Raw genomic sequence first — 144,179 nt, forward strand, 5'->3', positions numbered from 1 at the left:
TGTCAGGGAAAGACAATTCAAATGATACAGAAAATATGACTTCTTTCCCAGTCTGAGGGAAAAAAAATCATGCAAGGAATTAAAGCTTTCACGGGTGGCTTCTGGTGGTCATCCCCACTTTTTTATTTTGCTGTCCTTCTTTAGGTCTCTGCTTCTTCCTAAGAATAAGTTTCTCTTCAAACTAGTCCTTGAGCATCTTCATCTACCCTTTGGGAAAAATCCACTCTCCACCTACAGGGGCTGATGGTACCAGAGGATCCAGTGGTCTTCCAAAGTCTGAGCTATTTCTTCCAGAGAGCAATGCCTGGGAGTTCAGCGGGACAGTAAAGACTGGTCTCTGGCCCTTCAAGTCCCGCAGAGCAATGTCATGTGGGAGGAGCCACCCTAACTGAGCCTTCTGCAGATCTTCCCAGCAATGTAGTTGTTCTACTTCTCTTTGTCTTCCTTTGCCTGATAGCTACCTGCTGGCTCATATGGAGATATACATGTGTGCATGGGCTTCCCACTCATTTTTTTCTGAAGGTCAGGTCTTCCTTTCCTAACTGTTGTCATAAACTGGAAGCCAGTGGGCAGAATTCTAACCATAGATATTATTTGTTTGGCTTCCATAATGTTCTGAAAAACTCACTCAATCTATCTAACTTTTCTTCTTCTTTGGAAAAAGCAGAATCTGTGGCAATCCTAGAAGGCATTTCTAGAAAGCAACATAGCTTCTGAACTCAGAAGCAGCCAACTTTTAGACAGGCCATGCTATAGGACTGCCTGCCGTTCCCCAGTGGCTTAATGTTTTTCTTTCTCCCTTGGGTTTTCGATTCCTGGTTTAAGACCATAAGGAAGAAGAAAACCTTTTCAGATCAGACACCTCTCTCACAGTGGATTTGGCAGAACTCATTAATATACAGAGCAGTATTAGGTTCTTTATTTCTACTTTCACTCCTCTCTCACATTTAATTTTTAGGTCTTCCAGGAATAAAAAATAAAACCAGCCCTTTAATAAAACATAGACTTTCTGTGACTGTTTGCTTAGCTACACAAGATGTGACAGAAACTTTCATATGTGCACATACAAGGGCTGGATCAAGCACTTTCTATAAGGCCTCAACCTCCTTCCGGGAGGAAGGTAATGGGAGTTCCTTCTTCCAGGACTGGTCGAGCTTAGTAGGTTTTAATACCATCGTATAAACACTTAGTTTCCTAGAAGATGCCTTATAATCCATTTAGTTCAACGTAACTCTATGCAAGGATATCCTACAGAGCATTTGATTCCTCTTCTTGATCACTTCTAGAGATAAAGTGTTTCTCTATCATAAAGATCATCCATCCCATTTTTGGACATGTCCCCTCTAAAATGAGTGTAAAGTATTAAACTGTGCCCTGTGTCATAGGGTTTTTGTGACAAGATTTCTATTTGCTGTTTGGTTCTAGAAAGTTATTTCTTTTGCTGAGCCAAAATTCATCTCATACCTTCTCCTAATTATCTCCCATAGATCTTCTCAGTTTCTTCCTTCTTCTGCATAAAATCCCTTCTAATATTTTACGGCACCATGGTCCTGATCATGTTTAGTTTAGACATCACCAGTTATTTCAATGTCCTCCTATGAAACAGTTTCTAGAGTGATCATCATTTTAATAAATTTATATTTTATATTGCATTTTAAAAGGCAGTTCTTTTGTTTTGGAGCACTGATTGTCATACCTAGCAGTAAATTAAGCATGCTTTTTCTTTTTAACTTCAGGCGAGCTTGTACAGGCAAAGAATAAAGCAATATTGCACAATCAACCGTGGTGGGCATCATTCCCATCACGGTCCATGTAAACAGTATACTCTGTAGTTGTGCGTGCAGTGTGTGGCCTGAATGACCCTACATGGAAGTCCCTTACATATCCCAGAGAGAAGTGCCAGATACATTTACAGGATAGCCCATTCCCACGGTGTAAGAAAGAAGGCAAGCAGTTCATTGCAAGAAGGAAGAAGTTGGTGGTGTGGATTTCAATGGAGGGAATTATACATGTTTTGAGTTCTACCTGTTCCTACATCTACCTGCCACGCATGAGAGGGAATACTTTTCCCTCGCCTTAAAGCACATGAAGAGGGTTTTCAGAGCACAACTCAGAGAACCTGGCCCTTGCCTCTGAATTTGGAGAATACAGTGAAAAATATGTACTTTGAGATATAAGTCTGTCATATAAGCACAGTATTCCAGACATGATTGGTTTGATGCAAAAAACAATGGAACTTTTATATCTGAGAGGATAAACCAGTATCACATTGATGCTTTTAGTTGCCATGTCACAAAATTGCCTTATATTGAGTTTTGAAGCAACTAAAATATTCAGGTATTTCCAGATGAACTGAAATTTGGTCATATATATTGATACTTTATATGGGCAAATAATTTTTTGAGAGTAAATCTGAAGCAACTTGCTACAGAAGCAGCATCACTAAATGTGGGGATTTACAATGCCTTGATTTGTCTCTTACCTCGTTTACTTAGTTGGCCAATCATTGATCTCCCTGAGCCTCAATAGCCTCATCTGTACCATGAGAATAATACCTCCCCCAAGGAATTGTGAAAGTTAAATGAGATGATTTGTGTGGGTGGTTAGTACATTGGAAGCACTAGGTAAGTACAAGTTCCCTTCTGCCTTCTTTGATGACACCCGTGATTTGTGATTTTGCTCATCTCCAACCACCCTGCATAGGACAATGTGACACAGGGACTGGGAGCTATTGCTGTGGAGAAGAAACCACTTACAAGCATGTGACTTTGGGCAGGTTGCTCCAATTCCCGGCTTCTCAGAACGTTTCTTTGTAAAAAGGGGGAAACAATAGCACTTGACTATAAGATGAGACATGACACCTGCAGCATTTAGCAGAGAACCTGACACACATCATATGCTCAGTATTTTTTAAAAATTGTCATTACCACCGCCCCAGTGACCGTGACTACAGTGGAGTTTATTTGCTTTGATGTCAGGGCCCAAAATTGTCCTCCAGAAATCTGACCAAAGGGTGTCTTTGAAACACTGTCTTTGTTTTGTGACAACTGAAGAGCCTTTAATTTAATTAGTCGGGAACTCAATAGCTGATTTCCAGCAGGGGGAGGTAGAAGGAAAGATGGGCACAGAATCCCATTTTGAGAGTCTCATTCATTTTGATCCACATCGTCTACAAAGTCTCTTGCCAATTTCTCTGAGACATTCTCCCCCAAATTCTAGGTGTTCTGTTGTGTTCCCCCTAAATGACAAGGTAACTTCGAGTATGTTACTTTCATTTCACATGTCAGCTCTTCCTTTCACGTAATTGACTTGAAGAGAAGTGGCTTTCCTCCTATTTTCTCTGAATTCACTCTCAAGCTGGTCCTTCTGCTAACACTGCATCCTTTGCCATCCTCCCTTAGTCATCACCTATAATATTTCCTGCCATGTTGCTATCTTGTACTCTTGGCCAAAATTTAAGATTTACGATATAGCAGTGTTTAACAACATTTTTATAACGAATAGGCCCTTATGTAATTTTTTAAAACTACTATGAATGTAGTGTTTTGATAAATACTATTTTTATGCAGGAAAAATAACAAATAATGCCTTCCTATGAGAAAGCCAAATGAGCCACAATGAGATGACCCACTATAATGATTCAAAAAAAGAAAAAAGCAATTTTTTATTTGGCTTGGGCCATCTTGCCCTCTGTAACTGTCATTTCTTCTGGGCTTGTGGAAATCCTGAGAATAGGTGGCAAACCCATATTATTAGCTGAATTAACCCTTAGGTGTTGGGAATGACTGAGCATGACTGTAGCTGGAATCATTAAAACAAAATCATTTAGTGAGAAAGATGCTTTGTCTGTTGAAAAATATACTAATTAAAAATTCTATCTTATTTTATTTTTGTTTTTTCATGTTATGATGTTTGTCTTAATATTGTAAGTTCTCACTTATTTCATGATGGATTAGCTGCATTCTCTTAGGAGAGGTTGAATGGTGAATAAAGCAAGAGCCTTGAATCACAATGATCTGATTTTTCCACCTACAAGATTGTACCTTCATCAATCTGTAAACCTCCCTGAGGAGTGGTTTCATCATCTATAAAAAAGAACAATAACACCTACTTCACGAGATTGGTATGAGGATGAAAGATGATGTATGTACAGGAAAGATAGTGCCTGGCACAGTGCAGATGTCTAATAATGTGTAGTTATTTTCACGAAGATGGGTAAATTACTGTTTTTGAATACTTGCTATATCCCAGCCCCTCCTCATTTTCTGATTAGAAAATAGAGGCTTTGGGAAAGTAGCTTTCTCAAAATGCCATAGCTAAGATATGGCTGTGTTCATCACCATAGGCCAGCTTTGCTGGGATAACCGGGAGCCCCCAGATCTGAATGGCTTTAACCAGCAAAGATTAATTTCCCATACATATCATGCCCACCATGGGTTTGTGTGTGGCTCTATACCACATCATCCTCAGTGAGAAGGACAGGCTAAGGGAAGCACCACTATCTGGAATGTTGCTGTTCGCTGTGGCCAAGAAAAGAAAGATGAAGAATTCTGAGGGAGCTCCTAAAAGATTCTACCCAGAAGGGACACGGATCACTTTTCATATTTCATTGGCCAGAGCAAGTCACGTGGCCATGCCTAACATCAAACAGGTGGAAACATGCAAGCCTTTTCTATAACCCAAAGTGGTAACATCTTTACAGTGATCGAATTCTAATTCAAAAATAGGTCTCTGATTTACATATGGACAGAACAGGGGAGCTGGAACCTCTTACTTTTTCTTAAATCCATTTTTCATAACAATGCATTTTTGGCATATCTGAAGAAATTTCTCAGAATTTACAATATCACCAGCATGACTACTCAAGTCTAAGTGCAAAGGCACAATGCCAAGCAAACTGGAGGGGATTTGTGGGTTTTCTACTTTTTGTGATTATGCATAATGAAACTATGCACCTTCTTTATGGACTTTGCCTGTTTCTTTTTCATTTATTTGCCTTTTTAGTGAGTAAAGTTGTATATTCCCCTCTCAACTTCTTTTCCTGCTTACTAAATATTTCCCCACAGCATAGCACACTCCAGTGTTAACCATGTTGCTTTTCCCCTTTGGCTTACAGCTTAGGAAATAGCCTTTGTTGCTGTGTATGAGTACAGAACACATCAGAACAATGAGCACCATAAAATTTTGTGCTTCTGTTTCCAATGTTGCAGAACCTTGGCTCATCAGAGCATTTTCTCACGTCCTGTCTGACTGACCAGCTAGCTCAGGGATAAAAGCTCCCTATGGTGACAGGCTTGCACAGGTGCAGAGAATAAACCCTGTAGTCATGATTCTTTCTCCTCAACTAAAAGGTGGATTTTGATGTGGCCTTTAAGTGAGAGAAAAACTTATTGAAAAAGAAGCCCAGAGGAACGAAGAAACCCCACAATTCTGATCTTGGGTCAGCTATGGCGATCGTATTACAAATAGTCAATTTATCAAGAAGTCCTCAGATTTTTATTTTCAAGTGAATCTGCAGAGCCTTAGGAGCATGATTTTGCTGTTTTAATCTTCCTATTTATTAATTTATTTTTACTGCTTTGGGTTTTCCTGCAATTCACCAGTGAATAATCACTCTCTCCAAACTCCCACTCTAGAAATGTGTTTTTCTCTTTGTATTTTCTTTGATGTTTGTTCCACAGCTTCCATTGAGTTATTGTCTTTTATCATAATAAGAAATTCTCATTAGTTCAGAATTTGTGATCACTCCAACAGCAACAAAACCTTTTTTAACCTGTGTGCCCTTAGGGAGAAAGTGTTGGCTAAGCAATTTACTAGTGAAAGCATGCTTGTCTGGAGAATATTTAAGCCTTATGTGAAAAATCCATGAACTCCTTTAAGGGTGCTTATTTCCATGAAACTAATATGGTCATTACTAAAAAGAATCTTTACCTAATCAATGTCTATGTCTTAAAGTCCCATCAGGTGGCATTTCCTTAATCAAGTTTGAGTTACAACATGAATGTGTAAGTAATAAAGTTATGCTCTTATTTTTTCAAAAAAAGTTAGTATAGTTCACGTGGTTTGTTCTATGAGCTTTATCTACCTTCCAAATGAACAATCCTAGTCTTCTGTTTGAGACCAACAATCTACTTATAACTTAAGTTTAAGAAGCATAATTTTCTTGTCTATACAATTTAATTCAAAGGCTCACAGTTCCTCCTGTTCTCCTAGCTGTGGAGAGGAAGAGAATAAAGCAATTCAGCCAGCAATTTATGATGCAGGAATCTTTGAAGACCAGTGCTGCTATGTTTCCATGGAGGAACCAACTCCAATGTCATTTAAACCAAATGAAGCTATAAAAATGTTTTGAAGATGGTTGCTCTTAAGGGTGAGAGGGCATGGAGTATACTACTTACTCTGTCAGAAAACAGATGTGTGGTAATGAATGAAATTCTTTCTTTTCAGTTTTGTTTTTCACCAGTCACATTATTGAGTCATTGTGAGTGATGAAGGTTGGGAGAAGAACAGTTAGCAAAACTGAGAACAGCTTTTATTTGAGATCAGTGACCTTGCAGTTATTACCTCCCCTTTGTGTTTTTATGCCTTCTTACCTCTTGGATGTGGGAAGCAATACAGAAAAGTGTTTAGGGGTGTGGGTTCTAGAAACATAGACAACGGGATTTGAAGTTGTGCTACTTACCAGCTGGTGTTTAACCTATCTGAACCTCAGCTTCCTCATTTGTGAAATAGTGCTAAAAATAAAACTCACTTCACAGACGTGAAGATTCAGAGTACCTGATATATAAGGTCAATGGATATTTTCTGATCTTGGGCCAAGTGGACCCTTAGTTCTGTGAATTGCAAGTATAGTATCTATTTCTAATGGAAAACAGTAGTATCAGCCATTTGTAGCTGCTTCAGAAACACTGGATCAAATAAGCTAATCTAGTCTTCAATTACATCAGGCCATTGTGATGGCTCTACTCAGTTCCTCTCCCAAAATTCAACGCCTGTTGTTTAGAATGCATTTTTGGCTAATGGTGGACAATAATACAAATGCTAAGCTTCTTAATATCTCACAAGTTCACTCATACATGGATGGGGCCAGAGCCAAAGAAATATCCATTTATCACACTTTTTATGTCACATTTTTTCATGTCCTCTCCTCCAAATGGAGAGTCATGGAAAACATGGATTACACTCTTTCTATCACAGTTCAAGAAATACTTGTTAAATACTTTCTAAATCATGGTAATTTGATTGATACTGAAGGATAGAGCAGGAATTTATGCTAGGGTTGGAGGAGAGGAGGCGTGCACACCAACAGCACAGTATGCGAGTGGGGGCCGGAGTGACGCCCACAATCCACAGTAGAAGAGGAGGCCACCTCACAGCAGCAGTTTGACACACCTGAGCCCTGTTTGAGTCCCATTTCCTTGATGAAGTTATCTCCTCCTACCATTCCTCTTTTTCCTCTCCTTTCCTTGGTTCCAAATCCCAGCCTCCATGAATATTCAGATTACAGAAGCCAGGACAGGGTCTACAGAGATGGGCTGAGTCTGCCCTCACCTGGAGAGGCTTTGATGGAGAGTCTTGGCATGGGGAAGACTTGCCTCTTTTCCCCAACTTCTATCTCCACAGCCAACTCCTACATATCTTTTAAGCCTCATCTTAAGCCCTGATTCTTCTGTGAGTTCTTCCTGACTTCTCTAGACAAACATTTTGGGGTGGGGTGGAGAATGCATTTATCAGAAATATAATGTAAAAATAAATGTCCCTTATTCTCCTTGGAGCTCTCTTAGTAACTATTTCTCTCCAATGATCTTTATGTTTCTCTTCTTCTTCTCCTTTGTCCAACGTTGACATTCTCTTCCCTCTCCTAGTATAGAAACTCTGGGACAGGACAGTGAGAAATAATCAGGGTCTCAAGGGTAGAAGAAGTAATAATGTGGTTATTGTGAAGTGATGTTTAGCATCAGAGACAGTAGGTACATAGCTGGACCTGTTGTGGGGTGAGAGGCAGGAACATTAGTTAGAAGACACTCCATGTTGTACCTTACACACGTTCGCATCATAGCATTAGGCACTTTGCTTGTCATTCTTTGCATGTCATTTTACCCAATAGACTTCAAATTTGAGAGAAGATAGGAGTTCTGTTCATCTCTGAGACCACAGGCCTAGAAAATGTCACCGATTTCCCGTGGCCACTAAATAAGTCAATTGGCTGTCCCCATTCCAACTCATCAGTTTGCACATTTGATCCAACTGAAAAATAGGGATGGAAGGATCTGGAGACAGCTTGCCTATTCAGGTTGTTCAGAACTGTAAATTGGCGATGTACCTTTGGGTTTGTCACTTTCTTCTTTGAATATGTCTGCTCAGCCTTTCCTGGATCTGATGCCATGCTTCAATAAACAGCTCACTGGAATTAAGCTTATTGTTTTAGTCTGTATGTGCTGCTATAACAAAATACTACAGGCTGGGTCATTTATAAGAATAGAAACTCAGTCCTCACTGTTCTAGAGGCTGGGAGTCAAAGATCAAAGCATTAGAAGGCTTGGTGTCTGGTGAGGGCTGCTTTCTGCTTCCAAGATGGTAGCTGATTATTGTGTCCTCTGGAGAGGGTGAAACTGTCCCAGATGGGAAAATGGACAGAGGCAGTGAATCCATTCTCCCTTTTATAAGGGCCTTAGCCCCATTCATGACGTTTTACTCTCGTGTCTTAATCATGTCCTAAAGACTTACCTGTTAATACAATCACATTTGTGATTAAATATCAACACATGAATTTTGGGGGACATTCAGACCACAGAAAACAATTTCAAGGCAGTGCACTCCTTATTATCAAAGGTTGGAAGTAAAATTTTGTACATCGGCACTCCATTCTTCAGTCTCTCAATGTGATCGTTTTGAGCAACCCAAGCTAACATTGAGGAATGTAAGGTATTAGGAAGCTCTCTTGCAAATTTAAACTTCTGCACAAAGGAGCATGTCCTGATGAAATGCTTACCTTACTCGCCTCCCACTGAGGTCTTATGTAATGATGATAAAGAAGGTAGCCCTGGATCACAGCAAAGCATCATGCTTTAAGGTCCTGACACTCTAGGCCTAAGATGGGAGTGGTAGCCTTGAAGATCTCCGAAATGCCTTTGGGATTACATCTGGGGAGAAAGTCTTGATAACATGAACTCTGTCTTTCAGGAGAATAATAAACACATGAGAAAACTTATTTCTCCAATCTATCCATTAATTCCTTCATTTGCCTATTTATTCAGTACCTTCTGTGAGAGGCACAGAGGTGATAGATACTGGGAATATAGCACTAGTCTTTGTTCTTGAAGTCTGTGAGGGCAAGTTACATCTCCAGTTGTAGTGATAAGTTAGGCCAGAGGTCAGCAAACTTCTTCTGTAATGGGAAAGATAGCAAGCATTTTAGGTTTCATGGGGCATAAGGTGATTGTTGCAACTACTCTGCCATTGTTACATGAAAGCATAGATTATTTGTAAAAAAAAAAAAAATGGTCATCGGCATATTCCAATAAAACTTTATTAACAATAAAATGTGAATTTCATATAATTTTCATGTTTCATATAATAATATTATTCTTTTGAATTTTTCCAAGCATTTAAAACTGTAGCAGCCCTTCCGAGTTTACATACTGTACAAAAACAGGCAGTGGATAAGATGTAGTTGGCAAGTATACATTGCCTACCTCTGATTCAAGGCCTGATCACTGCTATGGTTTGAATGTGTCCTCCAAATTTCCTTTGTTGGAAGTTGGAAACTTAATCCTGAATTCGTATGTTGATAGTATTTGGAGATGGGGACTTTGGGAGGTAATTAGGATTGGATAAGGTTATTAAAGAGGAACCCCCAATGATGACACTAGTGGCTTTATAAGAAGAGAAGGAGAGACCTGAGCTGACATGTGCTTGCCCTCTCACCATGTGATGCTCTCAGTGATGTTATGATACAGCAAGAAAGCCCTCTCCAGATGTGGTCTCTTAACTTTGGACTTCACAGCCTCCAGAACTGTAAGAAATAAATTTCATTATAAATTACCTTACCTGTGGTATTCTCTTACAGCAACAGAAAACAAATAAGACAGTAACTGATGTTACCGATAGTTTAGATCTGTGATTCCTAAGTCCAGCTGCTGTCCACCCTAAATGAAGATCCAATCAACACTGTATGTGGAATCCTTACCTCTCCCCGAATCCCGCCCTTCTACTTCTCTCAGTCTCCTGACCCCAACTCTCATTTCACAGGCCTTTCTATAAAGCAGAAATCTTTTTACAAATTTATGACACTTCTGGGGACATCTGGGGACTTTTTTTTTCCTGTGGGAAAATGAAAAGGACTCCAGTGACTATTTGGTCTTGAAACAGTTTAATTTAGTTTTTTTTTTCTTTATTCCCTTTCCCTGTCTCCATTCTAGAAATTAACATAAAAATTCATTCTGGCTAAATTCCCAATACATTTTCACAGTGAGCATTTTCTGAAGTGAGAAGTAGTAGCTTCCTTGCAGTTTTCATCAGAAATGTGAAATTGTGGAGCTCACAGGGGTGGAGAACTCAAACCCCATTTATGAATTAATACATGCTGTTAAGGGTACCTCACTGTCTGCAGGGTGCTGGGGAATCTTTTCTATAGAATCCTGAGTATCTAAATAGCATATCTTAATTTTCTTTCTCATTCTACCAGTGAGAAAGTGCCATTTTCTATTTGCAAAAATGAATTACTATATAACAACTAGTACCTATATAAAATTATATTATTTACATCATCCTTAGGGATTGCCAGCATCTGGGCAAGTTATAGTGTATCTTTCTAGTTCCTCCTCCTGCTCCTTTCCCCATCCTGATTTTTATCCAGGTAATATCTAGTTACAGTGAGCATTAAGGGCAACCTCAAATGGGAACCACTGTTAGTGGGGATAGACATATGGTAGAGGGGTGAAGGGAGATGACCTCTGCCTTAGTCTAGTTCTAGCCATTTGGTTTCCAAAGCAGCCTTGAATCCTTCAGTCTCAGGATCTAAGCAAGTAAGCTAGCATCCTATTTTTTTTTCTTGTAATGGCTCTGGTTACTCAAGTCCAAAACCTCTAATGGTATAGCATATCTGGCTTCTATGGCGATTTATAGGGGCCATGGAAAAATAAATCAACTTGTAATTGTTAAAAGCACTTGCAGGCTAAAATCAGAGAGGTCTGGATTTGAATCCTAGTTTTTCCAGTGGGAAGCTATTGTAGATATTAGAAAAAATAATTTCTTTATGTATTAGTTTTGATAGCTATGCAATGGAGAAAAAAACCTATCTCATAAAATGAAGATGAGGATTAAATGAGATAGTAAATGTTCAATAAAAGGCTGAGGAGAGCATTTAGTAACAACTTAGAACAAATGCGACCACTCAAAAGAGTTTTCTTTTTTCCCCCTTCATTTATGCTGCAAATGTTTATTAAACTGTTGCTCCCTTTTAAGAATATAGATAAATAAAATAGATGTACAAAATGAAATGGAGGAGCTTGCATTTGAGTAGAAAAGGCAGCCATCTACTTCAGCAAGGGTGTAAGTATAAAACAGAGGCGTGTCCTGGCTGAGTGGCCCACAGAGGTCAGAGCCATCGGCACACCCAAGGATGTCAAAGAGGAAGTGGATGAATGGAAGTTTTTCAAGTAGTCACTGGTGAAAATATGTTCCCACTAGAGGGATAGTGCAAGAGTTTGGTATTGCTAGAGTTTAAGGTAGTGAGAATGGAGAAACTGGTCACAGAGGCTGGGGAGGGATGCTGGGGCCAGGTGATGTGGAGCCCTGAATGGCGCAGGAAGGAGTTTGATCTCTGTCATACTCAGTGGGCCTTTACCACGTGGGGAAAAGCAGAATGACATTAATCAGGTGATGTTCTTCCCACCTCTGAGTGTGGCTGACCCAGAACAGACACCCTAGAAAGCTCAGTCACCACTGGTTTGTCTAACCCTTCACTTATACATGAGGAACCTGAGGCCAGAGATACAGTCATTCTGCAAAACACTTGACCAAGCAAGAACAAAACAAGAATAGGTTATCTGAGTCCAGCACTTAAACTTTCACAGTAAGATCCTCATTTAAATCCAGGCTGCTTCATCTAAGCCCTGCATTCCATGTACTTGATTCCAATACAAATACTATTTCGAGTGATTTCCCCCACCTTTCGAAAGCCAGCACTGTCAGCTCTGCTTGCTGGAAGTGGGGATCTCAGTTAGGCCAAGTAGGGGTTTTCCGAGGAGGAAATGAGTCGATTGTAATACCTTACAGATGCAGAAACAAATTCAAAACCCAAAACAGATTGAGAGACGTCCTTCTTTTCCTTGAATTTGCACTCGCTGTTTTATCACTGGAAACTACCGCATCACGCAGTGGCTGCTCCCAGTCCTTCCTTCCCCAGGGCCTAGGAGGAAGCACGCCAGCCAAAATGTGTGCTTGTGGCTGTTTATATACGCGCGCGTGTTTGTGTTTTCAGATTACGGGTACCTGGGGAACTCGCGCCCCAGAGCAACAGAGCAGGGGCTCGCCTGGGTCTCCACCCATATCAGGGCCCAGAAAAAGGGGTAGAAACTGGCATCACTTCCAGCTTTCGCAGGCTCGGTTCCAGCAGCGCCTCCGCTTCTCCAGACCCTGGGCGCTCGCCTCTCTCCTCCCTTAGCAACCGGGAGGCTGTGGATACCGCCGGAGGGTGGGGGCTCGGGAGGCTGCGGGTATCCCGGGCGCCCAGGGGCGGCGGCGGCCCAGCCCAGGTGCCCGCGCACAGGCAACCTCAGTGCGGAGCCACCCCGCGAGCGCGACTGTCGCAGCGCCAGCGTGCACGGGGCCCACGCACCCACCCTCCACACCTGCCGCGGGGTCCAAAAGGGATCCTGCAAAAATGAGCCATTCTCACCCAGCTGGGTAAGTGACAACTGGAGCTTTTCCACGCTGCGGCAGGTGGCGACTTCAGCCAGCTGCCCCTCCTCCCTCCTGCTGCGGAGGGAAGGGGCGAGAGGGGAGCGAGGGGGAGGGCTGAAGAGAGGAAAAAATATACTAATTCTGGGTTGCAGGGAGGATGGCAGAAATCCCAGGCATCATGTCTCCTCCCTCCCCTTCTTCGTTTATTTCACCCACGTTCGCCCCTTTTGAAATTTTCACCCTGGAAGGATTATAAAATGGATGTGAAAAACGCATACCTCAAGCAAGGACCTTCGCTGGGATCAGGAAGATCCTGTGGTGTGGAATATGTGTGTTTAGATGCAAAAGAAGAGATTACCAAAATATACATTCGTTTGGAGATTTGAGACTGAGAGATGCAGTCTCACCGTAGCTTGCACATAAGTGAAGTGTGAGTTTATTCAGTACTGAAGGAAGTTTTATTGGGAAGAGGGAGTATTATTTCAGGGTTGTTATCTGCCCAATCTCAAAAGGATCATAAGGGTCTTTTAAAAGTATTTTAATCAAGGAAGGTTTTATGGCACAGAAAAAGAGAGGAAGGAGTTGTGTGCCTGTGTATTTACTCATGATCTTCAATTGTTTTAGGTGGGTGAACTCCTTAGAGGACCTATTTTGGCAATATTCAATGTATCCTAGAAAGAACACCATCATTATTGGCTGTTGCAAAAAAAAAAAAAAAAAAGGTTTCTTTTTTTTAATTGGAAGGGAGAATATCCAATTTCCTCCTGAATTAAACAATGTAATGCATATTAGATGGGTTTTTATTATGATACATCTAGTAAGAAGATAAATATAGTAGCCAATCTTGCAACTAAATTGAAGATACTTTCCTTTTTAATTGCATTTATTGCACATTTTTAGGAGCAGCAAATTAGCAAAGGACAACATATTTGAGATCATTTGGAGTTTGTGATGTTTGAAATACCACATTAGTCATTGTGTTGGAACTTATACCCAAACTTCAAGATTTTACTTTTTAATGAATTCTCTGAGTGTAATAACATAAATGAGAATGTTAAAAAAAACTAAAGCCATATAAGGTGCCATATTGGAAATTAGTTTCAGAACTTTTAGAAAGGTGATATAGCTATGATTAAATGAACTTCTTATTTTGTCTCAAGTTGAATTTAATTTAGGTACCTTAACATTTTGGTGCTAAACTGCTGTGCAATTTTAGTTAACTGTGGGCCACGTAAGATGTAAATAGCATTATTTTTCTGCAGCTGATGTTTGCAGTATGTTTGCATTTGGGAAAATAAATGTGTCAGTCATGGTTGTCTTCCTATGTTTTTCAAGTTTTGGCTAGCTAGAATCTGATTAGACCATTTAATCATCTATTTTAAAATGTGAAAAAAAAAACTGTAGCTATTTATTAAACTGAGCATGATTAAGATTTCAGAAACTAAAATCAAATTTTTCTGAAGCTCCATTAGTTCCAAGCCTACCAGGAAAAGGGAAAATTTATGATTTAATGAAAGAGTATGTTTCATGGTACTCTTTAGAAAAGATATTAAGATGGCAACAAATACTTCTCACTTAAATGGTAAGTTTCTGAAAAGTAGGCACCATATCTTATTAATGCCTCTGCCACCATTACTTAGGACAGTGTTCAGAACAAAATAAAACTCAACAAATGTTTATCGAATAAATTATATCACTGGATGGTGAATCCAATCTAGAGGTGAATGTATTCACAACTGAAAACTTTGTTAAAACTAAATATTTATTAAGTGTGTACCATGTGCCAGGCTCTATTCTAATGTTTTACATGAACTATCTTATTAAATCTTCCCGTCATGCCGGTTTTCGGTCACCCTCATTTTTACAAATAAGAAATTTGAGAACTGAGAAGTTTCTAGAGGTAGCACTGCTAGGAAGGGTCAGGGCTGGAATACAAAGCCAGACAGCATAGCTTCAGAGCCACTGCTCTTCACCATCACCATATGTTGCCTCACATAGTCAGCAACTGAAATTTACAGGAGCCTAAATATATAAACATTTTTGTCTGGATTAGACCAACATCTGACAGAGGATGGCCGTATTAAGCATCTAGTACTTTGATAGCTGATTAGAGGCTAATTTTGTAATAGTGTCTATGTGTACATATTTTTTGGTTTTAATTTATCAAAAGTAAATGAAAACAATAAGCATAAATACAACAAATCTAAATGTCTTAAAATTCACCCAAGAACAAAATTATTTGAATTGCTAAAGTTTTTCCTCAAATAAAAGTAGTGACATTTTCTTGCTTATGTTACCATTTGGAAATAATAAAACTTTCAGTAGCAAATAAAAGTTTTCATTAAAGCTGAGAAGGCTTTTCTATCATTACTGAAGCAGTTTGTACTTATTACATTTTAAGGATAAAATGGTAATAAAGTGCAGTTACATACTAAAACAAAAATTTTAAATCCCCAAAATGCCACCAACCAATAAATGATGTCCTGATTCCTTCTCTTAATGCTTCCTTTGATTTCTATTGCTTACTTAACTACAGCATGAAGCACTTGATGTAAAAATTGCAAAGGGCCTGTGCTGGCTTTGTTCAGACAGTTTGGAGTAAATAAAAATGGTTTTTAAAACTTCTGCCAAAGACAATAGAGATTTTGAATCTGAGCTGCATCATAATTTGGTGGAAGTCAACTATAAAATGCCATTTCCAGCATTGCTATCTCTAATGAAATTGTTTTAGAGTGAAAAATTAGAATTGATTGTCCCTCTAGTTCGCTAAATCTCACCCATGTTGCTATTTGTGTGTGTGTTTGTGGGTTGTGCACAAGTCCTAGAGGTGGAATAGGGATTTTATACCCCTCAGTCATGCATGAGGATAAAATGATATGGCTCTTCTGGCTCCTTCAAAAGATCATCACTGAATTCACATGAAGTTGGCTTTCTTTGTGAAAGATACACTTGGTTCTAAGTAGAGATAGTCACACTCCTCTGTAAATTTTTTTTGAGGAAGGAAGAATGAGAAGCATTATAGCTCACCACAAGAAAAAAATGCAGAAGACATAGGTTTTGAAAGACTGTTCAAAGGTTTAGAAGCATTTTTTGTTAGTTTAGACTTTCATTTATACCTTTTTAATGTAAAGAAGTGTTTCTGTAATGACAGAGTACACTGAAGTGTGGTAAAGGAATAATTAATACATCCTTAGGACTGTCTGATAACTCAGTCATTTTTCATTAAAGGCACAGTAAAGGTCATTAGGTCAAGTTGTCCATTTTACATAGTATGTGTATCCAGGAGAAACATCAATGATAAATCCACCACGTTATTTACTACAGGAAGGTCCATTGCATTCTTAAGAAGCAAATGTTTCTTGCCTTCTGAGTTAGCAAACTGGAATATACTTTGGATAGCTACAGTACCATTCGTTTGTTACCCACTCCCACCACCAAAATTACCTCTTTCACACAGAATTTCAGACTTTAAGTCATTAAATATTTAAATTCAACTTTGGTAGTTTCTATTCATCCTCTTGTTAAATATTAACAAATTAAGGAGTAAATTGATTCTGCTTAAATGAGGTGAATTAAACAGGCTCATTTGTTGTGGCTTCCTCTGTGAAGCATTTCATGTTATAGATTCTGCTCTTTTACAAATATATGTAGATGTCGTTTCTTCTCTTACTCCTTTAACAAACATGTTCACATAAGTAGACGGGAATGGAAAGGGGTTTGTTATGGCAATGTCATTTAATTCTTTGAATTTTTTTCAGAATTATAAGGCTAAAATCACATAGTGATCGCACACACAAAAATGTTTTTGATGATCTTTCAAATGACAACTTAATTAGGTCCTTCTTCTATTGTACTGAAAGCTAAGGATTGGAAACTACAGTGTTTGACCTGCAATTGGATTTGTTGCCCAGTCATGAAAGCCATTTGTTGTATCAATATCTGGGCAATACTTCAAATTGTCTGTTTCTCAGATGTTTTTCTAAGTTCAAAGCACTTAAATAAGACCACCAGATGAAGAGAGATGTGTCTTTCGGTTGTAAAATATAAAGCTAATTACAAAAAAGTAGGTGGAAATCAACATGACTGGAAGTGCATATTTCAGGAAGATCAATTTTAGGGCATACAAAGCAAACTTGAGCAATAGAAATTGATTCCCTTAAAACAATTGTATTGGTCCATTCTTAGACTGCTATAAAGATACTACCTGACACTAGGTAGTTTATAAAGAGAAAAATGTAATTGACTTATAGTTCTGCATGGCTGGCGAGGTCTCAGAAAACTTACAATCATGGTGGGAGGCGAAGGGGAAGCAAGGCACGTCTTACATTGTGCAGGAGAGAAAGCAAGTGAAGGGGGAGTGTCACACTATTAAACCATCTGCTCTCTTGAGACCTCCCTCACTATCACAAGAACAGCAGGGGGGAAACTGCTTCTATAACCCAGTCACCTTCTACCATGTCCCTCTCATAACATGTGGGGATTAAGATTTGAGATGAGATTTGGGTAGGGACATAGAGCCAGACTATATCAACTATCCTTATCCAAGTTCCCCAAGAAAAGTCTTTGGGTTTCTCTCAGTCTCTGCTGAGAAAAATCTTCTCTAACTAGGAGGACAGGGGGAGACTTGCCCAACTTATTTTTATTATTAATAAATCCATATAAGGTTTTCAGGGAAATGGGAAAATAACTTATCTGACTCAATTCTGAATTTAAAAATCAGCCTCAAATATTCTGAACCTGAAGTAAAGTTTAATTATTTTTGAGATTTTTAATTTCCAGTGATATCCTTTTCAATGAAAACTTTAGCCTCTGAAGGTAGTACTGAAATAATCCTCTAACCTTTACTTATTCATTTTGGTACAGACTAAGAGAAGTTGTGTGCAGACTGAATTATTGGGTTTTCTCCTGCTGTGGCTTACTCACTTCCCCACACAAATAGTTGAGAATAGCATATGTTATGGAATGGCTCTATAAATGTCAATAAGTTTAAATAAATCTGTCAAATCAGGTGAGGATAAAATTTGTAAAAGAAAAAAAATCTAAGATTAAACATTCATATTAGTTTGTAAGTGTCTTTGTCACCTTTTACTAACTGAAAATCATAAGTGATGTATTATGTGTATGATTTGCACGAAAAAAGAGAATAGAGGAAAATCAGCTGAGTCACAAAGTAAAGACCTTGGCATTACACAAAAAAATAGTGAACAGATATATATTATGCTTTCAATTTAAAAAAAATTAAGGTGAATGTATTTATATAGAGTTACCTCATTAATTTTACTTTTTGTTTAAATGACCAGCTGCTGGTTCAGATTATATTGAATAAGAATACTTGTGCAGTGCCCTATTTGTACAATGTCTACATACTCAAGGGAGAATTATCTGAGTATGTAGACACTGCATTTTGATTTTTCCTCAGTTTCTTTGGTTTAGATCCATGGCTCTCAAACTTCAACATATAAAAATTGCTGAATAGTACATTATACACGCAAGCATGTGTATTGTACTTCATGTATTAAATAAGTGATTTTCAAGAATAGATTTTTTTTAACCAGGTAGTATATTTGTATATTGTGCTAACTAAAATGTCAACCCAGATGTAAGATAGGATTTACTGTTCCTCTGGGTTCTAGCAGAAGTCATTTGGTTCTTTCACTGGCCAGAAGCTCTAAATCACTCTCTTCTTGCACAAGTCTCAGTAAGGAAACACATCCTTCGCTGACAACATCATTGCTGCAAATTATTGTATCAGGAAATATACTTGGATTAAAGTAATTCACCTGAGAGCTTGCCTTTTTGGATTAATGTTTTTCTGGAGGAAAGAAAAAAGATATGACAAGTTGAATAGTGCAGCTTGAAAACTCTGAGACTCTTTCAGTATTAAAATTAAAATTTCTTTGACAATTGTAAAATCATTGCTTTCGCAGTTAGCCACAAGAAGCATACTTTAAAAGTAAAGAACGCTGAAGAGTGGAGATATATAGATTTTATATAGATCTGGATTCTTTAACAATTTCTTATTCTCTTGCGGGTCTACTCGCTCTCACTCTTTGTCCCCTTGTCTCTTTTGTATGGTTAACTCTTTTGGTCGATGGGCAGATTACTGTGAAGTGCAGTTTCTTCTTCTGACAGTGAAAGCATGGTTTCCCCATGCTCTGGGGACTCTCTTAGAGATCTTCATTATCCTCTTCTCTTTCTTCTGAGCTGTCTACATGCATGTTCTGGGATGTGGAAGGTATCTATGCCCTTTTTTGACAGTCATCAATGATCTTTATGTTTGCCAGCACAGATAATTCAGAATCAAGGTATAGTGTTTTGGGTTTTTATGTACTGTACTTAGAAAAGATGTTCCTTATTTCTTCTGTCTAAACCCATGATACATACTTAAATTTTTCACCTCTCCTCTGGTTATTTCTGTGTCATGGACTTAATTGTGCCACCCTACTCTCTGCCTGCCGCCCCCTCCCCTTGTAATTTATATGTTGAAGTCCTAACCCTCAGTTCCTCAGAATGTGACTGTATTTGGAGACAGGGTCTTTAAAGAGGTAAGGGTTAAATCATGCCAATGTGTGAACCCTAATCCAATGTGACTGGTGTCTTCATAAGAAGAGGAGATTAGGACAAAGACATGCTCACAAACATGGCCGTCTGCAAACCAAAAAGAGACCTGAAACAGGCACTTCTCTCACGGCTCTCAGAAGAAACCAATCCTGCTGACACCTTGAAGTGTCATTTCTAGCCTCCAGAACTATGAGAAAATAAATTTCTGTTGTCTGAATTACTTGATATATTGTTATGGCAGCCCTACCAAACTAAGGCAACCTGTTTGTATCTGCTGATGCTCTTCATTACTTGGCTGTGCAAAGGCTGAAAGTGGTTTTTGTGAGAAATGCAGAATCATTTGACTGGTAACATATGAGGGTCATGGGTGTCTTGGTCAATTTGGGCTCTTAAAATAGAATACCATACACTGGGTAGCTGATAAACAAAAGAAATTTTTTTCTCACAGCTCTCAAGGTTGGGGAGCCCAACATACATTTGCAGTTTCTGGTGAGGGCCTGCTCTCTGGTTCACAAATGGCCATCTTCTTGCTGGGCTCTCACATGGCAGAATGGGTGAGAGAGCTCTCTAGGGTTTCTTTTTTAAGCACTAATTCCATTCATGAGGTTTTACCTTCACCTGATTAATGCCTAAAGCCCCCATCTCCTAATACCATTACATTGTGGGTTAGGGTTTCAACATATGAATTTTGGGGTGATACTGACATTAAATATATAACAAGGATAATGGAGATTTGAAGCCAAAAGTTCAAAAGGGAGATAAAAGTCAAAGCTAACAAAAAATATGAGTAAAAGCTTAGCGAGGGGAAATAATTAAGATAATAAATCCATGATCTCTACAGGTAAGTGTTGAACTGTTAAGTCTGATTAGTAATCAAATTACTCCCTACCTCTCAGTGCCTGATGCTGGTTGGGAGAAAAAATTGAACATTTTAAGCTATTGATCTATTTTTATGTGTCTGTTATTATTTTTCTATAATAGTCACAACATTTACAAATTAATGAAAATTCTTAGGGCAAAATATTGAAGCAAGGAAAGAAACAGCAGGGAACTAAACAGACAATATAAATTGCACATAGTAGTTATGAAACAGCATTAAAAACTAAGGATTTTAAATTGAATTGAATCATAGTGTTTTATAGTAGCAGTTAATTTGGCATTCTCTGTATGCCATGGATTGTAATATTTTATATTTGTGAATATTATTTGGCTCTCATACAAAGAAGCCGTTTCTCTTCATAGCTTGCTCCAAGATATTTACAATAATATTGTTTCTGTTGTTTAGATTGAAATAACCTGCTATAAATTAGAGTAATAGAGGTAGAAGGAACTTTGACTAGGGATACAAGTGTTTTTTTTTTTAATTTTCCTCTTTGTATTTATCTCTATTTTGAAAATGTTCTACTTTGAGCAGAAAAGTACCATGAGGAAAATCAAAGTCATTTGAACTCCTACATCCATAGATAATTAGAGTTTGCATTTTTGTTATATTCCTGTGGATTATTAGAGTTGAATATTCTGTTTTTAAAACTATACTGATAAAGCTGTACTATTTAAAGAGCTGTTTCTAAGACTGTTTTCTCTTTAAAGTTACACTAACAAGTACCTTGTTAGTGAAAGTACAGACACTTTCCTTGTAGCATTAGAATAGTTTTTATATCTCCCATGTAAATTGCAAACTCCGTAGAGTGAAGACCACATCTCTCTGCATCTTTGGGTCCTCATTGTACCTCAGAACTATGCCCCAAATTTAGCTCAATAATTCCTACCATATGTCTCTGACTTTAGTGACCTTAGGAATACATCCAGCTGCAAGTAACAGAAAACCAAACTAATTAATAGTGGCTTAAATCATAACAAAAGTTATTATTTACTTTACAAGTGGTCCTACAGATAAGTGATTATATTTTTAGTAATGTGAGGACTTGGGGCCTTATTTCAGATCATCTCCTAAGCCTTTATAAAAATGGGTTTGAACATATTTTTTTTCTGTTGAAGTCTATAGTTGGGAATCTCTCTGTAACTGCAGCAAATGAGTATTTCACCACAACTCATAGTGATTTATGTAAGATTATGACTCTTAAAACCTTCTTTCCCATAGTTCTTTCCTTTCAGTCAGGCTGGAGACATGGAACTTCAACTAGGCTGGCATCTTCTAGAACAACACCTGAGGGAGTAGGTGAGGCTGGCCTCAGGCTGCAGTGTGTGAAAAGGGATATTCAGATTCCAGTCCTTGGCGAGGAGATTCAGAAAAATTATTGGAAAGTCTGATGTTTCAGGCCACATGCAAGAGCATGGAGCAGAAATCAAACTTGAGAATGCTGCGACAGGGAGAAGGAGAGCTCAGCAGGCAGTTAAAAGGCAGAGATATTCAGAAACTGTAGATAAGAGTGTGGGCAAAAAAAAAAAAGGGAACACTTCAAAGAAGGAATGAATAAAATTTCAATTGCCCAAAACTCATCTTTCTTATTTTTTTCTCTTCCTCTAAATTAAAAGGACTTACATTCCAAAGAGAAAAAAAATCAATGTCCAATCCAAAAAATATGACATAAACATGCTATTTCAGAAGAGGATTTATTTTTGGAGCCAGAAGGATGTAAGTTTAAATTCCAGTTATGCCTTATATAAATGCAGGAAAGTTAATTTTTGCATCTCATTTTCCTCTTTCAAAAATGCGGGGCTAATAAATATCAGCACATCATAGGAACTCAGTGAATGGCAGCTATTGTGTATTTATTTTGATCTTTGTGTAAAGCACATGTTGCTTAAGTCTTTAGAATTTAATTCTTAAAGGACGTGTACCCCAAATAAATAAACATACACTTCAAAATAAGCAGACATGTCCCAAGCTAATTGGAAGGGAACATGAAGAAAGTGTTTCCAGTCCATAAATCACTTTCTTGTTCAATTAAACTAATTACTTTTAAATGACAACCTGTTCTTAGACTCAAGAATCTTTAGAAAGAAAATTAACATTGACCTACCAATTCATGACCCCTCAAAATGAGGTTGCTCCTTTAAGGAAATCATGCTCTGAACAATGGAGAATTTTAATAAAAATGGACACAATGACCCAGAGCATTTGTACCTCTCTAGCACACTTGCTTTTTTTTAATCAAATTTGAGAATTCAAGACAAACTCATAAAACTGCATCATTGCTTTGACATTGACAAATGGTAGAAAGGCTGGTGAAAATCTTATGGGTATTATTTTTAAATGGTTGAGCATTTAAAATTTAGTCAACTTCTTTAACCTTTGCCCACGTGTCATTACCATTTTAAATCTTACTACTGCACATAAGAATTACATTTTAGGACAATGAGGAGGTTTTTAACATGGTTGATTATGTTTTCCTTCTCAAGGCACATAGTAAATCTATTGATTTGCTCTCTTTGGCAGCTGGCTTTTTTTTTTTTTTCTTTTTCTCCTTACTTTTTTTTCCCTACTTCTTTGTTTCTTTCACATAGTACATCACTCTGTGGGATCATTTCTGAACGTTTTCTTATTGGACATTAAAATAGTACTATTGATACTGAAAATAATATGTGAGAGATTTTTCTTTTTTGATTTGCCATGTTTAATTCAGATAGTCAGATCCTATGACTTGCATCACAAAAAACTAGTGGGAATCACTGAGAGCTGTTAGGTACCATTCATAAGCATTTGTGGAAATACCCAAAGACCAGAAAGCAACTGAAAATTATACATACATGTGTAAAAGCATTTATGCTTGTATATAAATAAACACACACACACACACACATACATATATGTCTGAATGCATGGACACATGTATATTCAGCCTTCTTATAATCAGTGGATGGTAGTTTAAGGAGCTTAAGTAGGCTAGTCATAGCTATTAGAGAAACTGTGTTCTAAGATCAAATATAAATAAAGAGTGATCAGATTTCCAAGCCAATGTAACCTTCTATAGTATATTTGACACATAATGGTAACTGCCTTAATCAATAATTTACAATGTAATCATACTGCAGAACTCAATTCCCTTTTATTTTACTAATTTTATGGTAAATTGTATTAGTCCATTCTCACACTGGTATAAAGAACTTCTTGAGACTGGGTAATTTATAAAGGAATGAGTTTAAAGAGGTTCCTGGGAAGGCCTCAGGAAACTTGCAATCATGGAGGAAGGGGAAGCAAACATGTTCTTCCTCACATGGTGGCAGGAAGAAGTGCCCAGCAAAAGGGGAAGCCCCTTATAAAGCCATTAGATCTCATGAGAATTCACTCATTATCACAAGAACAGCATGAAAAGCAGGAGGGTAACCCCATGATTAAATTATCTCCTACTGGGTCCCTCCCATGACACGTGGGGATTATGGGAACTACAATTTAAGATGAGATTTGGGTGTGGACACAGCCAGACCATATGATAAATAATCAATGAATTCCTATTTGGGTGACAGAAACCTGTGATCTCTCTCTCTGGGACTTTGTGTACGATTTCCCTACTTAGAATGGGTCCAGATAGCACTTCTGCCCCCTTAGTTACCCACCCAAATTTTACTTCTTTCCACAACACTTGATTTGTCATTTAGGACCCAGTTCAGATTTCAGTTCTTCTTGGATACCCTTCTTGTGTGTGTATAATTCACTTATTTGTGAAATGAGATAATAATCTGATGGATAGGATGTTCTGCAGATTAAATGAGATTATGCAAGCCAAGCACAATAAACAGTTGCTGTTGTCATTATAGCACGTTATACTGCACTGCCATTCTTTCACTGGTTGGATTGTGAGTACCTTCAAGGCAGGGACTGTGCTTATGCAGCTTTGTAACCTGGGATAGCACAAGGCCCGGCACATAATAAGCACTTTGGGTTTGTTGCACAAAATAATTATACTAATCTCCTTTGTGTCTGGCAGCAGGCATGCTAACTGACTACCCTCCTTTCAGTTTTACCTTCTGGCCTTTGAAAGACACCTACTGTCTTTGTTAGGGGGGTTTTGGAACTGTGCATGTGTGTGCACAGGCACACACACACATATGTGCCTGTGCAACAGGGGTGGAGACAGTAGCAGGAGGTGGTTCTAGCAGGAGGATAGCGTAAAGCTAGACGCCATGGTGCTCTCCCATCCCTGGACCTTTGCATATGGTAATCCCTCTTCCTAGAGCAATCCTCTGGTAAGTTCCCACGCCTGCCCCTCAAATGGCCAGGTACTTATTCAATTCCCTTCTACTGGCTCAGACTTCATTTTCTTTTTGATTGTTTAAATCATCCTCCTGCTCTCAAGTAACCTGACTGTGCTTCTTCTATGATTCTAAACCATAGACTATTTTCCTTTCAGAGCATAAGCAAATGTATATGTGGTTCACTTAAAAATAAAACATTGCTAATAACAATAGCAACTAATAGTGCCATGCACTGCACTAAGCTCTTTTTTTGCATTATCATAATAATACTTAACGGAAGTTCTAGGATATAAGGCGCAATTATTTTCCCCTTTTACAGATGAGGAAATTGAGCTTAATAGTGAATAAACAACTTGTTGAAATTCATAGAGTAGAAGTGCCTATAGAAACAGCACAACTTTTTAAAAGAACTAGCTCTTAGGAAATTAACCTAAACTTTGGTGGAAAAAAACGATAGCCATTTGAATGAAGCTCTTTAGTACAATTTTATTTTTTTTTCCTTGTATAATATACTCAATAATATATTTAGAAAATGTATCCTACACAGCAGCATTTTTTTTTTTTTGCCAAATGCACAATTGTTGGTAGAACCCACTTATTAGGTGTTTGTTGATTGGTCATTGACAGAGGAACACTACTTGTTACAGAGTTCCCTGATAGGTTGGCCATGGCTTTACTTGGTCTGTGTACGATTTGACTTCTTCTGCTGCTCAATGCTGCTTCCTCTCTTTTCCTTTCACAGGTGTTGATCTCTAATAAACATCTTTTACCCCAAACTTCATTTCAGCATATGTTCTGAACAAATCTGAGAATTGTTTTCCTGAAATTAGCTAAGATGACAAGGAAGTGGGGAAAGAGAAGGCGAAAAGGAAGAGGAGAAGGAGGAGTACATTCAGTTTTATGGTTAAAGCAGAGCAGTCCTGGTTTGAATCCTGGATCTGCTTTTAACTAATTATGAACTAGTTATCTAACCACTCCACATCTGTTAAGTCATCTATGAAGGAGGAAGATAATACTAATTCACAGGATTGTGTATGTTATTTAGAGTGTTTACTCTATACACTACAAAAATTTAAGAAACTGCTCAATAGATGCTAGTGATAAAAATTATTGGTTTCCAGAACTTTCCATCCTGGTTACGTTGCCTCTGAACGGCCTCATTATGTCCCTTAGTTTAGATACTATTTTTCTATTAATGCATATTTTCAAGTGGCTACAATTTTTTTTCTGTTCAAAGACATAACATTATAAAGAGAAGAATTCATAGTATATGAAAGTATATAGCATGTCTCCTATGCAACTGGTCAAACTTAGTGTGTCTCAGGCCTGCTGACTCCCATTCACTGCTTCCCTATTGCCTCATCTGTGAACACTGCAAAATTTTCTTGCCAGCAGTCAGCACAGTTGGAGACCAGCCTTGTTTTTACTAGTCACTTCAAACCATTGTATTAAGACTATAAATAAAATAATATTATGATTCTCATCTGACTTCATTGTTAGAATAAGCTGAGAAAAATTGTAAATCAATATTTAGCATAATTGCTGAGATCTGGCAGGTTTGGATGCAAATAAAAAAGAATGAAGAATGTAATATAAAATCATTTATATGATATCAGTTGAATCACCCCCTATAAAGTGACAGGCTGTAGAGACTCTCGGTCTAATTGTAGTTGGCAGAGTTTTCTTATATAGGAATAGAAAATTATTGACCCTCACATTAATTATTTGTCTTTCATCAAGTTTCTTCAATAGGATATATTTTTTTTCTGCCTCCCTGGGAACTAATATTTTTTTCTAATGCAATATGTAGCATGCCACAAAGGCACCATTTTGCCAAACACAAGAAAAAACAAAAACAAATGACAAAAACAAAATTGTTAGATCACTCTTGTGGAGAATGCTGTACTTAAAAAAGCCAAAATACATAAAACATGCTTTTGAAGCTCTTTGTCATAGACTACTTCCATTTATTGTTCAGAAGCAGAAAAGGTGATTATCCTCATATGTGGGTTTTTAAAATGGATATATGTTCAAGGAATTAGACCAATATGCTTTGTTTCCATTAATTGATTTGTACATACTCAATAAATCCTGGCTGAGTTTGTGTCAGTTTACTGTGTGCTCCATACAACATCTTGTAGGAGGTTATAGAGGAAGAGAATCTTACGTGAGTCTGAAGACAGCAGTTAAGCATGGATGAAAGAAATTCTGGTGGAAGGTGGTGAGACAAGGACCCTATGAAAAGGCCAGGTACAATTTTACGGGAACCCCTGTGACATTCTGGCATGTTCTTTATTGATTTGTTGATGACCCACGCCTACTTTTAGAATCTGTTTGCTGAATGTAAAATGAAGTAGTTTGCCACATTCTATGTGGGTATTTCCCCATGTGAATTTCTGTATTCCAAAAACGATGCAGCTTTAAGCAAATATACTTCCAGACCAGTAAACTGAGATGATCCACTTTGGGGAGTAGTCCTAGCATTTTACTTCATGGATAATTGTAAGGTAAAGAAGATTGAATTATCCAGGGTCATGTATCTTGTAAGGGGTAGAATTAGAATTGAACCTCAAGCCAAGGGCTCATGGGAGTGGGTGTGCTCTTGCCCTTCCACCTTCTGCCATGCGATGACTATTTTGTGATGGGATAGTTTCAAAAGTGGCGATAGGGGAGTTCCCACAAGGAAGGGCCTCAAACCATCCTGTGATGGGGCCAGTTGGGATTCCAAAGAAAGAAACACTCAAGGCCCAGGTGATCAGTCCAAAGCATTTATTAAGGGAACCTAGATGGAGAGTGCTGCAGCGTATTGTCACAATGAACAGTGAGAGAAAAGGCATGTCCTATCCAGGTATGTCCATAATGAGGGGACCAGGGCATGGAGTTCATAGGAAATTTTGTTCATGGTCCTGGGCCAACTTCTTTCTAGAAAATCTAGGGAACTTTTCCAGTGCCTGAAACTTTTTTCAAGGCCTCAGCGTGAGTTCCAGCCTGCTAAGAAAAACCTATAGCTGGCTGGGTCATAGAACAGTCAAGGCACTCTGATCTTTAGTCATGATACAGAAAGAAAGGGAAGGAACTGGGGAAACTTACAATGACACACTAAGAAGGGAGAAGGCCCTCACCAGATGATGGCACCTTGATCTTGAACTTCTCAGCCTCCAGTACTGTGAAAAATTGTTTTTTAATAAATTACCCAGCCTGTGATATTCTGTTACAGCAGCATGTAATGGGCTAAGACACAGTCCAGTCACTGTCACATTTATTGTCCATTGTTTCTGCTCCTGGCATCTGGCATGTGGGAGAAATCTTGCAGTAGGTAGAAGAATGGCCCTTAAAGATGTCCATATTTTAGTCTTCAGAGCATGTAGATATGTTACTTTACATGAAAAGAAGGAATAAATGTTGCAGATTGAATTAATATTGTGAATCATCTGACCTAAAATAAGGAGATTATCCTGGAGTAATGTGGGTGGTCCCCATGTAATCACAAGGGTTCCTAAATGGGGAAGAAGGAGGCAGAAGAGCTGGAACCAGAGAGATATCATTGTGAGAAATAGTTGACCAGTCATGGCTGCATTTGGCAATGGAAAGGGCCCAGGACCCAAGGCATGTAGGCAGCCTCCAGAAGATTGAAAGGAAAAACAACTGAGTTCTCCTTTAGAGACTGCAGAAGGAATGCCACCTTAATTTAAGTAGTTTTTGCCTTCTGACCTCTAGAGCTATAATAGATTTGTGTTGTTGTAAGCTGCTAATATGTGCTAATTTGTTATAGCAGCAATATAAAACAAATGAACACTTTATTAATTCAGATGGGATAAGTCACAATCTAGGTTAAATAAAACTCACCTTGTTGAATCAAAATTATTTTTAATATCTCCTCAAACAAGTATGCTTTTGAGGAAATTTTTAGTGCAAAGCATGATGCAGGGATAAATATTTAAGAGATTAGCTGATTTTAAGACTTCAGAACATTGTTTTTACACTAAAATTATAAAGGAAAATTATATATTTGTGAATATAAGTCTATAAGAATTTTAATTTATGGCAGGGTATGATGGCTTACGCCTGTAATCCCAGCACTTTGGGATGCCAAGGCAGATGGATCAGTAGTTCGAGACCAGCCTGACCAACATGGTGAAACCCCGTCTCTACTTAAAATACAAAAAATTAGCTTGGCCTGGTGGTGGGCACCTGTAATCCTAGTTACTTGGGCGGCTGAGGCAGGAGAATCACTTGAACCTGGGAGGCGGAGGTTGCAGTGATCCGAGATCGTGCCAATGCACTCCAGCCTGGGCGAAAGTGTGAGACTCTGTCTCAAAAAAAAAAAAAAAAAAAAAAAATATATATATATATATATATATATATTTAAAATGTTTCTATCTCTGTAGTGGAGAACTGGGTGGATTATATTTCTCTGTGAATATTTCATGATTCACATTTTCCATCATTATCCTTAGCATACCGTAGTCCTCATATTAGCAAGATCTGATGAGTGGTGTTTACTACGATTTGTTACATATTAGCAGAAAAAGGCTTAGGTTACATGATCTTTGGCAAGTGATTTAAACTAAGCCTTGTTTTTCTCATCTACAAAATGGGAATGATCATATCACCTGTTATGGACTGCATGTCTGTGTCACCCCAAAAGTCATATGTTGAAACCCTAATCCCCAGTGTGATAGTATTTGGAGATGAGGCCCTTGGAAGGTAATTAGATCATGAGGGAATGGTGCCTTTGTAAGAAGAGATGCAAGAGAGCTTGCTTCTCTCTCTGTTCCCTGCCATATGAGGACATGATGAGAAGAGCATCATCTGTAAACCAGGGAGAGGCTCTTCTTCAAGATCCCAAACATCTTGGCACCCTGATCTTAGACTTCTAGCCTCTAAAAATAATTAAACAACAAACACTATTTTTGGGGCTGCTATAACAGAATACCATAACCTATGCTATGGTATTCTGTTATAGCAGCCCCAAAGAGACTAAGAGAAATTGGTACCAACAGCAGAGTATACGTATCCAAACACGTGGAACTGGCTTTGGGGCTAACTAATGGGTGGAGGCTGGAAGAGTTCTGAGGTGCATGCTAGAAAAAACCTAGATTGTCATGAGGCAATTTTTAAAGGTGATTCTGGTGAGGACTCAGAAACAAGAGAGAGAAAACCTTCATCTTCTTAGAGAATACATAAACAATAATAAACAGAATGTTGGTGAAAATGCGTATGGGAAAGGTCATTTGAATGAGGTTTCAAATGGAAGTGAGGACCATGTTTTTTGATATTGGAGAAAAAGCAATCTTACAATAAATTGACAAAGAATTGGCTGAACTGTGTTCATATACTAGTGTTTTAGAAAAGTAGAAAAATTGAGGCAGAGGGTCACTTGTTCCCAGTTATGGAGCCCTTAATGGTGGAGCCAGAATTGAACTGAAGCTAGAGTTGGAATTTCTCTATCTCTTTTCATCCCCAAAGGTAATGTAGACAGTGTGGAGATGGGCAGTATAGGTAGAGGTGAGGGTGGAGTTCCAGGGTGCTTCAGGCCAGAAGAAATGACTTTATCAATTTGATCCATAAAGAAATATTGCCTTAGGTTTTCCTAAAACTGACTCACACTAAATAGTAATCTTGTTTTGGAGCTTTTCCACTTTAGTAAGATAAAAGAGCTGTAATAGTTAGAGACTGTTCATATTACGTGGGTCTAAAAGAAACCAGATGAAACTATGTATGTGAGAGTGCTTTGTAATCTGCAGAATGGAATATGGATATTACACTCCTTCCCCAGATCAGGATTCAGTACCTGACATGGAGATACTTGGTAATGAATTAGCTTGTGATATAGGAAGAAATCTCTCCTATCTCTCTCTCTCTCTCTCTCTCTCTCTCTCTCTCTCTCTCTCACACACACACACACACACACACACAGACACATACACACATACATATGTATCTGTGTATCTCCACATTAGATTGGGAGCTCCATGCAGTGTCTGTGCCATCGCTGTGTCCCCAGTGCCTTACGGAATAACCTAAAATTAGGCATTAAACAATAAGCATTTGTGATTTTAAAAAAAAACCTGTTATAATGCCTTTCCTTTGAGTTGGAATTTTTGTAGGGTAGACTATCTCTCTTTGGGACCAGGCCAAGGGATTGTTAGGAATCACTGACTTTATTACAGAGCCACATTTATATATTACATGGTAGGAGGCAAGGGTTAGAGGGTTAAGCGCTGAAAGGCTGCAGCGTGGGAAGGTAGCACCCCTGGTGACTCAGCTGTGGCTCTTCTGAACTTCAAGCCCTGAAAGTGTGGGGTGCACATTGAAGTGAGGGAAACAGGAACCAGCATGGAGATAAGGTTGCTTTGTTTCCTGGGAGACTGTTTCCCCAGTGCATTGAGCCAGGAAGTGGGTTTTTCCCCACCTACTGACCAGGGGATGGGTTAGATAGTCTTGTCCATCATCACATAAAGAAACAAGTGTGATAGACTGGTCTGGCCAGTGAGTTGTGGGTCTTGGCATGACAACATGGCCTGTGAGTAATATGGTCACAATAACCTGGTGCTTGCTGTGAACAATGGAGTGGATGAACAGGGTGCAGTGAAGGATCACAAGCTGGAGGCAGCATGACCGGGAAGTCTAGTGTTGACACAGGATGCAGAGCATAACATACAGAGGAATGTACAGGTGCAACACCATCACCAAGCCCAGAGCAAGGTGACCTTATTCAGCCCAGGGTTATGCCATGAGCAAGAAAAAAAAAAAAAAAAAAAAAAAAAGAAAGAAAAGGGAGTAAGTGGCAGTGAATGCAGAGGAAAGGGTGGAATTTCATAAAAGCTCTACTAACTGGAGTTTGTGTTGGTCAGTGAAGCTCTTGTAATTGGCTAAATGCAAAGATGGGCTACAAGTCCATATCAAGCACGTGTGAAGAGGACTGGAACAAAGAGGATCAGCCAGACCACAGCGTGGCTGACACCGGCCCACACAGCATTTGACCATCTCCCCAGAAAGGAGTCTGGATGGTCAGAAAGATGGTGATATGTATATGTATATGTATACAGTGGAAATGCTTGCATTGGCCATTTTACCAAATCTGTATATAATTTACTTTAGTGTAATTTCTTGATATCAAACAATTTAGTAATCTACAGTTTCTGTTAAAACAATTCCAGCATTGTCTAAAAAGGAAATAACTGAGCCTGGGTGGACTCTGCTGGTTATTATTCAGCTGTCTTACCAATGCCAGTCATATGATCATAGTTGTGGAAAGAGTTGCTTTACAAATGGCATCCCAAGCAGGCGCCCACATTCGTGCCTAAATGGGAAAAGGTGAGAAAACGGATGTGTGAAGACCTTTCAACCCAACTGGACCTGCTCGACCTTTTGTGAGCTTGGACAGGCATTATGCACACATTTGTTAGTAGAAGCCCAAGAGAGTAGGGTTAAAATTAGGTGCTACCAAAGTTGGCTAAGCAATTATTAGGATGTCAATAGTAAAGAAGTTACAGAGCCTGAATTAAGGAAGGGGATATTTTATCAGTCAATAGGGAAGTTGAAGTTTATGTGATCCCAATTTTTCGACCCTACTTCATTTAATCAGGGTTTTAACACTCCCAGCCATTCCAAAACTATTGATTTTTTAAGAAAAAACTTGAGCCTAACAGACAAAAGACTGTATATGATAGCACTCTAATGATTTATCTTAAGAATCTGTGAACTGTGGAATCATGATTGTTAGGACTGAGAGACACCTGCTCACCTTTCTGAAATGAGGAGCTGAAAAGATATTCTGAGATTTAGAAAGGGTAAGGTATACAATGTTGACCTTTTGGAGACAGGAAACCTTTGATGAACTATAGGACACCAAGACAGTTCATTTAAAGATGGTTTCAAAGCATTATCTGGAGCTGGTTTTCGATGTGCCTTACTGAAGCTCTTGGGTTGTCTTTTTACATAAACCTGGTGAAATAATGGCTTTTGCAGTTGTTCAGGTGTCTGCAACTCTCATGTGGCACCTTGGTTTCTAAGCTTTGTAACTGCTTTTCAGTCTCTTTTGTGGATGAAATTAAACTTTTCTTACTGTTTGGACAGCATGGAACTTTCCTGCGACAGGCTGTTAAGGAGAAAAAAGGCATGAAGAAGTCACCCAAATCATCTCCATGTAATTAAGGAGTACAAACAGCTAAAAAAATTGTTGCTAATGATACTTACTTGACTCTATAATATGAGTCCCTGTTCTGGTCTTAGAATAAATTAAGAACTATCTGCTAATAAATTGTATATATTATAAAACTTTGTTACAGGTAATAGAGTATGCATTTTTTTTTTAAAGACAGCTTTATGTTTGGGCTATCTTTAGGCTTTCTTGTTCTTTTCCTTTCTCTGCCTCTCCCTGACTCTGCTTCTGTCTATCTCTGTCTGTCTCCCCCTTTCTCTTTCTCTCTCTATATGCACACATACCGTAGTCCCCATTTATCCATGATTTCACTTTCTGTGGTTTTAATTACCCATGGTTCAGCCACAGTCCAAATATTAAATGGAAAAATTTCAGAAATAAACAACTTATAAGTTTTAAATTGCATGCCATTCTGAGTAGTGTTGTCAGATCCTATGCTGTCCTGCTCTGTCCTGCCCAGGATGTGAATTGTCCCATTTTCCTGGGTATCCACGCAGTATTTGCCACCCACCCTTTAGTCACTTAGCAGCTGTGCCGGACATCACATCGAAAAAGCCTAGTATACATAGGGTTGGGTACTATCCATGGTTTCAGGCAACCTCTGGGGGTCTTGGAATATATTCCCTGTGGATAAGGGAGGGCTACTGCATATACTACCATCAATGTCTACGTCTATGTATGAATGTGTATGTACATGCACCAGGTATATATACATATGTGTGTGCCTGTTTTTGTAAGGTACTAAATAATTAATGAAAAATAGGTTAAAACAGAAAATAGTGCTCAACTTTGGCATATATACTTAGATCGACAATCTACAAAGGTTTAGCATACAATCAAGAAACCAGTTTATCCTCTTTAACTCTTAAAAGACCCTAAAAATCAAAAGTGATCTATGCATTATTGGTTAGGTGCTAGATGTGAAATTAATGCAAATCTCTCTCTCTCTCTCTCTCTCTCTATATATATATATATATATATATATGAAAGTTAACACTTTAAGAGCTTAAATTTAGTTAGGAATTTATAACGATAAAAATAAGTCCCAAACAAAATTGTATCTTTATTTACTGAGCACATTATTATTTTGATACATGACAAATAACATCAGTAGGGATACCAAGAATAATGCTCTAACCTGGCCTTCAAATCTAGCAGAGGAGATCAATAAATAAACAATTACATATTATGTGATGAGATAGTAACTCAGGGTCTTATGAGATGGGAGGTGGGGGATGGGGAGTGGAAGGCTATGCAGCACACCACGGCATGTGACAGAATATTTCCCAAGAGAAGAGATGCTTGTACACCACGGGTATTATCTGCTGGCTGGCAGGTGAAGGAAGGGCCTTCACAGTTGGGGGACCACATTGTATTCTGAACATGAAGGACAGCGGGTAAGTTTGAGTTACCAGAGTTTAGGGTATGTCATGAGAGGCTGAAGAATCTGCTGAAGTAGCCCTTTCTTTCCCATCTGGCCTCCTCTGTGAAGCCCTATTTGACAAATGGAGCTGGCCTCCTTCTCCGTGCTGCCATAACTTTTTGCATATTTCTGTTGTTGTACTTTTCCCACCCACTTATTGATTTGTGATTTCCATCCTTATCTGTGGAATAATTAAAATCAGGATGATTTCCTAGTTCTTATCATGAGGCCTAGAAAACAGCAGGGACTCAATACATGTTTATTAAACACATACATGCCGCACTGGCAGGCTGCGTGAATGAATGATTATGCACTGTTTGGGGGTGAGAAAGTAAAGAATTGCCTTTGTTATCAAGCAACCCCTTGTAAAACCTTATGGGTTTTATTTTTATATTTTAGGTTACTTGCAGCGTATAACAGCCTTACAGATAAACACTTGGCTGGGTATTTTAACAATACAAGGATACGGCGTCATCTCTTAAGATCAGGACTGGTAAGCTTTGGTTTACTTTTCGCCTATCTTCTTGTTTCATTAGGTCTAATAATTCTCTACCTTTTCAGGCTTTCTCTTTGAGTGACACCTTCTACTTTCCCTCATTTTAGAAAAATTACTTTCTTTCCAAAGTTTTGATCTATGTGTTTGAGGTTGTTTGAAAAGATAGGAAGGCAGGTCATAATGACTGCTAAGAAAACTTATAAATTATTGAGGAAAAGGCCCTGAGAGGTTCCAACAGCATATTTCATTTGTCTGCTTATTCATTCATTCAACACATATTTATTCAACACATTGTATGAGCTAGAAACTGTTAGGAATTGAAGATAAAGACCATTTTACTGTCTTCTTCAGAAAAAAATATGCTTTTGATATTCTTCAAATATGGTATGGAAGACATGTACATTTCAACCTTTCTCCCTAAATTTAAAAACAATTATTTCCTGTGATGGTTTATTGATAATGCTGGTGTATTTCATTAGCTTCCCAACTGTGCTTTCCACAAAATTGCGCTTCCTCTAAATGTATATAATGTGAAACCTTTTAAAAATGTTATAGTATTCCATGGAAAGAAAGGGGTATGGCTATAGAAAATGTTAGTTGTTTACCTTCTTAAAACACCATGGGTTTCCTTAACTATTGTTGTCATGGTGTTGAAAGAGCAGGTATTACATTTCTAATTGTTTCTGTGCTTGGCACTCGAGCTGATCTCAGAGAGCTTGCTTTTCTCCTCCTGGGGCTTTGTTATCAGACAGGCCTGGCTGAAACTGGCTTGACACTCATCAGCCCCAACTTCCTGTAACATGAGAATGCATGGCACCCAGCTATCAGAATTGTTGCGGCAGTTAGAGATGTGAAATAAATGGGTGTTGAAATTATTGTTACTATTAACATCACTTCTTTGGATAACAGTCTGTGAGCTTGCATACAAATGGAAAGGATTTTGTATTTACTTATCGGCATCATTAATAAGCACTGGTTGAACACCGGCTGTATGCATCACAATTCAAATAAGAACGATGCAGCCCTTTCTCTAGAGGTTCAAATATAGCCTCTCTGCTAGCAGTGTTCATGGTCACCAGGACAGTTGACAGAAAATGCAAATGTGAGAGCCCTGCCCCAGACCTACTGAATCAGAAGCTCTGGTAAGGGGCCTACCAATTTTCAACGAGCCCTGTAGGTGGTTCTCATGCAGGGACAAGTTTAAGCACCTTTGCCCTATAGGAGCTTCCACTCTAGTTGGGGAGATCAGACACAGTCACAGAGGGGTGTGTTGACTCGTGTTGACTGCCAAGGGAGTGGCAGTCAGGATATTTTAACATTTCCTCCAACTCAACACATGTTATATGATATCCCATGGATAACACATTCAAAGACTGTAAGCGGGTTATTTGTGATTCAAACACACTTTCCACAGATATACCTTTTTCTTCCATTGGAAGATGTATTTACAAAATAGATTATCAATAACCCATCACTTGTAGCACAACTCTGGTTGATCTCAAAATTCCAGTGTGTTGCAATTCTATTGTTAAAATACTACAATTAGCAGAATTAAAAAATATATACGTGGCTTGAATGAAAGAGGAGAGCAGAGCTTAAATAAGTGGAGAACAAGGGGGTGAACAATCCAGATGGGTAACACTATTTGTTTACAGGGGATGGAGAACAATACAACAAATCAACAAATATGCCCACAGGAAGGAATAAAGAAAAGAAAAATAAGTAAATACAAAACAAAAATGGCCAGTCTTGGGACTTGCAATGATGCCAGTTGAGACCAATATTGAATATCTTGTATGCATGCTAGCGCATAATCTGTAAAAATCTGAATCAAAACAACAAATTAAATTGCATTCCAGACTGTAGAGTGGAAGAAAAAAAGCAGTAGGAAAACAAAGTAATGAAACCAATTATTTTTAAAACTAACTGATGAGCTCCTCTGTAGCTCCCATGTTTGCCCTTCAACGTATTTCCTGCGAGATCATCAGTCCTGTGATCACTGCTCCTGGGCATTGTTTCAAGGTAGCACCCCACCCTCTTCCTTCCGGAAAGTGTTCAAAAGAGAAATGAAAAGAACACCTGGGTTCCATCAAGGGAAAATTCTTACTCTGATGAAAACCTTGTTTTAAACATCAAGTGTAGCACCTGCATGTGTTTTCACAAGGATGGGTATATGAGACTGCCTTTCTCCTTTTTGCCCTGTGAAATATTCATTTAAAGTGAAAGTTTATCAACCATAGTGATATACTCCTTTAGGCTTAGAAGCTACTGCAGCTTTCTCTCACTCTTTCTACCCTCTCCTCCTTTTTTCTCTCTCCTTTCCTCCCTCTCCCATCCCCAATGCGTCTGTGTGTGTGTGTGTGTGTGTGTGTTTGTGTGTGTGTGTGTGTGCCTGTCTGTCTTCTCCACCGTCCAGCCTCCCTTTTTTGGAAACTAACACCACATTTTCTATTTTATATTTCTATGTATGTTTTATTTATTCATGACAGATCACAAGAAGTGGAAGAATACTTTCCGAAAAAGAATATAAACTAAATATTATGAAACGAGATCATCAAAAATATATTCGGGAGTGCTTAGCCCAGGCAATTTTTCATAAAGTTCTTGATATGGAGGTACAAATATATATTTATTTATTTATTTTTATTTTTTTCTACTTCCATGTCGCTGAAGATGGAGGTATAAAATCTTTACTGTTTTCTTTATAATTGATATTTTCTAATATGATCATTAATAATGCTTTTGTACCTAGAAAAAGAGATATTCTTCCTGCATTTCATTAAAAAAGAAAATGGAACAAAGAAATTCTCAATATCTCTCTGGGTAGCCAGGAGTCAGAAGACTACCATAAGCCTTTCTTCATTTCAGATGGAGAAAAATATGGACATCATTATATATTTTGTGATATTTAATTTTCCAAATGTAGATTTTTCATTCACAATGGCTACTCTAAAACATACTAGCCTTCACCATCTGTACCTCAATTTCCATTTGCTAAAAAAAGTGACATCTGTTTAAATATCAGTAATTCCACTGCCATGAATTATTTCAGATCTGCTATTCTTTTAAGGCTCTGAAGCTCAGCCGTATGTTACATTTCAAGGAATAAGCATTTTAACATCTGCTGTCCCTCCTACCGTAGGCCATGCTGGTCAACATAGATGCACAAACCAAGCATCAACAATAAATTTTTTTTAATCTGACAGGGCACTTTAGTGGGATATCTAGCTAATTTGATAAATTATTTCAGCCTTGCTCTATGGAACTTGTAGTTTCAAGCATCAACACCATTCCAATCTCTGTGAAAAAGCGTGTCACTTCTTGGCTTGACCACTAAAGCAGTAAATCAGAAAAATTGGCTCATAAAACCATTGACCTGTGAGTGCGGTAAACATTTATGAACAACTGTAGAATCATCAGTAAACCAATACTAAGTCTAGTGCCACTGAAAATATTTATTATTATGCTACATCAAGTAAATGAGGTGTTAACTTAGATGTATAAAATCTGTTAATTTAGGAATTCATTTTCTAATTCATATCATGTCCACGAATTACATAGAATCATTATTCATGGCCCCAAATTCTTGCTTATAAAAGTATCAGCTATAATTTTTCTGTGAAAACAATAGACAGCATAAAATTAATCAATACCTTGTTTCAAATTTACTCAACAGGCACTGAATTCTCTGTTGGTCTTAATCCTTGAAGTCTAGTTTTCCAAAATCTCACTTAACACATTGTGACACATCATAACTGTTGAATATGCTATTATTTAAATATTTGCAGATTCCTAAAGTTTTGTATAAATATTTTAGATAAATGTTAGTATCTAATATACTAAATAATGTAATTTTTACATAATAGAATAAATAGTATATATTAATACAATAAAACAAACAATATTTATCTTTAAATTGTCACATTTGTCTCACATTTAGTTTATGCTGATGCTCCTTGCTAATACTGCTGTATTAACATTCATGCATTCATTCATTTAACAAGCAATAATTGCAGGTGACCCATGTGCCAGTATGAGGCTGTGCGTTTTAGCTGCAAGGTAGGATTAAAAATGTGACTAAGTGCTAGAAGAGAGGACCAAATAGACAGGGCTCAGAGAAGAGGAGAAGGATGACTTTTCTCTGTGGGAGTCAGAGGAAGCCAAACAGTGGTCTTGTTCTTTGAAGACTGAGTCAAAGTTCCTATGAAAACGCGGGAAGGGTGTTCCAGACCTAGAAAGCTCCAGAGGTGTGAAAGAACATAGTAGATGGAAAGGAACCCTCATAGAGGCCAGACTGCACAGTGGGTTAGTTGGCAGGAGTGGCAGGAAGTGACATTCTCCAATAAGTTGGTTCCTAGTCTCTGGAGAGCCTTAAATTCTCAACTACGTTTGGGATGTAGGTGATGAGGCGATGAAATGTTTTTCAGCAGGGGAGTAAAAGAAATGAGCAGAGCTGTTTTAGAAAGATGATGTTGCTAAAAATGTGGAAGATGGATTAATGAGCTGGAAAAGATTGGAGGTGGGAGGTCAATTAGAAAGCTATTGCCAAAGTGTGCAAGCTAACAGCAGTAGCGGTAATGCTGGGAGATGCAGCTGTCTACAGAGAAGCTCAAGTGGGAGAAAGAATTAAGCTGACTGAATAGGGAGTAGTAAGGGAGAAGAAAGTGCTCAGAAGAAGGAGTTTCTCACTTGTTTGGAGGTATGTGCACTGCAGGAGATCAAGAATAATAACATGGGCTGAAAAGAAACCTTCAAGTGGTCAAAAACATGTCTGTAGAATGGTGTCCTGGAAGCTGAAAGATTCTCACAAGCTGCAGAATGGTTAAATAAGATGAGCAGTTGGGGAACAAAAGGAAATTAGGTTTGACCCAGAAGATGAAAACATTAGTGGCCTTGGTAAAAGTAGTTTATGCGGTAGGGAAGTGGCAAGTCAGCAGATGTGGATGACTACAGTGAGCTGGGAATAAATGGAAGATGGAAAAAATGTTGATAGTGAATTGAACATTTTGCTGATAAGTGGGTAGGAGATCAGAGGAAGAGAGGGAGGAAAGGGAAGTGTTAAGAAGAGGATTGACGGTAGGGAATTATTGAGTCTGCAGGGTTCCTAAGGCAGCAGGAGGGAACCAAGAACAGAGGAGAAACAATTTTTCAAAGGCCCAATGAATAAAACACTCTAAAATGCATCTGATTAATTTCAATTTTCTTTGTATGCAGATTATCTTTATGTGAGGCTTATTTTTAAATTATAGAATAACTATACAAAAAATTGGGGGGGGGAAGGCATAAAAAGAAAAATAATTACGTACAATTCCTCCTTTCAGAGACAACTACTGTTAACATTTATTTCCTTTTAGTCTCTTTTCTATTCACATTTTTACCTTAGTAAAATCATACTATGTTGTGACAGGGACAACATGGTTTTGTGAAAAAACGCAAGCAAAATACAGGAAGTTGGTGGCAGATAGGCCAAGGGTGAAATTACAGCTCCTCCACTGGCTGGGTATATGACCTGGGGCAAGTTCATTATTCTCTGCCTCAGGGTCTTTGTTTGTAAAATGGTATGGCTTGGCAATTAGAGTCGATCAAGAAGAAATAATGTATGTGAAGCATCTTCCTAGCACAGAGACAGACACACAATATGAGCTTGATAAATTGTATTTCTGAGAAATTCTATATCCTGCTTTTGTCCTGCACTATGTCCATTGTCCATTTTTTAAACAAAATCTGTATGAACCTTATTTAAGTGACCAATTATATATTATTCCATCATATGGATGTGCCAAAATATAACCATTCTTTTTATACTTCATACTGTTTCTGCATTTTTTTTTGCTTTGAAGAAAAAAGGGAAAAAAATCTTTCAGACAGTGTCTTTGTGCATAAGACATTTAAAAAATTACTTAGATTTCCCACAGGTTTAGAAGTGAAATTTAAGGGTTAAAGGTTATGAACACTTTTAACTGCCTAATATATGTTCAAAATTGAATTTCCAAAGAGTTACACCAATTTATATTCCCACTTGTGCACTGATGCAGGTGATTCTTCTCCATCTCAATGACAAGAGGGGTAATTGAGAATATAGTTAGCTGTTGGAATTATTTTCCTCTAAAAAGGTCTTTGCTATAACTGATATGATTCTCTCTTTCATTCTTTCCTGTATGCTTAGCGTTACCATCAGCTTGAAATAAAAAAGAAATTGGAGACCTTAGCTAGGAAGGAGCGAATTCAGAGATTTAAGGTAAGGAGCTATATAACTCTCTTTTACTTTATAGTATTATTTTATGATTAAAAAAAGAAACAGTGAAACTATGATTCAAGTTCCCTGGGACACTTTACTTTTGGATAAAACATAGTTGAAGTCAATGATGATTCCACCAAGCCTAAATCTTAGCCACCATCATTACAGAAGATTGTGACAAAAATGGGAGCTGTTTGTGCAAAATAAATTTTAATGAGGCACAAACCTTTCAAAGACAAACTTGAAAATGTTCTTTTGCTTTTATAATTCTTGTGATAGAGGTCAAGAGATGTATGTTTGTGTCTTAAGAAGGTAAAATGGATGGTAATATTTCCAACCTGATTGAAAACAGGGCTTTTTAAGAATGATACAATGGCATATTTTCATCTGAATGTGACCCTTGGAACTATATGGTAGAAAGGATTCTGTTTAGCAAAAGAAAGCATGATAAAATGTAGACATTTAGTAAAAGTCATTTTCAAGTCCTTTTTTGTTTTCTATTTTTTAAATATATCTTCTTTGCAGTGAATGTAGGAAATAGATAAATTTGAATCAATAGATGAGTGATTCAGTTAAATTCAAGATTTCCATTTAAGTTGACAGTTTTACTTAATTTCTTGAGTCATTCGTAATCACATGTTCTTAATTTTCTGTATACTGTAGTATTACCAATGTGTGGCCTAAAATATGTTTCACAAACTAATGAATATTTTGTAAAGCTTCTGTAGAATAACTTGCTATAAGAAACAGTAATTTTTCACCCTTTTGTGATGCACTTAGGTCTATTTTATCAGGGTGAGAAGAAAATTTTGTTACAAAAGTGTTTTTAAATGGCAGAAGATGGGTCAGTTTTTCAAGATCAAAGAGTCAGTGTGTAGAGATTTGTGGTTAATCCAACTTTGCCAGTATTGTTCTACATCAAGGACAGAATCATATATTCTATAATTTATCTGCTAAAACGTTGATGGAGAAAAATGGTTACTGGAAAAAAGAGTCACTCACATTGCATGAAGCAGGAAAAGTTGCTGTGTGTTATTCACCGTGGCCCAGGTAGCCAAGTCCACTGCAGGAAGTATATGGGCATTTTGTAGCATTGTCAGAGATGTGTTGCTCTCGTGCCTCTTCATATGATTTTTATTTGTAACAATTTTCACTTTATTACTGAATTTGGCACAAGATATATTTTAGCTCTCGTTTTCTTAAAACATGGGACACTTTTTGCCTAGTGGAATTATTTATTTTCTAAGCTAGAAAAGTACTACTTTTGGTAGTCTACTGACCACTGTAATAAAGCTCACGCTCATTTATGCTTTTTGTAGTGTTCTGCTTAAAGCAAATTAAGAAATACTACTGCTAAAATGGAGGATACACTGCTTTTGCAGTTATTTCTTTGAGTACAACTAAAGAAGACTCAATTTTTTGACTTTTACCACCACACCTAACTCCTAAACAAAGCTGTGGAAACTTTTCCTAACAACCTGAGAGGCCTCAAAAGTAACTCTTGGATTTCTTTAGTCATATAGTATTTCTTTCATGTCAGGCACAAATCTAACCTAGATTACTAACTCTGCATCCATTTGCTAAATTGCTTTCTTATTTTAGGGAGAGCACACAAGAAGATCTGTTGAAAATAACATGCCAATCCTGTCTCCCCATCCCCCAGTTGGCCCAAAGACTAATCGTGGCCATACCATTCTGGTTGATGAAGGACATTCTAGTCCATTAGCACTGGTGAGTAATATTAAACACTTTGTCATGCAGCATCCCAGCTAATTAACTTATTATTTCTTATTCTCAGAAAGGATACTCTCTGGGAGCAATGTCTGCATAATCCTGCCAGTCCTACTGAATGAAAATATAGTCTTATATCTGTTCAACTCTGTCTCTCTTGAATGTCTCACTTCTAGTCAATATCACTACTGTTAAATCAATTTTGCTCATTAATGCTTGATTAGTTTTCTGGAGCTGCAGATTACTTATGTTACTTAGATATCTAAATACTTTCCCTGGCCTATATTCTCTTTAGAAAAGCCCAAACTTCCAAGTGACATTTAAGACCCTAAACCATAGAACCTCAAGTTAGCTATTTCATTTTTTTCTGCATGATTACTCTTTAGCACCCTTCAATACAGAAAAATTGAATCACTAGTTGCTCTATACATATCCTATATTTTCTGACCTCTGGATTTTGTTCTTGCTGTTCCCTCTACTTCCAGCTTATCTGTGTAAATTCAGTGGCACCATATAGCATATTGGCCTAAATACTAACATTTGAGCTCCTTTTATTAAAAGTCTGTGCACATACTCTAAGATAAAAATAATTAAATGTGCAGAAATTCTATCTGAAGAAACTAAACACTGATATTTTATTCCAGGTTGATTCATTTCTAACCTAAAGGTGGTTTGCTTGAGGGAAGGAAAGGTAAAGTACCTTGAAATAATATAGATACAGGAAAAGATTTGTAACACATTTGCTGGAGGTTGATGGTTTAAGTTGTAAATGAATTGCTTGATTATATCTTCATTCTTGCTTTGTGTAGCCTAATATATTTCCTTGTTAGCATGAACTTTTTCTGAATTGCAAAACATTTATGGAGAAATTGCAATGCTTTCACAGATTGTTGAAGTAGGTTCATCACATATAGTGTTAAGCCTTTGACATTTTTCAAAGGGTAAATATGTTTTGACATTTCTTGATGAACAGCTCAGATGATGAAAAGCAACCGTCTTTCCTTTGTTGTCACCCTATTTCTAGGCTTGATTTGAATGTGTATATGTACATATTCTTTTACTGGATGGCAAATTCACTAGACTCTCAAAAGCTTAACCTGAGTGAAACAAAAGAAATAATCAAGTGCTGTTTTCTGTCTTCCCACCTGTTTCAGAGAGGAAAAATCCTTGAAAGGCTTTCTTTTCAATTTTCCAGCTGAACACCCTCAATAAATAGTTTATGAGACATCCAGCAGATCTTAATATTGTAGGAGTGAAAAAGTAATTTTAAAATTACAGTAAACACTGACACCAGCTTCAAAAAACTTTCTCTCTGGTAAGCCAGGATTCTTCACGGGGCCAGCCCTGATGGTGCTTTTGCACCTTAAGGGATACCTATTTTGATCTTGGAATTAAATAGTTCCCATTTTACAGAAATCCAAATCCTCCTCCCCCGCCCTTTTTTTTTTTTTTCCAATCTGGATACATATTCTTTAAATTTGACTCATGATTTCCAAGTGTCCCTGAGAAAAAGATAATAATCCTTTTGAGATATTGACATTGATTTTTTTCTTTTTTAACTTTCTTAAATGAACAAGGAAACATCCAATACAATGTTAGTGCCCTTGGTAACCTAAACTTTCAGAACAGTATACAGATTTTCAGTTGTACTACTCCCATTAAAACTATGAAAAATCATTTCAACTAATTCTGCATATGCTTGGAACATTGACCCCTACAGAACTTCTACCAAGAATTAGAAATAGCTAAGCTGAGTGATCACCAGACAGTTAATTTCAATTCATATTCTGGTATGGTTTTGAGAATGTTAAGCTACAGTGCCACATTTATTCCAAAAAAATATATTACACACAATTTAAAATATAACGAATTTAAGGTGCCTTCTGATGTGAACTACAACAATTTGTAGCTCACAGCTGTTAGTTAATGGTGCAGATTTGTTTTTGGAGATAAATGTAATCAGTTAAACATTTGACTGCCACATTCATCTAACTGAATGATATCTATATGCAAATGTAGGGAAGTAAAATTTAGAGCACAACAGCCAATAGATCATGTGCTAGTTTGCAGTAAACTGTTCCCTTAAATTTCTACAATAGATTGTTCAAGTTTTTGTGTTCAGTTGCATTATTTGACAGGAGAGTGTCTTGAAGCATGTTTGTTCTACAATGTTCAAAAGAATTCTTTTGGGTGATCTGATTCCATTGTTCATTCTAATTTCTCTTTGAGGGTTTTAAGACCTTTTTACTTTTGGTCCATGCAGGCTTATCTTTTGTTTCTTTAAACCAAATGCTGCTTTAGTCAATTCACTTGGCTTCTCATATTTGTCGTGTATAGGTTTGTGTATGGGAACCATAAATATAATAACATTGGAATAAACCAAAGGGCCCCCTCCCCATCCCAGCATATACATGAGTCTCACCTGGCATGCCATCTCAACTCTATGAAGTCATCAAAAGCCTAGACTCCTTTTGTGTTGCTGATCTGCCAAACTTAGAGTGTTGCTTTTATCCACAAAATCCAAGATGGTATATCACCATTTGGATATTTCAGCCAGAGGGAAGGGGTAAAGTGAGAGCATATATCTTCTCTCTAAGCATATGATCTGGAAGTCTCATGTGTCACTTCTGCTCACATCTTATTGGCCAAAACTGAGGCATACATCTACAAAGAGTTGCAAGGGATGCTGAGAAATATAATCTTTATTCATATTAACCATGTTCCCAGATAAAAATTCTGTTGCTAGTGAAGAAAAGAAAACAGATATTAGAGAATATTTGCTACTTTTCCCATGTCTTGCTCACAACCAGCTGTCTTCTGGGTTGGATGTTCAAATTCATCCTTCTTTTCTGCTTATCCATTTTCTTCTCTTGTTTACCACTTGGATAAAATCTAACTGTTTCTGTGAAACTTTAAATTTTATTAGTCTCTTTGGCTTGCCCTAAAGATCCTAGGAACTTTTGCTTCTAAGTTCTGTTCTCAGGTAGTTTATTGTCTGTTTGGCAGTGTTTGTGTGGTTCATTTGGTACTAATTGTTTTGTGTTGCCATTAGATGTTAAAAATTACTTTTTATGTTGTCATGGTTTCCATGGTGGGAATTCAATAAATGTTGATTTAATAAAATCAGAGATTTAGCAACATAGGACATGCTTCTCAAACCTAACTTCTAAGGCTGATTTTTGGTAGCAGGAGCTGCCTTATCATCATTTTTTAATGTATGTACACACACTTTTCCAGAGCTGAACACTTCTTGTTCACCATTCTTTAAAGTCGATATATTAAACCTTAATCATAAGTCACTTAAATACCATCCTTCTCACGCTCCCACCTAAATATGTATGTATTATTCTTGATAGGCTCTCTACTATTGTATTAGAACAGCTGGGTCAAACGTCTTATTTATTCTACTTTTGACACATTGTTAATATATTTTTTTTTTTGAGACAGCATCCCACTCTGGCCCAGGGTGAAGTGCAGTGGCACAGTCCCAGCTCACTGCAGCCTTGACCTGCCCGGGCTCAGCTGAACTCCTACCTCAGACTCCCAAGTAGCTGGTGTATGCCACCACACCCAGCTAATTTTTGTATTTTTTGTAGAGACAAGGTTTTACCATATTGCCAAGACTGATATGCAACTCCTGGGCTCAAGCGATCTACCCACCTTGGCCTCCCAAAGCTTTGGGATTATAGGTGTGAGCCGCTGCACCCAGCCACATTGCTAATCTTTATACTAAACTAACAATATCCTTTCAATGCCCCAAAAGGAACTTCTAATGCACTATCCTGGCACTTTTGATATTTGCTGCAGTACATTCTTGATTAGAAAATGCATCAGTCAGTGGGCTCAGCAGATGACAGATGGCTCAAATAGTGTAATTAGAAGGTGTTTAATAAACTATTTACAAAGAAGTAGGCAGGGCTAAGGAGAACCAACTAGGGATGCTAAGCCTGTTAGGGTCAGCATATCAGAAGCCACAGCACCCAGGCCTAATGGGGGAACAGAGGAATTGGATACCAGAACCAGCTGCAAGTACCTGTAGCTGGGAGAGGGCTTCCCAGCTGTGGTCTTTGGTAGAGGGACCCAGTGGGCCTATTATGACCCTGCAGGGTGAGTCAAGGAGAAGAAAGAGCCTAATCTCATCTCCTTCTAATGCCTATCACTGGTGGACTCCAGCTGCAATCCTGAGCTTTGTCGGTGTAGTCCCTAAAGGAGTGACTCCCAGAGTCTAGGTTGGGCCAGAGAAGGGGAGCAGTAGCTGTAGAGGGACAAATGGAAAATATCTAGTGTAGAAAACCTATCCAATTTTATATAGTAGTTTCCAAAGTTGCCAGTTACAATTTTTTATTTTTGTTTTCCTAGTATTTCAAGGATGGCATTGAATAAATTGCAATGCATTTCCTTTCCTCTTTTGTTTGAATTATACTGTCTGCTTTTACTTCGGCACCACTCTTAAGGCTTAAAAGATTCAGAGTAGAGTTTATATTGAAGACATTTAGACAGAAATGAGCCCATTCCAATAATATCCTTTTAGACCCCTAAAATAGGAACATTATTCAATGTAACATTAAATTGAGCAAAGCCATTGTATGAACAGCATAAATTATTGTCAGCAAGTTTGCAGTATGAATAAAAATACAGGAATGTAAAGGAGGACATCTCCTTTGTCTAGAATACTCTATAATTGTGGCATTTAGTTATGTAGAGGACTTCAACACCATATGTTTTAACAAATACTTTGGGTCATAAGGGTATGTATAATGGAAGGACATAATTAAAGTTTAATCTGTTCAGTAAAAAGGCACCATTAATTACTCTAGGCAATTTATTGCGTTATTAATTGGTTCTGGAAACATGTCAAGGTTCTAATATAAATGGAATTTTTTCCTCTAATTGTCTAGATAGCCCCTCGACCATATACTGCTCCAGGAAATATGCAGCCTCCTATTCGATTGCAGCCTCTTCCCAGTAATCCTGCAGTAGAAACTGTTCCAAAGGTAACTTCAAGGTCCAGATCAAAAACCTCATTGCTGGAAAATGAAGCTCTGTTTCCCATTGGGGTAAATGTTATATTTGTCAATAAATATATTTTAATTTTTGAATAGAACGTTATAGATTATCACAGTTTTCAAGGTATATTTGATTATAATCTACACAGTGAAAATTATATTATGTATGTATGAAACATTTACTGCATACTTGTGATTAATTATGTCTTATTTAAATGGGAAGGCCTGTAATTTGTGTCATTGAGCAAAAAAAGTAAGGAATAGGTTGGTAATAATGTATGGTGATTTCTCATTAGTTTGAAAGGCTGATTGAAAAACAAGGGGAAAACTTTTCTTAACCAGATGTGACTTCTATTAGAAAAGACCTAGTGTTGACTTCTTCCAAATTTTATATCCATGAAACCTAGAAAATTAAACTTTCCAAAAATAGGTTTGCATTTGCGTGCTGACTTAGTTTCCCATCAATGTATGAAATTGCTTCAAGTTTGACTTTTAGAAGGTTGAATATAGAAGGAAAAGAATGTCCATCTTTAAAAAATGCTGAGTTAATCATACATAGGAGCTTGATTCTGCTTCCCTTTCAAGGTTATATCTCAAGTAATTTTCACTTAGTTTAATAGATCACAGGAAAGAAGTATGGTAACCATGAAATGTGAATTTCTTAAATAGGGAGGAAGAATTAGTACATTCACTAATTAGGGAGGGTATTGTTAATTTTTCTAACATGAAGAAAATTTTGCCAACTTACGAAGAAACCTGAGACATAAGTACGATCGTCAGTATGTTCAAAGGAATTATTATATTCAATTTCTTAGGAAACACAGATATGAAATTAAGATATTTTTATTTTTAATTGACAAATAACTTTGACACTAAGAAATTAATTCAGACAAATTATTGTGTTTCACAGTTAAAGTATAAATACAACTCTAAAAATAATACTATATCCACTTCATGTGCTTTTCAGCTTCTGAAGCACTTTTCGGAAACCTTATTTCAGTTAATTGAATATTGGTTTTCCAGAAACCAAGAGAAATTATCCAAAAGTGGTGGTGCTTCATCTAGGGAAGACTGCTTACAGTTAGGCAGAAACTTCTTGAGCCATATGTCAATTAGTTTGACACTTTCTAGGCTCTCATCTCCACTTTGAAGGCCCAGAGATTTCCTGTTTTAACCAGGGTCCAGGAATAGTCACATCTCGTGAGATTGCCCAGGCTAACTAAACGAACTCAAAATAAGCTCATTTTTCGCTAGGTGATAAATGAAAATAGGAATCTCAATGATATTCAGGGGTTATTTATTCACCAAGAGATGCCATAGTCAAAATTTATAGAAGTGAATTCTCCCCCAGTAGGCAGACATATATGAGAATCCAAATCACAATGAGAATGTTGCCTAGTGAGCATGGAATCAGAATGAGGGGATATAGTACAACAGAATGTTAATTCTATCAGGCTTAGATGGCCTGATACTCCCATCTCATCTTGGGAATGGGCTAGCCAAAGGTACCAGAAAGCTCAACGTCTTTGGCTAAAACCCTCTGTATCCTCCAGTGGTAACTTTGCCATTAGGACTAGAAATATTCAACATCCAATAGGTAGGATTTCCTCTTCCCTATATAGTATTCGGATGGGTGCTTTCCATGCTTGCCAAGTTGATTATATTCTTTTTTAAGTTCCATAATTATTAATTCTACTTTGATCAATACATTGTCCCATCAGATATGTGAACACCTTCAATCAGGTATTATTTAAGCTCTGCTGCCTGGGGAGCATTTTTGTTTTTTTCTTTTTTTCTTTTTTTTTTTTTTTTAGACGGAGTTTCACTCATGTTACCCAGGCTGGAGTGCAATGGCGCGATCTCGGCTCACCGCAACCTCCGCCTCCTGGGTTCAGGCAATTCTCCTGCCTCAGCCTCCTGAGTAGCCGGGATTACAGGCACGCATCACCATGCCCAGCTAATTTTTTGTATTTTTAGCAGAGACGGGGTTTCACCACGTTGACCAGGATGGTCTCGATCTCTTGACCTCGTGATCCACCCGCCTCGGCCTCCCAAAGTGCTGGGATTACAGGCTTGAACCACCATTCTGTGCCACTGGATGGCTTTACTAATTGAATCTTTATAGGGCCTTTTCCTGTTTCAAGTTTTTGGGGTATGAGTTATTGAGAGACAGGCAGCTAATGATAGCTTTCATGTGCTGACAAGATTGAGATAAATTCCACAATAATGTCAACTAGCTAAACTCACTTGCATTTAGTAAATATTTATTGAGCATTTACTATGGCCTGGGTACTGCTTTAGGCATTAAGACAGCCAAAACTAATTTATTGGAGCTTATAATGTAATGTTCACAGACAAAATATACTGTGATTATGTCTTTACCTGTCATTTTTTTCAATGGCATTGATGACAAAAATGATTTAATATAAAATTAGAGAAGAAACTCTTAAAAAAGAATAGTATTCTGCATCATTGCTGAGCATGTAGTGAGCACCCACTACATTCTTATTGCTCTTTACAAGAGTAAGGTATATACTTTTGGAAAGCACTTGAAGGTACTACAGATAGAAGTAAGTTGAACTTTGTTAAGTAGCAGGAGGTAGAGTCTTTAATTTAGGAAAAAGTGATTTGGTCAAAAACAGACTAGTTGAGATAATAATGACTTGATTGAAAATGAATGTCTTTAGAAGGAGAGTTTCTCATATATTATTGGTAGAAGTAGAAATTGGTACAAGCATTCATGAAGGCAATATGAAAATATATATCACCATTTTAAATGAACATGCTCAAGCATTTTAACAAGTAGGAATTTATCCTAGGAATACACACATAAGTGTAAAGAAATAGATTCAATAATCTTTTGTATTTGCAGTAGTGAACAATGAGAAGTTATCTAAGTAATAAGGTATTCTTTTAACCTGTTATGTTATATTAAAAAACATTTTAAAAGTATAAAGTAGAATTACTTGCACTGGCATGAAAAGATGTCCAAAATGCTGTCAAGCTAAAACCAGCAAGGTAAAAAACAACATGTTAATTTTTTTGAAAAATTGGTAAGTCATTTCCAAACAAGGCATGCAATTGACTGATACCTACTCAGAAATAATTTTGTTTTAAATCCCTAAACACAAAAGTTCTAGATTCATTGGTTTTCTTTTTCCTATTGTTTTTTACTTATTTTTATTTTTTATTACAATATAAATGTACCCCATTACAGAAAAATTGAAAAATATGAAAAAGAAAAGTTAGAGCATGACACAATGCAATATCAACCATTCTAACAATTGTAAACTCCTTGGTGAATATCTACTTAAATCTCTTTCTGTTAGTAGAATTTTTTTTCAGTCAAAATATGGGCTATCAATGCCCTTCACTTGTAAGTTCCTTTTGCTCATTTAGCAATGAGAGATATTTGGAGAATAACTTCCCCTTATACAAAATAATTGTTCAGCAATTATTAAAATACAAACTAAGTTAGCAAAAAATTAATTAGAAATTCAAAAATAAACATAAGTACAATATAAGTTTATAGTGTATAAACATAAGTAGATTGGTGCAAAATAGATTAACATACTTAAATATTCCTTAAATTTAGAAAACTACCTCAGATACACAAAAATTACCAATTTGTGAAAATTCAGTGACTCACTTAAAACTGACAAATGTAATTATTGATTATGCCTTTGGTGTTTTTTAATGAATAAGGTAATACATGCTGACTAAACTCTAAAACAATATGAAGGTATATCCCTAAAGGCAGCCCCACATTCAAATTTTTTCAGTCATTTTTGTTTTTAACCAGAATTCACACATAAATTATTTAAAAGAAATTTATGGTCACACCATATGAACCTTTTTATTTCAAAATAAATAGATTCATGTTTTTTTTAAACATGAATCTGGTGAGATCTATCATATGAACTAAGCAACATTTAAACACTCTCTTATTGATGGACTTGTATGATGTTACATTTTTTTCAACTAACTTCCTTATATGTATGGAAGTGTGTGTGTGCATGTGTGTACATGTGTGTACATGTATCCTTATACCCATTTATATTAGTGAACTTGTATAGTTATCTGTGCAAGACTTATTCCTAACACTAGAATTCCTAGGTCAAAGGGTATGTACCTTAAAATTTTGATAAATATCTTAATTTTTCCTCTGTAAATGCGGTAATAATTTATTCTAAATAGTACATGAGTAATTTATGCTAAACAGTACATGCCAGTTTGTTTACAGCTTTGCAAACCCTGGATATTCTAATACCTAGATGCCTGAAATCGGAATATGAAAAAGGTACTAATTCCCTATTGCTAAGTGGACTAAAGCTCTGCTTTGAAGCACAACACTTCAGACTTCCTAATTTTAAGTTGTTTAATTTTATTGGGTTTAATTAATTGTTGAAGAAAAACTCCAAAAGTATTATAAGAATGTCATCACTTTATGTTAGTTAAAAAAATATCACATAAGGTTGAAATGTTATGAATATTTAATTTGCTGCAGATACTACAAAGTGTCATTTTTCAACAGTCTGGAATGTTTTGAGTTTGTCTATTGGTATCAGTTGTGTTTGCATGCAATGTCAATCATATTGACTTGTCTTTAATTTTGGGTTACATTGAGTCGCTGATCCTGTTTCATTGGTTCTTACATGATGAAATATGATTACAGGGCAAGAAGGCAGTGATGAAGTTCAGGAACTCCATGAGCAATTCACAGAGAATGAATTCATATCAACTTCCAAACATTAACAGCTACATGATGCCTATTCCTCGTCCACCTCCCCCAAGTGGGAAAATCACAAGAGAAAATAGATCTGAAACATGGAGAAGGAGAAGATTTCGTCCAACCACTGCTCCAAATGGCTTAGAACCTCTTTTTACCAGGGTGATTATGGAACAAATTTTTCTTTTATTAATTTAGCACAGATTACATTGCACTATTAGATTTCTAGATTTGCAGTAAAAGAATTTGGAGGAAATTGCATGCAAAAAATGTTGTGTGGAAAGACATACAATTTTATAGGTAAGCCTGAATGAATCTGAAAGCAAAGGCTTAAATAGTTCAGTTACATAATCAGGTTAGCACAATTAATAATAAAAGATTTAACAACTCTTGTGGTCAAATTTAATTTGAGCAATACCTCTTTCCAAATCATTTATTTCCTTAAATTCACCTATTCAATCACACGTTATTATAAGTATCTTAATATCTCTTTTGTAAAAATTCAGAAACCCTGATATACCTAAAAAACAAAATACAGTTTAACAATTTATGGCAAATTACTGTATTATACCTAGAAAAATTTTCTTCCTGTGTTCTTTGAAAAGATTATAGTTTGTTGTATTCATTTTCTCAAAATATTGATAGAAGAAACTGTTCTAAGGCCAGTTGGAATTTATACACGTACAAACTAGTAAGAAAGCAAAGACCTCTTCATTTTTATTATGTTAAATATACAACCAATAGCAAAGTTTTGTGATTGGCAAATAAGCTGGGTCATCATTTCACTGACTGACCATGAGGAAGTGAAGTGCCAGCATGCACACAGATTCTTCAAAACCAACCTCACCTTCAGGGACCTTATTCACCCCATGTCCACATCTCACTCCCAGTAGCTATCCTTACCTCTAATCTCAAAAAGTGGGGGACCATCTTCTTCCTCCTTGCTTGAATTTCCTTTTTTCAACTCTACTTTTACCAATTCTCTCCTTTTGTGGCTGTCTTTGACAGGGCGTTTTCTCTTTCATCCCCAAGCCCACCCTTGCGCTGTGTCTTTGATCAGATACTCTTCCACTGTTAATGGTACCTCATACTATCTGTCATCCTCTCTAATTTGGATTTGCCACCTTCCTCTAATATTCGTCTCTGTGTCTCAACATACCCAGGCCTTAGATAAGGGAGTCAAATTCTTTCCTCACATGCTGTAACCTTAGACTTCTGTTTTATCCTGCTCTTCATTAGTGAGTTCTCTATAGAGCAGTTTACTGAAGCTTAGCCTAATAACCCCAGGCAACTCAACTTACAAGAATATTCTTGCTCATAGTCTTATCTACTGTTGGTCAGCTGTAATTCTAAGACCCAGACTGGAGGAACAGCTCAGAATGAAGGAGTCTGGGGTTTGCCGGCCTCATGGGGAACAGAACCACAGCATGCTTTTAAGGTTCCACTCAGGAGTGGCACATGTCACTTACACTTGAATGCCATTTGGCAAGTCCTTGAGCAAGGCTGACCTCAATGGAGTGGGAAGTATCAGTCTCTCACAGAAAAGGGCAGTGGATATTTGGAACAATAACAGAATCGACCACATCCACTATTTTAATTTTTCCCTCTGCATGCTGGCATCGGTTTCCATTAGGCCAATGAACATGCTCTCAAAAGGTGTGGCTCACACTCAGCAAAAACAGTGACTTACTCATCATTCCCAAACACTTGGTGGTAGGATTTGATTTTCAGATGTTAAAATGTCTTACTGGGATATACTCTACCTGTTCATGCTCTTTAAAAAACAAGTCTAAATGTCTCATGGGCCATTAGAATGTATAAAGTCTTATCTATATGTACAAGTTCAACAACAATAACCAAGCAAGCACCATGCACTCACAACATCTTCACAATGAACTCTGCTATCAAATTATGCAGGAGCCCCCTTTCTCCCGCCCCATCATTCTTTACTTTATTCCAGAGCAACCACCACACTGACTTTTATCTGAACTATGTCCCTGCTTTTCTTTAGAGCTCGATCACTTATGCATAAAATTTCAAAACTAAGCTCAAACCTAGCATTGTAATGAAAGGACACTATTTCCAGAAGAAAATAAGCTGAGTAGAATATTTGGATCACAGACTGGGTTTGGTTTTTGAAGAGTTTTAAAAGCCCCTTCTGAGGAAGTCAGAGTGACCAGGTCACGAGTGTGTCAAGGTATCTGGTGAGGTCCTAGTGTGAGTCAGACATGGGATGTCCAGCAAGAAAATGATCAGGGGAATGTGCTTCTGTAGCTGGGCGTGGAGGAGGGAGCAACAGCTTCTTCATCCCAGGGTCATGACAAGTGAAGCACAAATAAGCACCTGAGCCAGGTTCCTGTGGGATTCTGCATTCAGGTTAGAAGCACAGCGTGGTGTCAGCAGGCATCCTGGCTTTGACAGACCTTTTCATGCCTGTCTCCTGAGTCAGAGGGCTTCAGTTTGACTTACTCTTTTTTCTCCCCCCCAAGGAAAAAAAAAATACCTCTGTTCTCTCTCTCTCTCTCTTTTTTTTTTTTTTTTTTTTGAATCTCTATTTTGGGAATGTTAGAACTACTAGACTGATGCTCTAAGATTCTTAGCTTTTCTCTCCTACTTTCTACTTCTTTGTCTTTTTGTTCTACTTGCTGAGAGGTTTTTCAATTTTATCTTCCACACATTCTACTGAGTTTTTTCTTCTGCCATGTTTCAATTCTAAGAACTCCTTTTGTGTTCACTGAATGCTACTTTTAGAATGCATCTTATTCTTGGTCTGTATGATTTTAACTCCTTGGTATTTGTGGAGACTTGGTTTGTGAGCTAATATATGTCCAGTTTTAGGAAAGAACCGTATTCTTTCAATGTTGAAATCAGGGTTCTATAGATGTTCAATAGATAAATTTAATTATGTTACTCATATTTTTACATTCGTAGACTTTTTATGTGCTTGGTCTCTTAATTCTTGAGTTATAATGAAAATTCATTCGCTGTAATTATGGATTTGTCAATCTGTCTATGCCAAGTTCTGTTTTGTAAATGTTTGAAAATCTTATATGCTCTCAGACTTCAGTTTATTTTAATCTTACTGGTGAGGGAATCCTTTTCGTCATATTACTTTTTGTCTTAAAAATCTATTTTGTCTAATAATACTTCTTATTTTCTTTAGATTAGTGTGTGTGTGTGTGTGTGTGTGTGTGTGTATGTGTGTGTGTGTGTACTGTATATGGAGAGTTGACACTTGAGTAACATGAGGGTGAATGATGTCATTCCCCTGCACAATTCAAAGTTTGCGTATAAACTTTTGACTCAATCAAAACTTAAGTACTTATAGCCTAGTGTTGACTGGAAGTCTTATCAATAGCATAGTAACATAAATATTCAATTAACACATATTTTGCATGCTATATGCATTATATACTGTATTCTTACAAAATTAAGTTAGAGAAAAGAAAACGTTATTAGGAAAACTATAAATAAGAGAGAATACATTTATAGTACTGTACTGTATTTATCAATACCATAAATTATGTCTTCTGTTTACAAAATGCATCGTCCACCTGTGAGCAACCTCAGCTAGAGACTTCAATTCAACCTTTTCTTGTAATGTCATGACTTTGCTTCCTGGAGTGCTTCTAGCATCATCAGTGAAACTTTGTTGAGTCCCATGATGTTATTCAGTGTTTATGGTGTCACACTAAATACGATGAAAAATATCCAAAACTTCAAGGGATTGTGTTTTACTGTGACAAATGATTTTCTATTTTTTTTTTTTTTGAGACAGAGTTTCACTCTTGTTACCCAGGCTGGAGTGCAATGGCCCAATCTCAGCTCACTGCAACCTCCGCCTCCTGGGTTCAGGCAATTCTCCTGCCTCAGCCTCCTGAGTAGCTGGGATTACAGGCGCGCACCACCATGCCCAGCTAATTTTTTGTATTTTTAGTAGAGACGGGGTGTCACCATGTTGACCAGGATGGTGTCAATCTCTTGACCTCGTGATCCACCCGCCTTGGCCTCCCAAAGTGCTGGGATTACAGGCTTGAGCCACCGCGCCCGGCCGACAAATGATTTTCTAAAGAGATGAATTGCTCATATAGACATGATTAGTGGCACATCACATTTTAAGTGGATATTCGCAACACTTGACCTCACTACAATAGCAAGAAAAGGAGGCTATGAAATTATTACAGTAGAACAGTATGTACTGCAGTTGATTTTATACAGTTATGATTTAATACTGCATCTTTATATTTGTTTACATTTCTCTTGATTGTGAATAGCACCATGCATGATCTGTTAAGTGTATGTGTAAGTTTTGATAAATCTTAACTTTTTATAATAGGTTCGTATGTATTTATGGTAGTAAATGATAAAACAGACTAGCATTTACATATGTTTTATGCACTCACAATATACCTAACTTTTTCTTATTTTCAAAATATCTCTAGCCTATACAGTTTGCTTCAAGTTTTTTCAAATTGTAAATATCCAAAGAATTTTCCAATATATTTATTGAAAAAAGTCTGCATATATGTGAACCCATGTGGTTCAAACCCATGATGTTCAAGGGTGAACCTTGTGTATACACATAAGTATGTGTGTGTGCATATGTATGTATACATCATTTTCACTTTCAGTCTTTTGGTATCTTTAGATTTAAACTTTAGGCTTTAAATGTGTTTCTATAGCATATGTGTGGATTGTGTTTGATTCAATCTGAGAATCTCTGTTCTATTAATAAATGAGTTTAGTCCAATTATATTTATTTTGTTTAGTGATATATTTAGATTTATTTCTACCATCTTAGTATTTTTAAATTTATTATGATGATGTTTCTTTGCAGAATTTTAGGTTATTAATTGCCTCCTCCTTAAACCTCTCCTCTCTTGCCTTCCATGGCATTCTGCTTTCACGCTTCCTCGCTGTCTCCTTTTACCTCTTCTCCTACTCCTTTGTGATTCTTTTTTCATCTTCACCCATAAATCTAGCCATTCGTATAGGTTTCAGTCTTTACACTTGTTTTCTATTCAAGATGTAGTCATCTTCACACATGATTTCATGCTAGATGTCTGTTGGCATTGACTCTAGCCCCAATCTTTAGGCATAGAGTAAAAATGGCTCAGTGTGGAGAATTACATACTTTTACATTAATACTCAAGTTTAGTTTATTTAGATATGGAAAAGATTCATTTAAGGTGAGATGGCTCTTGTGACTAATTTACACATATAATCATTTTTCATTTTATGACTACCATTCACCAAAGCATCTTTTAAATCCTCTTAAAAAAAGGAAGAAAGAGTAAAAAGCAATGAAATATAATTAAACATTATGGAAAAACTCTCGACATGCTCCTCTACTGATTAAAACCTTCACTAGTTGACCCTTGCTTAATGAAAGTAGGTATATCCTTCTGCAAGTCTATTTTAAAATGTGGGTTTTTAAAAATTATTCAGGTATGTTGAGACTTATAGATTAAAAGACAATTGCTATCAAAAAGATTGTTACAGTTCCCAAGAAGAGAGGACACACCATATGCATTGATTATGGATCCATCTAGAATAACGTTTGCCAGTCTGGGCATTGAAGTCCAGCTAAATTGATAGGTAAAATTAACCATGACAGGGCCAGGTGCAGTGACTCACATCTGTAATCCTAGTGACTTGAAATGCTGAGGCAAGAGGATCACTTGAGTTCAGGAGTTTGAGACCATCCCAGGCAACAAAGCAAGCCCCATCTCTAAAATAAACACATAAATAAGTAAAGAAATAAAAATTAGCCAAGCATGGTGGCACTCATCTGTAATCCTAGCTGCTAAGGAGGCTGAGGCAGGAAGTTCGCTTAAGCCCAGGAGTTTGAGGCTGTATTGAGCTATGATTACACCACTGCACTCCAGCCTTAGGTGACAGAGCAAGACGCCATCTTCAATAATAATAATAACAACCCTTACACGACATTATACAGAGCCACATAAGGAAGCACCAGGGTAGGTTAGGAAGCAGAGGGAGTGAGGAAGAAAATGTGAGCAGGAGCCCTTATTATGATTTCTATGGGAAGGAATAGGTGAGGTAAATCCTGAAAATCTAGAGCTCTGACGCCTCTGTAAGGATTGAGGTGTTTCTGGGCATGTTAGGAATAAGCATGAGGTAAGGTTTACGTGGTAGTAAAAAAACTGGCCTAGATAAGAATGAAAAAGAAAAAAGAAAGCATACTAAAAGCAAAGATGGGAGGCAAAACCAGCGAGAAAGAGAAGAGAAAGGGAAGAACATTTACAATGCAGTGATGTGAGGTTTTCATACAACCAGTTCCTGGTTTTTAGGATATGAACACTCTTCCTCTGGCTTCTGTCAGATTTTCTCTCCCTAAGGCCACCAGCATCAACATGGGGATTGCTACTCTTTATGGTCAGGCTGGTTTTGTATCAGTCTTTATCAAGGAATAGTCAGCAAAGTTGGCATTTGGTTTAACAGGACAGTGTGAATCAGTTTTCTTGTTTTGGTATCTATTGAGTTACTATAAATGTAGTAAGCTTCCTATTTACAGTGGAACAAACCTACTGTAGCTTTATCAGAATATGGAAATGACAGAATATAGAATGCTTCATTGTTCCATGTCTGTGTCCAGTCGGGTCAGCATTTATTAGGTCCTTACAAAGCATCTGCACTGGCAAGTTACTGATGGCATGAAGATCAGTAGGACATCATCCTTAGGTACTGAGAGAGAGATAATACAAGGAAATAGTTCCAATATCATGTGATTCATATAAATAGAGGCCTAGAGATCAAAAGTAGTTGATAGTGTTAGGGCCACTACAATCAGTTCAGTTGCTAGACATTTAAATGTAGCATGAGAAATTGCAATCACTGGGAGATAGTAGGAGTTAGATAATATAACACGTTTTATGTTGTCTGAGGAATGTTGGAACTTATTCCATGAATATTGGGAATCACTGAAGGATGTTAACATGATCTATTTAATCACAATAGATCACTCCGATTTCCAACAGAAGGGATATTTTGAGGAATATCAGACTAAAAGTGGGAAGACTAATTCGTAGGATGACCATACCTATCATTTTTCCTGGAATAGTTCAAAATTCTGCCTTTCCCCCTCATTTCCTAATTATTAGTAACACTTCTTTCACTGTGCTTCCAAGTTTGGATGATAAATTTTATGGTCACCCTACTTGATGTCCAGAATTCACCAGGGCTTCATGAAGTAGATGAAGAGGAGTTACTGCCCAACACTATCAAAGAGAACAGGCACTTTGACACCTGTACTGTCTCTTAAATCTACCTCCCACACAGGCTTGGGCATGGATAAAAGGAGATTTCAGTGAAAACTTAGTGTATCAGTTGAATGCTAAATGTTGCAACTATATAATGGCTGATGGGTTAACCACTCAGCGGGCTTGCTATTTATTTATCAGCTCAATTGTACTTGCCTAAGAAATCTTAAAAGAAATGAGAAGGAAATTCATAAGGAACTGGTGAAGGAAGTCAGAAAGATAAGCTTAATTGTGCAGCGGCATAAGGCCTTGCTCCTGTTCTTCAAATGAAACTGAATTTTCATGGAAGGCTTTCATACTTAACTTGAGCACAGCAGAAAGGGCCATGAAACCTTGTTAAAGTTTCATCTGTCTAAGGTCATTTTATCTTTGCAGGATGGTAAGTATAGAGGCAATTCAGTCAACTGAAAGAAACAACTGTTTATTTCTTAGTGTATATATTTAATCACGAGCTGTCACTTGGGCTTTCTGTTAGAACCCAGAAAAATTTACTTGGTGGCAATAATTAGGGAATAATTGTTAAAGATAATGGAATAATGAGACCCAAGAGAAAAGAGATGTTACTATCAGAAGTATGCTTTAGCAGAAAGCAATGTGAATAAGAGGAAATGAAAAGGATAAAGGGCTGCTATTTCCTTTATTTCCTCTTTAAAAGTTTCTCCTTCCAGTTCCTCATTGCATACATATGACCCAGGTCTTTCCCTGGCTCTAATCCCACTATTACCTTGTATTTATATAGTGCTTATCTCCTACAAACTCACAGGGCTACCTCTAAATCCATGCTGCTTCAGAAAGTATTGCTTAACAAAAGGGGGATGTTTTTATTTAATCAGACACTTCATTTAAGGTGCTAGGCGCAGCTTGGAGCTGGATTTGCCTGAGGTCCGCTGATTGTGCAGTCGGCTGCACACAGGCATGTCACAGCTCCACAGTTACCCAGGCAAGAGGAAACATGGGATTATGATTTTCCAAGGAGGAGCCAAATCTGCCATCATCCCTTTGCTTCAACTCTGATTCAGGGAGATGTTTCTAATCTGAAAGAAATTACCCAGTTTGCTGATTTACTTTCATAGCTCTTGATGCCCCTGTAATATGACTGTTGATTATCTCTTTATTTAAGAGAGTTCTTCCTTCCAACAGGCAAGAAAATCGGCTTGAATTTTTAAATCTTGGACTCTCTCCCTCATTTATACTTTCAGACTGTTGCTAGCAAAATTTCATTCCATCAGATTTCCTTCCTCTGGTTTTTGCTTCAGAGAAATAGAATGAAATGGGAAAAAAATTATCTGAAGTGGAAGAGGATGAGTTTAGGGATGGAAATATTTTAGTAGTTCCTTCAAAACTTTTCGTTGCAGCTTTGTTATTCTTTAGAAAATGCATGCTTTTCATGCATCTATAATTTGATGGAATCAACTCAAATTACTGCCTTGGATACACTTAACGTTGGTCGCTAAACATTTTTTGTCCAGCTTATAACTGATTTTTAGGAAAGTGAAGTAGGTGAGAAGGAAAATCTAGCCTGTGTACAGCTCTAGAGGCCTACAATTTTCTTCCTAGGCCCTCTTAAAATATTTCAATCCTCCCAGACTTTCCTATTTCTCTGCCTCTTCCTCCTTTCCTTTTTTTCTGCTTCTACTTCCTCCTCTTCCTCTTAGAGGTTAGGCAAACATTATGTTCACTCACTATAATGAAAATATTTCAAGCAATTAATTAGGAGTCAATGCCTAGAACATTTAATTTCTGGCATGCACATTTACTGCATTTTTTAGAAATAATTTAAATTCGGCAATGCCAAAGAATATCAAATAGGTTTATACAGCAATTTTAGAGACTTTTTGGGTATATTCTTTTGATACTATAAACAATATTAATATTGGGTTTTCAATCAACTAAATGTCTCTGTGAAACTGGATAGTCCCAAGCACAAAATATTGATGACCCCTAATCTTCAGAATGACTGTAGAAGAAGTCAAACACAGGCGTCTCCCTCTCAGATGGAATAAGCCCAGGGAAGGATATGTTATCAGTGCTCACTTGTGAAGATAAAGCAGTCAATGACAAAAACTATTTGAACAAAATGATGTTACTAATATTTAACTAGTTCAATTGTTTGGATTTTTATTGGAGAACCAGCTAAAAGAGCCAAAAGTTTCCTCTTGGTGTCATTGAAATTTTTGCTCTATATAACACACACACACCCTGACACACCTCCCTACGCACTTGCACTTAAAGTAAAAAATGACAAACTCATCCAAATCCCCAGTATTTACATTAAAAATACAAAGCCAAAACGTATATGTTATTTAGGAGTATTTATTTTGCAATGGGTTTGACTTTTTGTGCGTTTCTAAATTGACACTTTATTTAGATTTTGTTGGTAGGCACTTAAAACCTTTTTTATTCTTTATCTTACAATGTCAGGTAAGAACTCTGATTAGAAAGTAATTAGTTAATAAGCCTCATTTTTTTGTTTATTTCAGGATTCAAGAAGGATTCATAAAACATCCTTGCATAGTAATGCAGCTATTACAATGATCTATTTGGGGAAAAATGTGCACCTATCTTCTGATAATCCAAACTTCCGGGATGAAATAAAAGTTTATCAGCAGCACTGTGGTGGGGAAAACCTTTGTGTCTACAAAGGCAAACTACTTGAAAAAGGTACACATAAAATGATAATGTTTTTTAATTGCTTGGAGTTGATGCTATAGATAAGCTGATATTGATATAATATCAAAATGATTTCAATCACTTTATGAAATTATGCATATCCAGGGACTTATAAACCAGCTGCCTAAAAGTAAATCTAGATTTACTGCTCTATGATTGAAACTGAAGCAGCAATTACTCTTGCAGATTGTGGAAGAAAGGATTTGGAGTGATTTAACCTGGTAACAGATTAATTTTGGGATGGAGATATATGATCATTAAAATGTTGCACGAATAAGCTGTCCCCCAAATTACAAGTTAACTATTTGGCTTGCCATAGTGAATTATACCATACATTATTCTAAGGAAAAAATACCAGATTGGCAATTTGTTCTTTAGAGGTATGTTGAGATAAAATCACAAATCCAATAAGCTGCAGGGTGAATCACACCAAAATAACTTGGTGCAGGATTTGACTAAATAGCTTTTAGTACATCTTTGCTTTAATTTGATCATAAATCCACATTTGTCAGCATAGGATAATTTTTATATGCAATATAGGTTTTCACAAATTATACTGTAGTGGTTTTCTTCAATATGTAGTTCAAGGAAGCAGCAGTGAAAAGGAATAGTGTTTACAGGGTTATATTGTCACTTTCTTGCTGAAGAAACTGTCCAGAAAATAATAGCATTTTTACCAATTGAAAGAAATATTTATATTTGGATAATCTTGATAGGAGTTATGGGGAGAATTGGGACAAATGTGGAATTTTTACTTTTAGTCTTTCTGATTTCCTTCATCAATTAAAGACAGTGACTATAACTTAAAAAGAAATTCATGTACTTAAAGAGAGACTATAAATTCATATTTAGGAATCACATATGTAAAACTTTCCATCACAAAAATGGTAAACACTTGAATGATAGTTTTAACTTAAAGTGAAATATAATATGATGCTCAATCATGTTAAAAACTGTTTTTTATTTCCATTTCCATTTTATATATTTGGTAGGAATGCTATTTACCTTGTTTATTTTGCTGTAGCAGTCCAGAGGTCAGTCCTTTCATTTTGTAGATCAGGAAAATGAGATGAGTCCTGAGTGGAGTGGCTCCCCAAGGTAACACTCTGAGCAGAGTCAAGAGTAGACCCCCGATCCCCTGGCTAGGTGTAAGGCCCTTGATCAGTTCCAGGAAGCCCCAGTGAGCTACTCTGAATAGCATGGAGTTTCCTACATTTTCATAATATGAGTGGTATAAAACCCCTAATGATAGGGGCATAGATACATATACAGTACACATTTTTTTAAAGTGTAACTTTCAGCCATTAATTTAGGAGAATGCTGAAATTAGCTGTAAAGTCGGAATTAACATGATGAAACCCGTCCTGGAGCTTAGATCACACTTTATTCAACAAAAATGCATATGTAACATCTATTTGCTGGAAAATGTGGTAGATACAAATGAAAAAAGAATGAGCTAAATGATTCTCTGGTAGATGATGTACACTCTGTGACGAGAGTGAAAAACCAAAGGTGATGGGAGAAAGGGTGTTACTTGGCTCAGTGTTATTTTGCATACATACTGATGCTGGGACTTTTTGCTTATGGCATTGGACAGTCTTGAATAACAGGATGGAATGGGGACTTAAATAATTGAATCCTGTTCCTGCAATAATTTTGTCTCAGCTTGCCCTTGATTGCCAGGAAAGTAATTGTTCAAAATTGGAAAGTTGGGTGGCTCAGAGTTGACTTGTGGTTCAGCAATCTTAGCAATTTAGCTGGACTGAAAAGAATCTGCCCTTTCTACAAATCAAATCTGTGCATGATTCAGTAAAATGTGAATAGGGTATTAAAAGATTTCTCTTAACAAAAGTTGGAGGGGTGGCATTTGACATTGTACTTGGAGCAGTAAACTCATTAATATTTGGCTTTTGTGAATTTGTCTTGCCTTTGTATTAGAAGTAACAATAAAATTAATTATTTAGAACTGTGGCAAGTACATCCTTTATTCCCAAGTAGTTTATGATGTCTTGCAATTTGATTTTAGACTTCAAGCCACAAGCTGATTGTTTATTATATACACCTATGAAGTTATTGAGTATTTTCTGCTACTTGTAGAGTACAATTTCTTCACAGACATTTTTATTTGCCATGTTTATCCTTTCAAATAACACAAACCTTGGCCTCTTGGGTTCATGTAAATGTAAAGAAAAAAAAATTAACATTTTTTGTTTCTGGCTCTCTTAGAATTCCTTCCCTTCCTGCCCCATTTTCTTGTATTTCCATAACTGGATCTTGTTGCACTTATCTGTGCATTCCTTATTACGCTCTGGCAAACAGCTGCTTCACTGGCCCATATACACTCTTACTTTCTCTTTGCTTGTGCTATTTCCTTTGTCTATAAGACTTTCTCTTTTCTCCTTTTCAAATTTAAATCTTACCCATCTTTTGGGACTCAGACTAAGGCTGTGCACTTTCTCACTGATTTCTACTGTGTTTTATCCCAATAGCTTTCATGCAACACTCAAAACCGAAGCAGCTCATTGTGCTTTGACTTATACTGTTTTTTTTATTTTTATTTTAGGAGACATTCTCTCTTTCTCTCTCCCTCACCCAGGCTAGAGTGCATTGGCACAATCATAGCTCCCCACAGCCTTGCATTCCTGGAGTAAAGTGATCTTCCTATCTCAGCCATGCCCAGCTAATTTTTAAAGATGTGTCTTGCTGTGTTGCCCAGTCTGGTCTCAAACTCCTGGACTCCAGCAATCCTCCTGCTTTGGCTTCACAAGGCATTAGGATTATAGGCTTTAGCTACCACATCGGCCCTATTTCTTATTTTTCTTTTACTTATTGCCTTTTTTTTTTTAGGTTTAAAAAATAGCTTTATTGAGGTATAAATTAAATACCATCAAATTTATTCATTGTAAATGTATAATTTAATTTCTTTTTGGAATTGTACAGAGTTGTGCAGCCATGATCACAAAGAAGGTATAGGACACCTCCAGCACTTCGGCAAGTTCCCTTGTTTTTTTTGACAGTTGGTCCCTGTCTCATAGCCAGCCCCAGGAAGCCACCGATCTGCTTTCTGACTGTACAGATTTTCTTTCCTGGAAATTTCCTATAAACGCAATCATTCCATGAGTAATATTTTGTGCTGTTGCTCTCACTTAGAGTAATGTTTTTGAGAGTCATGCATATTTGTGCTATCAGTAGTAGCTCTCTCTTTATATTGCTGAGGATATTCCATTACATGGATATACCATATTTAAAAAAAAATTATCCCCCAGTTAATAGACATTTGTATTGATTCTAGTTTGGGACTATGAATGTAAAAACACAGGTTTTTGTGTAGATATATATTGCTCTTGGTTAGATTCCTAGGTGTGTTTTTGATTCCTTTTATTTCTAAGTATAGGTCACATTCTCCACTTTTTTTTTTAACGTATTTTGATTTTTTTTTTGTTGTTGAAAACTACATATTTTAGGTAGTATATTAAAGCTCCTGAGAATTCTGGAATTCTGGATTCTGACCTTTCCCGATCAAGGGTTATTGTTGTTTCTGTTTTTCCCTTTCTCTCTCTCGCTCTCTCTTTTTTTTTTTTTTGGTTTTTGTGGCTTTTTTTAGTGACTTACCTAAATTAAATCTGTGAAATTTAGCCTCCATCATCCTGGTGCGGAGCCAGTGATGTTTCGCTCAGAATTTTAAAAAAGTATATTGCTCTTTTTTCAGTCTGGACTCTTAGGTTAGTCTCTGTGCTTTTATAGTTCAGTGCTAATATCCCCAGAATTAAGCTGAAAACATCAAGAATTTATTCTCTCTTGGGTTTCCAGGCCAAAAGTCAAAAATGAAGGTGTTGGCAGGGACACCCTCCCTGAAAAGCCCCAAGGAAGTAGTCTTCTTAACTCCTTCAACTGGCCTTCCTCAGCCTGTGGTTCTATCATTCCAATCTCTGCCTCTGTGTTCACATGATATTCTTGTGTGTCTGTGCGTGTCCTCACCTCTTTTTGAGACGGAGTCTTGCTGTGTTGCCCAGGCTGGAGTGCAGTGGTGCAATCTCTGCTCACTGCAACCTCTGCCTCCTGGGTTCAAATGATTCTTCTGCCTCAGCCTCCTGAGTAGCTAGGATTACAGGCATGCACCACTACGCCCAGCTAATTTTTGTATTTTTAGTAGAGACGGGGTTTCACCATGTTGATCAGGCTGAGCTCGAACTCCCGACCTCGTGATCCACCCACCAAAGTGCTGGGATTATAGGTGTGAACCATCATGCCCAACCCTCACCTCTTTTTATGAGGACATCAGTCATTGGGTGATCTCATCTCGATCTTATACTGATTATATCTGTAAAAACCCTATGGCCAAACAAGGTCACATTCTGAGGTTCTGGGTGGTCATGAATTTTTGGAGGACACAATTCAACCGACTAAAGTGGGTTCAGGGGTACATTCAAACTTCGGGCAGCTTTCAAGTCTGCTTTAACTTTTATTTTCCACCAGGCTCTCTTGTGTTTCTTCTGAGCATAAGGCAAAGCTACTGGTAGGCTGGAGATGTATGAAAAGGTTGAGGCCTTTCTGATCCATGCCACTTCCAGTTAGCCAGGGATCTATAATGAGCTTATCAAATGCTTCTATGACGGCATTATTGTTTCTATCTTCCTGTTAAATTTTGAGTAGTGCATTGGCCTATTGCTTACTCTTATTAGAACTACAGTCATGACAGTGTGGTGGTTTATGCCTGTAACCCCAGCACTTTGGGAGGCAGACGCGAGAAGACCCCTGAGGTCAGAAGTTCGAGACAATCTGGCCAGCCTGGCTAAACCCTGTCTCTACTAAAATACACACACAAAAAATTTATCTGGGCTTGGTGATGTGTGCCTGTGATCCCACCTACTCATGAGGCTGAGACATGAGAATAGCTTGCACCCAGGAGGCAGAGGTTGCAGTGAGCCGAGATTGTGCCACTGGACTCCAGCCTGGGTGACAGAACAAGACTCCTCAAAAAATACAAACAAAAACAAAAAACACCAAAACTACGATAACAGGCCCGTGGAACCTCTGACCTTCTTTGTCAGATTGCCTCTGACATTGCTACTTATTACTGGTCAAGCCACAGGCCAAGGGTTTTTTTCCTTGTACTTCAAATCAAGTCAGCCCCCACTGACAGCAAAGTGGCTGGCTATTTATGGCCTGGCCTACCCTATTAGAACTGCTGTGATAAGGTAGTAGCAGATGTTGGGGAGGACAGTAGCCCTGGGCAAAAATGCCATGGATTCCCATTACCTAACGTTCAGTAATTTTTCATGAATACATACTTCTCAGTTTGTTTTAAGCCTTTGGTTCATTTCCAGAGATAAAATTTTAAGGAAGAGAGGATTTGGTGACCGCAACCCAGAAGTCTGATATATTTATTTTGCCTCTCCTGTTTAAGGATATCTTCTTGAGTGAGGAGACCACATTTGATATTTTCAGTATTTTTGTTTCTCTTTAGTACCTAAAACAGTGCTACCAACTGTCAGTGAACAATAAATAATGAACTGTACCAATATTACAATTGTAAGCATATATAATGCTTTCTCATATTTTACATTGTAAAATCTTCAAGGCTGTGTTGTGGATAGACTAGCGCGTTCTCCCCACTCCCGTCTCTATTTTATGGGTGAGAATTCTGAAATGCAACAAAGTTAAAAGACTCACCAAGATACGCTCACCTGCATCATGGACCAAAACCTTCTGATTTCTAGACTATATTCTTTCCACTACGCCATGAAGAAATCATTAAGTCAAGATGGGGCGGTATCACTGTATTTAAATTACAAAAATAAGTAACAAAGGAGTAAAGGCAAGGGGTGTCAATTCTTGTTCTAGAAGTCTGAAAAACAGTGAAAAAACAAAATGGAGTAATATCTGGGTATCCTCTTCAGCTACATGAGCATCAGATGGAAGGGCAGTCACTTCTACAATTTCCTGAGCCCATTCTCAACATTTCCTTGACTGCACTCTTACTAAACTGAGGACTTAGGAAGTTACGGGGCATGATACTACAGCAAAATGGTTCATGTTACATGAATGTAGAATTCAAGTTTCTATAACAAAAATAGTCAAACTTGCTTTCACCACCTGAGGTGAAATTAAGACAAATGGATTTTTAAAGATATTGTATCATTAAAACAAATGGATTTTAAAAAGTAATTGTATCCTAGTTTTCCCAGACTCTATACTTTTTCAGCTTTCTCTTTCCTAGTTTCCTTAATTTTACGTCAGAAATACTAAGGTATAAATGACAGAGTGACATTTTTAATAAGTCTGTTCTTTAGAATAAGCTGCATCTAATGTAGAGACTTTTTTTTTAGGGAAAATGTGGTACACACAGTGTTTCCAAATAACTGAAAAAATAGATTAAAATAATAATTCACTAAGTATTTTGGGGTAGCCTTCTATGCCATCATCCTGGGATTTGGAGAAAAAAGATGCATCAACTTCAGCTTTTATGGATTTCACAAACATGCAAAGCAGCAAACATCTAGATTAGCATTCTTAGAAGGCAGTCCATAGACCAATAGCATCAGCACCACCTGGAAACTTGTTAGAAATGCAAATTCTTGATTCTTACCACAGACCTATTGAATCAGAAACAGAGATAAAGCCCAGCAATCTGTATTTTAATAAGCCCTCTAAGTGATACTGATATGTAGTAAAATTTGAAAACCATTGATAAAGATATATCTTAATATGTGGTGGTAAGTGCAACAATAGGAAATGTGTACATAGTAGAGAGGTGAAAACTGTTAACATTATTAATTGGCAGACATGGAGGGGTCCAGAGAGGCTCTTTTATCTTCTTTCTTCCATTTTTTTTTTTAAGGAAGTGACATAAGAAATATTCATGAGCCACAGGATTTTGAGTCACTCTGTAGAGAATAAGGTTTCCCAGACTTAGGGCTTAGGACCTCTGTGGGGGAAGGGGGGCAGGGTGGGAGCTTTGCAAAGAGCATTATGAAGACTTGGATGATTAAAAACTATTAATTGTAGGCAGTGGTTCTAAATTTATTGGTGGAAAGTGTTCTCAAATCCAAACAGAATTGAGTATAGCTTGGAGATGAAATAACTGTTTCATTCATATGTGCATTAGGATATTTAAAGTCACAACTAAAAATAAAAGCATTTAAAAATGATCTAATGAGCTCACAGTAGGCTTTTGTCATTAACTGCTTTGTCAATAGATAGCATAGCTAGATAGAGGTATGGACTCTACAGAGATGTTTGGATTCAAATTCTAACTCTCCAACTCATTGTATGATCTTGAGTAAATTACTGAACTCTTCTAAGTGAGCCAGAAGAGTTACTGAACTCTTCTAAGCCTTAATTTCTTGACCTAGAAATTAGCGATAGAAAAATTCCCACTTCACCTGATTGAAAAATATCAAGATAATAAGGCATAATGCCTGGTCGTAGTAAGTGCTCATATAACCTTAGGTATTATTATTTTACTACAAATCAAAGAGTTTTTATAAAAAGTTAAAGTATTTATTAAATAAAAGTAATTAAATGCAATCTTATCATTAAAAATTGTCTTCAAATTAAAAGATGATCTAGATCAAGCTTATCCAATCCATGGCCTACGGGCTGCATGTGGCCCAGGATGGCTTTGAATGCTACCCAACACAAATTCAAAAACTTTCTTAAAACATTATGAGATTTATGCAAGAACCTTTTTTTTCTTGATTTTCTTTGTTTGTGTTTCTCATCAGCTATTGCCTGTGTTACTGTATTTTATGTGTGACCCAAGACAATTATTGTTCCAGTGTGGGCCAGGGAAGCCAAAAGATTGAACACCCTTGATCAAGATTATAATATTGTATTTATCTAATAGAAAAATATGATTTAACAGCTGTTAGTCCAAAGTCAGTTGTTTTCACTAATGTATTTCTATTTTAATTCCAGAGACCTTTCAGTTTATTTCCAAAAGACACCATGGTTTCCCCTTCAGTCTCACCTTTTTCCTGAATGGGATGCAGGTGAACAGGCTAAGCTCCTGCTGTGAATACAAGCATCGAAAAGGTTCCAGGCTTGGAGGCAAACGAGGCTACTTTGGGTTTGTGTGTGTTGAGAGATCATCTCCTTGCTACAAGTATGGAAACAAATGTCCTTTGGTAGAGGGCAGGTTTTGCTACACTTTTCTTTGAATGCTTTTACTAACGCATTTCCCTTCACAATTGTTAAGAAAATTACCTATAGATGAGCCTAAAATATATAAGTTCAGGGTTGTTTATTGTAACATGGAGTACTGAATTTGAAATCATAAGATATAAATCAGATTTCCAGAGGTGTTATATAATAAAGATAAAAGGTAGTGCATTTTTAATTATTTCACTTTCTTTCATTTCTTCACACCTTTGTTTGTTTGTTTGTTTCTGAGACTGAGTCTCTGTCACCAGGCTGGAGTGCAGTAGCGCAATCTCTGCTCACTGCAGCCTCTGCCTCCCTGGTTCAAGCAAGTCTCCTGTCTCAGTCTCCCAATAGCTGGGATTACAGGCACATGCCACCATGCCCAGCTAATTTTTGTATTTCTTAAGTAGAAACGGGGCTTCACCATGTTAGCCAGCCTGGTCTTGAACTTCTGATCTTGTAATCCACCCACCTCGGGCTCCCAAAGTGCTGGGATTACAGGCATGAGCTGCCGTGCCCAGCTCCTTTCTTCACACTTTAAGATCTGTTTCTGAAGGGAAGGAGAGAGATTTTTTGTTTGCTTGTTGTTTTTGTTTGTTTGTTTGTCCTATTTTCTCATTCATCTTACTAACTGGTTTTAGGCCGAGCCTCAAAGTGTGTGTCAAGCATATGACTTACGTGGCTGGACATTATAGGTTATGCCTATCAAAGGTTTGCCTGCATTACTGTCTGACCCAATTTTCATTCTTGCCCTTAGTTTCAATCTTGGGCATAACAAAATGCATGATAAAAGGTCAGTTTTGAGTGTTATCAGCTTTCATGTTGAACATTCTGTTTGAAATCAGGAGTCTTGCTTGTGGGCTTTCACATTTTCTGAAAGTATTCGTCAAGCATTGGCTAGATGCCAAGCTAGAACACAAGAGTGCGTCAACTACATTACATGTCTCTGTGGAACTTATTCTAATGGAGGAAAAGCTAATAACATAGCAATAAAACAATTAATATGTTTGAGATGGTCAGCATTATGAGCACAAGGCAGGGTAAGGCAGATACATGGAGTGACGGGAGATGAGTCACAGGGAGTGTGTTATTTTATGTAGGATGGTTAGGAAGGGCCTCTCTGATGTTTTTTTGAGCAGTAACTGGAAAATACAAGTCTCTTTCTTGAAGTAGCTTTTGGGATAGAGGAAAAGCATATACAGAAGGCACAAGGCAGGCACACGCTTGGTGTGTCTAAGGTAGCTTGGCCAGAGCAAAAGGAATAGAACCATGAAATTGAAGCTGAGGTCAGAGAGACCATGAGGATAAGCCATGTAGAGTGCTAGGGTCATTGCAAGGACTTTAACTTTTATCTGAGAAAGATGGAAAGCTTCTAAGGTGGGTTTTGAGCAATGACTTATCATGATCTAACAGTAACTCTTATGGGAAAAATAAACAAGGGAGTGTGGGAGGAAAAATAGCAGAACTGCTTCAGTCCAGAGATGAGATAATGGTGGAATGAGTTAGAAGTAATTTTTAAAGGTAGAGATTACAGAATTTACTGATGGATTGGATGCAGGGAATGAGATAAAGAGCAGAGTCAAAGATAATTCAAAATTTTTTGTCTTGAATAACAAAGCTGTCCAGTTAACATGTACTTAAGATGAGACTCTGGAAGAAGCAGGCTTTGGGGGTGGTATGAAGTGGTTTTTGCCCAGGACACATTAAGTTTGAGGCATGTATGAGATAAGCAAGTAGAGATGCTGAGTAGGCAGTTGGATATATGAATCTGGGGTGCGGTGAGAGGTCCAGGCTGGGTATACAAATCTGAGAATGATTTGCATTTGGATGACATTTATAAGATTGCCTCAGAACTGAACATAGAGAAGATGTCTGAGTAATGAGTTCCATATCACTCCACTTGAAAGGAGAGGGAGGTAAAGAGGAACCAGCCTAAGAAGGAAAGGCAGTGAATAGAAAGAGAATCTACAGAGAGCAGTATCTTGAAAATAAAGAAAATGGTTAAAGAATAAGGGCATGATTAATGGAGTTGAATGTGTAGATAGGTGAAGTAAAATGAAGACTGGGGATTGGACATTGGTTTGGTAGTGTGTTGGTTACTGGTGATCATGGCACAAGTTATTACAGTGCAGCAATTGGGATGTAAGGTTTCTTGGAGTGGGTTTAAGAAATAGTTGGGGAAGAACTAAGGCCAGCGACTATAGAGAAATTTTTAAGAGTTTTGCTGTAAAGAATCATAATTAGGTGGTAGCCAGGAGGAAGAATGTAGGGGGTCAAGGAAGACTTTTTATTTTTTAAAATGAGAGATACTGTAATATATTTGTATGCTAATACAAAGGATTGACTATCCTGGAGAAGAAAAAACATGAAGTATGATATAAAGGGGGAAAGTTTCTGGAGCCAAATGCTTGGGTAGACAGGAGACGATGAGCTCTAGGGCTCAAGTAGGGGTATAAGCTTTAAGAAGAGGAGAAACCATCGTGTATAGTAAGAGGAGGAAATGAACTGGGCATACAAGACAGGGAGGGAAGTTGGGATTGATAGATGTGCTGGGAACAACTGGAAGCTGTCTGCTGATTGTTTATATTTTCTTAAACTATAAGTAAATTTATCAACTGAGGTTAAGGCTGACAGAAGAGGGGTTGGATGTTTTCAGAGAGATAAGAGCATGAAAGAATCATCCAGAGTATGGAAGATTGAATGGTCTAGGGCAAGATACTGTCAATGCCCAGCTGTACTGGGGGTCACCTGAACTGCCTTACTATTCCAACTCAGATATGCTATCTCCTTATTTGGGAGCAGGTCATTTAACACAGTTCTATTAAATTCCCAGGACAGCTAATGAACTTACATACAACGCTCCATGTGCAAATATATTGCATTCTTTGGGAGCTGTGGTATAAATCTAAGCTGTAAATTATTAGCCCTGAGCACTTTCTATGGAGGTTTAATAATCATTACCAAAATCTGACGAATGGAATTTACTCTCCTATTCAATACCCACTAGCCTCTGTACAATTCTTTCTATGATTTCAACACTTGGTCCCCTCTAGATTATTTCTTCAACCTTTCAAATAATAATATCAGAATGGTTACAATATTAAAGAATGAGGCCTATGACTCTCAACTGAAATGCACAGTTCTTATAGAAAAACGGTTTTCAATTTTTTTGTTAACTTCATAACCATTTTTCCAATGAAATCTGTGAATGCCCAAAGTAGAACAGTATATTGTCATTGGATGTCTCCCTGTTATAGATCAGGTAAAAGTTGAGTCAGACTGGTTTAAATGGGACAGGGGTAGGCGAGTGAGTCCTAGGGACTTGACTGTTTGTCCTCTTCCCCACTTGAGACATTTCTAGGTATTCTAGAGGCCATAACACTGCAGACTCCATGGAGAGTTGAGAAGCACCCTGAAGGAGACTGATATCGCTTATTATCTTCTGTAACCTTGGTTTCATTGCCACACCCATAATGATACTTTTAATTATTTTAAGCAATGTACACTAATTCCTCCAATTCATTCAATGTGAAATTAATTTTAATCTATTTTAAAAATACCAGTCCCTGAAACATTTAAGATGAGAAAAAGGAGGGCATGGTACAATAACAACAGAAAATTATATTTCTAAAATGATTAGGAATAACCTGTTTAAGGCACTCAAAAAACAAGAAAAGAGGAGCAGTGGTCACTTCCAAAGTGTGAGGTTCCACAACTGTACTCATCTCTCAATCATAGGAACCGTCTGAAGAGGCATAGTAATTTTCAATTGCTAGCGTGAAACATGGGAAGGATTGTCTAACCATGTAGAATGCAGAATGCTTTGAACTTTAGTAATCATAATCAACACTTCAAATTATATTCAGAAGTCAAATAGGTAGTCACTGACGAGGAGAGCACAGATGTTACTCACTTTGTTTGTCCAATTCCCTTCAGCAGATGGGCAATAAAAAGTCTGTGCATGCAGTAGGGAGGCATCAAAGCCTGTACGCAGCCACAACATAAACTAAAAGTAACAGCATATCAGAGGCTCCAAATCAATGGATTTGGTGTTGCAATTGATAAGGGAAGAACAGCTTGAACAGAAGGGAATGCTAGTAGTCATATTCTGTGAAGATTCATGACACCTTTATCCCAAGGAAAGCAATGTGCTAAGCACATCATCATTATAGTCAAGAAATATTTATCATGCTTAATATGGGTGAAATAAGTGTAATCTTATTGTCTCATTTTTTACAGCCTGATAGTTACTTTGAGTGCAAATCCTTTTAGCTTTATTTTATGGGGAGATATTGAAAAGTTAAGTGATATAACTCAGTTCTCATATTTGCTTGTTGGGAAAATTTATTGAGATCAATTCCTTTGATCAATTCCTACACTAGACGGCTGTAATTTAGTGAAATCTTCAGTTTAAGAAATTGCCATTGGATTTGTTCAGGTTGAGACATTTTTCAGATTTTACATATTATTCCTATTCTTCTGGGACTGGCAAGTCTTGATTGCTTTCTGATCCCTTTCACCTGCCCGCTATAAATTCAGTTCTCTGATAGTTGTGTCACATGGAGAGAGGGGGACATGAGTAGTTGTAGAGAAGGGAGAACGAAGAGACTGATAACTACCAGATACCTATTTCAGATCATGGGTTTTCTCTAGGTTTTGCCAGAAACTTCTCCAGGTTGTGTTAGTGTCTGCTGAGAGATTGTGAGTTCTTTCTTTGGTGGTAAGCTCAACAGTATAACATTTGTCTGAGTAACTAGTCATCTCTACTAATTATATCATATCTAGGAACTGGAGGGCTACACCTGTAATAGACCAGTATGTTTGTGCTTCAATATGATGGAGCCTAAAAATCTTGAGTTAGAATCCAGCTCTATCACCCGCCTGCTGGGTGACCTTAGCTGCTAGAACCTTTTAAGCCTCAGTTTTCTCATTTGTAAAGTGGTGATGATAGTTCTTAATTTATTGGTCTATGAGGTAATGAATTCCTTAAGATAATGGATACAGAGTACCCAAAAAAGAGCTTGGTACAGAGGGAGTGCTCAATAATCTTATCATGATCATAATCATCATTTTTATTATATGTATATACTATCATCATTGGAATTCTTATTTTAATATCAACTTAAGAGATAGAAAAAAGCTATAGAAGACAATTTATTCACATTACTTTTGTTATAATTGATTTTAAAAGTTTTAATGTCATAATGCATTCAGATTATCTGCATGGCTCAACAGATTTGACTTGAAATGATGTCATAATCTCTACAAATTGTTGTCATTTTTGAGGAATAAGAACTTATTACTCACCAGAAGACTGTAGTATAGACTTCAAAAGGCCATTCTAAAAACAATAATGACAGTTCCATGAAAATAAGTGTACAAACTCCTGAGTTATTTACAAAAGATGCAACAACATTTGACTATATGTATTTCTTTAAAAATCAATCATATTTATTTAGAGTCAATCTTGTAAGTCTTTCATTACTCTTGCGTTGTTAAAATAAATTATCAGAATGAATGGCATCTTTCATCTTTTCACCATTTTTATGTCAGCTTCTCTGTTTATAAATCTGCATGCTGTATTATCACATAATTTTCATTTAAAGACTTGAAATATATGTTTATGTCTGTAAAATTCTATACCATCTATATTTCTGTATTTATGATACATGTTTACTGTTTAGGACCAAAAATATACTTGAAGACACAGATTTTACTTTGAAACTATCATTCTTGGTTGATGAGTTATTTTGTTTATAATTGTGGATAAATGCATTAAGAATTTGTTGTGTTTGTTTACAATATTTTAGTATCAAAAAAGAACAGTTTATTTTTAATTAGCTTTTTAAATAGTTTATTTTTATTAGCATATACTGTAATCAAAATATTTTTATATCTTTTTTTACTAGAATAAGAGATAAGTGATTTAAAAAGCTTGGAGGTTCTATTGTGCTGCCTATAATGGTTAACAAACACTTCCTGTTAATATTTTTCATAGGTGCATTATTGCAATGGGACTTGACAAAAAAACATCTTTGCCAAAATCTAGGAAAGAAAAGAGCACTGAGAAAGGAGAGGAACTGAAGAAAGCTGAGGGGAAAGTGAGGAAAGAGAGAAAGTATATGATACCAAAAAGAAATGAGATCAAGGGGAACAAAACCTCTGTCTCAGCCATTTATTCAGCTCAAGACAAAAGAACAGGGCTCAAAGAAGTAATAACTGCTGTGGAGGAAATGGCAAGTAAAGGAAAACCAGGACAAGATGTCTGGGAAGACGACCAGGAAAATACTTTAAAATATGGTAATCAACAACACAGGTTTCTTTTGTTGTTGCTGTGGCTGTTTTGTCTTTGAACCGTGATTATCAAAATTTGCAAAAATATCTATTAAATGTTGTGGACTTTAGGCAGCTCTGTTACATGTGGGGCACCCCTGACCTCCTTCCTCTGCTGTTTTTTATGGAGTCCTGTGTCCCCTGCCTTAGAGGAGGGCAGACCTAATCCCAGAAAGGTTAAAGGTGCTTGTTGCAGGGATGAGAAGGGAGAAGGGAGTATATGCCAATGTTAGTTAGAGACTCTATTGACTTCTGCAGAAACCATTTTGACCAAACAGAATTTTAGCTATTTTTAATGTTTTGAATGTACTATTTTTGGTGAAATTAATGAATTGCTTTGGCATCAGGTAGGTACAATGTGTATGATTATATGGTGATACAGTATTCCAGAACTAAAAGCAATTGACTATAGGCTTAGGGTCATGGAACCTATCTGTCTGCTGTTTATTGCTTGCTTCTTTTTTCTCTGTTCTCTCCTTCTTCCTCTCTTGCCTTCTCCTGCTTCTCTGTCTCTGTCTCTCCACACACACACACACACACACACACACACACACACAGGCACATCCACATTCATATGTATGCATACGTACATACATACATACATAAGCAGGCACACCTCATTTTATTGTGCTCTGCTTTATTGCACAAGCTTTGCAAATATAGTGCTTTTTATAAATTAAAGGTTTGTGGCAACCCTGCATCAAAGTCTATGGGCATCATTTTTCCAACAACACGTGCTCACTTCATCTCTGTGTCACATTTTGTCAATATTTCTAACTTTTTCATTATTATTATATCTGTCATGGTGATCTGTGATCAGTGATCTGTGATGTTACTGTTGCAACTGCTTTGGGGTACCATGAACTGTACCATGTAAGAAAGTGAACTTAATCAATGTTCTGACTGCTCCACTGACCAGCTGTTCTCCAGTCTCTCTCCCTCTCCTTCTGTTCCCTAACACACAACAGTATTGAAATTAGGTTAATTAATAACCCTACACAGTACACTCTAAATGTTCAAGTGAAAGGAAGAGTCTCACGTCTTTCACTTTAAATCAAAAGCTAGAAATGATTAAGCTTAGTGAGGAAGGTGTATCAAAAGCCAAGATAGGCCTCTTGTGCCAAACAGTTAGCCAAGTTGTGAATGCAAAAGAAAGTTCTCGAAGGAAGTTAAGAGTGCTACTTCCAGTGAACATGTGCATGATAAAAAAGAAATCCTCATTGCTGATATGCAGAGAATTTTATTGGTCTGGATAGAAGATGAAACTAGCCACAACATTCTCATAAGCCAAAGCCTAATTAAGAACAAACCCCTAACTCTCTTCAATTCCATGAGAGCTGAGAGGGGTGAAGAAGATGCAGAAAAAAAGTATGAAGCTAGCAGAGGTTGGTTCATGAGAGTTAAAGAAAGAAGCCATCTCCACAGCATAGAAGTGCAAGGTGAAGTGGCAAGTGCTGATGTAGGAGCTACTGAAATTTTATCCAGAAGACCTAGCTAAGATCATTTATAAATGTAGCTACATTAAACAACAGGTCTTCAGTGTAGATGAAACAGCCTTACATTGGAAAAGTGGCCATCTAGGACTTTCATAGCTAGAGAGGAGAAGTCAACACTTGGATTCAAAGCTTTAAAGGATAGGCTGACTCTTCTGCTAGGGGCTAATGCAGCTGGTGAGTTCATGTTGAAGCCAATGCTCATTTAGCATTCAAAAAATCCTAGGACCCTTAAACGTTATGCTAAATTTTATCTGCTTCTGCTCCATAAATACAACAAAGCCTGGATGACAGCACATCTATTTACAGCATGTTTTTGGAGTATTTTTAGCCCACTGTTGAGACCTACTGCTCAGAGAAAGAGATTCCTTTCAACATATTACCACTCATTGACAATGTATCTGGTCACTCAGGAGCTTTGATGAAGATGTGTTATGAGATGAGTGTTGTTTTCATGCCCGCTAACACAGCGTCCACTCTGTTGTTATCCTTACAGATCAAGGAGTAATTTCAGATCTTATTCTTTAAGGAATATATTTTGTAAGGCTATAGCTGCCCTAGATAATGGTTCCTCTGATGGATCAGGGTGATTTCAACTGGAAACTTTCTGGAAAGGATTCACAATTCTAGACGCCATTAAGAACATTCATGATTCATGGCAGGAGGTCAAAATATCAACATAAACAGGGTTCAAAAGAAGGTGATTTTAGCCCTCATGGGTGACTTTGAGGAGCGAGACTTTGGTGGAGGAAGTAATTGCAGAAGTGGTAGAAACAGCAAGAGAATTCTAAGTGTGGCCTAAGATGAGATTGAATTGTTGCAATCTCATGATAAAACTTGAATAGATAAGGAGTTGCTTCTCAGGGATGAACAGAGAAAGAAGTTTCCTGAGATGAAATCTACTTTTGGTAAAGATTCCGTGAACATTGTTGAAATGACAACAAAAAATTTAGAATATGCATAAAACATATTCGTTGATAAATTGGTGGAAGGATTTGACAGGATTGACCCCAATTTTGAAAGAAGTTTTACTATGTGTAAATGCTATTAAACAGCATTAAATGGTACAGATGTCTTCATGAAAGGAAGAGTCAATTGATGTGGCAAATTTCATTGTTGTCTTATTTTAAGAAATTACCATAGCCACCCCAGCCTTCAGCAACCACTACCCTGATCAGTCAGCAGCCATTAACATCAAGGGAATATTCTCCACCAGCGAAAAGACGATGACCAGCTAAGTAAGGCTCAGATGATTGTTAGCAACTTTTGTCAATAAAGTGATTTTAGTTAAGGCGTATACATTGGGTTTTTAGGTATGATGCTATTGTACACTCAATAGACTGCAGCATAGTAGAAACATAATTTTAGATGCACTGGAAAACCAAAATATTTATGCAACTATCTTTATTTCAATGGCCTGGAACTGAACTTGCAATCCCTGAGGTACACCTGTATATAGAATATATAAGAATATGTGTCTATTCAGGGATATAAGTATGCTTGTATATACTTATACATGTATATAGGTATACCTGTATATACTTATTCCTAAAGCAGTAATAGCAATAATAATGAAAGTGTCAGGTACTGAGTACTGAACTAGGCACTGTGCACACGCTGTCTCATTTCATGCTCACCATTCAACATGGTAGGTATTATTATTACTTCCATTTTACAGGCTGAGAAATTGAGGCTTAGATATACAAAAAGAAAGTAGCAGAACAAGAATTTGTACCCAGGTTTGTCTAATTCCAAAGCTTAGTCTTTCAAACACTGTACAACCATCTATTCTGTAAAAGTTAGCTTACCCACTACATGGTGGTGCAAAGCATGTCCAAAGAATCAGAAAGGGAGAGACACCTGTGTATCCCTCATACTCAGGAGACAAAACCTGTATAGAGGGCACAATAGCCGTGGGTTAGGGTGACCTGTGGAAGGGCTGGCTTTGGGAAAGGCACAACTTCTAGGTATCTTCTTCCCCACCTCATATTTTTGCTGCCCAAGTGTTTCAGAAATCCAAGAGAATAATTACAGGGCTCTTAGAGCAGTAGACTTCATGTTTGATTTTTACTGAATAAAGTGCATCTTTTGCAAAAGATTTCACTTAGAACCCTTTTACCAGCTCACCTTTCTTCACAATCTCTTCTAGTCTTTGTCTTATCTTGAGATGAGAATTCAAATATATCTGTAGTGATAGTAATCACAGAGGGATTAACAAATAGGATGTGTTCTCAATGTTTTAACTTTGAAGACATGGTGGTTTATTAAAGTCTTGTTCAATGAAAGCTTTTCATTTTCATTTTTTTTTTCTTAAACCAACATAGCTAGTGCTATTAGTGATGTACTTTATACTCATAATACCTATGATGAGGCTATTCATGAAGTCTTTCTTCTGTGTTGGCTAGTTAATGGACTTTAAATGTCCATTTCTGTTTTTAAAAATGTAGCTGCAGCAGCAAAGGTTTAGCTCTCTGCATAATAGTGGCTGATCTAAGGGCAGCAAGGAGCTTGATCGAGGTCAGTAAGAGAAGGTTGTGGCTGGATTGATGTTGACCTGGTGTTGACTCACGTCCTTATTAGTGGGGATGGTAAACAGCAAGCTAATTAAATTCTCTAGAAGAAGGCAAATGGGATGGGGAGAACAGAAGATGTTATGTAAAAGATTTTAGAAAGCATGCCACTAGTTCATTCATATCAAAACCATGAGTAGATGACACAAAGGTGGTGTGCTTTGAGCTATACTGCCAGTGGAAGGTTGGTGGTTAATAGAAAGCTAATACTTAAATGTGATGATAGTGGGGATAGAATAAAGCCAGGGCAGCCTTGACTTTCATATTGGAGAAAAAACACAAAATACGATGCAGGGACTGCTCTTTTGGTTCACTTTATATTCCTTTACTTTTGTTCTGTGCTTCAATCATATAACTGTAATTGTGTCTTAATTACGGATACTTGTACTGCTCTGATTTTAATAAGGTGCCTCCACTAAAGTGTGTTGCTGTCAAAGGAGCACATATCGTGTGTCATTTCTCCTGTTCCATAACCTACTCCCTCCGCTACCCAATCACAATAACTGTTACTACTAATCCACAATATTTATTAGGCACCTGCTATTCATGGCACTGTGCTAAGCATGTTCAAGGGATTATTGCTCTTAATACTCATCACAGCTTTGTATAACCCATGTTACAGATGAAGAAACTGAAGCTTAAAGATGTTAAACAAATTGTCCAAGTTCACATAGTAAGTGTTTTAACTGGGTCTTGGGCACGTGACTACCTGATTCCCAAAACTTCACATTTTACTACTGTGTGACACTATGAATAAAATTGCAACAATCCACTCATATTCTCTCTGGCCCTCTCCTTATCTTATGATCAGTAGCAAACACATGTGGTGTGATATATGTATGTATATTCTGCAGCTAACCTCACCTTCTTCTTTTGGGAAGTCTTCCATGAGCCCCTAAAATGACTTTCCATTTTCCTTTTATTCCATTCTGCTTACTTGACACTACTTCACATAATTAATTATATGTCTTATCTAAAAATCCATAGCAATCCAGACCAGTTGTGTTGAAACTAACATTACCGAGGACCACATATATAAAACTACTATAAAGTGAGTACAGTATTTCTTGTGTAGTTACATCTTATGTCCTCAACAAAAATTGGAGAGTCCTTCATGGCAGGGAATGATTTATTGTAACATCTTCTATCTTGCAATTTTATCCTCTTACACATAGAAGATTCTCACAAAAAAAGGGTTATCAATTGATAGTTAACAGGATCAGGTGACGAATTATTCTATAACTTGGTCAGTAATACTTGTACCAAAATATTTACTTGTTTTTATTGGTATTTCCTGTTTGTGTCTAGCAATATAAAGCAAATTCTTCATCTTCTTGTTTATTTTATAATTTTGGTTTACTGATATTCATATTTTTTATTTAAATGTGTTAAATCTCTTTTGTGGAAACACTTTTGTGATTATCTGACTTTCTTTGTTAAAGGTTTTGATTTCACTCTTCCTCTTACAGCTCCCTCATTCATTCTCTGTATATACAGAGCTTTCTGCATATGCACGGGGCATCCATTTCTAGATTAAGTTCCTTTCACTGGGTAGACAGCTCTCAAGTAAATTACCCAAGAGGCCCCCCCCACACTGGCGGAGAAGCCAGTATAGCTAATAACTAAAACACACAAAATTGAGAAAACTTTATTTTCCCTGTAATTTTTATTTTAAGGATAAGTGTTTATTTGCTTAATTGGTTCTGCATGAGATCCTTTTGTTCTCTATCCTTGGCATGTTGTCACTTCAAGATTTTTAGTTTTTGGTGGAAGAGAAAGGGGAACAATTAAATATGAAAGGTGAAAAATTATAACCACGAGGGACAGCTGGAGTTTATCTGATGTGACAATTTCCTTTTCCTACTACAGATTTGTTGCACCTCTGCAGGGAATAAGCAAATCTGTGGCTGTGACAGGAATATTCTATTTTGTATAGATTTTTATCATTGAAATGTAATTATTTCATTTATTGTAGGAATGAATAATGCATATGATTTCGGTTCTGGCCTACTTATAGAATCTTTCATAATGCCTTTTCTTGATGTCCATTTGTTTCTTAAAGAATGTGTTGTTCACAGCATTACTTCTCAGGGCCTTTGGACTTGATAAATTGAATTTTTCCACTTCACTATTCATTAATTTGATATCCAAATATTTGGAACATTTTTCATATGAAATATGACCTCACTGGATCTCCAAATTAGCTTTCATTATTATAATCCTGTTCTTTTCATTTTTAATTTATTTCTAATTTATTGTTTTATATCAAGTTCTTCTCTTTCCATTTTGGTTATTTTAGTTGATGATGTTCATTTGTAAGTGAACTTTTATTAGGTTGCAGCCTTGTCATTTGGAGCCTCATTTCTTTTGTGCTCTTGTGTATGTAACTGATTGCAATCTTTGATCATTTGCTGTTAGTTTTCCATGTTCACTAATTGAGTGAAAGGAAGAAGCAAAAAAAGTCTCAGAGAAGAGAGGATAATGGAGTCAAAGTTCTCATTAAAGAGAAATGGGTTAAGTATAAGAGGTTCTATTTTCATTCTAATACTAGAGATTTTGTGTTTTCAGAATATGAAGAAGATTTTGAAGTAGATGAGGAGAAACAAGATGAAAAAGCCAATGAAGAAGGACAGGCTGATGTTCAAATGAATGGAATACCAAAGTCACCTTTGGATGATAAAAAGGATAATTTAGACCCTGAAAAGGAGAGTGAAACCTCATCACAGAAGGCACCAGATGCCCATGACAATATGAAAGATGAGAATGACGGATGCTCTGAGAGTGAATTGGAAGAGGATAAACAAGGTGAGTTGTTCAGCTTATCATGTAACATAGGCTGTTTAGTGAGTGTGTGTACTACTTTTCTTTGTTTTCTATTTAATGAGATAATCCTCTTTTTTTCCTCTTGTATATAGATATTTTTAACTTTTAAATAAAGGGTACATGTGCAGGTTTGCTACACAGGTAAACCTGTGTCCTGGGGGTTTGTTGCACACATTATTTCATCACCCAGCATTGAACCTAGCACATTTGTTATTTTTCCTGACCCTCTTTCTCCTCTCACCCTCCACCCTTCAATAGACCCCAGTGTTTGTTGTTCCCCTCTATGTGTCCCAGAGTTCTCATCATTTAGCTCCCACTTTGAGAGCATGTGGTAATTGGTTTTCTGTTACTACATTAGTTTGCTAAGGATAATGGTCTACTGCTCCATCCATGTCACTGCAAAGGACATGATTTCATTCTTTCTTTATGGCTTCATAGTATTCCATGGTGCATATATATCACATTTTCTTTATGTAGTGTACTGTTGATGAACATTTAGGTTGATTCCATATCTTTGATATTGTGACTATAAAGACATGTGTGTACATGCCTTTATAACAGAATGATTTATATTCCTTTGGGTATATACCCAATAATGGGATTGGTGGGTTGAGTAGTATTTCTGTTTTTAGGACTTTGACGAATGACCAAACTGTCTTCCACAATGGTTGAACTAGTTTACACTCCCAACAACAGTGTATAAGTGTTTCTTTTACTTTGCAACATCACTAAATAATAATGTCTGTTATTTTTTGACTTTTTAGTAATAGCCATTAGAACAGGTATCAGATGGTATCTCAATGTAGTTTTGATTTGCATTTCTCTAATGATTAGTGATAATTGCTACATCTCCTGAAGAAGTGCAACAAGTCTGTAGAGATTTTTTTTCATCTGATTGCCAGCCACATGTATGTCTTCTTTTGAAAAGTGTGTTTTCAGGCCTGGTGCTGTGGCCTGTAATACCAGCACTTTGGGAGGCCGAGGCAGGTGGATCACTTGAGGTCAGGAGGTTGAGACCAGCCTGGCCAATATGGTGAAACCCCATCTCTACAGAAATACAAAAATTAGCTGGGCGTCATGACAGGCACCTGTAATCCCAGCTATTCAGGAAGCTGAAACAGGAGACTCAATTGAACCCGGGAGGTGGAGGTTGCAGTGAGCTGAGATTTCGCCATTGCACTCCAGCCTGGGTGACAGAGCAAGACTCTATCTCCCCCTCACCCAGAAAAAGTATCTGTTCCTGTCCTTTACCTGCCTTTTAATGATGTTTTTCTTTTTCTTGTAAATTTGTTTAAGTTTGTTGTAGATACTGGATATTAGACCTTTGTCAGATGAATAGCTTGCAAAAATTTTCTCCCATTTTGTAGGTTTTATGTTCACTCTATTGTTAGTTTCCTTTGCTAGGCAGATGCTCTTTATTTAGATCTCACTCATCAATTTTCGTTTTTGTTGCAATTGCTTTTGGCATCTTTGTTATGAAATCTTTGCCCATTCCTATGTCCAGAACAATATTGCCTAGGTTGTTTTCCAGGGTTTGTAGAGTTTTCATTTTTACATTTAAGTCTTTAATCCATCTTGAATTAATTTTAGTATACAGAGTAAGGAAGGGGTCCAGTTAGCAAATGGCTAGCCAGGTACCCCAGCACAATGTATTGAATAGGGAGTCCCTTCCCCATTGCTTTTATCAGGTTTGTTGAAGATCAGATACTGGTAGGTGTGTGGCCTTATTTCTGTGTTCTCTATTCTTTTCCATTGGTCTATGTGTTTGTGTTTGTACCAGTACAATGCTGTTTTGGTTACTGTAGCCCTGTAGTATAGTTTGAAGTCTGATAGCATGATGCCTCCAGTTTTGTTATTTTTGCTTAGGATTGCCTTGACTATTCAGTCCCTTTTTTGGTTCCATGTGGATTTTAAAATAGTTTTTTATAGTTCTGTGAAAAATCTCAATATTAGTTTAATAGGAACAGCACTGAAAGGATAAATTGTTTTGGGAAGTATGGCCATTTTAATAATAGTGATTCCTCCTATCCATGAGCATGGAATGTTTTCCCATTTGTTTGTGTCATCTCTGATTTCTTTGAGCAGTGTTTTGTGGTTCTCACTCTAAAGATCTTTCACCTCCCTGGTTAGTTTTATTCCTAGGTGTTTTATTTTTTGTGTGGCAATTGTGAATGGGACTGCATTTTTAATTTGGCTCTCAGCTTGGCTATTGTTGATGTGTAGGAATGTCAGTAATTTTTGCACTTTGATTTGGTATCCTGAGACTTTGCTGAAGTTATTTATCAGCTTAAGGGGCTTTTGGGCCAAGACTGTGGGGTTTTCTATATATAGGATCATCTTGTCTGCCAAAGAGGGATACTTTGACTTCCTCTCTTCCTATTTGGATGCCCTTTATTTCTTTCTCTTGCCTGATTGCCCTGGCAAGGGCTTCCAATACTATGTTGAGTAGGAATGGTGAGATAACGCATCCTTGTCTTGTGCTAGTTTTCAAGGGGAATGCTTCCAGCATTTGCCCATTCAGTATGATGTTGGTTGTGGGTCTGTCATGGATGGCTCTTATTATTTTGAGTTTTGTCCCTTCAATACCTAGATTATTGACAGTTTTTAACATGAAGGGGTGTTGAATTTTATCAAAAACCTTTCTGCATATATTTAGATAAGCATGTGGTTTCTGTCTTTAATTCTGTTTATGTGATGAATCACATTTATTGATTTATATATGTCAAACCAACTTTGCATCCCAGGTATAAAGCCTACTTGATCATGGTGAATAAGCTTTTTGGTGTGCTGCTGGATTTCATTTGCCATATTTGGTTGAAGATTTTTGCATTAATGTTCATCAAGAATATTGGCCTGAAGTTTTCTTTTTTGTTGTTGTGTCTGTGCCAGGTTCTGGTATCAGGATGATATTGGCTTCATAGAGTGAGTTAAGGAGGAGTCCCTCATCCTTGATTTTTTGGAATAGTTTCTGTAGGAGTTGTACCAGCTGTTCTTTTTACATCTAGTAGAAATTAGCTATAAATCCATCTGGTCCTTGGCTTTTTTTTTTATTGATAGGCTATTTATTACTGACTCAATTTCAGAGCTTATTATTGGTCTCTTTGGGGATTCAGTTTCTTCTTGATTCAGGCTTGAGAGGGCTGTGTCCAGGAATTTATCAAATTCTTATAGATTTTCTAGTTTAGGTGCATAGAGGTGTTCATAATATTTTCTGACAGTTGTTTGCATTTCTGTGGGATCAGTGGTGATATCCCCCTGTAGTTTCTGATTGTGGTTATTTGAATCTTCTCTGTCTTCTTTTTCATTATTGTAGCTAGTGGTCTGTCTTATTAATTAAAAAAAAAAAAAACCTCGCTCTAGAATTTGTTGGTCTTTTGAATTATCTTTCACGTCTCAGACTCTTTAAGTTCAGGCCTGATTTTGATTATCTCTTGTCTTCTGCTAGCTTGAAGATTTATTGCTGATGGTTCTCCAGTTCTTTTAATTGTAATGTTAGGTTATTAACTTGAGATCTTTTATTAGCTTGAGATCTTTCTAACTACTTGATATGGGTATTTAGTGCTATCAATTTCCCTCTTAACACTCTCCTTAGCTGCGTTCCAGAGATTCTAGCATGTTGTACCTTTATTCTGTGCTCAAATGTCATTCCAGGGCAGGTTATTCAATTTCCATGTAATTATATGGTTTTGAGTGCATTTCTTAGTCTTGATTTCTAATTTGATTGCACTGTGGTCTGAGAGATTTTTTTCTTATGATTTAAGTTCTTTTGCATTTGCTGAGGAATGTTTTACTTCTGAAAATGTGACTGATTTTAGAGTATGTCATATGTAGTAATAAGAAGAGTGTATATTCTGTTGATTTTTGGGTGGAGAGTTCTGTAGATGTCTACAAGGTCCGTTTCATCCAGTTCTGAGTTCAGGTTCTGAATATCTTTGTTAATGTTCTATCTCAATGAGCTGTGTAAAGTGACTTCAACACCACACTGGCAATATTGCACGGGCACCTCCGCATTATTATTATGTGGGAGTCTAGGTGTCTTTGAAGGCTTCTAATAACTTGCTTTATGAATCTAGGTACTCCTGTGTTGGGGGGAAATATTTAGGATACTTAGATCTTGTTGAATTGAACCTTTTATCATTATGTAATCCTCTGTCTTTTTTTTTTTTTTCAATCTTTGTTGGTTTAAAATCTGTTTTGTTTGGAACTAGGATTGGAGCCACTGCTTTTTGCTGTTTTCTATTTGCTTGGTGGATTTTTCTCCATTCCTTTATTTTGAGCCTATGTGCGTCACTGCATGTGAGATGGGTCTCTTGAAAACAACATAGCAATAGGTCTTGGTTCTTTATCCAGCTTGCCATTCTGTGTCTTTTAATTGTGGCATTTAGCCCATTTACATTCAAGGTTAGTATTGATATGTGTGGATTTGATATTGTCATCATGATGTTAGCTGGTTATTATTTTCCTATTGTTTTTACCTCTGAAATTGTTTTTTGGTATAGAATCTCAAAATTTTGAATTTGAGAAGTATATTATGATAACATAAAATAAAAGTAAATTAAGTACTCACAAGAGCAAATATTTAGTTTATTGTTCTACTCTTTTCAAAAAAGAATTTGAGCAATCCTATTCTAAAATTTTGTATGCACACATACAAGGCAATAAAATAAAGGACATAAATTATTAGAAGAAAAGAGAAGATAGTTTACCAGGAGCCAGAGCTGGGACTGTGACTAGGCTCAAACTAAAAATTGAATCCCAGGCTTCCTGACAGTCAAGGTAAAGAATAAAGTACAATGTGCAAAATGAGAATGATGTTAACTATCAGTGAATTTTAAAACAACATTTGCTGTTATTTTTATTATGTTGAAAATACTACTCAATATAAACGGTCAGACGGTGAAATTTTCTTAAGGTTTTAAACCAGGCTTTTTCTATATTTCTTTTAATACTTATATTTTATGTTTCTTAGATTAGACATGACTAGTATATAAACTCTCTTCCAATTTTGAATATGAATATTACAGTTAGGTTTATAATTATAATACTGTACGATGTAGAGAAAGTTAAAGAAATTTTTGGAAAAATGGTGTAATCTAAGTCAATAATTTTGAAGAAACTATCCAAGTGACATGAACCTGGAAAAAGAGTGAAAATATGTTTGCATATTCTTATAACTAATTCAAAACACAAAAGGCTCTTAATTATTTCTTTAGTACTGGTAGGAAACTATCAAGTTGTTGATTTTGTAAAGATTCAGTACACTCTTTGGTTATCTTGTAATTGGGGATACATTTTGTGCTGCATAATCACCTTGCTTCCTAGGGATCAAATAGATTTTTCTAAGACAAAATAATTTTTTATATTCAAACAGAGAAAAATTTAGACAGTTCTTGGTTCTTCCTTGGAAGGAAAGCTTTAATCATTTAGACCTGTAATTATTGAATAACTGACAGCAATAGGTAAACTTTAACATTGAATACTGTATCTATATAACTAATTAGAATCCTATGCTTGGAAAGGTATCTTATAATTGATAATGCAATTACTTATATACTAGGCACTGTTTATTAAGACTATTTAAAATGTTAAGCCCTATGCTAAATATTTTACATGAATTATCTGTTACCTCAACAACCTTCAAATGCAGACGCTTTTCTTTTATCTCCATTTTATAAATAAATAAACTTGGAAATGGTGAGATTAGGTAATTCCCAACATCACACAGTCAGAAGGCAGTGGAATCAAGATGCAAATGCTATCCAACTTCAGAACCTGCATTTTGGAGAAAAAAAAACAAATTCAGAAAATAGTCACTTACCTAAAATTAAAGGACATCCCCCAAATAAAAGAGTTATATTTCCTTAAAAATATGCATTTTAGAGAAATTTATCTTAAGCTGTTCACCTTATCCTAGTCTGTAGCCTCTGTTTTTTTTTTTTTATTTTGTTTTTAAAAAGAAGAAAATGGACAGTTTCTACTGTCAAATTTTACGTTTTTCCTCCCTGAATGGACTTCCCTATCTACCCTAAGACTGTTTGCTTAGTTCTAGCACCTCTCCCTCTTCTTCCATGACTCTCTTCTACATCACCAGTCTTTATTGAGCTGTATAATTTATGAAAGCCCATCATTCAATAGTTTATTTTTCACTCATTGTTTAGGTATGTTAAATTTTGTCCCTCTAATCTATTACACCAGTTAATAACACAAATTAATTATCATATAAAAGCTAGGACTGTGTGTATTTGTTATTTCTCACATAGCTGATTTTCCTTTTTTTTTTTTTTTAACTTTCATGTTCAGGTGTTCATGTGCAGTTTTGTAACATAGGTAAATAGCCTGTCGTGGGGGTTTGGTGTACAGATTATTTTGTCACCCAGGTAATAAGCATGGTACATGATGGGTAGTTCTTTGATCTTCTCCTTCCTCTTACTCTCTACCCTCAAGTAGGCCCCAGTGTGTGTTGTTTCCTTCTTTGTATCCATATGTATTTAAAGTTTAATTCCTACTTTAAGTGAGAACATGCAGTATTTAGTTTTCTGTTCCTGTGTTAGTTAACTCAGACTGACGGCCTCCAGCTCCATCCATGTTGCTGCAAAAGGCATGATCTCATCTTCTTTATGGCTGCATAGTATTCCATTGTGTATATGTAACACATTTTTAAAATCCAGTCTACTGTTGATGGCATTTAGATTTATTCCATGTCTTTGCTGTTGTAAATAGTGCTGCAATGAACATATGTATGTATTTGTTTTTATGGTAGAATAATTTATATTCTTTTGGGTATATACCCAATAATGGCATTTGCTGGGTCAAATGATAATTATGTTTTTTTTTTTCGTTTGTTTGTTTGTTTGAGACAGAGTCTTGCTCTGTTGCCTGGGCTGTAGTGCAGTGGCACGATCTTGGCTTACCACAACCTCTGCCTCCCAGGTTCAAGCGCTTCTCCTGCCTCAGCCTCCCCAGTAGCTGGGACGACAGGCTCCCACCAGTATGCCTGGCTAATTTTTGTACTTTTAGTAGAGATGTGGTTTCACTATCTTGACCAGGTTATTCTTGAACTCTTGACCTCATGATCCACCCTCCTCGGCCTCCCAAAGTGCTGGAATTATAGGTGTGAGCCCTGTGCCTGGCTGGTAATTCTGTTTTAAGTTCTTTGTAAAAACACAAACTGCTTTCCAAAATGGCTGAATTAATTTACATTCCCACCAGCGGTGCATAAGCATTTCCTTTCTCCACAACCTTGCCAGCGTCTGTTATTTTTTGACTTTTAAATAATAGCCATTCTCACCAGTATGTGATGGTATCTCATTGTGGTTTTGATTTGCATCTATCTAATGATTAGTGATGTTAAACATTTTTTCATATTCTTATTGGCCATATTTATGTCTTTTTTTTTAAGTTTTCGTTCATGTTCTTTGCCCACTTTTTAATGGAGTTGTTTTTTTTTTCATCTAAACTTAAGTTCCTTTTGATTCTGGATAATTAGACCTTTGTCAGATGCATAGTTCACAAATATTTTCTTCTGTTCTGTAGGTTGTCTGTTTAATCTGTTGATGGTTTCTTTTGATGTGCAGAAACTCTTTAGTTTAATTAGGTCCTTTTGTCAATTTTTGTTTTTATTACAATTGCTTTCGGTCTCTTTATCATGACATTTTTATCAGGTTTTATGGCCAGAGTGGCATTTTCTTGGTTATTTTGTATAGTTCTTATAGTTTGAGGTTTTATTTTAGGTCTTTAATACATCTTGAGTTGATTTTTGTACATGGCATAAGGAAAGGGGTTTAGTTTCAATTTTCTGCATATAGACATAGCTGATTTCTCAAACGATATTTTTTAAATATTAAGCAATTACTTGAATGTTAACATCAATAATACTAAGATGCTTTTGTTAGTGCCATGATATCTGGCTACATTTATGCTTTATGATTGTTGGAATTTTTAATAGAAAAATTACGTAATTAGCAACATATAGATATAGAATATAGAATATTTTAAATAGATACGCAATGAAAGCTATAAGAACATATAGCTGGTTCACAAATAACAGGAAATTTAAGAACCCAAATTAAATTGGCTAGGTATTTTCTTTTGTTGTTTAATTAATGATGTTATTAAGCTATGCTTTTAAAGGGTTCTTTTGCATACTTGGTGTTTACATTAAAACAGTGTCGTTATTTGGGAATCAAATCTCATTGCTGATTACTGCTTTTTTTACTCTATCTCCAGACTTTCTCTTATTTTCCATTTCTTTATTTAGATAACTTGGCTTTTTGTTATTCAAGGCATAAACATGCCTTTTAGTATGTGGAGTATCTGTATTAGAGATTTTATCCAGTGAACAAGTAGCATGTATTAAAAATGATAACGACATGATGGATTCCTTGGAATACTCTGTTGAAAAGCCAGACAGCATTTCATTTTCAAAAGTGTAAGAGGTATATGTGACCACTGAATCCCAGACACCAGTACATCCTTTTTATTGACATGATTAAGAATCTTACTGTTAGTATTTGGATGTGTTTCATTTGAACCTGCCTGCACCTGTTCCCAGAGGGCAAACAATTGCCCAGGCTGTCACTCTTGTGACAAGTCGGCCCCATTTGAACTGCCAGCCAACAATTACGTCGGCCTGCCTTGATGAATACACTGTACAGAGCAGCCCGTGAGTGATAGAGTGCTACTGGCTGCAAGCTGACTGAGAGAGGACCCTGGTTTAGGAGTGATGCGTGAAACTTCCTATCATTTAAAAAGAACGACAGCTTCCTTTTCTCTGCATTTGTGTTGGCAACCCCAGGCACTAATTCACCAGTTGAAAATATATTGTCGTAGATGAATGTTATAAGGTTGAGGGGAAAAGTATCATGTCACTGAAAATATAATTTTATGGACAGTTTGGATGATAGTGTCCATGAGTAAGAGGTCAACAGGTACAAAGCTACAGTTAGACAGGAAGAATAAGTTCTAGTATTTTACTACACAGTAGGGTGACTATAGCAAATAACAATGTAATATATATTTCAAGATAGCTAGAAGATTATTGAATGTTATAGCCACAAGGAAATGAGGAATGTTTAAAGTGATATGTATGTAATTACCCCAATTTGATCATTATACTATGTGTACATGCATTGAAACATCACATTGTCTCTCTAAAATATGTGCAAGAATTATTTGTCAATTATAAATTTAAAAATTAGTAATGGAAAAAAGACTAGCTCCTTTTGAGAAATATTAGACAAATTGAGGTCAAAGCAGAGATAGAGAAGAGACTTCTTCCAGAATTTAAAAAAAAGAAAGTAAGACTTGAAGTACTTTTTTCTAGTAAGAAAGATAATTTCATTCATGCTATTTTTCAGTCTGTTGAAGAAGTAGATCTTATAGACTTTTAAAGTTCCAGAATCACAATAATATTGTACTTAATTGGCTTATGATTTTAGGAATCTTACCCTTAATTTTTTAGCTTTACTATGGGTTTGAAAAGAAGTGTAGTGTGTAGGCTGCTCCTGTGCTGAAATTCTATGTGTTGTGAGATGCACCCTTGGACTTCAGTGTAATGTGTCTGCTTCTTGGATCAGAGAAGATTATGGGAATATTATAGATGGCTTATGATCAAAGATTATAATATGTATGATTTTTTGCATGGTCAATCAAACTTAAATGTTTCTTAATGGTAATAATTCCCAATCCATAGTCATTTTTCAATTGTCGAAGCAGGAAGTCATAACTTTAGGTGAATACTGAAATGTAGAACCATCCTTCAATTCACACAAAAGTACTTTTCTATGAAGTGTTTCTCTATAGTTTGAATCTTGTAGAAAAAAAAGGCATTACCTAGACACTCAGTGAACTCTTGTGAATGAAGAAGGGCTGATTGACTAGATCAATAGATGAATGAAAATAATATATGAAGCACAATGTGACACATGATTTGATTGTATTGTCAACGTTTTAACACTTTATTTTAATGTTTAGAAAGTGCAATTAAAGGTAAATGTGAAGAAAATTTTATTTGTTTTATTCTTCTCCTGCTGTATTTTCATTTACCTGTGGATATGCATTCTTCCACATACTTGTCTCACTGATGATTTGAGATGTTTCAACTGATGTTAATAACTATCAGTATGAAAGCATATGTTCCCTATTGAGACTAAAAACCAGTTACTGTTCATAGCTGGAATTTGATAATTTATACTTTTATTTTCATTAAGCACAGTTTCATCCTATATTTATTGAGTATAAAGCACTTGTCTAATTAGCTGTTACTGTACATGAAGATATTGATTGAACTGATATAGAATATAAACAGATTTTCATGAACTTGTGAGTATCACGAAGACAGAACTATTTATATAACTAATAGTAGGATACATAAATTCATGTGTCATGGCTAATTTGAAGAAAATAGGAGCAGCATGTATGCAGATTTTGCTGTGAACTCTTGGACTAAGGAATAGAAAGGAGAAACTTGAATGGTATTAGAGTTGAAAAGCCTATTGGATCCACTGGATTGGGATCCATGGTTATGTCACTGAGATCATTTCAATTTTTAATTGCACTTACTCATTTTAGTTTGTGAACTTCAACTGCAGGACACTAATGAAGGAAATGGTGAATTTAAACTGTGGTAAAATCATGCTTCTTGCTAGCAAATGAGAAAATGATTGAAAATGAAGGTCAGTTTGTCATTGGTTTAAAATGGACAATTTTGCTACTTATGGCAATAAGCGTAAGACAATAGTTTCTCAGAGAGTTAGCCATAGTCACTGTTAGAATGAACCATACCTTAATGAACATGCGCAGTTGATCTGTTTCTCTCATGTAAAATGGTAGATAACTAGTCAATCTCTGTTTTGAGTGTGTAGTGTAGGTAGAAGCAAGGACCAAGGCTTCTGTTTTCTTGTAGAACATTGCCTGGCACATAAGCATTTCTCAATATGTATTTAGTGGACAATTGAATCTATGTAAGTTGGAAGAAAAGTGAAGGACAACTCAGAACCTCAGTTATGAGGGAGGGAGTGCAGACTTTATCCTGATTTTGTTGGACTGATGTTCACTTTGTATGTGTGTGTGGCTGGTACCCTTGGTCAGGCGTATCAAACTGGGAATCAGGCAGTATAAACAGTGAGGATTGCTGGCATACAAAGCGCACGCGCGCGCGCACACACACACACACACACACACACACATCATTTTTGTGACTGTCCCTACAGTGTTCCATAGTTACTTCCTAAATAACTGAATAACATGTATATTTTCATACAAATCACATCATGGTCAATGTTATAAACTAAGGAAGACTTTAATTGCTACCTTTACTTTCGATTTGTATTCATATTCGGTGCCTCAGAATATTTTAAATGGACTCTGGGCTCTAGAGTGGTGGACCAAATGTAGAATGACCACTACAAATACAAAAGAGAGATCAGACTACATATTTTATGAGTTCTGACTTTTGAGAGAGAACAATTTACTGTCTATCATTCTTGAGTGGTAGCAGTGAAAAGTTAGCTAAGAGAAGCAATGATGGGTTCATGGCTGTGGGTACTTCTATCTGAAGGCCTTTTAGCAACTAGAGGGATTTTGGTTTTATTGCAGTGTATCATTACAAAGGAGCATTTAACAAAACTTGCTACTTGCTAGCTAATGGACATTGGGTACTATTGAACCTCTTTGAACCTTTCTTTCTGAATCTCAAAATAGAAGGTAATTATTATTCCATAGGACTAAGTGATTACAAAGTGCTAGTTCATGGTTTGGTTTACAGTAGGTGCATGATCATGATTAGTTTTACCATAGTAGCAGTGAAATCACTCTTAATACCACAAGAAAGAAATTACGAAAGAGAAATTTATTAGAATATAGTACCTGTATGATGTCATAGAGGAAAAAAGACTAATCCATAAAAAATTATTTCATTTGATTAGGTTAAATTTTTGCTCATGTAATTTCTACAATTACATAAGGAGAGCAAGTAAAATTATCCCCATTTTACAGTTAAGAAAACAGAGGCTTAGAGAAGTTAAGTTGCATAACCAAAGCCGACACTAATAAGTAGCTGAGCTGTGATTGGGACACCAGCGTTTGTTGTACAGAATAATATGTTATTTTCCCTCAATCTCATGCTGCGTGAAACAAGATTTTAATTATAGAGATGTCAAAAAAATAATAATAAAATAAATGGTTATCAATAACATGAAAAAGGAAGAAGGTTCTGGAAAGCTCCCAAATGTGGAAAGAGAAAAGTCAGAGATCTTGCTTAGGACATGGAACAACGGCACCAAACTCGCTGGCTTTGGCCAAGACCTCAGGCAATGAGGGCAGATCTTTTCTTTACCAAAACAAGCAAAAGCAGCTTCTTTCAGCATCACTACCATAAGGGAACACATGGACAAATGGAATTGGGTAGGAGACATAGCTGTTTATCATCATGCTTCCAAGATAATTTTTCCCTCCTAATGACAAAGCAAATTCACATATGTGCCCTCAAAGTTTTTGTAATATAAGCATTTGCTTTATTTCTAACAGAATAAATAAAATTAGTTTTGAAAGTCCTATTCCATGGCCCTGAAGATTTTTTAGTTTTTTTATAGGCAAAGGCTTATCCGAGTGTCTATGTATGTAAATGAGAGCAAGAAATGAGAGTAAAACTAGATTATGGCGTAAGGTTAGGAAGAAATTTGAAAACTGAAATGAGTTTGTATGGGAGGTCAGGTGTCCTGGCCACTTCAAAGCCATCCATTCTCCTATTTTTTCTTCTCTGAAGGACTGACTCAAACTTGAATCAGAGTGCATTTCAGCCATTTGAAATAAAATAATAAAATTAAGGGAAGCTACTAAAGAAAGGCAGAGGAGCACTCATTTTCTAAAAATTATATGACCAACTCCCAGAGCCAAAAGTAAGAGTCATCGTTTCCATATTCAGATGGTAGATATATTTTTGGAGCTCAGAACGCGTATAACATTGAGTCCTAGCTAACTATGTAATTAATGAAAGCCATTGATTAAACTGCTAATAAATCAGAGCTGATGTTCTTTTTTAAACAAGAAACATAAGACTCTGAAGGGAAAGGGGAGCTCATATACCCTAAAGTTTCTGAACTGATACAAATAAGACAGGGGAGAATTCTCCTTGATCTGCTACATTTTCTACCAGGGAGACAGCATAGCCAGATTTTATAAAATAAAGAATAAAGAATGAGTAGCTGGAGTATGTAATTTATTTGAAAAATAGTAGTCATATGGTGTTTGTCAAGGTATCAGGAGATAAAAGCAAGTGGGTTTACACTTAAGGGGCTCTGTTGCTTAAAGGCTTTTTGAGTTTGTTTTTTACTGCTGTGTAGCATCTCTCAAATCTTTGTGGAAACTCTGATATGTCTCTGAGACTATATTTAAAATGCTAAGACCTGTCATGGAGAGCCGGCAGGGCTGGAGGCATGGAGAGAAGAGGATAAGGGCAAACACAGGTATTTCTTCCCTGAAATTCTGCATTAGCTGCTATAGCCATCGGTGCAGCTGCCACATGGAACTAAAAGAAATAAAGAAACAGAAAATCCAAGCCCCAGTGGAACCACAGCATGTTCTACCCTTTATAATAATAATAATAAAGAAAAAAGAAACAGAAAAAAAGAGTAAGGAGTACAGAGAAAACAAAAAAGCTATGCAGCATTTAAATGTCAGTTACTTTATTTGAAAGTATATTTATTAAAAAAAACTCCAAACATAGATGTATTGGTTAGAAAAGCAAGAGCAAGATTGTATTTCTCTGGCCCATAGCAATGTATGCAGGGATTTTTATGCTGTTCAGCTTCCTTATTGAGATTCAGTGTGTATGGTACTTTATGGGAAATTGTTAAAACATTTTGGGTAATACATAAGCCAGTTGTTAAGTTTCTAGACTGCATATCTGTCATCACACTGCCTAGATCTCCCAGAATCTCTTTTACCAACTTTGTTCACCCATCTCCCATCTCCTGCTCCCTTCGGCTTTTTCAGAGGACTTCCCTGGACTACTGGAGGTGCTCCAACCTCAGACTCAAACAGCCTGGAAGTGCCAGAGAGCTTACATCCCCCTAGGGTGGCCCTTGGCCAATGTTTGACTTTTCCAAAGTATGAAAGCCCAGCTCCTGCCTAATATAAATTATATCCTAATATAGCTTACACTTCAGAAGTGCCCATGGGATCAGATTGAGGTTGAGATGGGGCTGGAAATAGCTCCCTTGATTGATTTCTGCCCTTCCTTCCCTCACTTCCCCAACTCCCTTAAGCGTTCTCGTGGAGCTCTTGTACATGAATCGTCATCTCAGCTTCTGCAGTGCTCAAAATAAGATAAAATCTTCATCTATGCACACACACAAGCAAGTATCACCTAAAAATATTTGTCTACGTATGGGGCAAATATATAGCTCTTACTATGTCCAGATACCAAAATATCCCAGGGCGGTGGATGGTACAGTAGATAACAATTTAAGTTTCATACACACAGAATACTGTGCTGATAGAAGGAAATAAGTAAATAAATGCTTTTGTTGAAGAGACAAATGATTACTCATTTTTTTCTATAACAAAATGAATATTTACAAAGGTTTTTCAGTAAAATGACTTTCAAAAAACAAAAAAAAGATGGTTTATAGTTAAACGTAGTCTATTGAAAAATTCTATATGCTCACATAGTCCATCGATTTGGTAGGTTTTCTTTAGTTTAACAATCATTTAGACTAGGGGTCTTGTCCTCGGGCCACAGACTGGTACAGGGTTCATGGCCTGTTAGGAACCAGGATGCACAGCAGGAGGTGAGTGTCTGGGAAGCCAGCAAAGCTTCATCTGAATTTACAGCCACTCCCCATCCCCCATCACCGGCATTACTGCCTGAGGTCCATCTCCCGTTAGATCAGTGGCAGCATCAGATCCTCATAGGAGCAGAAACCCTGTTGTGAACTGTGCATACCAGGGTTCTAGGTTGTGAGCTCTTTATGAGAATCTAATGCCTGATGGTCTGTCACTGTCTCCCATTATCCTCAAACGGGACTGTCTAGATGCAGGAAAACAAGTTCAAAGCTCCCACTGATTCTACATTATGGTGAGTTGTATAATTATTTCATTATATATTACAATGTAATAATAATAGAAATAAAGTGCACAATAAATGGAATGCTCTTGAATCATCCCAAAACCATCCCCACTCAACCCTAATCCACAGAAAAATTGTCCTCCATGAAACCAATCCCTGATATAAAAAAGGTTGGGGACTGCTGAGTAGAGTATATGGGAAAAAGATATCAAGTCTACACTAAACTATATTTTAAAATTTTTAGTGTGATTAATTGCTAGCATAATTTTCACAATTAAACCAATTGCTTTACGGAACAACAACAATATCATCACTTATTTTTTTTGTAGATATGAAAACTGCTTCATCAACCTCATCCAGAAGTCACCCTTCTTCTAGTGACAGTGAAGATGAATCTGCAGTGGGGGACAGGGAAGCCCACGCTGACAACAGTACAGATGAAAGTGCCAGAAGTTCACCTTCTCAGGAGCTGAGTGAACATGATAAGCCAGGAAATTCCCACCTTCCAATTGAGGAATCCTTAGAAATTGAAATTGAAGATCAAGAAATAACAAAAGCAGATGTGGAGACCAAGCCAATGCCAATAGAGGAAAGCTTTGAGAATGGTCTTAAAGAAGGAATGGAGAAAGGAACCCAAGGGATTGCAGAGGGTTTATCTGACGAGTCCCAGAAACCTGTTCCTGCAAAAGAAAAAGAAAAGGATAAGAGCAAGCTTTGGGAAGAAAGCACTGCTCAGGTGACAGACAAAAAGGCAGGTCTCCCTGGGGTGGAGGAAGGTGGTAAGTATGACCGTTAAGTTGAGCTGACATCGTCCTCATGCATGGAAGCTGATTTTGGTCATTGCATTATGCCAAAGCTCGGGAAATACTATTGTGATGATGCTTCTGGGAGTCAAGATTTTTCCTGTGTCTCTCTTTGTCACATAATCGTACACGTATTTTCAGCTTGCTGTTTGCCTTCTCTTGTGCTTAAAAAAATTACTTGATAATGTCTCTCCAGCCTGTTTTCTATTTTTGGTAAATTCCTTCCTATGGGAATTCCATCTCAAGAATTAAATAAAGCACAGTATGTGTCTGAAGGCAAGGATGTGTGTGGCTTTTTAGAGGTTATTTAAACAAATACTATTTGTTCTGAGCTGTATATGGATTTTCAGATATATAGCTAATGTTAATAGGTGCTTACTATGTTCCAGGCATGGTTCTAAACACTTAAATATATCAACTCATCCCATCTTCACAAAAGTCCAATCTCCCTCTAAGTTAGGTTCTATCATCATCATTCCTTTTTTACAGATGAAAAATAAAATGTGGCTTCAAAAGGTTAAATAAGTTATCAAAGATTATACAGCTAAAGGAGGCATTCCTAGGTTATGAATTCAGGCAGAGTTCCAGAATTTCTAAAGATTTCCTATGATGTCTGTGTAATATGAATTTAGATTTAGATAATAGTGTAAAATTTCCTTACAAGATTCCAAACTTCTCTTTGAGTTCTTCTCTGAAACTGAGTTACTTTCTGATCCCTGGGGCTCCTGGGTGTGTAGAAGTGTTCATTTGACATGGAAAGAGTAAGGACTGTCAGGATAATTAGGCCCCAGATCTGAGACACATGGAAGGTCTGATGCTTTTCCCAACTCGAGGAGCACAGTGAAAGGGCTGAGGCGTGTCCTATGGGCAGCTGGGTTGCACCTGCCTGATGCTTGGCTCTCACATAGCCTGCTGTGCCCTGTAACTCGTCCCACTGTCCTTTTGCTGCCCTCTCTCATCTGTCTCCCCTGTCAATGCAGCAGACATTCTTCTTGATTTTAAGATAAAATTTGTTTTCACATTTTAATATTACTAAAACTCAGCTGCATTTTAAAAACATATGAATACTTTTAGTGTCTACATTACTTTTAGACCCTTTTAAAAACTACTATTAAACCACTGAGGTCTACTTCTAGGAATTGAAGTTGTTGAATAGTTATCTCTCACTTCAACCAGTATCATTAATCTTGATGCACAAGGCACCATAGTCAATAAAAAATGTGTGAGAGAGGGTTCCTCTCATAACCCGCTGAGTGTAAGTCTTGGCACACCACCATACAAAGATTGGTAGTCCTATGTAAAATCAGAGAAGGTACAAAATATTATGTGGCTTCAAAGAAAGAGAAGTCCCATTTATTTAAGTACACTTTGAAAGATTTTTTCTTTTTCTTTTCTTTTTCTTTTTGGATGGAGTCTTGTTCTGTCGCCAGGCTGAGGTGCAGTGGCGTGATCTAGGCTTGCTGAAACCACCGCCTTCCAAGTTCAAGTGATTCTCCTGCTTCAGCCCCCCAATTAGCTGGGACTCCAGGCATGTGCCACCATGACCAGCTAATTTTATTTTTATTGTATTTTAGGTTCTGGGGTGCATGTGCAGATCATGCAGAATTGTTGCATAGGTACATACATGGCAAGGTGGTTTGCTGCCTCCATTCCCTCATCACCTATATCTGGCATTTCTCCCCATGTTCTCTCTCACCAACCTCCCCACAAGCCCACTGTCCCTCCCCTAGTCCACCCCCCAACAGACCCCAGTGTGTGATTCTCCCCTCCCTGTGTCCATGTGTACTCATTGTTCAACATCTGCCTATGAGTGAGAACATGCAGTGTTTGATTTTCTGTTCTTGTGTCAGTTTGCTGAGAATGACGATTTCCAGATTTATCCATGTCCCTAAAAAGGACACGAACTCATCATTTTTTATGGCTGCATAGTATTCCATGGTGTATATTGCCATATTTTCCTTGTCCAGTCTGTCACTGATGGGCATTTGGGTTGGTTACAGGTCTTTGCTATTGCAAACAGTGCTGCAATGAACATATGTGTGCATTTGTCTTTATAATAGAACAATTTATAATCCTTTGGATATATACCCAGTAATGGGATTGCTGGGTCAAATGAAATTTCTATTTCTAGATCCTTGAGGAATCGCCACACTGTCTCCCACAATGGCTGAACTAATTTACACTCCCACCAACAGTGTAAAAGTGGTCCTATTTCTCCACATCCTCTCCAGCATCTGTTGTCTCCAGATTTTTTAATGATCGCCATTCTAACTGGCATGAGATGGTATCTCAATATGGTTTTGATTTGCATTTCTCTAATAATCAGTAATGATGAGCATTTTTTCATATGTTTGTTGGCCTCATATATGCCTTCTTTGGAAAAGTGTCTGTTCATATCCTTCACCCACTTTTAAAGGTGTTTGTTTCTTTCTTGTAGATCTGTTTTAGTTCTTTGTAGACTCTGGATATTAGCCCTTTGTCAGATGGGTAGACTGCAAAATTTTTTTCCCATTCTGTTTGTTGCTGGTTCACTCTAATGATGGGTAGATTGCAAAATTTTTTTCCCATTCTGTTTGTTGCTGGTTCACTCTAATGATTGTTTCTTTTGCTGTGCAGAAGCTCTGGAGTTTAATTAGATCCCATTTGTCTATTTTGGCTTTTGTTGTCAATGCTTTTGGTGTTTTAGTCATGAAGTCCATGTATTTTTAGTAGAGATGGGGCTTCACTGTGTTAGCCAGGATGGCCTCGATCTCCTTGACCTTGTGATCCATCTGTCTTGGCCTCCCAAACTGCTGGGATTACAGATGTGAGCCATCATGCCTGGCCACCTTGAAAGTTTTTATAAACACCATATTTGAGAGACTGTAAAAGTTAAATACAATTTTGAAGGTGGGATATAGGATGACAAACGTGTTTTAGATAGCGGAGTATAGCAACACATATGACCTTTGAATAAGTTAACAAAAATAACTCTAGAACAGAGTTTGACAAACTTTGGCGCATGGCCAAATCTGAAGCGCTACCATTTTGTCTTGTTTTCTAAATAGCCTGCAAGCCAAGAATGGTTTTGTATTTTAAAAAAGTGCACAAAACCCCAAGAATTTACAAACTGGAACTTTAGAGAAAAAGTTCATCAACCCCTGCCCTAGAATTATAATGCAATGACACTGAACACCTTCAAAAGATTTTTTTCATATATAAATCAAGACTTTAGTTCAAATATATTTGAGACCCTTTTATAAAATAATTCAAATCTTTGATATCGAATTTCATTACGAAATTCTGGTACATATAAGGTATCACCTAGAAAATGTATACAAGCTGGCCAGCTGCTAATCACAAAGGCAAAGGTATTAAACACTGACATTATTTTCAGTTTTTAAATTTTCACTTGATAAAACTAGATTGTTTACCTGGATTTGTGTAAGTAGACTTTTTTTTTTTTTTTTGTAAAGTAGGATATACATAATGAAGGTCATAATTAGGCTACAGAATATCAGAGATGTGGCACTATAATCATGTCACCTGTAATACAGTAGTTTTTGTTTTTCTCTGAGTTTGTAAAATCAAAAGCGTATTGGCTTATTACTTTTCTCAAATATATTGGGAAACCTATGTTCTTGACTTGATAACATCTATAATTTTAAAACATTTTGTTATCTTTTTATTAAGGTGGATTCAACACTAGATGGCAAGTTTGGGGACTATTTATCTTTGTTAAGTTGTAATATATGTGCTATTATTAATTTTTTTATTAACTTTGCACATGGAATGACATTTAGACAATGGAGAAAAGTAATTTTGAAAAATTACTCGTAGGTTTATCACACACGAAAAGATCACTTTTCACATTTGGTCAGGCTTTTTGTTTATAAACTTAGGATTTATAAAGTTTTGTTGTCATATTTTATAAAATGTAGTGTGTGTTTTATCTTAACATTATATCATGATCATTTTTGACATCTTTAATCATCATGAACATATTTAATCTCTATGTGTTATGCCATTCTGTGGTTTTTTCATAATTTAGGTGTTTCCTTATTGTTGAAAATTTATATATTTTCTTACTTTCATTATTGTTATTAGTACTTTAGTATCTTATTACTGATTATTTTTAATTTATAAACATTTTCTTAAGATAGATTTCAATAAGTATAATTTTTGTTCAAAAATTATAGATATTTTAAGGTTTTTGATAAACTTTTTTCCTCACAAAAGTTAGGTTTAAAAGTTTCAACATTACAGAATAGACAAGAATAAAGTGAAAGTGAAAGTCTTTCTTGCCCAACCTCTACTATTTTTCTCCAGCAATAACGGTAGACAGCAATTTTTTGTGTGTGCATGATTCCAGAAATTATAGGTAAATAGATATATTAATATATATTACAAAAATACATATACACATGTTATTTTTATATATAGATGGAAACATATTATACATTTTGTTCTGAGACTTTTTCACTTAACACTATATCTTGAATGTCTTTTCACATCAACAGACATCTCTTTTCTTCTTATTCACCTTATCTGTTATTTTTATATTGCCACAGTATTGTATAACTGCACATATTCTTTAAAATATCTTGCCTTCTCTGTAAGAACTCACAGTTTTGTTCTATTGTTCACCTTCCATAAAAGAACAAAATTTGGGGATTGTGAAAACCAGGGAATCTAGAGTCAGGGAATACAAAGCACACTGAAAAATATGACATTAACAGGTAAAACAGAACAAAGACCATGTATCATATTCACAATGATGTGGAAGGATTGATGCTATCAAAATCTTGAGGCTGAATAAATTTTAACAGTTGGATGGCTAATGTTTTTTAGATATAAGTACGCTGGGAAATGAATCAATAAATTTGTTAATAAATAATACATTTAAAAATCAAAAATAATTTGTATGAATAACAATTTCTAAGAAAATTCCACTTAAAATCACAAAATATGCATATGTGTATATTTCACTTAAATCCCTGACTAGAATCTTAAGTAGAAATGAAAGAATGCCGAGAGAATGTGCAAACAATCACATCTCACATTTGTATGGTATTTAATCATTTTTCAGTTATAATAAAAGCTGTGATTATGTTAAAGAATAATCTATGTTACAAATAAACCTATGAGCTAAAAATTATATACAATTAATGCTGTTTTGTAGACTATAAGCTAATACAATTTAATTTGAATTGTTTTTACTTGAGCTCATAGCAGTGGATATGAGTGAAGTATAGCCATTGCCTTCATACCTTTAAAGCTGATTGCATAAAACAGTATTTTCCATCTTACTACTTCATAGTATGTCTTATTTAATTGGACTTTGTCCAGTCCATCAACAAATCAGATGAATTGAATAAAAGGTGTGCTGTCCACAGTGAAGTAGATAAAGTAAAAGATTATAATTTCTAGCTACAATGAGACAGTGTTCTTGGGTGTTAATCCAGTATTACAGGGCACAGTGTCATTTTAATGTTTATTTTCTTTCTCTTATTTTCAGCTTAAACTGTCATAATGCGTTGTGACACAATCTTGGCAATATGTTCTAATAGTGGAATAACTCAAGTGCATTAATTTGTGAAGTTAATTTAATTTATACATCATAAATATAAATGAACTAAGAATAGTGTATTTTAATGTAAATTAGAATGTAAAATGGATATGGAAGTAAGCATTTTTTATTTTTGTATGTGAATCAGGAAAAGTCATAGTGCTTGACCAGGCAATTTGAACTTAAATAATAGTATAACTAATATGAAATGCAATTTTGTCAGGCAGGCAAGATAAAATGGTCCTGATGAAAGAACACGAAAGTCAAGTGTTATGAGTTGAGGTCTAAATACAATTTCTGAATGACCTGTGGAAGCCTGTAGTTGTTCTAATAGACCTCTTCGGTCAATAAATATTTGCTGAGAATATGCTTTATGTCACACACTGTCCTCAGTGTGAACATAACAGTCCCTTTCCACATCAATTTTATGTTCTAGGAGGGAGATATGCCTACCAAGTGAAAAATAAGCATGTGATGGGGTATCTGGGCTAAGTGATAGAAGGAAAATGAAGCAGGGTAAGGGGATAATTGACTGATGGCTTGAGGGAGGGGTGGTATTTTAGGGTTGGCCTCTCTAATGATGGGACATCTGAACAGAGATGAATGAAGTGCAGAGGGAGGCCACTCTGTCATCTGCAGAAATAACACAGGGAGCAGGGGGTCCAACAAGTGCGACAGCCCCAAGTTGGGAGCGTAGTTGCTGAATGAAGGATTTGGAAAGGAGGTCAGTGTGACAGGAGCTGAGTAAACAAGTGAGAGAGTAGCACAAGATGAGGTCGGAGGAGGAAACTCATAGGTCATGGGGAGGAATTTATTCTGAGTTAAGAAATCTCTCCTCTAGAAAGATGTGAGCCCACAAGAGCATGATCTGAACATTTGGAGATTATGCTGCCTACTATATGGAGGATAAACTTTAGCTTTCTCTGCAACTGTCTTTGAACAGCTGTGGTCTTCAGTTTGTAATTAATCCTGGTATTTTGTGGGCCATGTGTTAATGTCAAAGAAGACACAAGAGTATCTTCGCTGGGTAGGTAGATGATGTTAGTCATGAATTTAGTCATGGTGAGTTGCTGAGAAGATTATTGACTGGCTACACAAAGAATGATTAAAGCATAGGGATACTTTTCAAGGTGACCAGGAACTTAAGTTTGGGAATATTTTTATGATGTTTTTATGGCCTTCTTACATTCTTTTTTGTTTTGTTTTGAGACTGAGTCTTGCTCTGTCACCCAGACTGGAGTGCTGTGGAGAGATTTCGGCTCACGCAACCCCCGCCTCCGAGGTTCAAGTGATTCTCCTGCCTCAGCCTCCAAGTAGCTGGGACTACAAGTGCATGCCACCATGCCCAGCTAACTTTTTGTATTTTTAGTAGAGACAGGGTTTTGTCATGTTAGCCAGGATGGTCTCGATCTCTTGACCTGTGATCTGCCCACCTCAGCCTCCCAAAGTCCTGGGACTACAGGTGTGAGCCACCACTCCCGGCCCTTACATTCCTAAAATACAGATGAAAATTCTTGGCAAAACCTTCTTCTGATATTTAATTGCTCAGGATTCTTAACATGTTTTAAGATGGGATCAATTTGTGTTGTTTAAAACAACATAGGAAAGAGAATGAATTAGGTATCATTGAGAATACAGGATAGAGAATGTAAAAGATGTAATAAATACCAAATTAGAGCATTTGTGTTTTGACATTTGGGAACCTGGAAGAAAGAACCTATAATGAGGATTCAAGTAATTATGAAACAGAATAACTAGTACTTTTGTTTCATGGCTTAAACCATTTATTAAATTTATATGTATTAGTGGATCTACTTCTCCTTACTTTTCTACTGCCCAAACCGCTCAGGCACTATTGGTTAGAAAATATGTAGAAAAACTGAAACTGCTTATCTGCAGTTTCAGTTACTCATGGTTAAGCTCAGTCTGAAAATAGCTGGGTACAGTACAATAAGACAGACAGAGAGAGAGAAAGAAGAGAGACCACATCAATGTATTTTTTTTTTACAGTGTACTGTTATAATTTTCTATTTTATTATTGGTTATTGTTGTTAATTTCTTTTGTGTTTAATTTATAAATTAAACTTTATTATAAGGATGCATGTATAGGAAAAAGCATAGTATATATAGAGTTTGATACTATCTACTGTTTCAAGCATCTGCTGGAGGTATGGAATGTATACTCTGTAGGTAAGGGAAGTCTCCTATACTGTAAAAACAAACAAATGAAACCCCTAAAGCCTCCAAGATACACAGTAAATTGAAGTTTTTGGATGATTTCTTGGACTTTCCTTCTTATTCCCCTGCATATTTTCTTTTCATCTGCCATGGCCAACCATGATATCTAAGGCTATATCATGGAGAATAGGCAATTACAGGACAGAAATAACATGGTTTTGTTCTGCCCCTTGTTACGTTATTTTAAAGGAGAAAAATGGCCTAGAGGATGTGTAAAAATTGTGGAAAGGTGGGGGGAGAAAAGAGAAAGAAAGAAACAAAATAAGCAAAGAATTACCAAAAAATCAGAAAAGAGAAAATGCTACCCTGCAATTCTGTTCGGCCTGAAAAATTACAACCTTCATCATCATCATTCTAAATATTTTATTTTTTGTTAAATCAAAGTTTATGGTCAAGAATATCTGAAAGTTTCCAAATTATTCATTTAAACCACATAATGATTCCAAATGATAAGAATGTTTTTTATTTAGTAAATATTTAATAATTCAGTTTGCATCTTGACTAGTAGATATTAAAGTGTCAACTTTTACATCTCACTTGTGATGGCCTGAATTTTAAGATGTGATTTGATTTGTTTCCACAAAAGCAGTTGAATTATTGCAGTGAGTTTCTAAGTTTCTGCATTAACATAGCAGCAAGTGATATGAAGGCTATAAATCAACTTTTAAGGATAATGTTAATCAGAAACACTGTGAAATTTAGTTCATTTGGTAATATGAGTTCAGGTACCTGATTTTGCTTTCTCCCTGTTCTATTTTAATTGAGGAAGAACGTATATAAATAGTGGTTTAAATGTTTTACAAAGTTTAAAAAATGTGTTTTTGTGTGTAAGGAAGGTACCATCCAGATGTCACAAAATCCAAGGAATTTGCTACATGAGGGCAAATTAGAGAAAGACATCAGGAGCTATCTTAGGTTTGTTTCCCATGAGAAAGAGGAGCATTCTCATGGGAGTTAAAATAGAAATCATCCTAGACTTCAAGGATTAGAAGAGGTGGAAGCATGAGCAAGCTGTGAGGGAGCAGAAAGATGGTGTGCAGGCTTCTGATTATTCAGCGTTCTTCACTGTTGCCACCACCAGGAAAGCGTGTGAGGCAACACCAGCAAAAAGTCAGCTGCACTGACTGGTAGAGGGTCTTCTCCCCTGAATTCATAGAGGCACTTCCCTACCAAAGAAGATGCCATTGCCAAGAGTCTAGCCAAGCCTGGAAGCTCTTGCAACAATAGGAAAGTAACACAATGAAGTACATTTCTGCTAAGAGGGTTCAAAGCCCCACTTTCCTTTCCTTTCTCCTCTAGCTCTTGGGTCACTGAATTGGCATTGGAAACTATTTCAGCTTAACCTTTGTGAGGAAGATCTGTATCCCAGTGGGATTTAAGAACATTCAAGAAGCTAACCACTCTCCTAATGGAAAACAGAATGAATAACTCTCGTTTTTACTTACATAAACATCAGTCCTTTCCACAATACATAAGGACATGGAAAAAAGGATTAATACAATTTAGAAGGTTGGATTATCATGTAACTGTTATTCTCTTTGTGCCTTTTTTATAGCATCACAGAGCAGAATTTCTTGAATACACATTGCATGATAACAGTGCAATAAAACTAGAAATTATTTATAAAATATAATTAAGTCTCACCAGAAAAATTGGAAATTTAAAACCAGTACTCTAAGTAATTCTTGGATTTAAGAGAAAAAAACAACTCACTGGATAATTAATTAATTGCAATTATTAGTGCCAACAAGTCGTGTTCATAAGGTGACCAATTTCAAACTATAGCCTTAAACAACTCCCCCACTCAAACTATAACAACAACAACAAAAGTAATAAACCATAATGGAGGAATGCTCAAAATCAGACTTTAAGAAAAGTATAAGAAAGAAAAGCCTAACACATAAACTTAATAAGAAAAATATGCTATTCCACACAAAGAGGATGAAAAAGAAATATGATAAATGTGAAATTGCTCCCACTATTTGAATAGAAGACTAAATATAAAGATGATGGTAACTTTTGCCAGATTAAAACCAAAATTTGATGTAGAATGTCTGCAAATCTTAAAAATAATAGTTTGGGATTTGGAAGAAATAGTACTGAGTAATGTAAAATTCTTTCCAATAGCAGCAGCAATAACAGCAATAACATACAATTATACAGAAAAACAAACTCTGGAGGAAATATTTGCAACATGGACATGACAAAAAATTTTTTTTGTATGGACATAAAGATGGCAACAATAGACATTGGGTACTACTACGTGGGGAAGGGGGCCGTGGGTTGAAAAACTTTTTATTGGGTATTATGTTCACTGCATGGGTGATGGGGTCATTTGCACACCAAATCTCAGTGACATGCAATTTACTCATGTAAGAAATCTGCATGTGTACCCCCTGAGTCTAAAATAAAAGTTGGAAAAGGTGATTGATGTTTGTAATATATGAAGAGTTCTTACAAATCAATAAAAAGGCAAACATCATAATAGAAGAATGTATATTGTAGAGCAGGAAATTCACAAAAGGAAAGCTTGTTACTAATATTGAAAGCTCTGGCCTTGCCACTACCTCAATTGCTAAATTATCAAATAAAGAAAGAATTGGTGGAAATTGTGAAAATAGTGCAGGCACATAGGACTTGCAGTCATTATTGATGACATTGCTCATCACACCTCCTTTTAAAAAGAACATTTAGAAATACATATAAAAAGCTCCTAAAAATTCATAGCAATTCCTATTCTAGGAATTTGTCTTAAGAGAATAATCAGAAATATGTGCAGAATGATTATAAGTGGTATTTAAAATAGCTTTATAATCACAAAATAATAGAAATCACTCAATATTTAACAATAGGCAATTGATGAATCAAAATTCAGTAAGGCTTTCTTAGAATGTTTTATGTATTATTGAAAAGTCTTTTAAATTTAATGATATGGGAAAATAGTCACAATACATTGCTAAATTAATAAAGTGGAATATTAAATGCTACTTTTAGTAAGAATCGAGTAAAAACTACTTGGAAATCTATTAAAATGTTAACTAATAGTTTTCTCTGAGTAGTGAAATGATGATAATAATTTTCTCCTTTGTATTCTTTAATTTTTTCCAAGCTTTGGATAATCTATCTAAATACTGTCTTAATATTTAAGGAAAATACAATACATATTATTTAAAATATATTTGTTTTTATATTTAAAAAGCTGATATTGTAATATAAGAATATTTTGATATTAAAAAAATACCTTAAAGTATATCATTTGAGTGGAAAAAAAGCTGATTTTCTAAGACATTCTCTGTGTGTGACAATTGCATTTTGCAACTAATGCTCTGAGAACTGACAATTACCTTTGCCTCTAGTGGTCACCTATATTGACAGGTAAAGGACAGGAGCCTTAGGGGATGAAGAGCTAAATAGAGAGAAGCAACAAAGTGATGTGTTGGGAGTCTCAGCATGCAGTCCTCTTTTACTATGAGTGGGAAACAGTTGAGTTTAGACACCAGCCAAGATCTTGCTTTTAAGTTTCAGTTTCAGAAGAACATCTGAGAAAAATGACCAAGTGAAGCCTTTTCTAGTTTCATACCTAGTAAGTCCTTGATACTTAGGCCAGGGTCCCATTCTTGCTGAACCTGAAATAGGCAACACCTAACTATACAGGCTGTCATCTACTTCCAAAGGCTAATCCTCCAGGGGCAAGCCAGCAGATGTGGGCAAGTGGTGATTTCATCCCTGAGACAGAGGGACTACAAACTTCACTGTCACTCCTGAGTGAGTTTTAATTTTCAGATTATGCTAGTATCGTTTGGCTTCTTATAATAGTCTTTTGGTTCAGTAGCTGCTAATTGCTTAATTATTGTTTATTATTAATATTGTGAACTATATTTTTTATGCCCTGTAGACTACTTGGAAAAATTTTTGATGTTTTAGCACTGATGGAATAAAGCTTCATGTAACTGCCAAACAAATTTATATGCAACACCTAAAACATCACTTATTTGAATCTCTAGATATACAGTATTCACATTATTATAATAAGATGATATTCAACTCACATGTATTATGTTTATAAAGTTTCTAAAATAAAAACTTGAAACTATTACTTCATTGTCATGAATTGATGTCTAAACTCTTACTGTAAAATCTTTTGTTATATAGGATGAATAAGGAAAAAAAAGTGATGTTCAAATATTTTTAAAAGAGAATATATTTGAACCATATTATTTCCCTCTTTTCATTTATGTTTTTCCTCCTAATATTGTTAAGTCACAGTTTTCCTCCAAAACTGATTGGAGGCAGGTATCTTCCCTATTTGTTTCCAAATACAGAGGGGTCAGTAAGTAATTACCTCTTAGCAGTTCACCTTAAACTAAGCAAGAAACTACATTCTAGTTCTGTTTTCTCAAAGTAAAGTCTTTGTATCTGCTGTAACAGAATATCAGGGGAGATTGAAGAAAGGAAGGAAGGAGGGAAAGGAAGGAAGAAAGGAAGGAAGAAAAGAAAGGGAGGGAGGAAGGGAGGGAAGGAGGGAAAAGAAGTAAGAAAAAAAGAAGAGAAAGGAAGAAAGGAAAGAGGAAAGGAAAGAAAGGAAAGGAAAGGAAAGGAAAGGAGTTAATTGGTTTCAGAAATACCATGTTCTTATGCCAGAAGACAGATCTCAGTCTATGTTATTTGAAATAACTTTTGTTAACCAGGAGGTAATATAATGGTAATGTCAGGGATTTATGGGATTTATTATATGGGTCATCAGATGATAAGCAAGGGATGCAGACAGGAAATTGTCAGAAACTAAAGACAAACTTAATTGGCTTTACAGTTTGGCCTAGAATTATACCACATTGGGCGATGATACTTAGAAATGCTCATCATCATCATCATCATCATCACTGTTATTTATTAAGTGCCTGGACACTAGCTAATAAGTGGAAGATGAACATGCTCTGTCTATATTATTTCATTTAAACCTCTTAAGAACTATTGAATAGGTAATTCTTTTTGACAGATGGGTAAACTGAGGCTTTGGCTTAGGCCAAAGTACTTGCTCAATGTGATATGGTTAGTGTATAATATGAGACCTGAGTTTAGATCTCTGTGATCCTGAAGTCCCTGCTAGTAACCAATTACAGGCGACAGGAATTTCTACAATAGCTTTTACTGTCAAATTTATAGGAATTGTGTAATAGCTTTTTTGCTTATGTCCACATGGAGTGAATATTGGGGTCAAATCACTAAAATCTACTAATGGATGAAATGCTCATAGAGTAGTCATCTCTAGCAGTTTTAGTAATTTAAAAAAGCAATGATGATTGGTGTCGTAAAAGCCATAGCACACGTTCCTAGAAGGGAAAATGCCACTAAACTGCTTTTTTCAATCATTTCATCGCATGTGCATTTGGCAAACCTGTCACTGCTTCTGGCTGTTGTCTTTTTTTTAAAGCAAGTATTTCTCTGCATGGATTTCTTTACTTCATGATCTTCTCTCGTGTATTGTGTTTGCTTTTTGAAATCATAGCTTGGGAGTTGTTTATGCTTCAGAGATTTTTAAAACAAGGTTACATTTTAATGTAAATGCATTTAAATTGACCCCACTTGTGTAAATGATGTGAAATAGCTCAGCAATGTTCCCATGACCTGTTTTTATACCTTTTGATATTTTATGTGACCCCCAATAAGCTGGACAGATAATAACAGAAGCCTTGGCATCGGGCTACCACTGTCACTATGATGCTGAGTCTGGTGTCAGCGGCGAAGATGAGGGTGGGAAGCCACCGAGGAAGCTGGAGGTTGACACAAGTGGCGGTAAGGGCACGCGATTACCTCGGGATGACCTTCAGAAATCCTCTGCAAAAACAAACTGTTTCCATTTTTCCTATTCTTGTTTCTTCCTTCTGCCACCTTTTTGTTTTCTTTTCAACTAATGAAGTAGCATGGCCAAAAGTAGTTGACGGGCCCTAGGGGGAGCTTTAAAACTAACATCAGGTATTAATTGATTATTCTTTTTTGAATATGTTGATGCCTAGGATTAAAAACAGGACGTTAGATTTTACAATACCGTTAGGAATTTTCAGATCAGTCTTATTTCAAAAGCCTGCCTCCCAGATAGTTGAACAGGTAGACGAACTTGCCTTAACTGACCCAATTGGAGCCATGGAGAACCATGGTACATTTCACAATGATTCATTTGAACTTTTTCTTTTTTTTAATTAGGAAAGGATTCATTGCCATTAGCATATGACCTGGCCCTTGGTGGTAAGTATTCCATCTGTAAGAGTTCCAATTAGAGTGTTCTAACACCCTTTGACTCATACAAATCTGCTCAAACTTCCTATGTTCTTGAAATCACCATGTTTTCTGGTATGTTTTGAATGACTTTTTAAAAATATCCTGATTTGAATATACGTATGTGTATGGGAGGAGGGAAAGATATTCATTTATTCATCAAATGGTCACATTATTGCACCTTCAATATTTAATAATTCTCATCAAGCACTGTGAGGCACTTGAGATGTTACCGTTCTTTCAAGCAACAACTTAGGCAGCCACGGTTTTATAGATCCTGGCAGAAGACATAAGACTTCTGGGTCAGAGAAAAAGGACTTTATTGCTTATAGCAAAAAGCAATAGCCAGAGTACCTGTATTTATGCTGGTTCCCTGAGCTCTAATTCTCCCTGGGCAACATGAATAGGGCCAGGTCACACTTGAATATGCCGTGGGCTGATTTACAAGAGGGCAGTTCTGAGCTCAGAGAAACCACATCTTTTATAGTGGGCATTCAACTAGCGGAATTCAGGTGCACCTTTCCCAACATTTATTGTGCAATGCAGATACTGGTTATTATAGTTCAAATTGAATTCAAGCAAGAAAATCTAATTATTTGTAAGCAATGAAAGGTGTATGCAAGGAAGATTATTAGGGCTTTCTTTATGCCAGGCACTGTGCTAAGCATTTTACATAAGTTATCTCACTGTCAAAGACTCTGTGAGTACAGCATTGCTATTCCCATTTTATGGATAAGAAAATGAAATATTAGAGAGGTGTTATTTACCAAGTTTAGTAAGTGGCAGAGCTGGCATTTTTTACCCAGGTCAGTCTGACTTCCAAGTACACACTTATTCCACTAAATCAAATTGCCACTGTTTGTGAATATTGCTTATTCTCTTCTATTACATATTTTTCAAAAGCCCATGGGGTTATCATCAAAAAAACATGTCATATTTTTATACTGATATTTCTTAGAAAAGCTTCAATTACTCTTTCTCCCTTGCTTGAGGAACATCATGTCTGACTCCCCTATAGTGTGTATGTGTTCATATACTGTCTCAGCTGGATGCCATTAGCACTTTCTGTCCTAGAATTTAGGCATAGTATGTTACTACATGGTGGCTAGGCAATTTTATTTCCCTGTTTCCCCAAATGTTCTTTACTTAACCCATAAATTTAGAAACCAGATTAGAAAAACAGAGGACTTTATTTAAATGTTTTTCATAACTGCCTTTTTAATATACTTTCATGCAGGATTTTGAATAGCAACAGATAGCCTATCAAAGAGACTTGACACACATTATTGTTTCCTATTGTTTCAATTTAATTTCATTTCAAATCCAGTAATAATCTGTAATGAAATAAAGTGGACCATATTCTCTCAGGTGAATTGGCTACATGTTCTGTGAACAAATACTTTAATCTACATTTTGCTTTGGAAGCTTTTAGGTAAAAGTTATGAAATAACTGCTGTGATGAGCAGACCTATAAAGCCAACCTCACCCTATTGACAGACGACCTGAAATTTTTATTTTACTCCTTTAAAAGGAGATATCATAAATTACTTTCCAAACACATTTTAAGGGAAATGTAATATCAACCGTTATTGCATTACCTCAAAATGGTTTATCATAGTAGCTGGTAAGAGCCGAGGAAACACAACAAAGGATAACTGTGTTGTGGGTTAGAAGAGGTAATGGAATGGGAAGACAATCTTGAATGGGGTATAAAGTAGAGAAGAAGTGAGAAGGTCAGAACTCCAGGCTTGTAGGTTGCTGGTGATGATGTGGCAGGTAAGGCGGCTAGCCAAGAAGGCAAGCAAGTAAAAAACAGATGAGGAACACTTGCCTACTTTATAAGTTTTTGCAATTTAGAGTTTGCCACCTTGGTATAACTTATTTTATACAATCTAGTCCAGTGTTTTCTTAATAAATGAAAAAGAAGATTAAATTGATATAAATTATTAAGATGGCCATTTTCAAAGCTCCTTGCTCCCTAAGTACTATTCTGCAGTTGGGAAATTGAAATGCTTTAGGCGTTTGGCATAACATGCCCTTCTTTACTTATTTTGCTTGCATATTTCAGAACATGTATATAACTTTATTAAATAATAAAAAAATCCACTTGGTACCATTAAAAACATGTGAAGCCTATATTTATTGAACTATGAACTATGATAGCTTGTGCACCCAGGTTTGCCAGGAAATTATGGATGAAAACTTGTACTTAAAGAAGATTATTTATGCTGAAAACTGTCCCAGTCTACAAAGTCCTGTCTTGCTCTGTGGTCCTGTTTTGCCAAAGGCAAATTAGTTTCTGAACATAGGTGAGAGATAATACAAATTGGTGTCTTTAGTAAAAGGTCTTACCTTGAGCTACAAAGGTAAGGCTTTTTACTAAAGACCCAATTTGTGATGACTAAATCTAGATATAATAGCTTATCATCTGGGAGTGAGAATGATCAGTTCACACTGTGTTATGATTGTGTTGCTAAAGGCCCATGTGAGTATAAGAAACAGGCAGAAGTCAGACATATTATACTGCTATAGAAAATAATGATTTCTGGGCCAGTGCAGTGGCTCACACCTGTAATACCAACAATTTGGGAATTTGAGACCCAGGAGTTGGAAGTCAACCAGCCCAACATGGAAAGACTCTGTCTCTACAAACAAAACAAAACAAAATCAAAAACAAAACTAGCCTCACATAGTGGCATGCACCTATGGTCCCAGCTACTTGAGAGGCTGAGGCAGGAGGATTGCTTGAGACCAGGAGGTCGAGGCTGAAGTGGGCCATGTTCACACTGCTGCCGTCCAGCCTGGGTGACAAAGTGAGACCCTGCCTCAAAAACAACAACAACAAAAAAAAAAAAAAAAAAAAAGAAAGAAAGAAAGAAAAAGAGACAAAGAAAATAATTGATAAGAAGATAATGCTCACTACTTTTCTACTTTTCTTACTGCATAATTTTTCCACTTACTATTATTTTTAAGAAAGGAAGTTTGTATGTATTTGTATGTATGTGAGGGAGAGAAGGAGAGAGAAAGAGGAAGCCAAGACGGAGTGAGACGAAGATTTTATTAAGACATGGGGACATAAGGATTTTTCTTTTTTTTCTTTCTTTCTTTTTTTTTTTTTTTTGCTTATTGCTGCTTATTTTAAACATTTCTGATATTCAGCTTTTCTTAATGTGTTCATTGAATTTGAAAACATTTCGTTTCATAACGAAAAACCATTATTAAGTCATGGTGCATGTTACAGTCAGTATCTGAGACTCAATGGAGAAAGTGTTTGGCCTCTTGATATCGCATACAAACATCTCATACTGTAAATAGTGTTATATAAGATTATAGTGTCTTCTCCCTTGTTCACTTGGAATTAAAGTAACCTTGATTTCACACCTTATTTTTATAGCACCAACAATGAATTTAGTGGTGGCTGAAACAGCAGCAATCAACTCAAACAAGGAATCCCAGCAATTGACACAAGAAAAGTGTACACCGGAGAAGAAAGAAGCAATGGAGGAAGAAGTGCCCCAGCACAGGGACACTGACATAGTCCAGGGAAGAGGGGAGGCAGCGCTGTGGGGAGACGCAGGACTTCTTCATGAGGCTCCCTTGAGGGCGTGGAAGCCAACAGCAGAGCAGTCAGAACTGGTAGAAGAGTTCACAGAGAAAAGGCAGATTTTTCCAGGTCTAGAAAGGGAGGCAGTGGCAGCAGCAGAAGCAGAAGGGGCCAGAAGGCTGGGCGAAGCGGGGTCAGACTCCACAGGACAAGCAGCAGCAAAAGATGCTGTGGGCCTGAGTAAAGATGAGGCTCCTGAAAAGCAGGCCTTGATGCTGACAGTGCTTGAGACAGAGAAGGCAGCTTCTGAAGGGGAACAGGGTTTGGAGAAGGCAGTGCTTGCAAACAAAGCAGCAGCCCTGAACTCGGAGCATCTTGAGGAGGTGGTAACCCTGAGAGAGGCAGCGACATCGGAGGAGGGAGAGGCTGAGGGTGGGGTGGCCGTGAGTGATGACGGGGAAAGTGAAGAGCAAACATCCATAGACCTAGAGGACACGGAACCCTTGGAGGACACAGCGTCCAAGAGAGAGGATGGTTCTGAAGGGACAGTTCTTGGGGAAGAGGAACAAGCCGAAGAGAGAAAGGATGTGAGGAGAACAGAAACACCCTTGAGCCCCTTCGCAGGAACAGCAGAGGCAAGCCGGGTGCAGGTTTCGGAGGGCAGCCCTGAAGACCTTTGCAAGGAAGATGCGGAAGGGGAAGAGAGAGTGACTGAGGCAGAAGCTGATAGGGAAGATGACAGGAAAGAAATGGTGCCCAAGGAGTTAGATATAACAAGAGAGAGAAGGAAAGCTGAGAGGCCAAAAACCCCTTTGAGGAAAACCGAATCTGAGAGAGAAGAGGTGACAAGGCCAAATGCACTTAAGGATGAAGACGCTTTTAGAGAAGAACAAAAACGTAAAGCGGAAGAGGGGAAATCAGAGACGGAAGTAAGAGCTGAGGAAGAGACAACCCCACCCAAGGAAATGGGATCTGGTGCTGAGGACGAAGCACCTGTGGAGGCATCTGAGTTGTCTGACAATCCAGGGCTTCTAGGAGAAGATTCAGTAAAGGAGACAGTGGATCCCATATTTGAAGCAACACCTGGATTTGAAAACTCGCTGGAAAACGTAGCAGCTCTGACGAAAGGAGGAGAGGAAAGACTGAACGAAGCCAGAGACACAGAGCACACAGATGGAGAAGAGCTGTCGAGCAGGGAGAACGGGGCCCTGGAGGAGGGGCCCCACCAGGAGGGAGAGGGGGCCTTGGCAGTTCCTGAAAGTGAGCCAGCGGGAAAGCCGCAGGCCCCTGAGGGGCTGATCCCAGCCACAGGCCGGGCAGAGGAGCTGGCAGCCAAAGATCACAACTGCGGTGCAGGAATGGAGGGGAGGTCTGAAGGGCAAGAAGGAGTGGATGTCATGCTAAGGACCCAGGAAGATGTTCCTGAGGGAGATTCCACGACGGCAGAAAAGTTCAGGGAAGAAGTGATGGATGAGGACCCACAGGAGGAGGAGGATAAAGAGTGCACTCTGGGGACAGAAGTGATGCAGGACGGGAACTTGGAAGGGGGCAGGGACATGGGAGGAGGAGGAAACACAGAAAAGAATGAGGGCCTGGGAGGAGAAAGGGTTGTGGCTGCGGAAGTTCTACATGGAGGAGGGGAAATGGCAGAAACAGCCGCAGAGGAGAGGGAGGTGTTGGCAGGTTTGGAGACAGCCGAGGAGAAAACAATAGCAAATAAAGCCTCCTCCTCTTCAGATGTTACTGAGGAAGAAACTTGGTACCAAAAGGATGAGTTAGTAGGAAAAACAGCAGCTGCAGGGAGGGCGGTGGTAGAGGAATTAGAGCAGAGTGAGGAGGAAATGCCAGCGGCAGAGAAGATGACAGTGACATGTACAACAGAGGCTGGGGTAGGCACCCCAGGAGCCCTGGAAGGGAAGACCTCAGGGCTAGGACAGGAGCTAGAGGCAGGGTCAGAGGGCCAGGAGGCAGCCACTGGGAGGCAGGAGTCAGAAGCAGCTGAAAAATTCAGATTAGGATTACCACGGGAGGGAGAGAGGGAACTGACTCTAGACAGTCTCCAGGCGATGGCAACACATCCTGAGAAGACTGATTTCACTGCAACCCAAGAGAAGCAACAGCGCATGGTGCAAGGAGAAAGAGAGGCTGCAGATGTTTCTCCCAACAACGCGCAGGCCTAGGAGACTTCCTGGTAGAGGGTGAGTTGAAGTCTGATGTGTTTGCAGGACTAAATAGCAACCCTGTGGTGGGTCTCCTTCTCTTGGGGCTGGCTTGTCCCTTTATTGGTGTCTGTGCACATATAAACACACAGACTTCAGTTCTGTGTCACTTAGCCCTGAGCCTATCAGGAGAGGGGCAGGAAAAGACGGAGGAGGGGCCAAAGCACACACGGGGAGCCACTGCTCTTCCCTGTGTGACAAGTCATGCTCAGTCTTCGCAAAGCAGCTCCTTGAAGTTGTGAGATCCGTGTCTCCCAGATAGGACCCCAAAGAAGAAATACAGAGGAGAATGTGCCGCAAAGGACAGACCGCAAGAGTAAAGAATCAAACTCTATTTCACAATTCATTTCCACCCTAGTGTTGTAAAGGATGAGACAAAGGTTGTTTGTAATCATTTGCCTTTAAGTGATCCCTATGATTTCATTTCTGCAGTTTTGCAGTGTTTAATACATACCATTTTTACAGATATAAAATATAAACATTCTATATTGGATATTTTACATATATAAAATATTTTATATTCTATATGTAAAATATTTAGGTATATAAATCTTGAAGAATGGAACTAAAGACTAAAATTATTTTTTTGCATATCCTGCCATTTCCTTAACACCCTCACATTCTTAGTATCCAGTTGCCACTATTGTGAGTGATTGTATTCTGGTACTACTATCCTTTTTATTGTTTTTCAGGATAATTTAAAGATGTCTTCCGGAAGACGTAAAGAGTGGAGAAAGATTTACCCAAGCATCTCACCAGGACTCTTGATTTTCTCTGTCTTTTCTTTTTAGTTCCTAGCTGTACTTGTCTGAGATGATTCCCAATCTGTCAGCCCTGGTCAGTAGCACAGTAAGCACCTTGAGAATAGCTCAAGTAGATTTGTAGGACCCTTCTGAGGAGTCATGGTTCCTCCTGGAGAAACTCGTGAGGCTGTTACACATTTTACACACCTAACACTATTTTCAAACAAAAATGATAATTTTCAAATGTTTGACTTTTACCGAAGATCACTGAAAGGCCCAGTCCTAATATTAGGGGTTTGTCTAAAGTCCTTTTTATTTTACAATACAGAGCCCAAATCCGTTCCACAATCTCAGTTTCATACATGGGAAATTTATTTGAAATCTGTGGTTTGGGGCTTTAATGAATTGGCCTGTGAAAATGAACTCTAAATGTCCTTCCACGTACACTCAAAACTAAAGATTGCTCCAGATCTCTAAGTTATTTTAGCAAACAATTTCATGGGTCTTTATAATAGAATGACTTATAATCCTTTGGGTATATACCCAGTAATGGGATTGCTGGTTCAAATGGTATTTCTATTTCTATGTCCTTGAGGAATTACCATACTGTCTTCCACAATGGTTGAATTAATTTACATTCCCACCAACAGTGAAAAAGCATTCCTATTTCTCCACATCATCTCCAGCATCTGCTGTCTCCTTAAGTTTTTAATGATTGTCATTCTAACTGTGAATTGGTATCTCAATGTGGTTTTGATTTGCATTTCTCTAATGACTAGTGATGATGAGCTTTTTTTTCCATGTTATAAAGACGCATGCACACGTATGTTTGTTGCAGCACTGTTCACAATAGCAAAGACTTGGAACCAACCCAAATGTCCATCAATGATAGACTGGATAAGGAAAGTGTGGCACATATACACCATGGAATACTATGCAGCCATGAAAAAGATGAGTTCATGTCCTTTGCAGGGATATGGATGAAACTGAAAACCATCATTCTCAGAAAACTGATACAAGAACAGAAAACCAAATACCGCATGTTCTCCCTCATAAGTTGGTGTTGAATGATGGACACATGGACACAGGGAGGAGAACATCACACACTGGCATCTGGGGGATGGGCGGTTAGGGGAGGAATAGCAAGGGGTGAGGGGACTGGGAAGGAATTGCATTAGGAGAAATACCTAATGTAGATGACGGGGTGATGGATGCAGCAAACCACTAAGACACATGTATACCTGTGTAACAAACCTGCACGATCTGCACATGTACCCCAGAACTTAAAGTATAACAAATAAATAAATACGATTTCATGGGATGTATATGCACTTATACTTAGAAATATTCATTCTTTTAATTTATGCCAGAATAATAAAGGGAAGTCTTATTTCAAAATGCTCTTTGTTTTTTGTGAGTGTTTCTGTAGTTCTGCTTTCTGGGGTAGACTAGTAAAATGGTAGCTTGTAGCATTTGGTCTCTGGGTCCTTATTTACAGGGCCATTCAAATTTAAATAAAAGTAGTAAGTAATTAAGTTAAGCAGAATGAGTATAATAATTATAGCGGTAGGCAGCGCACATCAGCATGTATGCCAACATTCTAGACTCTTTAGTTGCTGTCATTCAACGGAAAAGAAACTTGGATTAAATGAGTGTGCAGCTCACATTCCCAAGTTCTGTTATTTCAAAGCTGTTTACTAACCTTGCAGTTCATTATAAATCAACAGTCACAACTGCATTCTAAATTACCCCGATATTTTCTAGTTGTATATCAGCCTGCCTCCTAGGGGTTTTGATTTCCTTGAAGACATACCAGTGCCCCAGAGTTCATGTGTTTATCTACCATTTCTTTATGTGAGGAGGTAAAAAAAATTTCCTTAAGCAGTGATTTTCCAGGCAGAATATACATTAGATTTTCATGGGGCACTTTTATAATGACTCAACGCTTTTCTGCACCCCAGAGGTTCCAATTTAATTAGTTTTGATGGATCTATGCATCGGTATATATATTTTTAACTTTTCACTTGATTCTTCTATATAGCCAAGGTTGACAACTACTGCTCTAAATCATATAATCCATGCTGGCCACATTACATTCAAGCTCCCTTGGGACCAGGCATATTATCAAAATAGGTATTTTCCATTTTAATGTATAATGGAGCTATTCAATGATCAAAAATACAGTGGACCAGATAGTAGACTGGTCCCTTGATGAGAAGCATCAGCATCATCTGCAAATTGTTCCCAGCTCCTTCTCCTACCTACTAAATTAGAAACTCTTGGTGGGGTCCAGTAATCCATATCTTAACAAGCCCTTCAGGTGATACTGATGTACACCGATGTCTGAAAACTGCTGTCATGGACTATTGATAGTATTAAGGATTAGTCTCAGTTGGAAAGCGAACTGCAGAGGCATTGTGAACTTTCTTTCTTTGCCTTTCTCTGCCTCTCTAACCTTCTCTGTCTTCTGATTTATCTGTCTCGTTCTTTCTCTAGGAAATGGCACTCAATATAAAAGTGGTGAAGTCAGTATTAAACCTATTTTTACTATGATTGTATTGATACATGCATGAAGTCCCTCTGCCCTACTCCCTATTAAAGGATATCACTTACTGCACATCATAAATCACCATAATCTGTCTTAAAGTTTTATGAGTAGATTTCATCTACATTATATTAAAGTTCATTTTTTACTGAGCTGTATTAGTGTGGAGCTCTAACAGTATTTGTTTCCTGATTTCAACCTCAATGCTACAGAGCACTTTGAATACATTGCACCTTACGGGAAAGATAGTAAACTTATTAATCCTGTTGAAAATGAGTTTTGTACAATGTGCTAAATGGAAATTGCATTGGATTATGTTTATATTTAACACATTTCATCAAAACATCCCATAACATAATTCTACAATCAGCATGTGAGTTTAACTGTGAAATTTAGTATTGTGATATTTTGAATAAGTGAATTATTTTCCTGCAAATACTATGTTGATAAAATTATTTGTATGTCCACCTGAAATGATTTTTTTTCTGTTTCTTCACTATTAAAACATATATCAATCATTTGTTTACAGATACATGTGAATGGTTCTTTGTAAATAAGACTTGACTTTTAATCTCTGTGTTCTTTCCTTATAATATTTGAACTCCACAGAGCAGAGAAGAGAGGATTAGTTTCACTGGGCTGTATTTTTGAATACAGTATATGTATTTATACAGATTTCTACATTCCTATGTGTCTTTCACACACATGAGATAATGTCAGGGAGGAAAATTATTATCACCTATCACCATTTTATAGGTAAGTGAAGAAAAGCTCAGTAAGGTGGCTTGTCTAAAAATCAGTCTCGGGTTATCTGACTCAAAATTTGGACTTTTTCTTATCATATACACTACTTCTAAGAAGAGGTATCTTAAATAGATACTAAGATATTACATATGAACCTCTACATGTGTTTGTTTATTTAAAGGAGGGAAAAAAATTAAACTTCCTCAATAGATCCTCCATCAGTGAGAAGGGAGTTATATTTCCAGCTAGTGTCAATCAAAGAAAAAAGATTATTAAAATAATTCAGAAGAAAAATAGGCAATCAAAAGAAATGTAGGTGGAATTAGGTTTTCTGCTTGAACTTCTTGAGTTAAGCTTTTTCTAAGAGTGTTGTAAATTTAAAGTACAGTTGAGTTCCTTAATCCTTCTAAGATCAATAATTTTGCCAAAATTATTGCCTTTGGAAAAATGATTGTTTGAGAAAAGAAAAGAAAGCCTTAAGGAAGATTCATCTAGTAAGTGAAATATTCCAGCAGGCTCAAGGACAGCCCAGAAGAAGCCGCTTCTGACCTTGGGTAATATTTCCTCTCTGTTTTCTGTACCATTTGATTATGTCATTTAAAAAATAATTCACTGACACCATAGCCAGCAGCAAGAGGTACAAGAGAACAGGGAATAAATACAGCTGGAATTTTTAAAAAGTTACTCTGAAACTCACCCCTCTTCTTTTTCCCTTTGTTTTTTGTTCTTTATTCTAATATCATGCCCTGTCACAGGAAAACTATGCCTTTCAAAATAACTGGAAACTAACTTTGCAAGATAAAATGCTGGAATTTGAGAATGCACATGCCTTTTGTAATTTTTTTCCAGAAGGCTCAAACTGTTTAATAAATCTGTGGGACTCTTATAATGTTTTGGAAAGCTGAAATACCCTCATTTTTAATTAGGGAAAATGCAGTACACAAAAGATTCTTGGGACAGAGAAGCTAGTGCCTAAGTCTTGCTGCTTTGTCAAATGTTTCCTGGTCTTTATTAAATATCTACTTGAACATTATATTTGGGACCCATAAATTATGAGAGAAATCTTACAGTTGTTCAGGAAATTGATATTATAATGAGACACAGAAACTTTCAAACTGGTGTGAATGTACCTCCCAGGGAAGATGAAGTTTTTCATGGGATTCACTGGCAAGGCTAGTTTGCAGATGCATAACCTCCATATGCACTTTATCTTAAAATGGACTTGAGAACTAGTCTGCAGTCAATGTCTTTTGTCAGTCCCCCAGTCTTCTGCTCACAATAGAGGCCAACTCTTTATTCACTTACCACGTTTACTGTGATGCAATGATCCTAGAATGACACAAATCAGACAAAGAAACAATTTGAAATACGGCATAGGAGAGGGCCTTAATGACTGGGTAACAAATCTTTCTGCAAATCAGTTGGTTTTCAATTCTTTGTTTTCAACACAACTAAATGAAGATGTGATTGAAATGCCAGCTGATAAGTCATTGAAATATTTTTGGTATATTATCAGTCTGTAAATATTGGTAAATCAGGAGTTCAAATAAGAGCATTGTTGTACAGTCTAACAAAATAACTCCCATTCCCATTTACTTATTTATGTGACATGCATAATTACTATATTTTTATATCTATAAAATAAAACAGAAAGTGTAATAGAACTGATGTTGAACACTGTTATTCCAGCAGTAAATAATATTCATTCACAGACATACAAACTAATTAAAAATAGAAATCATTATCTTAGATGCATTTTTACTTTTACTTTTTATGTGTAATATTTGCCAAAATTTATAGTATGAATGTTGTTTTGATCAAATGTGTGTTACTAATAATTACAATGATAACTCAGTCCAGGTGAGATTTAACACATAGAGTCTTATGGTCACAAGAAAATTTTTAAATTAAAAATTAATTTGCATAATAATTTAATGGCAGATAATTATGACAGGGTAAGAAGTAAAAGACATTTAAGTATAAAAATACACTGAAGTAGCATACATATCTATAGGAAAAATGGAACAGAAATGTCAGTTTAAGAAAATAAAAAACATGAGATTTTCTAACACTAAAGAAGAGCTTAGCCACATACTTTTGAAAATGGATGTCTTAGGTCAGATTCTTCCAGAAACACTTTGGATCAGAGGTTTCTGTGCAGGTTTATTGGGGCATGCCCTGTGAACAACGCAATGAAGAACTGAAAAAGCAGAAATGGGCCAAGATACAAGATGTACAGAGATGTAGTTGCCACAGAGGTGCAACTCATCAAAGGGGAGCTCTGGAGGTGGGATGGCCAAATGCAGATGACGGACCAGGCCTCTAAGTCCCCACAACAGGACAGTCACTTGATATTGGCTTCCTACTCAAGAGCAAGCATAATCTTGGGCTGGGCAATTTCTTTGGAGAAACTCAGATAACATACCCCACCCCAGGCTGCTGGAGGCCAATAGCGTCCACTATGAAGAGAGTGTCAGGGTGGTACCCCACTGTGTCCATGACATGGATAAAGATGATATGGAATTTCTATGGCATTTTTATGTCTTTGGACACATGTAGAAAAAAGATACAACCATTTAATCTTAAAATGTCTTGTTTTATAAAATAATAGAAGTTACATCTGTCACTACTTAAATATATAAAAATTTTTACATGTAAATATAAACACATGTGAGGAGATACTGTTTTTCAAAACCCTTTCAGACATATATAAGTCCACTAGTATAAAGGACAAGATGAATAACTGAGGGCCATATTTCTTGTGGCCTGGCAGTCATCCCAAGTCAATAGCCAAAATTATGATTAACGTACAAAATTTGTTTTACCTACTTACTATTAAAGTGATATCTGCCAGTAGAATAAATGAGTGGATCATGCAGCTTGGTGTTGCTATAAGGAAGAAAAGTCCTAGCATAATGTCTAGCTGTTTCTAGGAAAGGAAGCGTGAGTACATCATCAGGGCATGATATGTCCCCACCCAAATCTCCTCTCTAATTGTAATCTCCAGGTGTTGAAGGCGGGGCCTGGTGGGAGGTAATTGGATCATATGGGTGATTTCTAATGGTTTAGCACCATCCCCCTAATGCTGTCTCATAATGAATTCTCATGAGATCTGATGGTTTAAAAGCGTGTGGCAGGCTCCCCCTTGATCTCTCTCTCTCTCCTGCCACCATGCAAGATGTGACTTGCTTCCTCTTTACCTTCTGGCCATGACTGTAAGTTTCCTGAGGCTTCCCCAGTCATGTGGAACTGTGAGTCAATTAAAATTACCCAGTCTCTTTATAAATTACCCAGTCTCAGGTAGTTCTTTATAGTGGTGTGTAAAGGGACTAATACAGTGCAGTTAACAGTTGTATTCAAACAAAATTTCAGTGCTAATGAGGAGAGATTAGCTAACTTTTCCTGTAAAGAACCAGGTTGTAAATATTTTAGGCTTTGTGGGATATAAAGTTGCAAATATTCAACCCTGCCATTTTAGGATGAAAGTTGCCATAGACAATATTTAAAAGAATTGGAATTGGTATGGCTGTTTCTCAAAAAACCTTTATTTATACAAAGAGGCAAAGTGTCAGATTTGGGCTGAGGACTGTGCCCTGCAGACCTCTTCTAAAGCACTGTCAACGTAATAAATAATTCTGTAACTATGAAGAGTAATCCTCACTCTGCAAGAGAAATTTTAATTTTCAAAACTGTACCTTAAACACAAATGCTTGGAAATTACTAGACTAAGGAATTAATGACCTTTAATCTCTCAGGGGAATGGATGATTTATTTGAATCTGTCTCTCCTTTTAAGACTATTACTATAAAAGCTTCATTTTAGTCAGGTTTTCGATCCTTCCTTTCCATTCTCATCTTCTCTGTTACATCTGTTGGAATGCAAATGTGAGATGTTGTGATGAAGGGAAAAATAACTTGGCCGGGCGCGGTGGCTCACGCTTGTAATCCCAGCACTTTGGGAGGCCGAGGCGGGTAGATCACGAGGTCAAGAGATCGAGACCATCCTGGTCAACATGGTGAAACCCCGTCTCTACTAAAAATACAAAAATTAGCTGGGCATGGTGGCGCATGCCTGTAGTCCCAGCTACTCAGGAGGCTGAGGCAGGAGAATTGCTTGAACCCAGGAGACGGAGGTTGCGGTGAGCCGAGATCGCGCCATTGCACTCCAGCCTGGGTAACAAAAACGAAACTCCGTCTCAAAAATAATAATAATAAAATAAAATAAAATAACTTTAGAGTTCTGACAATTATGTTTCCTGTTAACACAGGCTGATTTGTTCTTCAATAGAATGTTATTAGCTCCATGAGAGAAGAGATGTGATCTGTGCTGGTCCACATGCAATCCCCTGTGCCAAGAACAGTGTCTGGGACACAGTACATGCTCAATAAATTTATGGAAATGAATGAATACCTGAATTAACATACAGACTGGGGGAGGATTGTTATATGCTGTTTAAAAAATTTTTAAGCCCAAATTTCAGTGATGTTGATAGGATGCATGCAGTATCTGACTTTCTTGACTGAAGAGAAAAAACAGTAATTTTCATAATATGTTAGAGTTGGTAGGAACACTAGATGTCATTCTACCTGTTCCCCTTTATGTATCAGACTGAGAAGGCAGAGGCCCAGAGGGTCTGAGGAATGGGTTACACACTGATTTTGGACAAAAACAGAGCTGGAAACTCTATGTTAAGTCTAGAGCTTGTTTCACTTCAAAATGCTGCTTCTCATTAGTCAGATTTTCTTTTCAGAGACACAGAATCTTAATTTCTAATCAAATTTACTCTCTAAAACTCAGTGTTTTGTTTTTTTTTTAACAGCTAATTTAGTTCTTGCCTGGCAAACATGGAAACGCAAGTTTTCAAATGCAGCGTAAGGTGAAACATTTTGGTCGTCTGGATCTTAGAGGTCACGGAAATTTGTTATTGCCCTCTTATGATCCCCACTGAGATTGTCAAGGTCAGTTAGAGAAAGACAGTGGATATTTTGCACACATGCACACACGCACACACATACCCCTGCCATTAATTAACTTAAAGAAAATCTCTAAGAATGAATGGAAACTCTTCCCACTGAACTAATCATAATGTTAATGGCTCCCTACTTAGCACGGAACTCTCCAGTAAAATTCAACAAATTACAAACCTATCTAAGCATACACGAATTGACTTAACAAACTAAAATCTAAATTCCTGCATATTAATGATATTGGTTGCATATTAGAATTTTCCTGAAGAGATTTCGATCTCTGGGAGTAGAAGTTGGGCATAAGAGCAAAAAGAAATCTTCCCAGATGATGGATATGTGCAGCCAAGCTTTCCCACCACTAATCTCCAGTTTGAATAGCTACTGCGATTAAAAAGTAGACCTACATGTTATTTCACAAGCCAGTTTAAAGCAGTATAATATATCTTAACTCACTATGCTTTTACTATTTTACTCTTTAGTTTTCCTCTTTTTCTCCTTTACTCATTAAGCTTCTACAGGGAGGTAGTATTAGCCCATTTTATAGATGATAAAACTGAGGCACAGAAAAGTAAGATAACATACTCAAGACACAGAGCAAGGAATTATCACAGCTGATATTCAGCTCAGGCAATGTGGCTCCATCTGGAGCAGGAGTTCTCAAAGTTTGGACTGTGTAAGACTGAAGGGCTTAGTAAGATAGAACTTGCTGGGCCTTATCGCTAGGGTTTCTGATTCAATAGGGCTACAAGCCACTCATGATATTGTATTTCTAACAAGTTTCCACGTGATGTTGATGTTGCTACAACAGGGACCAGATTTTGAAAACCTAGAATTCAAATTGTGTTGGTAATATGGATGCATGTTAAAGTTTGAGACCCCCTAGCCAGTGGTTCTCAGCTTAGGCTGCACATGGAGTCCTGTGGGAAGCTTTAAAGATCCTTATGCCCAGGCTTCACCCAGATAATCAGAATCTTTAGGGTAAGACCAGGCCATCAATACTTTTTAAAGCTCTCTGTGCAGCCACGATAAAGAACCATTGCTTTAGAGTACGCTATATTAGCCACAACATTCTATCCCGCCCTCCCCTCCACTGAGATTCATCTCTCATACATAATACTGCTACAATTACAATGCTTCCAATGCACAGTGCTACTACAATTACAAGAGTCATAGTGGGATCATTGTTCTGACATCCAAGACACAGTATTTGAGTTATACACTAGTATTCTGTAAGATGCCAATAAATATCCTTCCATTCACCACTGAGGCCTCTCCTGGAGTAGAATGTTTCTCCCACAATATTTAGATCCTATTGTTTTTCAGATCTTCATCACCATTTGTAAACCATAAGATCTGTGAAGCTGAGTCCTGTGGATGTGGGGCTGATGTTGCCTCTGGACAGCCATCGTGTGTTAAGTGCTGTGTCTAAGCAGAGCCCATGTTCGTTGCAATCGCTAGCCCATGTGATCCACGACGCTTAATGTAAGATGGTTGTGCAACTCCATCCACCCAAATCAAGGGATCTTCTCTAAACTGAGCGCCTCTAACCTCCACGCTTGTCCAGTCCACCCCTGAAAAACATCTGCCTTGGCTGATCCTGAGGAGGCTGGGAATGGTCAAATCACAGTGTGTATTCATCTTATCCCCCAAAATTCATCTTCAAGGGAAATCAGGGTGTAATAAACAAGAATGGTTTTGAGAAAAATAAGTTAGACAAAAGTAACCTGAGGGGAAGAGCTGGAAAGGACCAAGGCAGTCTCATAGATTATACCTGTTGGTATGTAATGGTGGTTTCCACTTACAGTTTATTATCACACATACCTGACATTATTGTCATGAAGTAGAATCTAGTGGCAAAGGAAAGTAGGACAGGCATTTTAGTTCCTCATAGGTGCAGCAAAAAATCTCTGAGATTGTTCTTCCCTTTTGCTCTTAAACGTTGCATTCTATGTAATTTTTTCAGTCATCTGCCAATTTTTTAAAAAATTATGTGTGTGTAATTTTCTGTATAATGCATCCACTGAGCTTGTTCTATCAACAATTTTCCTTTCTTTTTCTTTCTCTTTCTTTTTCTCCTTCCTTCCTTTCTTTTCTTTCTTTCCTTCTTTCTTTCTTTCTTCTTTCTTTCTTTTCTTCCTTCCTTCCTTCCTTCCTTCCTTCCTTCCTTCCTTCCTTTCCTTTCCCTCCCTCCCTCCCTCCCTTCCTTCCTTTCTTTCTTTCTTCTTTCTCTTTCTTTCTTTCTTTCTTTTTTCAGAGTCTCAGTCCATTGCCCAGGCTAGAGTGCAGTGGCACAATCTCAGCTCACTGCAACCTTGCCTCAGCCTCCTAAGCAGCTGGGATTAAAGGCACCCACCACCAAGCCCAGCTAATTTTTTTGTATTTTTAGTTGAGACGGGGTTTTGCTGTGTTGCTCAGGCTGGTCTCAAACTCCTGACCTAAAGTTATATGCCTGCCTGGGCCTCCTAAAGTGCTGGGATACAGTCATGAGCCACCATGCCCGGCTTATGTTTTTTCTTTCTTAAGGTTTTATGCAGTCATTAATTCAAATATACCTGATTATTTTTAAGGTCACAGGCTGCTTGTTAAGTTTTCATACTTCACGTCATTTCATTAAAAAAAAATCTTTAAATGTTTTACACGCAGCTATTTTCTGTTCTGAAATGGATTCTTCCACAATCTGGAATTCTTGGTGGTCTGGTTCTGCAGTTTGTTCTTTCCACTGACTTTCTATATTCATGATGGTTTCCACTGTTCTTTCCATATTCACAATGGTTTGTTTCTTAATTATGCATGTGCATTCAGTTAATTTGTGAATTTGTGAATAATTTTTGGGGGTCCTTTTTAATGTGCCAGTCTTTAATGTATCTTCTTCTCTTTATTGTTTTCTGAAGGTGTTATCTCCAATTTTAGCAATGATATTTCATTGTCCTCAGAGAAACCTTGATTTCCCCTTCTGCTTACCAAGATCACTGGTGGTTTTCGCTCCCTTTTTTTTTAAAAAGAGTTTCCTTATTTCCTGCAAGTTCAGCAATTAAAAAAAAAGTTTTATTAAGCTCTACTAGTGTTATAATGGGAAAGCCCTTCAAAGTATAGAGTCCCTATATTAGAAAAGGCATACTTTTGACACAATCTTTAAAATAACTATATCATTTAATTGAAAAGAGAATACATATATGTTTTTCAAATATTCATACGTACCAATATATAAATAGGTACAAGCTCCCAAGAATAAGGTTTGAAGTTGATTATAAAGATACTAGCAGTTGAGACAATTTTTTCACAACTGAAGCTTCTTACATAATGGTTTAACATAATCGTCTTTAAATGGTTGTGAAGAGATTTTAAAATCATAGTGCTTTTGTTATTGACATTTAACATTGTAATATTCTTTTTAGTGGCATTCAAAATTGCAACGCTCTTGTTAGTAGTATTTCTTCTCTTATCTCAACTCCAAGCAGGGTTCATATATGGGTCAAGAAAACAACTAGTTTGTATGAAACTTTAAAAAAGCAAAGGAGTTAAGTATTTTGAGAACCCTATTTTTTTATTTTTTATTTATTTATTTTTTTTTTTACTCTTTTGTAACTTGTCTGCTGCATCTGGTAAAATAAGATGGACTCAGAGCCTCTTTCTACTAAGTAGTAAGTTACAGGACCCTTTACTAGGGGAAGTGGGTTGTCTCAGTCTCTGCTGCTTTAATAAAACACTCTCACACGTTGCTTAATGACAAGGATACATTCTGAGAAACACATTAAGCAATTTTGTCCTGCAAACATGGAAATGTACTAACACAAACAGAACTTGTAGCCTTGGCTATATGATGTAGCCTATTGCTCCTAGGCTACAAACTCGTACAACATGTTACTGTACTGAATACTGTAGGCAATCGTAACACAATGGTGTTTGTGTATCTGAACATAGCAAAGATACACTAAAATATGGCATGAAAGATTTTTAAAAAAAATGGTATACTTGTATAGGGCACTTACTAGAAATAGAGCTTGTAAGACTGGAAATTGCTTTGGGTGAGTCAGTCAGTGAATGTGAAGACTTGGAACATTACCATATACTCCTGAAGATCTTATAAACACTGTACAGTTAGGCTACACTAAATGTATTTAAAAATTGTTTTATTCAGTAAATTAACCTTACCTTACTATAATTTTTTGCTTTATAAATTTTTAATTTGTTATTGACTCTTTTGTAATAACACTTTGCTTAAACATAAACACATCGTATATGATATACAAATATTTTCTTTATATACCTATTCTATATACTTTTTTTCATTTAAAAAATTTCCTATTTTTGTACTTTTAAAGCATTTTTATTAAAAACTAAGACACAAACACACATATTAGCCTAGATCTATGCAGAGTCAAGATCATCAAGACATAACTAGGAAATAGAAATTTTCCAGCTCCATTATAATCTTATGGGATCACCATACTTTATGCAGTTTGTCTTTGACCAAAACACTGCTATGAGCACATGACTGTATCTGAGACTTGTTAATGTATAAATGACAGAGAATTTTTTTTCACAGTTCTTGAGGCTGGGGAGTCCAAGATCAAACTGCTGGCAAACGTCTTGTTAGGTGAGGGCTCATTTCTCATAGATGGCACTGTCTTGGTGTCCTCACATGGCAGAAGGAACAGAAGAGAAAAGGAAACTCCCTGAAGTCTCTTTTAAAAGGGCATTAATCACATCATCTTCCAAAGGGCCTAGCACTTAATACCATCAACTTAGGTGTTAAGTTGCAGCATATGAATTTTGGAGGGACACACACATTTAACCCATAACCTGGACCAATGTCAATTTCCTGGTTTTGGAAGTGTGCTATAAACACAAATATTCCATTTGGGGAAAATGGGTGATGAATAGTAGGACTTCTCTGTACACTGTTTTGCAAATTCCTGTGAATTTATTATTATCTAAAATAAAAAAACATTTTCTAAAAAATCAAAGGTTTTCTAAAAAATCAAAATCACAGGGGGTGGTGGCTCATGACTGTAATCCTAGCACTTTGGGAGACCCAGGTGGGCAGATCACCTGAGGTTGGGAGTTTGAGACCAGCCTGGCCAACATGGAGAAACTCCGTCTCTACTAAAAATACAAAAAATTAGCTGGTCATGGTGGCACATGCTTGTAATCCCAGCTACTGGGGAGGCTGAGGCAGAAGGATTGCTTAAACCCAGGAAATGGAGGTTGCAGTGAGCCAAGATTGCGCCACTGCACTCCGGCCTGGGTGACAGGAGGGAAACTCCATCTCAAAAACCAAAAGCAAAAACAAAAAACGCTCAAAGAGGGGGCCTAGCACAGTGGCTGTAACTCCAGCTATTTGGGAGGCTGGGGTAGGAGGATCCCTTCAGTCCAAGAGTTCAAGATTGGCCTCTGCAAGATAATGAGATCCCAGTCTCAAAAATGAAAAGTAAATAATAATGTAAAAATGTTTTAAAACGCAAAAGTGGAAGCTAGGGTAAGGCCTAGTGGAAGGGAGACATAAAGGAGAATGTTGTACCTGTCTCTGACTAGACCTGAAAAGAACAGAGAAAAAGGAGTCTTTGTACACACAGAGTTTGCTCTAGTTCTCCAAAGTCATCGTGGGCCAAAGCTCTAATTAGTGATAACAAACATTCATTTGCCTGTTGTGTACTCTGCTATGAAATCCCTGAGTGACCCGGCAGGGTGACATGCAGCTATATAAGGATACAGAAAACCAGTCATCTTCTCCTTGGAGACACAACTAATAGCCCCCTTTAAATGAACAGTGTTATTTGGGTAGTTATTAATGCCATTCTTTATGAACACACTCCATAAATTAGCACCACAGGAAAAATGAGCTCTATGGAATCTATAAAAATAAGTGAAAACATGACTTTTAAGGCAGATTATTTGACATTATAAGGGGATGAAAGAGGATCTTCTAACTAGGCTAAGAACATTTGTAAACATTTGTAAACACTCCTATTTGTTGTGCAATGTAGTTCTGATTAATTACAATGAAGGCTTATGTTATGAATAATCATGTTTGATACAGCAGTAACATTTGATGGAAAAATTGCAAGCACGGAAGTATCTTTCTGTGACTTGAGCTGTATTAATATTTTAAATCAATTAACAGCTTAATGGACAGGGTGGGGAAAGGAGCAAACTAATTTAGCTTAAGCAAGCAACTTGAACAGTTTCCACTACTCACTATTGTACATTATGCAGAATTTCCATTTGTATTAATAACTTATTACTTCTATTAAACATGCATTTTCCCTAAAGCTTAATGTTTCTTCAGTGGAGACCAATTAACTGAGACAGTCTTTTCTTAGATAGCCAATTATTGTAATTACTAAAAATTTTTAAAATGTGCTTGCTTTGCATAGCTTTGACCAGTTGAACTTGCCCAATGAATGCATTGACTTAGTATAACAAGAGGTGAAAGGTTTTTCGTGAATATGTGAATGCTAAAAAAAACATTTTAGACAGTTGGGTTCCACTAAGCATAACAATCCTGTGTTGCTGTTTTATACTTTGCATTTTAGTATTTATCTTTACCTTTAACACGGCATCTTTCCAATCCAGCAGTCTTTTTGTCTTGTTTTGTTTGTTTGTTTGTTTTGAGGCAGAGTCTCGCTCAGTTGCTCAGGCTGGAGTGCAGTGGCAGCTTGATCTCGGCTCACTACAACCTCCGCCTCCCCGGTTCAAGCGATTCCCCTGCCTCAGCCTCCTGAGTAGCTGGGATTATAGGCGCACACCACCACACCTGGCTTCTTTTTTTTTTTTTTTTTTTTTGTATTTTTAGTAGAGGTGGGTTTTACCATGTTGACCAGGCTGGTCTTGAACTCCCGACCTCAGGTAATCTGCCTGCCTCAGCCTCCCAAAATGCTGGGATTATGCCGGCCTAATCCGACAGCTTGTTGTTCTGTTTTTTATTTAGCTTCCTTGTTCTCTTTGGGCAGAACTATGGTTGAAGGATGGGCAGGCAATTACTATAACTAAGGAGGAACTATAATGTGGTAGATAGGTGCAGCTCTCCTAGAGAAATTCTCGAGTTTTTGCTTCCTGATTCTTTCCAGACTAGAGGAAAAAAAAATGCATGAAGCCCAGGTTTAATGAGCATTGAAGAGTTAAAAGCACACGTAATGAAAGATCACTGCATTCATTAGTCTTCTAAAGTGGTGAGGGATGCTTAAAAGGAGGAAACAAGAAGCATCCTGAAGACAGTTTGTTTAGGGGGTTAGTATCCTCCAGACCACACCAAGAATCCAATTATTTTCATGCAAATAACAGAACATTCTGAAATGCAGGTAAAAAGTCCTCCTTGCCACCATGCGGAGACACTGAACAAGCAAATAGAGATAAACAAGAATACTATTAATAATGTGAAGTTTAGGCCAGGCGCAGTGGTTCACATCTACAATTCCAGCACTTTGGAGGCGCAGGCAGGCAGATCACCTGATGTCAGGAGTTTGAGACCAGGCTGACCAACATGCAGAAACCCCATTCTACTACAAATACAGAATTAGCTGGGCATTGTGGCACATGCCTGTAATCCCCAGCTACTCAGGAGGAGGCTAACACAGGAGAATTACTTGAACCCAGGAGGTGGAGGTTGTGATGGGCAGAGGTTGTGGTGAGCTGAGATTGCACCATTGCACTCCAGCCTGGGCAGCAAGATCGAAACTCTGTCTCAAAAAAAAAACAAAAAACAAATTAAGTTTAAAAATTAATATTCTAATAAAGTAGGAAAGTTAGGATTTGGATTCTAATAAAGTGGGAAAGTAAGAAGGTTAATAGAATAAGAGCGACAATAGAGAGAGAAAAAATTACTTTATGGAAATATATAGAGCAAAGGCAGCAAATTCCTAGTAACACCCCCTAATTTTGCTGATGATAGAGGGACTGCAAAGGGGTTGATGAAGCACAGCAGTGCTGAGTACAACATGCCACATGTAAGAGACTGTGAAACAGCGAAAAGAGAGACAACAGGAGACGCAGGAGGGGCTGAAAGAAGACTAAAAATATCATCTCATCACAACATTCAACTAAACCCATTCATTCATTTATTGATTCATTCTTACTCTCATTTGAGCATTAATTCACTTATTCCTCCACTCCACAAACCACTCTGTACTAAGGAAGAGCTGCTGGTCAAAATTTATTTGTATACCTATCCTAGTTAGGTCCCATCTGAAAGCAGAGCCTGAGGCAAAAGTTCAGAAACTGCTGCTTTTTAAAGGCTTGCAATCCCATAAAAGTAGAATTGAAAGGTGGAAAGTCTGAGTGAAAAGGGAGAGGACGGAAAGCAAATCTTACAGAGTGTTGTTGAGCTAGATGCTGTTTGGGACCCAGGGCAACATCAGTTTCAAGGAATTGTCTTCTGGGGCTCTAAGAATGACTGTGCCTCAGGACAACAGGGTGCTGTGGAGAAGGGAGAAAAATTTATTTCCTGGCTTTGGTTTCTGTAAGGCAGGGGAAAACCTGGAACATTTCCCCTCAAGGCAACAGGAGAGCTCCAGGGAACAGAGCCAGAGGCAATAAAGACCAGCCTTGCCCTTAAAGATGGTGAGGTTTTATCCACCTGAAGTTGGTTACGGTAATGGTGGGTGGCTTAATGGCCAAGGGTATAGGGTGATGCCAAGGTATGAGGTGGAACCTAAAAGATGCCTACTACATATTCCATAAAGATATTAGCAATTGTTTAACTATATTGCGAATCTAGTTATAATTATATCCAGATAAGATTGTGCTTTTGCGTTATTTTCATATTCTTTTTGTTGTATAGCCTCAATTGCAGCATCCTACTTTAGGGCTTATCTTACAAACACTCACATTTTCTCAAGCCATAGTGTTCTCTTAGCATCCAGGAAATAATTAACCCGCAGTGCTTGGTTGATTCCTCTCTCAGTCAAGTTGTATCAAGCATGGCCAATTGTTACGGAACATTTATCATGTGCCTGGCCCTGTGATAAGTGATTTTCATGCATTATTTCACTTAATCCTCTCTCTGAGGTAAGAATCATTATCTCCAGTTTACAGATGAGGAATCTGAGGATGAGAGGGAGATGAAGTAACTTGCCCATGGCTGCACAGGTCGCCCAGATGGGGGGAGCCAGACATTCATTCAAGCCTCACTGTAAAGCTTATGCCCTTGACAACTATGCCCATGCTTTGCAAGTTCGGTTCCAGGACAAGCAGCATCAGCCTCTTCTGGGAACTCGTTAGAAATGCAATTCCTTGGGCCCCCCTCCAGGGCTTCTGATTCCACAGTGCTGGCGGTAGGCCCAGCAACCTGTGTTATAATGAGCCCTCTACGAATTCTGCTGCAGGCTGAAGTTTAAGAAATGCTCACTATACCACCTTTTATATTTCCATAACTGTATAGGATTAACATGTGTCATCTGGTGTTCATTCACTTTTATTCTGATCACCTCAAGGTACCCTCAATATTGACATTAATTCTTATTCCTCAGATGAATTTGAGTTGCAGGAAAGAAAAAAAAATACTCTTAAAGAAGAGTCTGATATTCTTCACCGTAGACTAATTTTTGAAGTGGTGTTAAGCAAACCATGGATTATTATAAGTAAAAACTAAGGGCAAATCAACTTTCAAATTATTTTTATTGCATTTCATGGTCCTGCTTCAATCTTACCGTTCCCTGATTAGTTGAGATAAAAAAAGAAGAGATTGAGGTCAGTGAAATTAGTGCGCTTAAAAATCTTCTTTAAAGATGGTGAAGATACCTTTCTTCTGCATATGAGCCCATTGCTTAAAAGACAGATACTTGAGATAGTATTCTTTTTATCTCACTAATTAAACATAAAGCTAGGCTGGGAGTGCTTAGAGACATGTCCTCATCAGCAGGGTCTGGCCCCCATGGCAGTGTTTTAATTCAAGAAGCCTAATTTAATTAGCACCCTGCCACTGGGTCAGCTGCTGTGATGCCTTGGATCTCTGGCCTGAGGAGAAATGTGCAACCCCTGCTCTTTTTATTTCTAGTTAGCCTCATAAAAGGTAGGATGTCCAAGGAGAGAGAGGAACTTTGCTTCTCCATCATGTTTTGCATGTGGTGCTAATTGAGCAGACAGTCTTGGACCACAGTCTGTTATTGCTGCAGCTGAGTCTTGAGCTGATACCCAGTGAAGGGATTGCACATGTCAAATGGCTCATCGTTGCCCTTGTGGCTCTTGAAATATGGAAGCAAATTGATCAGGGGGAGCTCTTCAGTCTGCATGCTTGAGTAACTGCAAGCAAAACAAAACTAGGAAGAAATAAGGTATGCAAATCCTACTGGTAATGGCGACACCCTCTCTCCTCACTTTCCCTACCCAGTGTGCTAATGAGGAAAGGAAAATGTGAAACTCCTTGGCTTCCCTAATTGCTGTGCTTTGCCCTTATAGCTTTTTTGTTCTTGATTATCATAGTGAGAGTCCTGTTTCTGTCAATCATTTTTGGTTCTTTCTGCCTAGAAAATAACAATGCATTTTTTTTTTGCCTTGAGATTATTCCAGCTCCTTCTCTTCCATAATTACAACAGGAAAAATAACGATGATGATTTTTTTTTTGTTTTACTTCGCAATAATAAGCTGTAGGAATCAGGAAAAGGTTTGTTTTTCTGGCCCCTGAAAGTTCTCCTGTGATAATTTCCAAATTTTCCTCAGGACTGTAGGACTGCGGATTTGTTCACTTTCACTGCAATTCTGGAATGCGAATAGGTGCTGTTTTTCTATTCTTTCCTCCATCACAGTGGAGGCTGTGTTGGGTAGTGAACAAATTATGGTCACAAGTCCAAGACAAAAGTTGTTTGAAATCTGCCTCTATTCTGTACAAGGTTGGATTCATTACTTCACTTCTCTGAGCATGAATTCTCCACTTTAATAATAATTTTTTTAAAAATCCCTTCTTCCCAGGGCTGTGCACAAAATTAGGCCAAATATTATATTTTAAACTATTTTTTTTCCATATAATAGTGCTCAATAAGTGTGTCCTCTTTGCATTTTCACTTAGCATCCCCCTTGCTTGGGGAACTCTTCCTGGTTCTTGTATTTGGCTGAAAGGATTCGATTTGTCATCTGATTTAATTTTAGGATAAACAATGCATTGCTATCTAAGGTCTGCTGGATCTTGGCTCAAACTACATCAGAGGCGTAGGCTCTGCAACTTGCTATTTGCAAAGATGAGATTTTTAGGGATATTGATAGTTACTTTTACAATGGAGAAAAAAATCTTCACCGTCTTCATGCTCTCCTTTTATAATATAGTTCTTTGGATGCATGGTCATGTAATGGTAATGCAAGCAACAACATATGTTGGGCAGTCTGGTGGCTCAGGCCTATGGTCCCAGCACTTTGGGAGGCTGAGGCAGCCAGATCTCTTGAGCCCAGGAATTCAAGACCAGTCCGGGCAACATGAAAAAATCCTGTCTCTACACAAAATACAAAAATTAGCTGGGTGTGGTAGCGCATGCCTGTAGTCCCAGCTACTTGGGAGGTTGAGGTTGGAAGATAGATTGAGTCCGGGAGGCAGAGGTTGTAGTGAGCTGAGATCTCACCGCTGCACTCCAGCCTGGATGACAGAGCGAGACTCCATCTCAAAAAAAAAAAAAAAAGAAAGAAAGGAAAAGAAAGTTGCTATGGTGTTTCAGAAACTATAGTACATACTTTATATCATTTGAAATCCTTACAGCAAATCTACACGATAAATTGTTATTTGTTTTTGAGACAGTGTCTCACTCTGTCATCAGGCTGGAGGGCCGTGGTACAATCGCGGCCTTGACCTCCCAGGCTCACGTGGATTCTCCCACCTCAGCCTTTTGAGTAGCTGGTAACCACAGGTGTGCAGCACCACATCCAGCTAATTTTTGTTGTTGTTGTTATTGTAATTTTAGTAGAGACAGGGTTTTACCATGTTGCTCCGACTGGTCTCGAACTCTTGGGCTCAAGCAATCTGCCTGCCTTGGCCTCCCAAAGTGCTGAGATTACCACCACACCTGGCCATAATGACAAATTTCATTCTCATCACCTTAAAGATAATAAACTGGAGCTCAGAGAGGTTGAGTGATTTGCCCAAGGTCACAGAACTACTATGACAGGTCTGAGTGACTCCAAAGCTACTGCTTATTGTTTATGAAAGAGAGAACAAAGTAATAAAATCGGAAAGGAAGGACGGAAGCAAAAGGAAAAATAAAAAAGAGAGAGAGAGAGACAGAGAAAGAAACACAGAGAGAAATCAGACACTTCATTTTAGATGGATTGCCTAGCATTAGCCTTTTCTCCTACCACGAGCACCCATATTTTTCTCTTTCCTAGGGAAATGTCAGCTTTGGAAATAATTTAACCCAAATAATCACTCTGTTGGAATAACTCTCTCCTGGTGCTGCTATAATTTGGCTTACAATTACAGTTAATTGAACATCTTCGGAGTGAGCTCAGTGCTGCATGCACGTAGAAAGAAATTTAACGTGCTAAGCATGCAAAAACATGATTTTAGAAGTTCCTTTTTACTGGGAGAAAAAGAAAGCAATTAGTGAGACATTTTTCAGCAAGGAAGAAAAAAAACCTCATAAAACCCATGGTCTTGAGACAAGCTCTAGATGATCCCTGGGCCCCATTAAGGGTGCAGTAATGAAAAGGGTCTGTGAGCTACAGGTTGGCATCTGCAAAAAGGTTCTCCTTCTCAGGAATCAAGACACATTAGTCTTATTATTTGCAGATACTAGACAAGACAAGAGCCAGAGGGAAGCAGCAACATCAGGAAATGCAGTGTGAAGAGAGGAGGTGGCTAATTAGAAAAAAAAGAGATCTTGAGAAATCTATTCTAGAAAATCTCTTTCTAAAAGAAGGGCATTTCAGAAGCAAACAATCCTCACTCTGGATGTGACCTGGGAGGACACCTGATTTACCTCAGCACTGTATACTGCCCTGGCTATACACATATTTGGCATTACATATACTGTGACTCTTTTAGTTAAAATTATCTTTTTAAAACAACTCTCTAAGGTTATTTCTTTCAACTCAACTCATAAAAGGATTAAGCCCCTAAGTATCCCAGACTAAGTGCTGTTTCACTTCCTAGAGTAGCTAGAGCAAAGGAATAGAAGGGAAAGCTATGGAGACAGGTGTTCTTTAATCAGCTCCTTTTTCTCCTTCTCAGTCTTTGCCAGAAGGGTTTATGCCTGAGCCGTCACTTCAGGTTCTTCAGTCCTGCTTATTATTAAGTCCTTTGGGAATCTGCTTGGTGGGATAGAGTATCTGTGACTCCAGAATAATTGGATAGGGAAATGAAAAGGCCATAGGCTAAAAGAGGATAAATCTAGTTGGAAGTACCATGTTGCTTTTAATTTCTGTCTCTGAACCTACACTGGTCTATCCACAAGCTAATCAGAGCATGCCAGGATTTGTGACTTTGCAACCATAAGTTATAAGAAGAGGCTCAAAGGGATTTTAGAGGTGGGGTTGCTGTTCTTTTGATGGAAATTGTCCTCTAAAAACATAATTTCTAGCTGGCCAGGGAGAAGTGGAGGAGACAGGAACTTGCCGCAGATATCCAAGGAAGAATCAGCACTTCTACTATCCAATTATCCAATTCCATTTACATATGCATCCACATTACTTCATCTGTAAAGCAGGTATGGAAGAGAAAGCAGGTATGCCTAAATGCAGCCAGCCAGAGTCAGACTCTAAATTCCTTTGTTTGCTCTTTAGGTCCATGGTTATCCTCTTTGAATTTAGAGAAGTGGGTCTCCACCTGGAGCAACTTTGTCCCCCATGGCATATTAGGAATGTCTCAAGACATTTTTGATTGTATAACTTGGGAGTGTGTGTATTAGGGTTCTCCAGAGAAACAGAACCAATCAGATATACATATATGCGAAATTATGGAGGCTGGGAAGGTCCCTGATCTGCTGTCTACAAGCAGGAGACCTAGGATAGCCAGTGGTAGAGTTCAAAGGCCTGAGAGCTGAAGAGTCAATAGTGTTCATTCCAACCTGAGGTGTCTGAAGTCCTGAGAACCAGGAGTGCCAAGGGCAGGAGAAGATGGATGCTCCAGCTCAAGCAGTCAGGCAGAGAGCAAATCCTCCCTTCCTCCACCTTTTTGCTCTATTCAGGCCCTCAGTGGATTAGATAATGCTACTCACACTGGGGAGGGTTATCTGCCTTTCTCAGTGTACTTGTTCAAATAGTAATCTCTTAAGGAAACACCTTTACAGACATACCCAGAAAGAATGTTTAACCACATACCTGGGCATCCCATGGTCCAGTCAAGCTGACACATAAAATTCACTATCTAGGGGGTGTTACTGGCATTGGGGGGGTGGTGGAGAACAGAAAGCTGCTAAACATCCTACAATGCAAAGGGCAGCCCCCCACCCTGTCAACGAATGTCAACAGTGACAAGTTTGAGAAACCTTGATTTAGAGAATATCCAAAATTCCTTTGCTAACCTTACTTCTCTTGCCAAAATCAAAACGCGTGATTATCCTTGAATTTTTATAGTTTCCTGGCTGTTTCTTCCCATTTGTCTTTCAATAGCAAAACTATTTTGTCTCACAGAATCATTCCTGACTTCCAACTAGGAACCGGAATGGAGGGCAGATTTCTCATTTCTTGAAGGCAGTAGACACGTTAGGTATTCTCCCACCACATAGTGCAAAACTCTACCATTAAAAAATGGCAGGTTTGCCTTCATGGGCTGGTTTCATAACTGACCCCACAGCATCCACGGCCTCTTGTACTGACAGCAACAGGTTACATAAGTAGAGCACAGAGCACTTGGTATGACATGGAAAGGGGACTAAATAAGTGCTATACTTTTGCAATCTTCTTCACCTAAAAGTTACTATTTTTACCAATACGGCTGGAAAAAAAAATACTCAGTGGAAGTCTCATTGAAATAAAATACACTTCTAAATCAACTTTCCATTTCACCAAAGAATCTTTAATCACAGAGGTGAACACTTAAAGTAACATAATGAGAAAAGAAAATGAACAAAGTTCTAAGAAATCAAATCCATGGCTGTCAGACATATGTCTACATAATTCAGCCTAGGAAAACATAATTATTATCTGTCCGCCACAGACTTAGGCTCCATCTCCAAGTAACAATATACACTTTTTTAATTTACAGAATTAAAAACATTTCTTCATATACATTCTGTCTTGTTTCTTTTGCATATTATTCTTTAAGCACAAATCCAAAGCCTGCTTGTACTATGGAATTAAATAGGACCAGTATAAATAAGCCCAATTTAAGGAGACCTTTGAGAGTGAAATATTATAGTTGGAAGCCAGCTTGCCAAGGTTGGAATTGTTGCTGTCATTTTGAGGAAAACTCTCCTTAGGTATATGCCGAATACTGTCAGCTGCTGTCCTCATAGCTGCCACTATTTTGGCAAGAATGAAAATGCATAGGGCTCATAGGATCGGATACATAGCCTGCGTCAGAAAAGAAGTTCAGCTGTTACTTGTTAGTTTTTCAGTACATCCCCCAATTTTTTATAACCAGCCTGAACCAGGCAGGTCTTTCAGATCCTGTGAACAGAGAATTTGGACAATGGTTACTGGTGAGTGGTTTGCAAAGCAAAAGAAACATTTAAAATGAAAACAGAGAGCAGAGGCCAAGCAAATATGAATAATGAATGTCTAATTTGGACCCAAGCTGGCCAGGTGGGATTTTGGGTTTGGAGTAAAGAAGGGTACACCTCATGTAGACGGCATGTCATGATGGCTGAAAGCACAGGCTTTCACATCAGGCGAATCTGGGTTT

At 37.3% G+C, this 144,179-nt stretch overlaps 2 protein-coding genes across 8 annotated transcripts in view; one reads left to right on the forward strand and one right to left on the reverse strand.

Moving 5' to 3' along the window:
• Positions 1 to 12,344: 12,344 nt before the first annotated feature.
• On the forward strand, positions 12,345 to 120,579 carry ERICH3 (glutamate rich 3). 7 transcript variants are annotated; one of them, XM_032296587.1, is made up of 16 exons: positions 12,345 to 12,909; positions 34,614 to 34,707; positions 37,200 to 37,325; positions 40,877 to 40,948; positions 42,551 to 42,679; positions 47,578 to 47,673; positions 52,361 to 52,576; positions 62,175 to 62,355; positions 70,285 to 70,471; positions 76,508 to 76,809; positions 83,474 to 83,710; positions 99,125 to 99,574; positions 113,052 to 113,177; positions 113,586 to 113,627; positions 117,052 to 119,399; positions 120,113 to 120,579. In XM_032296587.1, exons 1-15 carry the CDS (start codon positions 12,887 to 12,889, stop codon positions 119,379 to 119,381), a joined length of 4,611 nt encoding a protein of 1,536 aa, XP_032152478.1. In that variant the 5' UTR covers positions 12,345 to 12,886; the 3' UTR covers positions 119,382 to 119,399; positions 120,113 to 120,579. The 7 variants fall into 7 exon arrangements, with proteins under 7 accessions (XP_032152478.1, XP_032152480.1, XP_032152477.1 ...); XM_032296586.1 differs by having other exon boundaries at positions 12,347 to 12,909; positions 47,578 to 47,736; XM_032296589.1 differs by lacking the exon at positions 113,052 to 113,177 and having other exon boundaries at positions 12,346 to 12,909; positions 47,578 to 47,736.
• A 22,751-nt stretch (positions 120,580 to 143,330) lies between these two features.
• The window catches only part of LOC116564091 (serine/threonine-protein kinase TNNI3K), a 324,743-nt gene continuing 323,894 nt past the window's right edge, over positions 143,331 to 144,179 (reverse strand). Inside the window, exon 27 of the mRNA XM_032297087.1 lies at positions 143,331 to 143,848. Within this exon, the coding sequence (XP_032152978.1) occupies positions 143,772 to 143,848 (77 nt within the window). The 3' untranslated portion in view covers positions 143,331 to 143,771. The remainder of the gene's footprint in view (positions 143,849 to 144,179) is intronic.

This window comes from Sapajus apella, unplaced genomic scaffold (genome assembly GCF_009761245.1).
Source record: "Sapajus apella isolate SASKATOON/1434 unplaced genomic scaffold, GSC_monkey_1.0 scaffold36, whole genome shotgun sequence".
Classification (NCBI taxonomy): Eukaryota; Metazoa; Chordata; class Mammalia; order Primates; family Cebidae; genus Sapajus; species Sapajus apella.

Excerpts from the sequence above, each read along its gene's own strand:
- ERICH3 (XM_032296586.1), top strand. The coding sequence starts at position 12,887 with ATGAGCCATTCTCACCCAGCTGG. Across the intron at positions 47,737-52,360 it reads AAGCTCTGTTTCCCATTGGG|GGCAAGAAGGCAGTGATGAA; the intron begins GTAAATGTTATA and ends ATATGATTACAG. Across the intron at positions 52,577-62,174 it reads TAGAACCTCTTTTTACCAGG|GATTCAAGAAGGATTCATAA; the intron begins GTGATTATGGAA and ends TGTTTATTTCAG.